A 144,179-nucleotide genomic window follows, 5' to 3' on the forward strand; every position below is an offset into this window, starting at 1 on the left:
CTTTCACACAAGTTAGAAGACCTTAACTTTACAGATGACATCAACTTGCTATACCCATAGAGATGTGCAAGCCAAAACACATGTTCTCCAAGCCTAGGCATAATTAGTAGGGTTGAAAATCAACACAGAGAAAACTAGAACCATGAGATTCATTGCACAAAGCCCTTTACTACCCAGTATTTTCTCCCGATGAAGGCACTTGTATAGTGCAATCCAATCACCTCTCAATCTTCTATTTGATAAATTGAACAGCTTGAGCTCTGTAAGTCTCTCTCTCTCTCTCTCTCTCTCTCTCTCTCTGAAAGGCCTATTCTCCGGACCTTGAATAATTTTGTGGCTCGTTTTTCACCCTCTCTAATTTTTCAACATCCTTTAAAAAATGTATGCAGTATTCATCTCACCAATGAGTGAGTCACTGTTCTCCAGGATGTCACTGTTTTTTCAGAGCCACTGTTCTCCAGGATGCAGTCCCCTAGTCTGTATTCCTGCATTCCTTCTTCCTAGTTGACTGTGTTCAAACACATATTGTTTGAATGGGCCTGTAATAGGGTGGCCTGCCCAGGGGAGCCTGCGGGGCTAAGCCAAGCTTGATTACAAGATGATTCACCACCTGAGAGGAATCAGGGATTCCAATAGAAAAGGCTGTTGGAAGTTTCAGGGAAGGGGGTTGTTGAGAGAGGAGCTGAGACTGCCAGAGGCAGGAAGCTGAGGAAGCTCAGTGGCAGAAGGAGTAGCTATGGGGATTAAGTTTGGCTCCTGCAGAGCCCTACCCAGATAAAGCCTGTGAGTTAAAGAAGTGAAGATAAAGTGAAAAACTCTGTTTGTTTTCGACTTTTGAGTTCTATTTTTGTGACAAACTGTTGCCAGCCTGAGGAAAACTGTTGGAATTAAAGGATTGATCTTAGAAGGAGCCTGAGAGTTGTTGAAGAGGCCCAGATGAAGGGGAGAAAGAGGCAGGATGGCCACATTGGAAATCTTAGTCATGAGGGGGCACGTAGGAGGCAGTAAATGGCCATCATGCTATAGGGCCCAACTTATCAAGCAATCCAGTTCACTCTGTATGACTGTCATGTCCTGCTCATTATTTACCACTCTGCCAATTTTTGTGATCCACAATTTTATTAGCAATGATTTTATATCTATTTCCAGATCACTAATTAAATTATTGAATAGTACTGGGCCTAGTACTGATCCCTGTGGAACCCCACTAGCAGTACCTTAATTTGATGATGATTCCCCATTGACAACTACTTCTTGAGATCTGTCAGTTAGCCAGTTCTTAATTCAACAACAGTAGATGTTACATGTATAGTGCTAATTTTTAATCAGAATGTTATGCTGTACTAAGTCAAATGCCTTACACACGTTGAAGTACATTACATCTACGCAGTTACTTTTATCAATCAAATTAGTAATCTCATCAAAGAATTAAATCGGGTTTGTTAGACAAGACCTATTTTCCATAAAACCCTATTGACTGGCATTAATTATATTTCTGTCCTTTAATTCTTTATCAATTGAATCCTAGATCAGCTTTACCAATATTTTGCAGGGAACTGATGTCAGGCTGACTTGACTCTAGTTACCTGCCTGCCCTTTTAGAACATTTGCACTCTTGCCGTCTTCTAGAATGTCCTCAGTATTCCAAGATTTATTGAAACTTAGCATCTTAAGAAAGATCAGGAATGGTGTGGGTCCGCCGCTCAACGGAGGTGAGCTGGTAACAGAAGATAATAGGAAGGCAGAGATGCTCAATGCCTACTTTGCTTCAGTCTTCACACAAAAAATAACATGACAGGACAACTAACGAAATTATCAGAGACAATAAAAGGGACAGATTAGGTTAAGTAAAGAACACAACTTCTGACTAATTTGAATGAATTTAAGTCAGTGTGGTCTGATGCCATTCATCCCAGAGTGCTTAAGAAATTAGTTGAAGAAATCTTAGAGCCACTGGCAATAATAATTGCAAACTCATGGATGACAGGAGAGGTCCCAGAAGACTAGAGAAGGGCTAACGTAGTGCCTGTCTTTAAAAAGGGGGTAAAGGAGGAGCCGGGAAACTTAGACCAGTCAGCCTGATCTCGATACTTGGGAAGCTACTAGAACTATGTATAAAACATTCAATTTGCAAATACCTGGAGGAGTGATCACTACCAAGCAGCATGGATTTACTAAGAACAAATCATGCCAAGCCAGCTTGATTTCCTTCTTTGTCAAGGTAATTGGTTTGGTGAATAGTGGGAATGCGGTGGACATAATATACCTGGACTTTAGCAAGGCTTTTGACATAGTCCCACATGACATTCTGATAAGTAAGCTGGAGAAATGTGGGCTTAGTGGAACTATCATTAAGTGAATACATAATTGGTTAAAGAACCACAAACAAAGAGTAACTATTAATGGAATGATATCAGATTGGAAGGAGGTCTTAAGTGGGGTTCCACACAGATCTGTTCAGGGTCCTGTGTTATTTAACATCTTTATTAATGACCTGGATATAGGACTAGAGAGCATATTGATCAAATTTGCAGATGACACAAAGCTGGGAATGGAGGATAGAGCTTAAATTCCAAGGGATCTTGATAAATTGGAGAACTGGGCTATAGACAACAAAATGAAATTCAACAAAGACAAATAAATGTGCCACATTTAGAGAAGAAAAGCCAAATGCACAAATACAGAATGGGGAATAGATAACTGGCTTGGCAGCAGCACTGCTGAGAAGGATCTTGGAGTTGTGCTGGGTCACAACCACAATATAAGTCAACAATGAGATGCTGTTGCAAATGCAATTTTGTGCTGCATTAACAAAGGCATAAAATGCACATCATGGGAAGTGATAGTACCACTCTATTTGGCACTGGTTAGGCCTCAGCTGGAGTACTGCGTCCAATTTTGGTCACCACTGTATAGAAAGGATGTAGAGAAACTGGGCAGGATTCAGAGGCAAGCGACAAAGATGATCAAAGGGGTGGAATGCAAGTCACACGAGCAAAGGCTAAAGGACCTGGGTATGTTTAGTTTGGAAAGGAGGAGATTAAGACCATGATAGTGGTCTTCAAATACTTGAAAGGCTACCATAAAAAAGTTGGAGAAAAATTGTTCTCTTTTGCCACACAGGCAGGACAAGAGGCAATGGGTTCAAACTACAGCATAGCAGATTTAGGGTATGTCTATACTTACCTCCGGGTCCAGCGGTAAGCAATCGATCTTCTGGGATCGATCCTGAAAGTGCTCGCCGTCAACGCTGGTACTCCTGCTCGGCGAGAGGAGTACACAGAGTCGACGGGGGAGCCTGCCTGCTGCGTGTGGACCCGCGGTAAGTTCGAACTAAGATAGTTCGACTTCAGCTATGTGAATAACGTAGCTGAAGTTGCGTATCTTAGTTGGAAGTGGGGGGTTAGTGTGGACCAGCTCTTAGATTAATCAAAGGAAAACTTCCTAACTGTGAGAACAGTAGGACAATGGAACAAACTTCTTAGGGAAGTCGTGAAGCTCCTTCACTGGGCATTTTGAAAAAGAGGCTGGATAGCCATCTGTCTTGGATGGTTTAGACACAACAAATCCTGCATCTTGACAGGGGGTTAGACTAGATGACCCTTGCTGTCCCTTCTAACCCTATGGGTCTATGATTCTATGATCAGTGAGACAGAGATCTCCTCAGTCAGCTCTTTTAGGACTCTTTGGTGCAAGAAATCTGGGTCTGCTGATTTTAAAATATTTATCCTAGTAGATGTTATTTAACAACCTCCTTGGTTATTAGAGGACTGGAAAGTACTTCATCATCTTCATATGCTATGAATACATCATCCTGCTTCCTTCCAAATAGGAACAGAAATATTTATTGAACACTTCTGCCTTTTCTGCATCAGTATTAACATTTTTACCATCTCCATCTACTAATGGGCCTATACCATTGCTAAGATTTCTTTGGTTCCTAATATACTTAAACTCCTCATTGTCCTTAGTCCTACCCGACATGGATTTTTCCCTGATGACTTTAGCTTCCATTATCAATCTTCTGTGCTGCAGAACTTACAATTTCTAAAGTAAGACATTTTCTTTGCTCCAAAGAATTTACACCATAAGAAGCACCAAGCCAGGACAGAACTTCAGGTGAGGGAGAGTATGTGGTCACTGGTGAGGAGAACAAGCTGGGAAAAATTTCTGCATGAAGTGTGAGGGAGGAATTTGAAAGACGATGATGCCAGAAGACTTGAAAGGGAGAGGATTTTTTATATGGCTTTAATCACATTTGTTTTCCTTTCATTGAATTGAAACTCAATATTTGCCTTAGGTAAGTGGCAGATCACAGTGGGCCACTTATTTTTCTTGTGTGTATAACTATTTATGGCCCAGATCCATGGGTACTCTACATGCCAACAAGAGGCCCAAATAGCTGTAAGTAGTTTGCAGTTGTGTATAGTATCAGCCGCAGAGATGTGGAGCTCTGTGCTGTGTGTGGAGGATTAGGGGTGATTTAAAGATGAGGAGAATGAATGTTTGCACTAGGTGAGTCCACTGTGGGTTGTTGTTGTTGTTGTTTTGACAAGCAGACTGGTGTCAAGGTAAAACCTTTATTATGAATAGGAAATATGTATAGAAATGAAGTAACAAAACTTTCTACTATTCTGTGTAGCTACACCCTCCCACTGCCCTGTCCTGGGCTTCTTTTTTTTCCTGCTTCAAGCAGGAAGTGTCACAGGAAACCAAAGAGTGCATAAAGAGTATACAGGAAATGTGGCATCTCTGTGCTTCCTGGAGGACTTATTCCATAGCATATCTTTCCTATTTAAGATCCCTTTACTGAATCAAAACTCTATTAAATTAAAATAACAGCAAACATTAACAAATAGAATAGAATAACTGAATTGCCGGTCCTCCAGGTTGCTTTAACACAACTTTAAATGTGTCTCCATCAGACTCTTAGGGCATTCCCAAACTGCTTTATTGCAAACCCCCATGAGACAAGTCCTTGTCTGTGACAAACTCTTCAGTCTCATGGTCAATGACAGGTTCAGTTTGTGAATTGTTTTTGCCTTGTAAGTCTGCTTTCATTTCACTTGTGTTGGCCAAGTTGTCAGGTATCTAGAGCAGATGCTTTTGATTTCTTTGTAAGATTTTTGCCTTTGTCTGTGATAACCTAGTATGAGCAAAGTGATTCTTCTTTGATCACTGTAGCTTTGATGGGCCAGTTCCCATCTTGACAAATTCTCAGTCTGCTTTTAAGTGCAAAAAAAGGTCTTGCTCCCTTCTTAAGATGTAAGCAGGGTCTGAATGAATTCTTCCCTGACAGCTAGCTGGGAGGTGGAGAGACTTTAGGTGTGTTCATGTAAATACAGTTTGCTCCTGCTCTGCTTAGAGTGGTGTTTTGCTCAAAGTATTCAACTTTGGCTGGTGTTGGGTTACAAATCATTTTAGTACTGAATGCAGGGGTAGTGAAATGCTGTTACCAATGTTGTAATTATTGTATGAATAAAGGGGAGCAGAACTGTGCTTAACCTGTCCCAAATGAGGAGGTCACCCTCAGCTGAAAGGACCTTGTTAAGTCAGGGGCTCGAATGCCAGAATCTCGTGAAAGTAAGAGGGGTGGGGACAAGTATTCTAGCCAGGAGAGTATGGACCCTTCCTGGACTGGTTTAACCGGTTCTTCCCCACTGTTCAAAGAAAGAGCTAAATAGGCTTTATTAGGAGCCTCTTTGTTATTTTAAATGCTCAATCAGAGCTGAAATCAGTTGTGGTGGGGTAGTGTTTCTGCCCTTCCTGCTAAAAGCTAAAAATCACTGAGCCCTGAAATCACTTGAGATGGGGACAGTGTTTCTGTCCAGTCTGCAAAGAGCTGAAAATTACTAAGTGTCTGATGTGCAGAGGTCGAGGCAGATGGCAGCAGAAGGTGACTGGCAGTCAGCTGGTGAATGAGTGGCTGGTGAGCAGAACGAGCTACTGGTGAGGCACAGAGGAACTGTGGCTGGCAGGACAGTCAGCGGAGAGGAGCAGTGGCTGGTGAGTGTTCAGATGCCGGAGCAAGCAAGGTGCCTTCTTCCCTGGGTGGGAGGTGAACTCACAGAGATGCGCCTCTGCACCCTTGGTCCTTTCTGACCAAGGATAACCACTGTGAGTGGGATATGGTGAGGGAGCAGAGAGGGGCACAGAAAAGGAACTTTTAGTTGTAGGACTCAAGAACATGAGGCGGAAGGTACTGCCCCATGCACTCTGGGGTGGGCATCCTGCTCACAGTTTTATGATTATGTATCCTGCTTGTGGCATTTTCCCTAATTAATGTCAGGTGATCTTCAAATCAGCCTCAAGTGTCCATTCCTCCCTCCACAAAGAAACCCCACTGAAATGGTTCAGATTGTTCCCACACCCCCAAATCCTTTTTCATCTCTTTAGTAACTTTTATAAAATGGTGAGGCCTAGATATTCCTGTGGTGGCCTCTGAAAGCCGGGTGCAAAATGCCCACCAAGGTGCCACCACCCGACAAGCAAAGTTAAGATGACCTATAATAGATTACAGCTCATTAAATGTAACTTTCTTGGCCTTTACACAGCCGCTAATCAAGCCCAGTAGCTCCCAAGGCTTATCCTGAGAGTTAAGATATACCCATTAGTGTGTCTAGCTGAATGCCCAGGTAGGTCACCTTACAGGAGGGCCCCTCTGTCTTTTCCCCTGCTAGAGGTACGCCCAATTTATCCAACAAAGACTGGAAGGAGTCCACCAGTCTCTCACGCTTGTCCGAATCCATCCTGCCTGTGAACAAAAAATCATCTAAGTAGTGCATTAGCTGCTGTAAACCAGATTCCCGAACCACTGCCCAGTGTAGAATTGAGCTGAATTTTTCAAGTGCTGAACAAGATATTGAACATCCCATGGGCTTATACTTATCACAATAATGCAGTCCTTAAAAAGAAACCCAAAAGGTTAAAGTCAGAAGGGTGCATCAGCAGCAATCAAAAAGCAGACTTGCTATCCCATTTCACCATCAGAGCCCCGGGCCACAAGATCAAACCATGTGGAATAGCAAAGGGAACACAATGATGGACTAGACCCAGCTTTAACTGAGCTGCCCCATAGTTAGTGCAGGTGGTACATCAAGCAATACTTGCCTGGGACTGCCTTAGGGCCCAAGCCTAGGGAAAAACCCCAAGTGCTTTATAGATACATGATTAGGACACCACCTATTTCACAGCTGTGAAAAACATGTCGCAGAATGTGAAATAAGTCCTTCCCCGTGAAATCTGATATCCCCAAAATCAGCCGGGTTGGGGAGGGACAGGACTTATTCTTCCCATGCATGCCTGTTATTGGAGGGAGATTAGATCCACACAGGCAGCGCAGAAGTGAGGGTGTACCACCTCACTTCTGCGCTGCAGCAGCCCCAGAGCTGGGGTCCAGGCTTCTGCCCACCACGGGTCTTTTCTGGGGCTCAGGGGGCCCAGGCTGGGGGCTGCCACCTCTCCCCTCCCCCAGCTCCTGCCAGTGCTTGGGGCGCCAGGCTCAGGGAACCTGGGCTAGGGGATGCTTCTACCGCCTGTAGCTCCTGCTGCAGCTTCGGGCTGCTGCTTGCCCTCCCTCTCCCCGTGACACCTGCCAGGGCTGGGGCACCCATTTTTTAAATTGTCCAGGGCCCCTGCGTTAATCCACCACTGGCCCTGACTAGCAGCTAGAAGCCACTGGTTGGAGCGCTCCCAGCAGCACTGCGGAGATCGGATCCACCTCCACCTCTGGGAGCCTCCTCCAGCTGCAGGAAACTCCTGGAGGCAGCACAGAAGTGAGTATGGCAATCCTGCAACCCCCTACAACGGCTTTGAGACACCCCCCCCGCACAATCCCCTTTTTAGATTAGAACCCTCACAGTTACAACACTGTGAAATTTCAGCTGTAAACATCTGAAATCGTGATATTGACCCATTTTAAGACCCTCTGGCTGTAAAATCGACCAAAGTGAACCGGGTGAATTTGGTAGGGCCCTATACATGACTGAATGGTTCTGATATTCTATAAGCCTTTCCCCTTCATTGTGTATTTTCACCCTGAACAGCTCTCATAAAAAAACATTTTTTCCCCTAGGGACGACACAGAGTTCCTCAAACTTTCATTATTTCTGCAAAACTTTCCTGTCTGTCCCCACCACCATCTGCACGGAATGCATTGTGTACATCGAGGGCTTTTGTGCCTGCCACTGTTAGGAGAAGAGCAATCTTTTACTCATCCCCCAATTGATTTGCCCCAGCGTTGGTCATATACAACTTTAATTGGAGAACTTACTCTACAGCACACACTGCAGCACAGTTACAGGAAGTTGGGGAAGCAGGGATCTGTGTCTGCTATTCCTCGCTAGCACTGGGTTAAAAGGCTGGTTACATAAACATTTGTCATGGTTGAGTCTGAAGATTTGGTGCTTCTGTCCCAAGAATTTGTATGGAGAAACGATTTTGGGCTATGTTCTTCCTCAGACAAACATGCATGGTCAAAAAGAAAGGCTAGCAGCAAATTACATTTTAAAACTCCATCTCTAACTTAAAAGTTTTTAAACAGAAAATTACCATATGCTATCCACTCCAAATAGCTACTGTATTTAGGATATCCCAGTAAATATCCTGGATGACTCTATCATAGAACACACAACCCATGTCATATACATGCATATAGCCACACAATCTCTTCTAGGTGCTAACTTCTCTTTGCAGTGTAGAAACTGCACAGATCTATGAACAGATGTAAAAGTGGGGACTGTGAAGAAGCTATTTTATGAAGGAGGTGGCACTGTTTGCTGCCTTTCTGGTTTGAAATATATGTGGAGATATAAATCTCCCGAGAGAGGGCTGCATTTTTAAAGTTTTAGTGATGCCTCAATGTGCAAATCCAGCTGACCACCAGAGTTTGTAATGCATGCTGGGAAATACTGCAGGTATGGAAGCAAGCCTGGCTGATTTCTATCCACTAGAGTAATCTTTATTTAATATGAATAGCCCATTAACTTTTAAAAACTTGTATTCAAGCCTTGAGTCTCTGAATTTAGATGATCCGTAAGCTTCATTCTATTAAAAAAGAAGCAATATCACCCAATGTTATTAATCACATGAGATCATCTGTCGAGTTGAATAAGTTCAGCATTCCTGATTCCATCTGGATAATCAGAGTCTGACTTTTATTTTTGAGCTCCGTGAGCACTTAAGAGAGATGGATAAATAAAATATGTGCAAGAAGCAAAATCAGCAGTCAGAGCAATTTCCTAGATGTGGTGAAGGTAGACAACATCTATAGCTGAGTGACACATATCCCCAGCCTGATATTAATGTATAATCACACAGTGATCCACTAGGCAAGGCAGTAATATTCTCTATGGGACATGCAGAGGAAGGAAAGGGCAGTAGCAGCCAGAGTGCTGCGAACAAGAGTAGAAGGCAGAATTTTCCTAAAGCCTGATACAAAAGAAGAGGAATAGAGGCTTTTAATGTGAGAAGGGTATTTTAATTATTATTCATTATTGGATAACAGTTTGCGCTGGTAGTTCAAGGAAAAATTGTTTTGTTTCAGTCTCCATACATTCCACAAGGGGACAAGTCATGGTAGGCGGCATGGTTATGCTACTGCATTGGATGTTCAGTCACACAATCCATTGGGTTAACTAAGCAGAGAAAGTAAATAAATGATCAACCTTGTATGTGCATCCCAAAGGCCAATAAAGTCATAAATATTTTTGTACACTATTAGCGGCACAAAGATTAAGTTAAACATATGCCCAAGATTTTAAAAAATGATTAGTGATTTGGGGTGCCCAATGTGAGACACCTGAAAGAAGCCTCATTTTCAGAAAGTGTTAAGCTTCCCAAAATCAGGAGTCTCAATTGGGCACCCAAAATCATTAGTCAAAATCACTACTCTTTTTTGAGAAGCATGGCCTGTGATTTTGTTAAAATAATACTGTACACTTATATGGTGCCTTTCATCCAAATATCTCAAAGCACGTATCAACAGTTGCTAAGTATTATCCTCATTTTACATATGGAGGAAACTGATAAATAGCGAAGTTAAATGACTTCCCCAAGGTCACCTGGCAGCACAGTGGAAGAATTAGGAATAGACCCCGTTTCCTAACTTCCAGGCTGTTGCTCTAACCACTAGAGAGTGCTGCTTCTAGCTTTGCTCCTTGCCTCGTTTAAAAAAAAACAAACCAGAACATACCAACTTAAAAAAAACCATCAGTCTTTTTGAAAAGTTAATTTATTATGCATCAGTATACATTTTTGTAATAAAAATCCTCCCAAGGCCTAAATATTACAAAATGAACAAGAAAATTCAACATCAGCCATCCCCAAGAGGTGCTAAATAAATTAGTATATAATACTATTGCCTATCCCGCAATATGTGTGGCAGCTAACTCTGCATATCGTGGGAAATATGCTGTAGCTTTAATGTCTGACATTTTATAATGAATTTGAAAACTGTTTCTGAACACAGTTATGGCAGGTTCAAGTTAACCACTCATTTTTTATGTGAAACCAAATACTGTCATGCAGTGAAAAGGCGGCAGATTGCACTATTTCCCTATAGTTTTTCTGGTTGTATCTTTACAGCAGTTCTATGTCAGGAGAGTTAGATTAAATAATTATCAAATATCTGAATGCATTTCCAAGTCCTGGATGAGCAGTCCCTCCAAAACCAAAACACAATTATAATTCAATGCTGTAGTCCTTCTACATGCATAATTTTGACTGATGTCAATGGGAATTTTGTGTGTGTGAAAGGATTACAGCATCAGACACTGATGTTAAAGATGTTCTGCATCAGTGCAATGCACTCCCTTGTTTGTATTAATCCCCTTAAAGATCCTAACCAAAATAATATTGCATTTTTTTCTTAATAATGAATACATACATAGAAATGTGTTCCAGGATACCAAGGTTACAGTACTTTTATATAAGAATAAAATAGTACACAAAAAGATATAACTCAATTGGGACCATTTCTTTGAGACATTAATAGCTCTCTGTGTGTACACACACACAGTAACAGACACAGTCAATTCTATATCAAACTAAATAGGTTAGTCAGACAAACCATAACTCTGCATGGCTTTACTAATTAATACACGGCTGAATACATCATAGTTTTTAATTTTCAAATTTAAACAATTGGCTGAATTGTACCCTAACTTGTGTAATCCCACTGAAATCAGTGGGCCTGATTCTCCACTCAGTCACATTTTGTGTCGATCTAATCTGATTCCACTGACTTGATTTGCACTGGTGAGAATGGAGAGAGCGTGTGGTCTACATTAGATCAGAATTTACCCCACATGTCATTAAGTAAACAGCCAGAGCCCCTAGGCTAGTGAGTGCTAACTAACCACCCATGTAATATGTAACTTCTCTTTGTTTTGCTCAACAGCCTAGAATGATAAACTTGCTCTTGAATTAATACCTTTTCCTTTGTATTGAATTATATAGCTTAATTGTATATGTTGACTTAATGCTAACGCATACATATGCAAGCTAAAATATATTAACAGTAGAAACTACCTAGTTTTGTAATCTAGGACAAAAATACAGAATTGTATAGCATATATAGACAATTCTTAGAAGAGGGGCCTGTATTCTTGCAATTTTTTTTATAAGATGATATTGTAGTAAACATCAGAGTGTCTTGTTACACAGGTAACAGCTTGGGCTTTCACGGGTATTTGTCAAGCACTGATACATAAAAATGAACTTTTTACAGACCCAACAACCCAATCTGTTTTCTTCAAAATAGTATAAAGTTTGTGGCTATAAAAACAAAGAACTACACATATAAAAAAATCAAAAATAATGTACCATACGTTAACATTCTGATAGATAGAGAAAAAGAATATATACATAAATATATATATAGTAAATCACAGTTTCCTGCACTGAACACATCAAATAAAAATGTATCAAACAATACTGGGTGGTGTGCTTTCACATGCCTTGTGGTCTCCTTAAATCTCTGAGTTATAATGGAAGACGAGTTTATAGACAGAATACAACTTGTTCAGTGACCTAAATTCACACCTGTTTACAAAAAAACCCAAACCCCACACCAGAACCACCTGCAGCTCCCAGCACAGATATATATAATAACAGAACAATAGCTATGTAGAAGTCTTATTTAAATACAGGCCCCAGCCCTGCAACAGAATCTATGCAGGTGGAACCCTGCCTCAGAGGGCAGTCACATCCGTGCAGGAGTCCGCTCACTCAGATCTGATTGTAGGACTGGGGCCCATGTTGGTATGTTTTCTTGCTTTATTTTGAATGAGGGTTTAACAGCTGTAACACACCTGATGACTGACAGTACAGGTAACAACAAATTTACATTCAGCTTTGTTGACTGGTTGGTCAAAGTTGTCATCTTCCTGACTTGAAAGATCAATGATACTTAGATTTCAGACCACTTAGGTAGTTCCGGCCCTTTCTCTTACATTCTGCCCTGCTTTTAAGCCATATCCATGTATTTCAGTTATAAAAAGGCACTAGCTGATTTTTTAGACACTGCTTTGTTTTCCAATACTCTAGGAACTGTAGTTATCAAAATAATGGGGGGAAAATTGATTTTTGAAGACTATATGCACGGTTACTCTTATTGTGCTTTTGGGAAAAAATTCACAACACGCATTTTATTATAACCTGGCTAGAAATGTTCAGCACAGGTTTTTAAAGTATAAATAACTATCCCTTGAAAGAAGGATGATTTAGTATTCCATAGGGTTCTAGTGGCATTACTAGTCACAGTCTTTGGAATCTTGCAATTATTAGCTAGGAATAACACTCCCATCTAGGTGTCAGGAGTCTTTTGGAGCATGGTATCCAAGCATTTCCTGTCTGAGACGTACTTTCACGGCTGCACAGGTTAGTGATGTTTGGAACTTGAAGAGTGGTAAATCCAGTCCAATGCAATTAGAATCATGCTTCCGAGCATAAAGATTATGCCAACTATGAGAAATATCAGAGCCTGCAATTGGGGAAAAAAACATATCAATATTGAAAATATGTTAAGTCACAGAATAATTCTACTGGAATCATATTCTATATCTGTCTCCTACTAGGGGCCTGAACCTATGAAGTTCTACTTGCATGAGCAATCTTTGATAGTCCCTCGGTGAACCTATCTGGGTGAAAGTTACTCCTGTGCAGAGGGCCAGCATGAAGTTAGTTCACAATTTAAGTGCCTCTGCACAGGGGTGAATGTCACCATACGTGAGCAAGCCTTTGCAGAATGGGCCCTAAACAACCACTTGCTAGTATTTACTTGCTTCATTAGTATGACCACTAATATGATTTATGTATCGTCTGGTTTTGTTTTACCTTTAAAAATGGCCACACATGGTCTGATAGCAAGAACAGCTTTTAGTATTAAGCCCTTATGCCTTGATTCAGGAAAGCACTTGTGAATGTGCTTCAGTCCATCCCTATTCAGGACAGCACTTACGTACGTGCTTAAATTTAATGATGTGGTTAAGTCCCAGTGACTTCAATGGGACTTACATTCTCAAATTCTGAATTGGGACCTTTAATGAGCATAATCTTAGGACATTCCAACTCCTGCCACAAAAATTAACATTGTATTCAATCTAAGTGCAGGATGATAAATTCTGAATGTTTCAGACACAAAGAGAAACACCAGTGAATAGACACAACTTCGCTCCAAAAATCTGCAAAAATATATCTTACGTAGTAATGTAGTTATTGAAATGTTTATTCTTTTTATCTATTTAATATGTATAAATGAAACTTTTTCCATGTTAAATATTTCAAATAATTATATTTATGTATATATTATCAAAATCTTTTCTGATTAATTTTCAATCTATACTTTCCCAAAAGATATTTGTTTAAAGAAATTATAGATGTTAGTGTTCAGGAAAAGAAGACATTGATATCACTGGCTAGAGCCTAGCATGATATGGATACCTGCTGTGGATATATAGGCCATGTCTCCTGTATGTTTACTAACCTACCTCAATCAGGATCTTAAATACCTCTATTAATCAGTGTTACAATACCCCTGTTAACTGGGACGTGTAATCTCCCTCCTAGTCCACTGCTGACTACTTCTGAGGGAGACTGTCACTTGTTCTAAAGTATGTGGCAGTTGTGTGTTATGTCTAGATGTTAACTAGGGACCGTTTGAAATGAGTAAATGCCTTTTACATGTGGTTTAAAACAAATGTTAATTCAGCCACACATTGCCATTTAGCCCATCACAAAATGATTGTCCATTTAATGTTTCTCAAACAGATGCCTGTACCAGTTTACAAAGGTAACTTCCACTATGCTATGAATAGACAGATGCAGTTTTAACACAAATAGAATTGGTACAGGATCCCAGGTACTGTCCTACCAGTCCTCCTTATGCCTACATTGATCATTTCTTCTAGCGTAAAAGGTCAGACAGACTCATGCATATACAGATTATAATCTAGTCAAGGTTTGCATGCTTCATTATTCGCCACTCTGGAGCAGATGCTGCAGTGATAAATCTTGTTCTGTTCTAATTTTATGATGCTCATCTAAAGCCAAACTAAAATAATTTCATTTATAATGGCTAGTTCTACCCCAGCCCAGCCAGGATTCCAGCAGCCAAAGGCTGCTTCTTCACTAACCATGTTGCAGATATTTGCATTGCAATGTGCGTAACATTGTGGGCTACACATTGCCTTCAGCCCATGCATTAGACTCTCAAAAATATGAATAGAAGCACTATGCCCAGATTGGGAGCAATACGTGAGCCCTCTATTTTTAAAATAATACAGGGTATGCAAACACTGCAAAAAAAAAAAAGTGTTCTTAACTCGGATTAAAATAGCAGTGATGACAAGACAACTTGGCTTTTAACTCGGATTCGCAACTCGAGGTAAAGCCAGTAGAGAAGCCTGGGGTTGCTAACCTGAGTTAAAAGTTGCTATGTCTTCACTGCCATTTTAACTCAAGTTAAGACTACATCTTTTCTTTTTCCTGCTGTGTAGGCATAACCTAAGGGTGAAATCTCAGCCCTATTGAAGTCAATGGGAATTTTGCCATTGACTTCGATAGGATTTCATCTTTTGATAATATATTTTGTACATTCTCCAGAGCTGTTTTCTCTTTATCCTGCACTGGTCAGCATCCCCAGTAGTGACTCCTCGTGGACATCTTCTTAGCAATCTCCACAAAAAGATCTCTATTCTGGTGGCTGTGGCTAGCCACAAGAGCTTTCTGCACTGACCAATGCTTCTCTCCAGATGGCAAACAGCTCAGCACAGCTCCAAGTGGCTGTTTGAGACATGTGGTAGGGCTTCTGAAGTAATATCGCAGCAATGCCGATGTACTACTATCCAGCATCAAATGGGCAAATTCTGACCCCCCAATCCAGTTTTTAAATGGGGGTGGGGGGGAGGACATCTAATTAACTTGACACCAGAGCAGGTGGGGGCACACAGGTAGACAGACAGCTCAGTAATAGTTGTCCACAAAGCAGTGTGAGATAGCAGCATTGCGTGCACATGAACAATGGACTGAACTAATCTGATTTGCATTGAACTCAGTTCACTTTGAAGGAGGACTCCACAGTTTGCAATAAATGCGGATTTAGTGTGTTATAATTAGGCGTGGCAGAAGTCAATTTTTTTTTATAGTTTTGATGGATTATATCAGTTTATTTTTAATCGTTATTTGATTTTTGTCCATTAAAATTTTCACAATTGTGGGAAATTATGGGGGAATCACACAATGGAAGGGTGTCAGACAATAGTTACGTAATGATGGTAGACGCTGAGATTCAAAAAGTTAAAGCTTTATAACCATTAAAACACAAATTGTCAAAATATACAGAGCAAATATGTTTAAATCAAATGCTAATAAGTTCTTAGGTGACATTTTTCTGACTTTACCTATCTGTAAATTTCAGTTATTATTGATGGAGATTTTTTGTATAGTGGTTTGTGTGTGTGGATGGTGAAATTGATGTTTACTGGCATTTACCAATTAAGAATCTAATCCAGGGGAGGCCAACCTGTGGCTCCGGAGCCACATGCAGAGGTTAATATGCAGCTCCTTGCATAGGTGCTGACTCCTAGGCTGGAGCTAAAGACACTAACTTTCCAATGTCCAGAGAGTGCTCACTGCTCAACCCTCTGCTCTGCCCCCATGCCACTCCTTCCCCCAAGGTCCCTACCCCTTCCCCTCAGCCTGCGCATGCGAAACAAATGACTGTGGAGGGTGGGAGGCATGGGGAGTGAGCGGGAGGTGTTGATTGGTGGGGCTGCTGGTGGGCGGGAGGCTCTGGTGGCTGGAGGGTGGGGATCTGATAGAGGGGCTGCTGATGTATTACTCTGGCTCTTTGGCAATGTACATTGGTAAATTCTGGCCCTTTCTCAGGCTCAGGTTGGCCACTCCTGATCTAATCCTTCCAAGCCTACCTACAATGCAGTGTGTCTTGTGTACACAAGCATTTTCAAACCGGATTAATTTTTCTTAATCTGGTTTAACCCCCCTGTGTAGACAAGCCTGGCATTTCTCAAGAGCACTAATATCCTGAATGCTAGTCAAGGACCGTAGGATTCCACTGCTCTTTTGAGGGACTTTAGAACCATCTACTGGTCAGCTCCGTCCCTTCTGTAAGAGCTAGTGTTGCAGCTCATAATATAGGGCAAAATCCCACAGATCTTGTACTGCTTATTAATTCTAATGAAGCCAATTTGGGCTCATAATTGCAACCATCAATGTGAAACAACAGCTAATTGTAACAAAATAAAACAAAAAAACCCTCCTCTTGTAATTCCCCCTACTTTTCTCACCCCAATCTTCTGGGGTGACCTCAAGGGTTCTTTCTTGACAAGCCGTAGATAGAAGGCAGCAGGAAGAATGAAAATCAACATTGTGGCAGCCGATGCACCTGGAACAGAAACCATAATTGAGTTCTGGTTAATATGTAAATATGTACAGCATTTTACAGAAAAGAAAGTATGCCTGGAGTGCTAGGTACAGGCTTAGCTATAGTTCAGGTGGTGCAAGGGTGTTCATTATAACACCATGTTTTCAGTTAGTCATAACTTTTTTACATGTTCACCCTTCAGACTGAAAAAAGTATCCCCTTTGGGAGCAAAGGAAAGGGTATAGCAGTGTTATTATTTCTTTGAGGGGCATCATCTGCTTTTTTCCTATAACTATCTGACTTCAAAAATGAGCTGCATATCAGAGAGAGGCCAGTCACTTTGGACTGTCACGTTTTCCTTATTTGTTTTTTAGAACAACTAAAAGACACTCTCTTTATCCTAATAAATTATCAACAATATAGCAGTTTTGTGGTATTTCCCTAAGTCTACATATTTCTGCCTTTGAAAATTACAAAAAGTCATACTCTTTTAAAAAGATTACAGTAAACTATGGGCTTGTGCTATGAATTCCATCTGATAGTTCCATTCAGATTATTTCAGTGAGTAACAGTTCCCAAACTCTGGACAGGAAAACTGTTCTTTTAATCATTGGCAAGGTTCTATCCACTGTGGTTTAACTTACTATACAATTATTCATATTTATTTTCATTGCATAGTAAGATTATTCAGAGCAGAAAGTTTTCTAACCAATAATATAATAAAAAAGAGACTATAAACTATATTGGCAATTCTGCTGAGTGACATAGACCTTCTTTACAGACCAGGAGTGGGTAAAAAGCAAAAAATGAAAAGGAGACCAGTACTATAAATGCAGGGGAAACTTCCTCCAGGAGTATTTGGAACTCCTGACTCCTCAACCAACACTTTCAAACTGACAGAAAACAAGTGTGTGTGTGTGTGTGTGTGTTGGGGGGTCAGGGCGAGAAATCTTTTTCCTAATTCTTTTTTTTAATCCAAATTTGGAAATTCAATACATCTTGACCAGTTCTATAGATGGTGGAGTTTTTTAACTCTCAAAATTTGAAATGAAACTTGTTGACATTTTTTGTTCTCTGTGACTTACACAGGCTGCCAACTAAAGTCTGGTACCATTTAGCTTGGATGAGTCATTTTCAGTCTCTTTTTTTTCTTTTAACCCTTCCAGTGCAAAATCAGGAATAAGTGCACTGAAGCTACTGCATTGTAAATGAGACAAAATTCACTTTCAATATATGAAAGTGAGGCATTTTGTTTTGATACAGATTAACATAATAAGCTGACAATATTCATGAAACTTACCAATGAATCCAAAGATGTCTTTAATAGCAGGCACAAAAATTACAAGTGTGTTAGTAAATGCAAGAATTACTGCTGCGATCAGGAAATGCCTTATCCAACTGAATGGCCTTTTGGGAAACAACAATGCGGTGACTGATGAGCGGATCTGTAACACGAAAAATAAAAGCAGAAGATAGTGGATTTTGCAACTCATTGCTCCTTTAAGATCTGTGCTAGTTTTCCAGTGAGGAATTTTAAACAAAGAAATATATTTTAATTCATTTTCTTCCCTTAATGCAATCTCTTTTACCACACAGATGTAGTTTGAGGCTTGGGTTCACAGTTTATTACAGAAGCTCAAATATTTACCGGGTAGAAGACAAGTAAATAGGGTGTAAAAATTAGGGAGAAAAAAAATCTCTTCCACTAAAAGGTGCTGGTATCAGGAAAATACAAAGAACCCCATAACAAATACTAACTAGCAGAGGAAAAATGTATGTATGTATGAAATATAATCAGATGAGTTATTTTAGACCTGAACCTGATTCCACTGAATTCTGTGGGAGCTTTACCACTTACTTCAGTGGTACCAAGATCAAGCTGTAATTTAGTTCCATTTTAAAATATATAACAAAATAAAAAATAAACAGCTATGAGGATTATAACATTCAAAACTGTATTTATAAGACATATAGAGAGCACATTCTCTTTGCTTATTGTGACTTCATCACAGATTTGAACATAGTTTCTATGCTTTTGTACAAGCAGAGATAAGTAGGTAAAAGGTCAACAGCAAATCCATTTGGCAACAGCAGATAGTGTTACACTGCAATATTGCAAAGCGGTGAAGAGATCCTCGGGGTGGAAGTAGAACAGTGTATGTTCATATACTTTTAAAAAACATATGCTCCAAATCATTCCCATCTTTTAAAATAATAGCTGATTCTGAACTAGTTGGGTAATTCAATAGGAGTATGATTTTCTGTCAGACTTGGAGTCTTTACATTTAAAAAAATATTGAGAGATCTGCATTTTAGAGTTTCAGGTCTAAGTGTTGTGAAGAGATAAGTGGGTTTAAAATAATAGATTTTGAATTTAATATTGAACAGCTTTAAAAATTCTAGGCCAGGCCCTCATGCTGATTTATACCAGCTAAAGCACTAGTTTCTTTCTCTCTACTTGTGACGTTTCCAGTATGTTGTATCTGGCATGTGGTTCCACTTGAAATTAAACCCGTATTTACGTTTCATTGATGATTAATGCCATACAAAGGTAAATTTAAAAACTCTGATATTTGAAGTATAATTTTTTGTAAAAGAATAAAAATGCCAAATACTTCAAATAATTAAAGTTACAAATATTGTTCTCGAAATTAAAAATGTAGAGAAAAACTAATTGTTGGTGTAAATTTCATGATTCATTCTACACTGCTCATCTGAAGTAATACTTCAATAATGCTGAGCTGGCTAGGCTGATGGGCCATATAGAATCATTCCGTACACTGGCTTTAGAATATCTGACACTGCTTCTTTGGAGTTACCTCAATAGAGCACTTTATGACCGCGGTATCTAATTGCTAAAACTTTATTTGATAAAAATCTGGCAGATGTGGATTTTTTTATGTGGTTATCAAAACGGTGTTGCCTTTTAGCCTATTTTCAACTGCAAAATGATCACCATGGTTAATAGTTTAACTGTGAAAACAAAAGTGATATTTACACCACAGCTTCAGGACTCAATCCAAGCTAGCTGAGCTGATCACTTTGTGTGTGTTTTATACTGGGGTTACGCCGTAACCTCTCAAAGATATTCCTAAGGGCATATATTATATTACTTGAGCAGTTATCATTGCTTTTAAATACACATCAGTATGTCTGTAAACAATACACATTCAGGACTTATGATTCAAAATGTAACCTTGCTGTAATGCAAAGGCCATCATGCAGCAGGACTCTGAGAAACCCAGAACTGCTGAGAGGATCAGTCAACTGCACAGGAGCGGCTAGAGCATGTGATGCAGATAGTCGGAGCTCGATCAAAAACAGTGTTGGATTTGGTTCTGTATGGCTGACTGCATTGACCTACCATAAGCTAGTACATCCACTACTTCAAATATGAGCATAAAAAGTAGGGCTGCCGATTAATCGCAGTTAACTCGAGCAATTAACTAAAAAAAATTTAATTGTGATTAATCACAGTTTTAATCGCACTGTTAAACAATAATAGAATACTAATTTAAGTTTATTATAAATATTTTTGGATTTTTTTCTACATTTTCAAATATCCTGATTTCAATTACAACACAGAATACAAAGTGTACAGTGCTCACTTTCTATTGTTATTTTTTATTATGAATGTTTGTCCCAAGAAGTTGCTCAGAATCACTAACACTCCAGCCTAATTTTGCTAATCTTGTTAAATACAGTACACAAGAGACTACAGATATACTTGGCAATAATCCTTTGGCTTTGATATGCTTCAGTTTTTAAATGTTCAGTACTCCGAGTTACCCAAAGTGCAGCTGTTTGTCTCAGGTGAAATATAAATGAGAAAACAGAAAATGTCATAAAATCCCAGGGCTTAGTTCTCTTAAATGTTAAAGTATGACAAAATGAATGTAAAATAGATAATTACAGTCCATGTGTATAGGCTGCCCAGATTTAATCTTCAGAAGCTGTATTTACTTACAGGAAAAAGGACTATGGGCACAGTCAAGGTGACCGCTACAAGCACTGCCAGGCGAACCAGCAGAAGAGGGGTGTCGAAGGTGTACACTTTGGTGTATGTATGAAGTAATTCATCTTCAACTTCTCCTACAAAAGAAAATGAAAACAGGCTAAGCTCATTCAGGCACAATCTATATTTTCAAAACTAAGATTTTATAACTTAGCAAGATGAAAGAGGACGTGTCCCTGCAGTTGTGGTCAGACACATGCTACTGATTAGACACAAAAAATGCAGTTTTGCTCAACATCAGTCCCTCTGTGGTAGAAATATTGGTAGTAATAACATTCAGCATTTATATAATGCATCTCATCCAAGGATTCATAGATTCTAGGACTGGAAGGGACCTTGAGAGGTCATCGAGTCCAGTCCCCTGCCCACATGGCAGGACCAAATTACTTTACAAAATGTGCTATATAAACCTCAGATGGGGAAACTGAGGCACAGAGAGGCAAACTGACTTCCCCAAAGTGTGTAGAACTCCTGGCTTTCAGTCTGGCACCCTAGCCACTGGACTAAACTGCTTCTCTAAAAGGAACAGTGGACACTTGTGTTTTGAAAATATTCCACATGCAGTAATTATGTACAGCACTAACTGTTCTGTGCCATATGCTTCCATGTCATAATGGAGGAACTAATAAAGTAAAAAGCAGTGCAAGTTCAAGCTGAGTGCAGCAGCAGCAGTAACATATAGTCGACTATGTCTACAGACTAAGTTATACTAGGTAGTCCCTCCCTATGGCCTTTTGTACACTAGCATGTATTGCACATGTTTTCAGGAAAGGTGAAGCTGCAACAGTGGTGTAGCAGTAGTGTAAGAGCTAGAGACAGAAGTGCTCCATTGTTTTGTGAAAACCTGCTGAGTATCGCCAGCTTGGCTTCCTTTGGCCATGTGGAAAGTGCAGGGCCGCCCGGGGGGCCGGGGGGGGGGGGGCAAGTGGGGCAATTTGCCCCAGGCCCCGGCCCCCACAGGGGCCTCCACGAGAATATAGTATTCTATAGTATTGCAACTTTTTTTTATGGAAGGGGCCCCCGAAATTGCTTTGCCCCAGGCCCCCTGAATCCTCTGGGTGGCCCTGGGAAAGTGTGACATCTACAGCATCTTGTTTACTGAATGCATGCAGTCATGACACACACAGCTGTTCATTCTCACCAGCAGGTACTGATAACCTCTAAAAGAAGAGAGAAACTTCTACAGAGAATATGGCTTTGACTCACTGACTCACCGTAGAAGGTAAGATAACCAAAGAGAGCAGCAAGCAGATACATGATCAGCATTCCAGCAATGGAGATGTTTGAAACATTCTGCATCCTCTTTCGTGACCGGCTGGGTAAGAAGGGAAGAATAACAATGTAAATAAAGTCTATATTGTATGTATCTTCTAGTGAACTAACAGTCCAAGCTGTATTCTGCTAACATTGTCACTAGTTAGTGAATTCAAAGCAACTAAACCTAAATCAATGTTATAACAAACTCAAGTGAGTTTCGAAACCCACTGTTTCAAACCCCAGTATCACACTGTACAGAACAGCTCAGAACGATTTGTATATATTAAGGTTTTATATTCAATTGCTAACTTGACAGTGTTAAAATTTAAATGTATTATAACTACATATTTATATAATATCAACTTCAGGCTGAGGTTTTTTAAGTAAAAATGTAGGTACTAAAATATAAAAGCATTGTTCCTAACTCTAGGCCCGAAGCCTACCATCAGATTTGCATGAACGCACACTTGTGTCAATGCAGATCTACACTGAGGATCAGGGACCGACAGAAGAATAGGCAAGGTCAATTCTTCTTTAAAATGCACATCAGTTAAATATTTTTACAAGAAAGTTCTGAATTAGGATTGGCCGGAAATGGGCATTAAGCATCCATAAGTTTAGTTCCTCAGAACTCAACATTGTTAAGATATGGAGTAATGTAAACTGGCTAGCATGGACGTGTGTGATAAATTACTGCATCTGATTGGCTGTAGCATAAATTTGGAAGAAATAATTACTGACTAATGAGAATTCAATCAGACCGCATGAGAAAAATCTTTGCTACATGATACAGTCCTTATTCCTGCAGCCAGATCCTGCAGGGCAGATCTTTGCACCCACCTAGAGTCAATGCGACTCCGGGAGATGTAAAAGTGAGCACTGACAGATACAGGTGCAGGACTGGAGCCTCACTCATGAAGATGTTTTTGGTGTTCTGCAACACTTGAATTCACTACCATAATAGAAATGTTTCCAAATATTTCTGGTGATTGATATTTCATAAAATTTCACTTCATTTCAAGGAATACCAAGATTTATGGTCTCTTAAGGTAAGTACTGACAAACGTAAACCTCAGGTCAGTAATCTTGATGTATGTTTTATCACCAATATCTGCTTTTTTATGATCTGATGATTGCTACTGGGTTAACTATGGCAGTGTGTGACAATTGTTTTTAAAAGTAAAGTTAAGAGCCTTACTCTTTAAGTTCACTGTATATTGGTAGCACCTCAGGGTGGCATACGAATGCAAATGCCAGGATGGGTATTGTATAGGCTGTCTGAAAAACAAAGGTGTTTAATATGAGTATTCACTACTGAATCATCTGAATTTATCGTGTTTGGCAGCAGTTTGGTTATGGAGTTAATGGCTATAGACAGATTCTATGGAATCTCCCTACCTGTGAGTTAAACACAAAATATTTGGGTTCGCACATGTCATCACTATTACTATGGGCTTCATATTCCACTCCACTTGTGTGTAGGGTGTCTTTTGCCTCCTCAAAACCCGTGGTGTGCCCAGGTGTATTGTCCATCATGAAATTCACTCTAGAATTAACAGACTCATTTGGTAACATCACTAAGTGCATCGGAACTGAGTTGTTGTTGTAGGTCCAGTTTCCAACATTATTTTCCAGGACAGGGAGAGGGCAAGGTATTTGGGATTTCTTGTAGATTACCTACAATAAGAATAGAAAATGTCAACACAAGTCTATAGCTTTGAAAAGGTGGCTTCTATTTACACCCTTGACTGAAAACATTAGTGGCTGAAAACTTAATGTTTGAAGGTGGCAAGTTGTGATTACTGCCCCTGCTTTGCTAGGAATTTAGCATATCCTATTAGTTTTGTTACTCTGCCTCCATCTTGCTTTTTGTCTCAGCTCCCTGTTATGTTTTGCTCTTTAGACTGTAAGCTCTTTGGGATAGAGACTGTCATATACAGTGCCTAGCACTATAGGGTTTTGACCAGGCTGGTCTCTAAACGCTAGTAATAATAAATAAGTACAGAGAAGACATCTAAAGTTTCTTAATTATTTACAGATTCTGTATTTCCTACTTTTGGTTATAGCTAGTGATATATTTCATATAGTCACATACCACAGTGAGAAAGAAAACCATGCAGGTAAGTGAAAATCCACTCGTATAACCAAGGTAACCTTCAAAGAAAGAATAAAAAAATAAACATGCAGTTAAACCACACATAAATTCAGATGACTAATCAAGATAAGAAACAAAATAATATATTTTAAGTAAGGAAATAGTTTTACCTAAATTTTTTAGAAGGGAAAGTGGAAGAATAATTCCAACTGACACAAATATAACGAGGTAGTTACCATTCAGGTACCATTCTCTAAAGAGGGAAAAAAACAAATCAAACCAATATTAATCATTTCTGCCAAGGTTAACTAGAATATTTTCGTTCAAGTCATAGGCCGTGCAAAATAAACATACCCAGAATTCTCTTCTAGATGCAGAAATGCTCGGATTACTTCAGGAAGTTCATATTTAATAATAAAGAGGTAGCTTGACATTGCTGAAAAAACAAACACATCAGCTAAGTAAAGTAGAATAATATAGTTCCAATGCAGGGTCATTACTATTAACATTCTTTAAAAAAATAAGAGAAACGACAAACTATATATTATTTTGAAAATGCAATATATACATTGATTTTAGTCAAACTTGCTTAACTATATGAACATGTAGATGCAATGAACTACAGAGTCCCGTTTTCAGAATTGGGTGTCTAAGTTATGGTACCTAGGCAGTTCTGTATTTTGGCACTCAAATCACCATTTATGTACCATAATTGGCAGTGCGAATAAACAGATGATAACTTGACAGTGCTCCCTATTAATAAGGTTAGAGCCATATTCTGAACTAAAAGTAGCTTTCAGCCTTAGAATATGATATACACCTCTACCCCGATATAACGTGACCCAATATAACACGAATTTGGATATAATGCGGTAAAGCAGCGCTCCAGGGAGGCAGGGCTGCGCGCTCCGGCAGATCAAAGCAAGTTCGATATAACGCGGTTTCACCTATAACGCGGTAGAATTTTTTGGCTCCCGAGGACAGTATTACATCAGGGTAGAGGTATAGTTATTATTGAATTAACAGTGCACTCGAGTTGCTGTTATGCTGAAATATACATTCTTACCCCATCTCTTTGTTTGTTATTGTAAATCCTGCTGCTCTGATGGCCTATTTTCCTCAGAACTCTCCATCCATTACTCATAATAAACTTGGCTGCCTCAACTTCTGACCCCCCTCTTCCCAAACTGTCAACCTACTTAACCTTTGTTTTCCCCGTGTTACATTCCTCTCTCATCAACTAAGGCTTGGTCTACACTAAACCCCCAAATCGAACTAAGGTACGCAACTTCAGCTACGTGAATAACGTAGCTGAAGTCGACGTACCTTAGTTCGAACTTACCGCGGTCCAGACCCGGCAGGCAGGCTCCCCCGTCGACTCCGCGTACTCCTCGCGGCGAGCAGGATTACCGGAGTCGACGGGGAGCACTTCTGAGTTCGATTTATCGCGTCCAGACAAGACGCGATAAATCGAACCCAGAAGTTCGATTGCCTGCCGCCGAACCAGCGCGGTAAGTATAGACAAGCCCTAAGTATAATTCCTTGTCTAGTTAAACTGTATTTGATATCTGGGCTTCACTAGGGAAGGACAGAAGCTGAGACACGGATGTTTGTTATGCACTTATAGATGGGATGTTTGTTATGCACTCATAGATGGGATGTTTGTTATGCACTCATAGATGCACTCTTTGAAGAGTCATAGTAGCCAATCAGAAGAGAAGGATTGATTGTGCAATTCTCTCTGTTGTGAATAGCTACTATTTTAGTACAATTATTATTAAATTGCTATATAATTAACAAGATTCTTTTGCTTTGGATGGCTGATTGTGATTGGCAGCCAGATTATAGAGGTTTCAAAACAGTACAAAGTTTTAAAACACTGAGACCATACACATTTCCATTTCATTTCCAGTGAGCAAAGGCCCAATCCTGCAACTTTTACTCACATGGGAAATAACTTGGGACTGTTATGCATGTAATGGGATGTCTCATGTGAGTAAAGTCTACTTGTGTGAATGATGGTTACAGGATCAAGCTCTTAGGGAGTGGGAGCTGAGGGTGCTCAACATCTCACAGATCAGGCCCAAAATAAAATGTGGCCTCAAGAGATAATTGAGCTGGAAAATCAATTGCTGAGCACCTTTCTCCTATTTTTTTCTGTTACTGTGAAAAGTAATGTGTCTGCCTTTTTTTGCTATGCAGATCACTGGGAAACATATACTCCACTGTGCTCAATCCATGATGGCATCCACATCAGCCTGAGGACATATGCTACCACGGGAGACCAGTGTTTATTTTCATTATGGAGAAAAATATTAAGCTTTAAAATATTTATTTATAAGAACATTTTGCCCTTACCACCAATATTCTGCATTATAATCGAAACAAAAGCACCATATTTTCCAGGCCATCCAAATGCCTTTTCACCTAGTTTTTCATATATTAGGGAGCCTAGATGCAAAAAGAAAACATGGTGGGCTGTAAAAATGCACATTGTTAAACACATTTAAAGGAGAAACATGTGCATGCAACATGAACATTCAGTTAACCAACAGTGTCCTCATACCTCCTTCTTTTGAGGTCTTCAGTAAAAGGTGAACTGAATAGAGTGATAATATTGCTATACTGAGCAGTAGGATTCTGTAAGGAATAACAGAAATTAGAATCTTGAAGCTGACAATAGAAATAATAAATTGACTTAACAGAACATATATTGAGTTGCTCTCCATCAGTTTAACATGTACATTGTCCCCAAACCAGTTTGAGTACTGGAGTCATTGGCCATAATAACAAGTTTCAGAGTAACAGCCGTGTTAGTCTGTATCCGCAAAAAGAAGAACAGGAGTACTTGTGGCACCTTAGAGACTAACAAATTTATTAGAGCATAAGCTTTCGTGGACTACAGCCGAAGAAGTGGGCTGTAGTCCACGAAAGCTTATGCTCTAATAAATTTGTTAGTCTCTAAGGTGCCACAAGTACTCCTGTTCTTCCTTTTGGCCATAATAAGGCAGAGGTAAGCTTAGGCTGTAATTTATTTATACATCCTCTGGCAACCTGAACATGCATGTTACACCATCTTAGCTTGCCTCTAGAGACTTACTTAGACTCACTGAGGCTCCAATTCTGCATTGTCCCCCAAAGGCAGATTCCTGCACCCACACAGAGCCCCAGTGAAGTTAACTGAACTCCACGTAATCGGACCTTCCAGAATCCAGGGCCTTAGACTCCCACCCATTTACCGACATGTAACTTAACCCTCTCTCCTTACCCAGCACCTCTGAACCATCTGAAAAACCATAACAACTTCAATGGGAGCTGTTGGCTACCCCCTATGTTTGAAAATCAGAGCTTTTGGCTGCCTAAGAACCATGGAGCCTGAGCTTAGGAGCTCATATTTGACACTATAGATATATAGAGAGATCTCATGTAATGATCAGGGATAGCAAAGACCACTGTATGACATTGGAAATCTTGCTTTCTGAAAGCATACAGCACTAGCTTCTAACCCTGGCTGGCAGACTGTGAGATACTGATTCTTGAATTTATATAATTCTGATTACCCACAAGCTTCCTCCACATACTATTTCAATTTTACATGATTTCAATGGCTGGTATTTTGAGAACTACTGATGCAAGAAACTAATGCTTTATGTAACTTTTTCAGGGCAAATATCTACCCAGCAAATATCTCCAACAGCTGGTGACAGGACACTAGATGGGGAGGGCTCTGAGTTACTACAGAGAATTCTTTCCCAGGTGTCGTTCTAGTGGGTCTTGCCCACATGGTCAGGGTCTAATCGATTGCCATATTTGGGGTCTGGAAGGAATTTCCCCCTGGGTCTGATTGGAAGAGATCCTGGCATTTTTCATCTTTTTCTGCAGCATGGTGCATGGGTCACTTGCAGGTTTAAACTAGTGTAAATGGTGGATTCTCATGAAAAGATCATTTGAGAACTTCAGTCACTCAGCCAAGATTATGGTTTTATTATAGAAGTAATAAAACCTCACCTATTACAGGTGAGGTTCTGTAGCCTGCAGTGTGCAGGAGGTCAGACTAGATGATCATGATGGTCCCTTCTGGCCTTAAAGTCTATGAGTCACTATATTCTGGGCAGCATACTGCTCACCACCTTGCCTTCAGCCTGTGAAAAGCTCCTATAAACACTGCATGACTGAGTTGTACATATTTTGGGGGAGATATTCTGGGGTACTCTATGTAGCTACTCTCCTATTAACCAGAAGATTTTGGTGAAAAATCCACACGGGAGTTAATGCTGATCATTGCAGCATTAAGGTACCAATCCATGGCCTTCTACCCATGCAGAAAGGTACGTAAGGAATTGAATGATAGCAAGGCTTCTGAATTAGCTATAGTACAAGAGGAAAGAGGGACTAGGGTCAGTGTAAAGGTGCTGGTCCACCATGCAGATCCTTAGGATCCGTGTGGCGTTGGGACCTGAGTTTCTTGTGGATTTTGTAGAGCTGTGGAATTTCCAGGCCACATCCCCTGTCCCCTCCATGCAGCTGCAAACCATCCCCCTATGTGGGGAGAATGCAGGGAGGGTGCTACAGGGTTAAACTTTCTGAACTTTAGGAACCCTTTCTCCTCTCCTGTGGAAAATCTCACTGAAAGGGAGAATTCGGGCCATCTCTGAACAATACATTAGTGACAGTAAATATAACCTGAATTAGGATTAGTATAGCAGTTTTCATTTGGCAAATGGAATTTTTCAATCCTTTCAATCTATAAGTACAGGATCATGTATAGCAAGTAGATGCCTGACACTGAAGTAAGGATATCCTCCACAAACGTGTCTGCTTTTAAATGAGACTCTCCCCCACAAGAAGGGGGAATGTTCTCATTCCCAAAGTATGAAACTATGATAGGACAGAAAGTGAGCTGCTGGGTGGAGAAAGGGGTTTATGTTTGTTTTTTATTATATGGCACTATTTAAACATTATCCCAGTCTAAGGGTGACAATTTTTATTTCTGCCAAAGCTAACATGACTGGCTCATGATAGTGTTTATGTTAAATTTAAGATTCATTAGCCATAGTTTTGAATGTGCGGAGCCCTAACAGTTAGGATTTAGAAGATGTAGTAGAATTTTTTTAGCCAGGGCTAATATACAAAGGAATAGAGATACTTCATAGCCAGGTTGGTTATTACTGAACACCCTAAGGAAGAAGAGTTTTTGAACTCTAAAGAGTTTTTTAAAAAGCCTTTCAAAGTTTCTTGGCTCTAGAGCACTCCCTTTTAAAACCAGTTTCCATTTCTGTGGGAGTAAATGCTCTCACTAAGACATTTAACTATCTGATTTGCAGGTGCTGTCAGGTAGTTAGCCGTCAAAGTGGTAGCATCTGCACTCATAATTAATTTCAGGCAAAAACTCTGCATCCAAAAATAGGAGATGCCATTCTCTCTTGGGACCTAAGTATACAGTTTCAGAGCCTGCTGCAGAGTTTTTGTTACACAACTTTCAAAAGTCAAGAGGAATCACACAGAGAAAACTCTGCAAGCTGATCTGAAGGTTTACTTTTTTCCAGTAATGTAAAGCAATCGCCCACACTGCATTCTAGGCTTTCTACTAAACAAAGGAGGATTAACATTAAGGCCCACATAAACAACCAGATTATAAAACTAAAGCCACTTACTAAAGTGGGACAACTTTTAAATGTTGTCTCTCAACCTGATAGGGGTAGCCGGGGATGTCTGTTGGTGTCTATCAAAGCATATGCTGTGTACATACCGTATGTCAGCGACATGCCATTTCTGTCTTCAGTGGTACAGACAGACTTTTAGAGAGAGTGGGTGACATTAAATATTGGTAAATCTATAGCCATATTTGCATTAAGCCCCCACTTTCTGTTTCAGGGCTAGAGTTATATGGGCACAAAGTATTCTTCCTCCGTCTCTACAAAGTTATAATTATAAACATATAAATAAATGTATACTTTACTGCTTGTGTGGAATTGCCTGTATTGAAATAGTGGGAATGCTGTTGTTATTTTAGGAGAAAGAAGTACACTGTCCTTCCAATTTGGTTTTTGACTGGACAGTATAAATTCCCAGCAATGAATCTAATACAAAACACAGCTGAAATTAGGGTGGTTTATCATCATTAGACAGATTCTTGCAATACTGTTAAACTGTTTTCATTACTGGAGACCTTAAAAATCTCTTTATCTATAAAATGTTGTTCTTCACTTAAGCATTTTTCTCTAATCACAGAAACACTGATGCTAGCTCGCTAATTATATTCTCTCCACTTTTTGAATACTTACACAAAAAGTATAATTCCTGTGTTGGCCATGGCATATGACAGCCCTAAGATGCCACTCCCCATGATGGCATTGCTCAGGTTAAATGCTGACATTCCAAAGGAAGTAGTTCCTGGATTCTATTGAAAACAGCAACAAACATGGTAGTTAAGTTGTGGCTTAATGAGTGAAGTGTAAAACTGCTTTTTCAAGTTGCTGGCTTTCCCTTCTTCTGCTCTGTTGAGTACTATGGATGTTGTCTTACTACACTGCCTGATCCTACCAACATTTTTTACTACAGAACTAGTACTTACCATTTATTACTTGTATTACCAGAGTGCCTAGGGTCCCTAGCTACCTCAGAGGGCTTACAAGAATAGTACTATTATGAGAACTCCCTTCACTTCAAGTACTGTCACGGTAGTATGTGTTTGCAGCATCAACACAATAGCTTTTTTTGGGGTGTAGAGTTATGTCCATACTAACAACCGATCAAAATAAAACTGCCATCAATGACTACAGTTACCCCGTGTCACTAAAAACCATAAATGTCATCTTTTTTGGTCATAACAGGCCTGAATAAAGAAAAACACCAATATATGAAAATGGAAAAAACTAGCTCTTTGAGCTGTATTCTCATTTACACCAGTGGAGTAACTTCACTGTGCAGTGAATGACTTGGAATTGGTATTAAATATTTATACTATAGTAGGGTTCAGGTTGTTTTATAGACCACAAACCCACATGAAGAAACCCACACGAAGAAACAATCCTGCCCCAAAAGTTTACAATATAAGGTCCTGACCCTGTAAAAACATGGGCCTAGATTCACAAAAGTATTTAGGTGGCTAAACCCCAGATTTAGGCACCTAAGTCTGAGTTTAGCCACCTAAAACCCAGTTTTAGGCTCCACTGTGATTCACAAAGCTCCCAATGAACTCCCTTGGCACCCATGTTGCTCCAGTAAAAGTTCCTGAGTCACCTGTCTTTCTGTCTTTGGGCATTTGCACTGCGGCCTCCCTCTAGCTGTCCAGTGCCTGTCTCCCAGAATGATTCACAAAGCAGGGAAAGATAAGTATTGCCTGGATAAGTCATGTTCAGGGATTGATCTGTGATCAGGCCCCTCAAGTGAGTTCACACAAACAGCTGGGACCTCCCTCTCTAGCTTTTAGACCAGTAATTAGGGTATTCACCTAGGACAGGGATCGGCAACCTTTGGCACGCGGCCCGTCAGGGAAAGCCCCTGGTGTGCCAGGCCGGTTTGTGATCTGGTGTAAATAAGATCACATCTGGCCCCACTGTTTTAAACTGATCACATTAAAGTCTGGCTGTAAACTGAAATGTGACTAAAACTACAACTGCTGGGTGCATGTTTATTTGTTTCGTTTACAGGTTACAAGATTTTTTTCTAACTACCTGAAAGCTTGAACATGGGATTTAAAATTCAAGCTTCTCTACCATTAGCAGTAATAGATATTCTGTGGGCCAAACATTACCCTCAGTAACACCTGTGTAAGTCAATGTAAAGCTAATAGGTGTAAGTGGAACAATGGGCTGGCACAGAGTTATTGAGGGCAGCATTTAATCAAAGGAACCTTTACTATTAGGGCTAGCAGGGAAGAAAGACCCCAGCTTAATTATCATACGCTAGAGTGAGTTTGCTGGTAGTTGGAAAGAAAATGCCTGTTTATATGTAAACAGAGCATATTTTATCTAGCAATCATTGAGACACAATCCATGTAGAACCTTGTGATGCCATGTTTCTAGTCAGAGTAGAGCCATGACGTCATACTTTAAATGATCGAAGCAGCCAAATTGTAACCACTCTACTAAGGCAGGAATAAACAGAATATGCTGGTAAGATTCTTTGGTGAGCTTTGCAGTAACATTGTTTACATTTGCAAAGAGACTCATGTAGATTGTCCCTACTTTCCAATATTCCTGTTTCTACTACGGTACTTAAAAACTAATAATAAACTTACATATTCCTCCTGATAGTCTGCCAATTTCTTTTTGCCCAGAAATCCATTTGGAAGGAACTTCTGATTTTCTGCATCATCGTTAGCAAATTGACTGAACACAAAGAAATAGCAAAATAAGAAAACAATAAATAAAGTTTACTACACACAAGAGACTAAGGGTCCAACTCAATGCTCACTGGAATCGATGGAAAGACTCCAACTGCATCAGTCAGGCCCTGTATTCAAAACTCCTTACTCAGTTTTATTCAGTGTTACCTCTAGCAAAACTCCCACAGATGTCAATGGGAGTTTTACTGAAGGAAGCACTGCGTTAAAACTGAATGAGACACTCAGGATTGGGCCTACGAACTTTGTTTAGTTTAAAAAAAGTCTAAACCATACATGGCAGATTCGTAGCTTTGAATACACCTCCCAAATTCTGTCAACAGTGTTGCCTTTCTTAGCAGCATTTTCCTTCCCAATATCACACATCCTGTTAATTTTATTTACATTCTTGCAGGCTATCCCTTACCCTTTACCTCAGAAGCCCTGTATACCAAGTATCCACCTCTCCATTTCTAATCCCTCCTCAAAACACATTTCTGTGAACCCTATCACTGTTAACTCCGCCATGGAAGAATTGCTATTATTTACTGATATAAAATAAAACCACTTCCCACCAACAAAAAGGCATACTACACCACAATGTGATAATTCTAACTACTGGTCATTCAGTGCTTTATGTACCATATCTGAACTCTTATATATTATTTGTCTTTAGACCTCGATCCTGTACTCAGATCTGCTAGCATGGAACCTCTAGAGCATTCTGGAGGTGCAGGGATCAACACTAGCAGATTTAATTGCAAGACCAGGGCCTTAAAATGGAAGATATTGATATGAACCTAAATGGAACTACAGGATCCAAACACATCTGGGGAATATTTGAGTTGACTTTCCAGGTAAACCTTATCTTTACAGAGGATCAATGTAAAATCCTAGATCTCCCCTATTTGCCCAAGTTTGGATCCAGACCTGAACTTTGGCTCGTGGCTGTGTTTAGGGGCAGTGAAGAAAGATCATATTATTTTAAGAATTAAATTGAATTCTGGAGCCATGTGTATCATCTAAGAGTAATGGCGGATTTTCAAATGTGGGTTCCCAAAGTTATGCTCCTAACTCCATATTTAGGTACTTCATGACGCGGCCTGATTTCAGTGTTGCTCAGAACCCTCCGGTTCCTATTGATTTTTACTGAAGTTTTGCCTCAGTAAAGCAGGACTTAAAATTGTGATGCTTCTTAACAGTCAATATTAACTTTAGCTCAGAGAATCATTGGATTTCTATTTGATTTCTTGGTCTTAACGGAGTCATTCTCCAGAAATTTTTCTATTAATGAGTAAAGTAAAAGAAGAAATAAACTGCTTCTCTGTATAAAACTTTCACATTGAAATTGCATGTTTAAAAGGCCATTGCTTTGTCTTGAAATTAGTTTGAAGACTACATATTTTAAAACTAAGAGACTTCTGATCATGTAAATTGCAAACAAACAATTCTGAGTGAAAACAATGTGCTAAAACTTAGTAATTACATGTATCTAGGTGTCAAAGAACCCTGCAATTGCCTTTATAAATATACAGGTATTATGAGAATTGAGTGTTTATGATATTGGACAGCTTGTGTTCAGAGTCATGAACTAGCGCGTCAGTGCTGGCAAATCTCAGCACAGATTTTACCAATGCATCTCACTATTGACCTGGAATATCTCAGCTATTCTACCCACGACGATAATCATGTCAAAGAGTGCAGTGATTTTGTGATTTGGGGAATAGCCACTAAACAATCAGACTAGTTTTAATTTGTGACCTAATCTGAATTTAATTTCAGGATGCCATAAGTGAAAGCCTGGTGTATCTGTTAGTCTTTGATTACCTCTTTTTAGTCTGAACATAAAGCCCTTTTTGTTTAAGTACATACCTGCTAATAGTAGCCTTTTCTGGATCTATTATATCAGTGTAGCTGTCTTCAATGCTTTCTCCGCTATTGCTCTCCTCATCAAGTTTGATGTTGACATTTTGCAGTTCCATGCGATCCATTTGAGTGGTCAGCGCTTTCTAGCTTCTACAATGCAAACAATACTGTACCTTCTGCTTACAGGTTCTCTCCACCATGTGTTAACTTTCAGAACACTCTGTTCTGCAAACAGATCACAAAATAACTCATTAGAATTTTCCTCAAATTAGATAAATGAGTGTGATTTACTCTGTTTCTGTTTGTTCTTTGTAATAACATTAAGAGAGGCAACTGCTGCAGATTGGGAAAATTCTGGATAAATACAAGCACAATACTCTTTTTTTTAATAAAGCATCTTTCCACTTGGTCTTTCTCAAAATGTAAGAAGACAGACCTACACAATTGATTTCCAACCTCTCTTAGAATAATAATAAAACAACAGGTGTATATATAGTCTATCTATAAATAACTATCACTGTAAACAGATTTAACGTAAAATCTGGCAACAATTTATTTGTTAAATTCTTTCTTTTTGACTGATACCCTGGATAATCATTAAGATGCACCCTTAACCTGAGATTAAATACATCAGGATTGGGTTGTTGATAAGGAAATGCTATATATAAACTTTACTGACCATTGTATGCAGATTATTTTTCTGAAGGAAACACTTGGCGTCTTGAAACATATATTGCTAGATAAGTATGGCTACATGTTAAAAATAATCAAGCTGCTGCTGGCTGCACTATGCACTTCACCCTATCATATCTCAGTTTAATACTTGTCCATCAAAACTTTTAGATAGTTTATATAATTTAAAACTATCTCTCAAAGAGAATTATTGCCTATTTACACAGTTTAATATGCCTTTACTCTCACAAGAGAGAGTCTGGATAAATAATAATAATCATCTGGATAAATAATCATCTTTTTATGTGGCCCAATATAAACCATATACTTTATAATATATATAGTATGATGATTTGTCTTTGGCATTAACATCAGTTTATCTTTACAATCTCAGTTTACAGATACACTTTTACATTTGTTTACTCATTCCCACATTTAATAATAAACCACTAATATTATGCAGTTGTACAGCATTTTTTTCTTCCGAAAGTACTATACCAAAATGACTTAATAATAGTACCCCCATTTCACAGATGGGGAAACAAAGGCATAGAGAGATGAAGTGACTTGCCGCAAGTCATCTAGCTGGTTACTGAACTATGGACCCAGGACTTTTTATCTTTGTGCCTCCCAGTATAACACATTAAAAGAATCCACCATATATTTCCTGAGTTGTGTACCAGAAAATAAAATACTGTATTCTTAATGCTATAAATGCCTAGAAACATTGCAGGATAAAAATTAGAATAAAAAAAACCAGGGCAAGCAAAATTCTATTTTTGCTTTACTCTAGCCCTAAACCTTCAATTACCTATTAAAAATTCTCCAGTTTTTGCATTCATGAATGCTTAGTTCCTCACTTAATTACCAAACCTTCACTAGTCTATATAGCCATTAATATGCCATTCCTAATATCTGCAGTCTCAAACTTATTTTTAGCAGTGCAACATTAAAGTGTGTGTGTAAAATGTAAATGTAAACTTTAAACACCAACACTGGAGGCTAAAACTGACCTTGTGTCAAAAACTACAATAAATTTCCTTACTCTAGTAACATTTATTTTTTATCTAATAATTGAAATGCAAAAGAATATCAAGGTGTTTTTGCCAATTTCCTACCAGAGATAGCTGCTCTGTTTATTCCTTTCTGCTGCCACTCCAGGATTTAGACTGAGACTGATTACTGAATCTGGCATTGGGTCAGAGATAGCTAGGCAGGCTTACATTCCAAGGGTCTGATTTTGCCCAATGAGGACATGAATAACTCCAGCTGAAGTAATGAAAAGAACTGGGTCCTTGCTGAGACAATGGTAAACTCATTCATAGCAGTATCTCTAAAACCAAACTTTTTTGCATTCCAAGAAGCAGATTCATATAGTATCCAAATGCTTATTTTAAATCTATATCTAAGAAAATCAGGCAAATAAATCAGGCAATCGAACACACAGCCCGCTAGTGATGAAGAAAATCTCTGTTGTGAACACTAACAAATGCTCGCTTTAGAAATATTCTTCCAATTGTATCAGCCCTGCTATATTGACATTTTTAGTGTTGAGAAACAAAGAGAACAGTGTAGCAGAAACATTACCATGGATTAATTTACACAGAGATTAGGGTAAGAGAAATTCTGTACTGCACAGTCTGTACTATATTTGGAAAGGAAAAAAGAATATGACAGAAAAATATGTATTAGGGTGTAGGTACTATTTTAAAGGCTGATCCTTCAAACACTTACTTAAGTGAGTCATTTTACTTCTTGTCTCAAAGGACTATACAATTATTCATGTGTGGAACTGTTTTCAGGATCAGGCGCTTGGTACTGAATCATCATTAATTTTAGGTCCCAATCCTGTAAACACTTACTAATGAATGTAGTGCTTATTACCACAAGTAGTTCCCTTGATCTTCATCAGTGTTTAGAGAATTGGGATCTTAATTTGTTGAAATCCTTCTCTCCAGGTCACCGGTCTTGCAAACCCTTGCACACACATGAGCAACATTGGTCATGTGAGCAGGGCCGTCCCTAGTTATTCTGGGGCCCTACGCAGCCCCCCCCGTGGAGGGTGTGCGTGGGGCCCAGGCCTCCATGGGGGGGGGCTGGCTTGGGGGGGCAGGGAGAACCACCACCCCAGCACTCACCAGTGGTGCGGCTGGGGCCGGATTGCTGCACTCCTGCCGCTGGTGAGTGCAGCACCCCGGCCCTGCTGCAGAGCTCAGGGGAGTGGGGGCAGGGCTGGGCAGGGGCTGGAGCAGCACACAGCTGTGCAGAGTACCAGGAAATGTGGTGCCCCAAATTTCCTGGTACCCTACGCAGCTGCGTACTTTGCGTATGGGTAAGGACAGCCCTGTATGTGGGTAGTTCCAGACTCCATGGGAATATGCACATGCCCAAAGCTACTCTCATGCTTAAGGGCTTGCAGGATCAGGGCATAGCTGAAGACTCGCACATTGCTGCACCTCAATTCCATGATGATTTATTTTGAAAAATTGTAATCGGTCAGTCTGTCAGGATAGTGTTCCTTACTCTGAACACTTCTCATACCTAATGAAATCTTAAATTGTAGTTTGCAGTACTGTTGTAGCTGTGTTGGTCCCAGGATAGGAGAGAGACAAGGGGGGTGAGGTAATATCTTTTATTGGAGCAGCTTCTGTTGATGGAAGAGACAAGATTTAGAGCTGTACAGAGCTGAAGAAGAGTTTTGGGTTGCTCAACAACTTGTCTCTTTCCCCAACAGAAGTTGGTCTAATAAAAGATATTACCTCACCCACCTTTCCTTTCTGAAATTGTATACATTTTTATTTAATAAAAAAGACTCCTAATTAATATGTATATATATTTTGTTTGGATTTTGCTATCATGTATTTTGCAGATTACAGACTTTTTACATCCAATCCTTAGGTCCCAGTCCTGCAAATATGCATATGTAACTTTACACATATGAGAAATGTTGTTGAAATCACTGGGACTACTCATGTAAGTAAACTTTGGTACTTGCATAAATATTTGCAGAATCAGGGTCTGTTATTTAGTCACATAATTGGAAGCTCAATTTTTTTCAGAAATTTATAAATATTTCCCAGGCATGTTTTATGCAAGGCAGTGAATGCACTGAAATGTTAGTTAATCTTACCCAAATCTTTGTGGAATCAGTTATTTATTGTGCAAACTTCTGAAATATGATCACCGCAGACAAGTAACTACAGGCAAACCTATTTTTAACTTGTATCTAGGGTGAAAAAAAATCCTGCATGTTCAAAATCTCCGATGTACTTCACCTTCAAAAGAATCTATTCACATAAAATACACTGTTCACATAAAATTCCAATCTTCCAATAGCTGGCCTATATATCAAAGATGTAATACAGATTTCACATGCTCAGCCACCAGCCAGCACTGGGTATTGCTATTGCTACCCTAATTAGTACAAGCTACAATGTTTGGAAACAATGTCTTTTCCCCACAAAGCACTTCTAAAGGCCCAAACATAAAAGAAGGGAAGTACTGCGAATGCTATGCTAAACGGCAATATTATACACCAGCTCCTTTTTCTATTTTAGACCACTACTATTTTTTCCCTTAGGTATACATGTCAGAAAAGTCTACTAGCTTAACTATGTTCCTTAAATTCAGCTATAACATGCCTAGGCTTTTGCTGCTTCTTGTGGAACAAGAAGGCAGACAGAAACAAAAGGATGATTTTTTCTTTTAAGATATTACATTAAAATGAAAATATTGGATGCAAAAAGTATTATCCCTCTAAAGCAATATTTCTCTCAAAACCTAGGGTTATGTTCATCTGCTAGAATAGAACATAATTTTGTAAAAGGTACTCAGAAAATGTGTTCAAATAACTGCTTTTTAATATGTAATGAAACAATTAAGAAAAACATAAACTTGTTTTTCCATTTTATTTCATAGCAATTTTGATTTACTTTCTGCGCCGCATCTAGGATTCTGAATAAGTGGAGGTTTATCAATTAGGTTTATCTGTGACCTTGCCTTATCTGCCTAACAGTTGCATTTTCAAGCATTTTGCAATGGCTGGTATTTTTATGTCCTATCACTGTATATGAATCAGTAGATTTTCCTGACTCTTAGTCTCAATGGCAAGGCTTTTAAAGAATTAATGTTGTTTCTAAAGCAATTTGAAGACTAAAAGTACCATAATTGCTACCTTAAAGTAAACACACAATTAAAATGAACAATTTATTTTCATATTCATTTACTTACTTGGATGTTAGCTAGGTAAACCAAGAGTCTTGATAAAAATTCTCAGTAGTTAACCAGAGGCCCTAAAAGAACACAAGCATATCATTCCTAATTATCTGGTCAACTTTAGAAACCTCCTGCTATTTCATTTCTTTCTTAGATTTTGATTTTCTGTCCAAAAAAAGGGGACTGAATTTCATGCCTGATGTAAAAACAAATACACCTGCTAATGCCAATTACAACTACAGTATAGCAAATCTTAACTGCCAGTTCTTCACACTTCATTTAAATTTACAAATGAATTACATTTGCACAAAGTTATTTCTCAAATTCTTCAGTTTAAAATGTGTTAAGTGGAAGAAGTATAAAATAAAATGAATAGACATTGTAAAGTTACATTTTTAGGTTTACCTCCAAATCAAACACGTAATCTTGCTTGCTTGCTTGCTTGCTTTCTAAGCAAGTAATATCTTAACTTGCACCTGTAATAGAAAGTTGGCTCATATGAGACCTTGTGCAGCTGGACAATCATTTAAAGACAAATGGGAGTGTATCAGATGAACCAATCAGCAACAACGATACCCCAACACCTCCCTTTGTCAAACTTGCGTCAGCTCTTTAAAAAAAAAAAGGTAAATCAATTTACTGGTGCAAACAACGGTCATCAGAGGTATTTGCTCTTTGAGCTTGGCGTTCTAACAAAATGCATATCTACAGAAAGTTTTACCTAGACTTATGTCATAGTCAGGATGATGTAGATTAGTTGCTATCTTAGTTTGCTAATCTCGATGTTCAGGGAAGAGATACAATATTTGTAAGCTAATTTTTCATCAGCATCAAAGTTACAGTAACACAATTTAGTTATGAAAGTGAGTGACAGTATGGTTTACCTGTCGCCAGGGCTTCTGTGTTCTCATTCCCAGTCTACCACTGAATTAGGTCCAGATCCTTAATTGAGTTCTACCTAGGCAGGATTGGGGCCATGGGGTGTGGTCTTTGACATATTGTTTGGCCTGTGTTTGTGGTAGTTTCCCCATCTGGAAAATGGTGACTATTTACTGTAATTATTTACCTCATGGGGCTGTTGCAAGGATTCATTCTAATACATGTAGTGCACTATATATGGGAAGTGTTAAATATTATTTATTTGAAACACGTACTTGGGGAGAAGCTACTTTTCAATATATCAATTACATAGTTTAGGAAATAATAATAATAATTATTATTATTATAATAATAATTCTTAATAAACTATATGGGCATAGTATCAGAGGGTAGCCGTGTTAGTCTGCATCTGTAAAAAGCAACAGAGAGTCCTGTGGCACCTTTAAGACTAACAGATATATTGGAGCATAAGCTTTCGTGGGTGAATGCCCACTTCTTCACCCACGAAAGCTTATGCTCCAATTCATCTGTTAGTCTTAAAGGTGCCACAAGACTCTCTGATGCTATATGGGCATAGTGATTAAAACACTAATTACATATTAGAGAAGATGCAACTTAGGATGTTTTTTTGTTATTTTAATTTTATGCAAAGGATTACACTCAATTAAAATTGGCTTTGTAAATACACATACACTCACTCACACAATTAGTCATTTTTTAATGGGGGAGAGCTAATTCATACAAATAAAAAACATTATTGAAAACCTGTCCAAAAGAGCTTGTGTCATTAAAAAATTTAAATAGGCCACAGTCAACTTAAAAATCACAATTCTACCCCAAAATGTTGTAACTACTATTGTTATAAGTAAACCTTAATATTACTGTAACTGAAAGAGATTAGAGGAAAAAAGTATTTATTTTCAGTTTGTTTACTTTGTAAACTGGATGTAGTCAGTTTCACCATTTCCCCCTATTGTTTGTATGGTGTTTTGTGCAGCAACAGGGGAGAGAAAAACATTTCTTTAAACAAATGAAAATGTGATCACAAACCACAAAAATCTGCAGGGGAATTCAGCGATAAATGTAGTATCAACTCAGGCGCAGCTGTAAAAATTACTTTTAATTATTTTTTGACCTAACTGAAAAAATACATATATCAAGATTAGCTTTCATTTATTTTTTAAATACCAAGAACATGAGTTCTACCATTTAGTAATCTGCCATGACCTTCTATTTACAGCCAAGTTAGGAGGACTCAAAAGAGTGACTTTCTTTTCTTTCTCCCACAATCATAGTGATGCTAGCCTGCCTTTATTAATGGGTGCATTGCCATTGGATGGAGCCCCTAGGACAGCATCTGGTCACTTAACTCCAGGACCAACTCCCGGACCTACTCCTGAAAAGATGAGACAAGGTGGGTGAGGTAATACCCTTTATTGGACCAACTTCTGTTGGTAGGAGAGACAAGCTTTTGAGCTTACACTGAGCTCTTCTTCAGGTTTGTCTCTCTAATATCCTGGAACAAACACAGCTACAACAACATTGCATACAACCCTGATGTCCTGGACCACAGAATTGGGCCACCGCTTTCTAACAATTGTCACCACACAAATGACCAAAATAAAACTTTAAAGAAAAAGCAAATTTTAATTTTGTATAATAATTGGCCCTGTTCATTAGTGCACTATAAGCCTGTCTGAATATTAGTACAGATGTAATAAAAGGATCTCTCTCTCTCACACACCCCAATCCACATTTAAAAAGGATTAGAATACATTCTCTCTAGAGATTGTTTCAGTCCTAGATAAATCCCATTCTATACTTTATGTCAAAAAATATACAAAGAAAGGGCCAAATCCTGTATTCCTTATTGAGGAATTCAATAGTCCATTGATTTCAGTGGGAGTTTTGCCTGAGAAAGAATCACAGGACACAACAGGTCTTCTGATCTTGGTCTATATAGTTATATACATAACGACCCACACAGTGAGAGGGAAATATACTTTTTTAAATGAATCCGTTAATATTTACAATTTTGCTGAACAAAGTCAAGAATACTTGACAAGGTTCACTAGCTTTTCTGTAGCAGAATGACCTCCAAATATTCTGAGGGAAGCAGCAACATTGCATTTCTCACATCGAAAAAGTGAGAGACTTTGGTGGAACTCAGAGTCTACTGTAGAATATTAGTCTTTTCATCTCCACATTTACACCAGTCCCTTTATAACAGGTCTCACAAAACAAATGTTGAAAGAAGAAATATCCAGGAATATTCCAAAGTTCATTGAGGAATGTCTACAACAGATAATATAAAACTTGGGTGATTCACCTTTACTTAAGAAAGCTGGTTCCTCATATTCAGTACTAATTTCTGAATTGTGCTATTATAGTTATATTTCATATATATTAATGTGTTTACCAATAGACCTTTGGCAGTTAGCTTTCCATTTTAAGTGGAGATATAGATGGCCTACAATATTTGTTTATGACATTACAGTATCTCTGCATTGTAATGAGCCATGATGTCACCAATTATGATTATTGTTGCTAGATTGTTCAAGCAGAAGTTAAAAGCAGATAGTGGGGACATACATTAATAAATGCAAAATATTTAAAAGAATATTCAGAAAATAAATTGTGACTGAATGCAAAACACGTTCTTGTTTGAATGCTTCCAGTAACGGACATAAATGTACTCTCTAAGCTTTCACCCCAGGGCTTCTTGTTGTTCCACTACTTCAGTGAAGCCAATTTTTCAGATAACTTGTTACAAAAATATATTCTTTTCCCAACACACTCAAGAACATCCTACATTGTTAGGATGATTATTATTGGCCCTGATCCAGCACTGAGAACTGCACAGATGCAGGGGGTCCACCCAGGGGATTCTCATTGCAAGCTTCTGGCTATTATTTGTATTCTATAAGTGCCCATGATGTGTTAGATGCTTTAAAAAAAAAAAAAGAAAGAAAGAAAGCCGTGCCTGTTCTACAAAAAATACCTTACATAGCTGTAAGGTATGGGAACAATCAACAAGTAGCGTAGCTGGGTAGTAATTGGTCGTAGCCCAGTATTTCTGTAATTATTTTATTTACAAAGGTATGTAAATAAAATAATTACAGAAATACTGGGATATGATGTGTAGGGAACCCCAAATTACCCTATAGCCATGACATGATAGTTACTTGCAGATATTACAGGCCTTTTACATCTGTCTACTTTGAACTGGTGCTCTTGCTCCCCATTCACCAAATCACTTCACACTACATCATGTATTTGTTCCAGAGAGCTCCCTTTTGTTATAACAAGAGAACAAACACCTAATTTTCCCCCTTAACCTCTTTCCCAAACTCATGCAATAGTTATGGCTGAAAGCTAACTTGAAGTAATGATTTCAGCAGCTGAAGGGAAAGGACTATTAGATAAATGAATTTTTTTGTAATGACATTTTGGGCTAAATGGTGGCTTTTAATCAGTGTCCTTGGTAGTGAGTGGTGTACAGGCCCAGTAACTCTGCAGGAGCATTTTGGGGCATTGTGTCTCATTCAAGTGTAACGCTGACGGAGCCTGGTCGTCAGTGGGTGGGATGGAACCTGGGACCTCTGGAGCTTCATGTATGAGCCTCTACCAATGAGCTAAAAGTCAATTTGCTGTTAGCTAAGGCTGTAGAGCAGACTCATTAATTGCTTTCTCTCTCTCTAAATCAGGGGTGGGCAAACTATGGCCTACGGTCCACATCCAGCCCTTCAGATGTTTTAATCCGGCCCTTGAGCTGCCGCCGGGGAGTGGGGTCCAGCGCTTACCCTGCTCTGTGCATACTGAGGCTCTGTGCAGCTCCTGGAAACAGCGGCATGTCCCCGCTCCGGCTCCTACGTGTAGGGGCAGCTAGGGGGCTCTGCACGCTGCCCCCGCCCCAAGCACCACCCCCATAGCTCCCATTGGCCAGGAACCTCATTTCTGGCCCCAACCCAGAGCCCGCACCGCCGCCCACACCCTAACCCCCAATTTTGTGAGCATTAATGGCCTGACATACAATTTCCATATCCAGATGTGGCCCTCAGGCCAAAAAGTTTGCCCACCCCTGCTCTAAATGGTCTCGGTGCCACTAGAGGGGACAGAACACCACACCCAGGAGGTGTGTGGGTTATACAAGCCCAGTGTCTTTGGGAGCAGAAGGGAAATTGCTGCTATGCCTTTCGAAAGGGTGCAGCTTGCATTCCTATCCAGGTGGGGCAAAGTCTGCTGGCTGGTAGAGAAGTGACAAAATCATAGCTGAATATTTTCTCTTCCGTCATAGACTCACCAGACTTTAATGTCATAAGGGACCATCATAATCATCTAGTCTGACCTCCTGCACATTGCAGGCCACAGAACCTCACCCACCCAATTTATAAGGGCTAATTTTGCGGCAGACTATTACACTGAGCAGTGCTTGTGCCTCTCTGAATGCAAGGACTGCAGTTATGCCTGCATGTCATCCTCTATCCCATGTATGTTCAGGCTATCCACAAACTGGCCTTTTCTGTTTGTTTTTTTAATCCTACTGTGAATCAGATAATTTTTTGCAATTTACTAAAACAGATAACTATTAGTCTGACCATTCTTGAAGACACTGATCTACTTTTTCTATTTAGGAGAATAATGACACTTTCAAATAAATCAGATAAGATGAGATGAGATCTAAATCAATCAATGATAAGAATGGTCATGCTGGGGAACACCAGTGGTCCATCTAACCCAGTATCTTGTCTTCCGACAGCAGCCAATGCCGGTTGCTTCAAAGGGAATGAACAGAACAGGGTGATTATTGAGTGATCCATCCCCCTGTCTTCTAGTCCCAGCATCTGGCAGTCAGAGGCTTAGGGACACCCAGAGTATGGGATTGCATCCCTGACCATCTTGGCCAATCGCCATTGATGGACCTATCCTCCATGAACTTATCTAATTCTTTCTTGAACCCAATTATAATGTTGGTCTTCACAGCATCCTCTGGCAACCAGTTCCATAGGCTGACTGTGCCTTGCATGAAGAAGTACTTTCTTTTGTTTTAAACCTGCTGACTATTAATTTTGAGTGCCCCCTATTTCTTGTGTTATATGAATGGGTAAATAATGCTTCCTTATTTGCTTTCTCCACACCATTCATGAATTTATAGACCTCTACCATATCCCCCTCTCCTCCCTCTGTTGTCTCGTTTCTAAACTGAATGGCTCCAGGCTTTTTAATCTCTCCTCATATGGAAGCTGTTTCATACCCCTAATTATTTTCGTTGCCCTTCTCTGTGCCTTTTCCAATTTTAATATATCTTTTTTGAGCCAGGATGACCAGAACTTCAGGCAGCATTCAAGGTGTTGGCGTATCATGGTGTTATATAGTGGCATTATGATATTTACTGTCTTATTATCTATCCCTTTTCTAATGATTCCTAACGTTTTGTTAATTCTTTTTATTACTGCTGCACAGTGAGTGGATGTTTTCAGAGAACTATAAACTAGGCAACAGCTAATGTAGACCCATTCATTTTGTATATATAGTTGGGATCATGTCTTCCAATGTGCATTACTTTGCATTTATCAACATTGAATTTTATCTGCCATTTTGTTGCCCAGTCACCCAGTTTTGTGAGATCCCTTTGTAACTCTTTGCAGTCTGCTTTGGACTTACTATCTTGAGCAATTTTGTATCTCTGCAAATTTTGCCACCTCACTGTTTACCCCTTTTTTCAGATCATTTATGAATAAATTGAACAGAACTGGTTCCAGTACAGACCCTTGGGGGAGACCACTATTTACCTCTCCATTCTGAAAACTGACCATTTATTCCCACCCTTCGTCTCCCGCCATCTTTTAACTAGTTACTGATCCATGAGAGGATCTTATCCCATGAGAGGATCTTATCCCTTACTTTGCTCAAGAGGTGAGGGACCTTGTCAAAGGCTTTCTGAAAGTCCAAGTACACTGTATCTACTGGATCACCCTTGTCCACGTTTGTTGAACCCTTCAAAAAATTAAATAGATTTGTGAGTCATGATTTCCCTTTACAAAAGCTGTTGTCTCTTCCCCAACAAATCATATTCATCTGGGTATCTGATAATTCTGTTATTTACTATAGTTTCAATCAATTTGCCTGGTACTGAAGTTAGGCTTACTGGCCTGTAATTGCCAGGATCACCTTTGGAGCCTTTTTTAAAAATTGGAGTTACATTACCAGATGACTGGAGAATAGCTACAGAGGCTGATTTAAGTGATAGGTTACATACCACAGTCAGTAGTTCAGCAATTTCTTATCTCAGTTCCTTCAGAACTCTTGGATGAATTCAATCTGGTCTTGGTGACATATTACTGTTTAATTTATCAATTTGTTCCAAAACCTCCTCTATCAACAACTTATTGTAGGACAGTTCCTCAGATTTGTCACCTAAAAAGAATGGCTCAGTTGTGGGAATCTCCTCTGAAGTGAAGACGGATGCAAAGAATTCATTAGCTTCTCTGCAACAGTCTTGTCTTCCCTGAGTTCTCTTTTAGTACCTCAATCATCCAGTGGCCTCACTGACGGTTTCCTTTCTCTAATGTACTTAGATCTTTTTTTTTTTTGCTGTTAGTTTTTGTGTCTTTTCCTAGTTACTCTTCAAATTCTTTTTTGGCCTGCCTAATTATACTTTTACACTTGATTTGCCAGTTTGTTCCTTTCTATTTTCCTCAGTAGAATTTGACTTCCAATTTTTAAAGGATGCCTTTTTGCCTCTAACCACCTCTTTTTATAGTAGCATTTTTTTGGGTTCTCTTACTATTTTTTTTAATTTGGGGGTATATGTTTAATTTGAGCCTCCATTATGGTTTTAAAAAAAGTTTCCATGAGGCTTGCAGGCATTTCATTCTCGTGACTGTCCCTTTTAATTTCCATTTAACTAGCTTCTTCATTTTCGTCTAGTTCCCCTTTTTGAAGTTAAATGCTACAGTGGAGGGCTTCTCCCCCCCAGAAGGATGATATATTTAATGACATATGGTCACTACTACTAAGCGATTCAGCTATATTCACTTCTTGGACCAGAGCCTGTGCTCCACTTAGGACTTAACTAGGAATTGCCTCTCCCCTTGTGAGTTCCAGGAGTAGCTGCTTCAGGATGCAATCATTAATGGTGTCTAGAAATTTTATCTCTGCATCGTGTCCTGAGATGACATGTACCCAGTCAATATAGGGATAGCAGACTGGGTACATAGACAATGATAGTGCTTCAGCTCTGTATCAGAAGGACTTAGAAGCTTACAATCTAAAATAAAGACAAGGGGAAAAAAAGAATGGCCTGGGAGACTTATGGATTGTGGCAATTTACAAGGTTTCCTTGTTTACTTAAATTAATAATTAGAGAGATGAAAGTGAAAGTGGGGCTTGATTCTCATTTACAGTACAACTCCTTTCACTGTTTTGGCAGTTCAGAGGGGCCTTAGTGCAAGAGATTCAGGCTCTTCATCTTTATACTCTGGGAAGGATAATCCAGTGGTTAGGGCACTAACAAAGGATTTGGGAGATCTAGGTTCAATTCCCTGCTTATCTACAGACTTCCAGTGTGATCTTGGACAAGTCACTTAGCCTCTCTGTGCTTCAGTTCCCCATCTGTAAAATGGGGATAATCCTTCCTCACAGGGATGTTGTGAGGATAAATACATTAAAAATTGTGAGGTGCTCAGGTACTATGGTGATGGGGGCCATATAAATACTGAAGATAGATTGGTTATTAATTAACAGAATTAATGATAAAATTTAAAGTCTTGTAAAAATACAGTGGGGAAAAAAACTACCCCATAAAATGTAGTCTAATATGAAAATATTCTATTATGCTTTTTGTTTAAACTTTTAAAATTTCAGCTCTGGAAAGAGTATTTTTTCCTGTTAGTTCCATGTATTTGTATTATCCAACATCCCTTAACCCCCATGGTTAGTTGATTTATGTAATGCTTCATCAGCTTTTACAGCAATAACAGAGAACCATATGGCTTATAACAAAATATTATTCATATTATTGTAATTGCTCATTATTATTATTGTCATAGGAGACTATGCCTGGATGTGCATTTTTTTCCCTTTAAAAAGAGTATTCTGGCTCAGCTCTTTAGATTCTAAATCATATTTAGTATACTAACGTGTTTTTTAGATTCCTTTTCTTAACCTGTGAAAACATGTTTTTGCTCTGATCAAACTGAACGTACTGTGAGGTTTGCCATTCCTGATCAAACTATTGATCCACCAACTTCAGTCACCTACCTCGACATTGGCCATTGTCTGATGTTTTAGAAGAAAGCAATCTTGCTCTTAAGATCTAGGAGTTCCCCTAATTCTGGGAGGCTCGACATGGGGGCAAGTTCCTTCCTGACTCCTAGACCTAAAACATCAAATTTTATTCTACTGTGTTTCTCCGTTCCTTCTATACTATAGGGCCTTAAAACTCTTTGAGGCAGGGACTCTCATGTTCTGTATGTTTGTACAGTAACTATCACAATGGTGCCCCAGCCAGGTTGTCCTGTAGGAGATACTGCAATATAAATATTAAATAAATAAATAACAACAATAATAAAAATCCTATTTTAATACATTACAAATACACTGCAGTTACCCAGAACCTTTGATCAAAAGGTCTCAAAACACTTCATTAAACCTGTACTTTATTTCTGTTTCCCACTAAACCAGTGGTTCTCAACCTATTTACCATTGTGGCCCACAATGTGTTTATGTGGGCCGCATCCAATACTATCTCTAGCGCCCTGAGGATGTCACATGGGCTGCAGCTCTGTGCTGATTGAGCCGCAAGCGCTAAACCAACAACCTGAATGTAGAACTTCTGCTGTTTTTTCTTAACGCAAGAAATTTCATAGAAATAAGCACACTGTGGAAACTCAGTCTCAAATGATCAGTTCTTAAAACCGTTGCATCCCATTTTATCTCAAAGAACTTTAGTAAAAGGATGCTAAACCATCTATAAAATTATGCAGTATTTGGTAAAGGATAGGATTTTACTATATGCATGCCCACAGATTACTCTGCTACAAAATGACTACAAAAAGTTTGTCTGGCTTTGTAGTAAAATGATTAACTATTGACGTTGTCACAGACACAAAAGGTTTCCTAGATCATAGATTCCAAGGCCAGGAGGGACCATTGTGAGTCCGACCTCCTGTACAACACAGGCCATAGAACTTCCCCAAAATAATCCCTAGAGAATATATTTTAGAAAAAACATCTAATCTTGATTTAAAAATTGACAGTGATAGAGAATCGACCTTCTAAATTGTTGTAGTGGTTAATTACTCTCAATTTATGCCTTATTTCCAGCCCAAATTTGTCTAGCTTCAACTTCAACTTGCAGAAGTGACTTATTGCACATGTGATTAATATACTAAGTCAAATGGTTTAAATTTTTAAAACTTTACTATATTTGCATTGTATATTGGATTCTCTGCCCCATCTGAGCTCTGCTTGGATACAGTGGAGTGTCAGCCAGAAGCAGCTCTAGTTTACACCACTTACATAAATTTCTCTCAATGACCTTACCCCAGGAGGATAGAAGTATCCAGCACAGCAGCTGGCTCTACTATCTTCTCCCGCTTTGCACTAGTGGGGAACTTCCCAGCACTGGGGGAATTCTCTGCTGACTATTTATGACCAGTTTGAGTCCACTTTCCACCAGCTGAGCACTACAGCATAACATGGATTTAGTGACTGGAGGATCTAGCTCATTACATCTGGATTAGATAAATAGATCAAACCAATTTTCAAATCCCTTTGTGTCTGAGCTAGAGAAAATGCGAATGTAAGTGTTTAAACTGATCTATGTATTGCTAAAGTGCACTTAATTCATAACGTATTTTATCTTATACATGATTATATTCAAAATTATGTAGCAGTAATTCCTAATGAAACATGATCCAGCCAAACTGTTCTCTTTAATCAAAGTTGTCTCAACCTGTTTTAACGTTAAAATCACTTGTCTCATAAAAGTTTTAAAGTTTCAGGAAATTATATTAAGAATAATTATCAGTATAACAGCATTATATAAAACAATGACATCAATTCACTCAATAAAATTTTTCAACTTAACTGCAATATTTTGGCACAGTGACTGAGATGATTGCTTTTCTAATTAATTAAAGACAGGTTCATTTAAGCAATTACATTCTTTGTCCACAACAAGCAAATTTTTAATTAGAGAGCCCCTACTGCTATCAAAAGGCCTTCATTATTTGTTTTTCATTCTCTCGCTAATCCTAAAACAACAAAGTCCCTGCTCACCAGAACTCTTGAGAGAGAGTTGATTTTGGAATTTTGTTAATGCTGTGACTTCCTGGAGATGTGCAAATCTTTTCTTATCCAAAAAGTAACATCATTAGCCATTAGGGAATAATCTTAACTAGACCTGTAATGTTTTAGCTTTTCCATCTATATTATTTTTCTCTTCAATGGCCTCTCTAGTCTCTTGCAATCTAGGAATAACTTTGGTAGTGCACACGGACTGGTGGGCCTTTTAAAAAATGTAACAAGCTGTCATAGGCAGTGATGAGGGAGCACATATTTATTCTGATGTTGGGGCTATCACCTTGAAAGATATTTTCTTTTGCTTTATCAAATGTTCCTGTTCAGTTCTTGTTCTTTGTCATAGTTTTAAAAATTACAGTTTTATTTGCATGTCAAGCCATAGTTCTTTTAGTAACAAAATCCAGGGGTGGTTATTATAATAATAATAATAATAATGGAGATATCCCATCTCTTGCCACTGACACTTGTGACAGTGTCTTTAGCTGGTGGCTTTCATCCACTGGGTGTTGGGAAGGCAATTTACATGGGGATTTTGGTGCGGCATGGATGCTCAGTCTAGAAAGTGGAATTTCCAGTCAGACCACATATTTTCTCTTCCATTGATCCCACTAACAATGCTAAAGGCAAGGCAAGGCAAAGTGATCCTTTATCGCAAAATGCTCCAGAGGAGCCTAAAGAATTTAGGATTGCTCATCTATCAGGCTTTTTTCAAGGTGAGAGATGTTGTCAGTCAAGGTCTAATCATACCTCACAATTTGACTGCCAGATGCTGGGACTGGACAACTTGATAATTTCCGTTCTGTTCATTCCCTTTGAAGCATCTGGCATTGGCCTCTCTTGAAAGATAGGATATTGGGATAGATGGACCATTGGTCTGACCCATTATGGCTGTTCTTATGTTCCTATGTTCTTAACATAGACCGGCCACTTAAAAACTAGGACAAATAAAGACACAGTTCACTGAGATGTGGCGCACTCTACTGCAAATCACGAAGTGTACTGTATGCTAATGATGTTTCAGTCTGAAAGGCCTTTCTGGACAAAAAGGTTAGAAAAATATTCACAAACACAGAAAAGAAATACAGAACCTAATGGTCTGAATTTTTAATCTGTCTGAAATTGATTATTAAAAAAAAATACATTTCATACTGGTAGAAACAGCACCTACTGAGAAAACCTGTTAGTATCTTTTTGTCAGTATTAATAAAATACAAGTTCATGACTTTTAATATGCAGTTAGTGTATATTTTTATCAAATCCCATTAGTAATCATAGTTCCTGAGTCAACTGGCTATGTCGACATTCTAGAGAACACTGCAAGTATATCATACCAAACATTAGGGCCTCAATCCTGCAAACACTCTTGCATCTGAGTGACTTCACACAGGCAAGTAGTAGTTCTACTGAGTGCTTAACTGTATACCTCAGTATTTTTGTTTAATAACTGTCATTTCATCTGACTGTGCAAAATGTCCTCATTAATTTAAAATGCCTATTTTCTTACTGCCAGCTCTAATTTATTCAATATAATAAAAATGTTATTACTTCTTCAATTTGACTGTATTAAAATACAGTTTAAATGTAAAATAGGAATCAACAATTTCAGCAGTAAATGAACTCTCACTTTTTTGCACCACATGCTTTTACGTTATGTTTTCATTATAATATTGTGTAATTTTGTAAAAATGTTGATTAGCAATTTCGCAAATCTGAAAAACACAATTCACAGGTTACGACCATGACCCTTGAAAAAATGTGAGAGAACAACCTCATTACGAGAGATACCCTGCAATAGATATTTGTTTAACTTGAACTCTGCAAGTGCAGTTGCCCAGTGCAACTGTACATATTTGCTCCTGAATCCTTTCTGAAAGGCACTATTTAAACATGTTGATGCACTGCATTGAGATTTTTTTTGTATCCATTCCAGCAGGATTGAGAAAACAAGAAGACTCAGAAGATAAATCTGTTTTTTATATCAAGAAGCACTACATGGTAAGTGAACTACCTTTTACATTATATGTTCCCATTTAAATAAAACATGGCAGGCATGCAAGCTCTTGTGGAGGTGCATGGTATGGTTGTATTGCTCAGTCAGATTTCTATTTTCAATTGTATTAATGTATTTGGACTCTAGTTGTCAATCTTTGGTTTAATGGCAATGAGTTTGTTACTGTAGATTCATTGATGTGTTAGGAGGGAGAAATTGGTGTGTAAGGAGAATTTTGTGGTCCTCTCAATCCAACCCATGCCCAGAACCCAGGATGTAGTTCTTGTGTCTGATCCCCTGTGGCTTGGGTTTAGGTGAGACTGCAAACAGGTGTCTACAATGACATGGAATTTTATGATGTAGGCACTTGGACTAGCCATCAAATCATTTCACTTAAGCTACTGAACAGCCACCAGGTGGTAATAGTGACTTTCAGTCATTACTGTTCTGGGCTAGGTTCAATGCAGTGACCTAGAGGTGAAAGTTTCTGTCTCCTGAACCAGTCACACTTTACATGTCCCTTCTCAGCTCTGTTTTAGCCATTCTCCAGCCAATGTCAGCCAATTAGCTGGAGAAGTTAATCCTAAGCAACCTAAAGCACTCCTCATCTCTTTAGGATAAATTTATGCCTTCTGCAGCAATTCCAGCTCTGAAAGCCGGAAACAATGAAAGTCAATGTTAATGCTAATAGAACATAGCACCCATGATGTGCTTTCACAGGAGCTGTAGCATTAGTCTTCCTTTTCTTAATTCTCTTTGTTTGCTAGATAAAGACCTAACTACAAGCTAATATCCAGATCCTACAAGCCCTTAGTCATGCAAGTAGCATTTATGCATATGAGTAGCTCCACTGACTTCAGTGAGGCTGCATAAGGAAAGAGGGCGTGGCTCTAGTTCAATGCAACTAAATGCATCAACAAAAACCACTCTGCACACCTGAAATGGTGTTTTCAAATATAAACTAAAAACAGAAAATGATCCAGCACTAGAGAGAAAAGGCATTTCTGTGTCACTCTACTGAAAACCATTATCTTCTTTGCTTTGTATCTTGGTGCCTGCATCAATGTACTTAGGCAGTAAACTGCAAAGTAAAACCATGAGCCCAATCCTGAATTTCTTATTCAGGCTACACTGCTATTTTGATTGAAGATCACCTGATTGGGCCCTAATATTTACTCTTTCTCTCTTAAATCACAAGAAATTTATGGTCCTGCAGTGGGTAGCAGTTTTGCTCCTTGCTATTGTTACATTAGTCAGATCATCACACATGAATTTGTTTTAAAAGCGGTATGAAATATTACCTTAGACTAGGGAAGCTATATAGTGGGCTTGTGAAATAAAGGTTTCAGAGTAGCAGCCGTGTTAGTCTGTATCCGCAAAAAGAACAGGAGTACTTGTGGCACCTTAGAGACTAACAAATTTATTAGAGCATAAGCTTTCGTGGGCTACATTCATTTCCTGACTGTGAAAAATCACAATGTAGACATTCAGGGTTGGACTGGAGCCTGAGCTCTGGGACCCGGCAAGGGTGGAGGTCCCAGAGCTCGGGCTAGAGCCTAAATGTCTACGCAGCGACTTTTAGTCCCATGAGCTAGAGTCACCTGACCTGGGCCAGTTCTGGCTGTGCTGTGGGTCTTTTATCCCTGTATAGATATACCCTTACTTTCAGTGGAATTTTCTATCTCTTGTTAGCTTATCACATGACTCCTCTCCTTCTCTGCAATTCACTTTACATTCATTTCTGAAATATGCAACTTTTCTTTTTGTCCTTTAAAAAATTATAAGAAGAAAAAGCAGAAAGCATGTACCTCTGTAAGACTGAACATGTTCTGTAACTTAGCACCAGTTCAAGGTTCAGGACTTGCTATTTATTACCGCTGGTAGAAAAAAAATTCTTTCCTTTTTTCCCCATCAATATTTTGAAAACCTTGGATCATCTCTACTGTTTGTTACAAGAGTAACGAGAAACAAAACTATTAGTGATAGTTTTAAGAAAGAGCATCATCGTAGGAACCATCAAGACTAAAAGGAAATTTTGGACACTACTGATTACAAAGCTTTTCAATGGAATATGAAATATACCTTTCCAATCCTTATATATAAAATATGTATAACGATACTTACTTCCTATTTTACAGGGGGGTTGTGAGTATTAGCTAATGCCTGTACAGGATTTTGATAATGAAAAGTGCTATATAAGAGCTTTCGTTATCATTAGACAATTTATTTTAAAATATCCATGCCGATTACTCTCTTGCTTTCCAAACTTCACCCCCTTTCTCTCTGACGTGATTTTAGCATCTGATACCTCATAAGCAGCTAAAGTTAGAGTCTAATGTTTTACTCTACTTGAAAGCTGGTCTTCCAGACATTAAGGATCAAATGATGCCCCTTCCACACTGAACAGTAACTTACTCAAGGGGTTAGCCATTCAATAGCAAATTTACTCCAAGTGATTCCATTGGTTTCAATATGAGTAGGGTTATTATAAGTTGGTCCTAAAAGAATAAATCACTGGTTTCTGGATATAGTTGTTCTCAATAGTAACTAAAATCATGTCAAAACTAAGGTGGAAAAAAATCCAAAATAATAAATAGAATGATATAATTTTTAATGTTTGATATCTCACAACCTGTCAGGGTAAAAACACTTTCATAAACAAATGCTCCTAGGAATGATACATTTTCCCAAGAATTGGAGCACAGATCAGAAAGAAAAATATTTGATTCCATAGAGAAAGGTATAGTTCCATAAGGCATGGAAGTTGCTTGTGTAACCAGAAAAATGGAGTAAATGCTACAGGCTATAGCCTTATGTCTTGAACATCTGCACATGGAACACAAACCAGTCAGCAAATCATTGTGGCCCAGCAAGATTGAAAGAGAATCTTCTTCTTCCAGCTAATGGAAGGTAGCAGGTGTGGCTGTGGAATGGCTTTCAAGATCTACAGTCTACAGCTCTATTGATGTAATAGAGGAGCAGGTATTTCTAGAACCAATTTATGAAGTATCTATAAAAAAATAGAGAAAAGTAACTGCAACTCTTCCAAAGTAACAACTATATTTATGAAATGCCAAGTCTTTCACAAAATGAAGAGCAAGTAAATTTGTAGTTAAGACACAGTCTTAAACTCAGTCCATTGTTCCTCAAAAATGTAATATATGCCCATGACATCAGACATTGCAAAACACAGGTACTGATAGGCAAATTATGGGTTGACTTTCAGCTATAAAGATGACCTGCAATGCATATTTTTAAAAAGTAGTTAACTGTAAAGCTACATGTGCTGAACGCTCCAAATAACAAAGATCGGTGAGATAAGTGAATTTAAAATTACAATTTTTTATGTTTTAGGTGCCATGAAGTTTGGCTGACACATGGAATTAGCCTAGAGAGGATCAGGTAAATGGTTACTTTTCCCAGTATACAGCATCACTTTGCAAAGTTTGATTATTTTAATTGGTGCATAGAAACATATATTCTTTAAAATTGCAAAATCACCCCATCAGCTAAAAAGAACAGTACTTACTTCACTTCCCTCCCTGCCCATGTATAGGTGAGCTCTTTGATCCGGTAATTGGGGGTCAGTGGCATGGGGGTTTGGATGTGGGGGCTTAGGATGGTGCAGGGGGTGGGGCTTATCAGAGTGGGGGTTTGAGTGCAGAGAGCTCAGTGAGGGGTGCTCTGGGTGCAGGAGTGGGGGTCCGGAGGCCTGAGTGCAGGGGGCTCCAGATGCAGGGATTCAGGTTCAATAGGGTGGGGTTTGGGTATGGAAGGCTAGGGGGATTCTGGGTGTATGGGGTGAGGCTTGGCGGGGGTGTCTGGATATGGGAGATCCAGATGTACGGGGGTTGGGCAGATGGGGGAGCAGCTCCCCGTACAATGACCCCTCCCTCTGCAGCTGAGGAGCAATGGGGGCAGGAAGCAGGGGAGGATGCTGAGCTTCCTGCAACTGGGGGAGGTTTCGGGGGTGGGTCTGACACAGCCCCAGACAATCCTTGCAGGGGAAGAGGAAGTCCTGTCCTCTCCTGCCTTCAGCCCAGCCGGGACTAGCAGCTGATCCTGGCTCAGGGTAGGAGCCACTGGCTGGAGTGTCTCCAGCCCTGCATTGATTTACCTCTCCGTTGGCTGCTCCAGGTGCCTGAAATGATGTACCTGTGCAGCTAGGGAGTGGTGTGTGACTGCTCTTGCAGCTTCCCTTTGCTTCCCTATCAAAAAGTCATTTTTCTGCAGGGAAGCAAAGAAATCTGCGGGGAACACAAATTCTGTGCACGCGCGGTGGGCGCACAATTCTCCCAGGAGTAACATTTTATTTAATACAGTGTTCTCTCTGTCATCTTTCTGCAGCCCAATAATATTTAACCTTGTAGCATGGGACATCCATTACATCAAATGGCGTTCCAGAGACTGATCAAATAATGGAGGAGTGATGTCCTGATATTATAACATCTTAAAACAAACCTTGCAATGCCAGGATATCAAAACAATTTTTCTGGAGGTTCCCAACAATTCTATTTTTCACAACAGGCCTTGATTTATACCTTAAGCAAACCTAACTTCTATATGTGGCATATGGCATAAGACAGGGCCGAATCTGACGCCTTATTTCCTCTCTCTTTCTGGCTGTGGCACTGAATAGACAGAAAAATAGCTTTTACCCCTTCCTTTGCCAGTTGATGATGTGCAGACAGGTTGGAGGTTTTCATTTATATCTCCCTCCCCTTTTCTCCTAGCTGCTAGGAAGGATGTGTTTGCTCAACCTCACGTGTTCAGGCAGGAGAAACACTCTGGTCCTGAGAACTCCATTTACTCTAACTGATTGATTGGAACTATTCCTGCTCCTAACTTATGGACTCCACAAGTGCCACACATTAGCTCATATGCAAGTCCCAATATTACACATACAAGAATAAGGTGTAATTAGGTCTTACAAAAAGAGCTGGTGGAAAATAGCAGGTGAGAGGTTTTCCATGTAAAATGTTGATTTTTAATCAAAAAAACCCCAAACGTGAAAGATGAAGATTTTAAGTTGAAAATCAATTGTTGGGGCTTTTAAGTGGGTTTGTTGTTGTTGTTGTTGCAGTTTCTGGCTCAAAATTTCTGATTGTCCAGTGGGGAATTTTTTTTGAGGAAAAGACATTTCCCGCAATAATTTTCAGTTAGTTGAAAACCTGATTTTCTGTCAAAAACAAAAACAAAAAGTTGATGGAAAAATTTCAATCAGCTCTACTTACAAACTAATGTGTGAACACTGATAGAGACATACCAAACACAATGTGAGATCTCACCAAGTGCAAAGGATAGGCCCTCTCAGAAAGTTATTTAACTTTTTCCAGAGCTAAAGATTAGAAAAATAAATAGATTTATAAAAGATTTACTTATCAATGCCCTGCTGTATTATATGTTATCCTGGAATACAGATCAAATAATTGTTCTAAAACAATGGACTGTCATGTCTGTAAGTTAAATTCTGGTGCCATTTAGTTAACGGAGTCATTATGTAGTTAAAGGCCTGATTCTCATTTACACAAATGTCCCTTTAGCGTCTCTGGCAGTACAAAGAGGCTGTAAATTGAGTACAATGTAATTTACACAGATTTGAGGGGCTTCTTATGCTGTGTAAAGGGGCCTTAGTGTAAATGAAAACTGAGCCTCAAATAATAAAAGTTTTCCTAAATACAAAACATTATAATCAACATCTTGTGTTAATAGCCTACACATTTCAATAAAGTAAACAACAACCCAAAAAGCCGTTTTGGAGTGAGAGGATTTAAAAAGTAGGATTGGCACAATAAACTTTGAATCTTTTTTAACAAACAAAATATCTCTCACTAATATTTCTTCACTTTATGTGTACACATACATCCATATTATACATATAAAACACATGCATTCAAAAAAAGTAAGGAAGCTGTTGGTTTGGTTTTGAAAAGCCTTCTTTTTTCTCCTTTAGGTTAGACCTTTTAGGCCAAGTTTCATCATGAAAACAAGTATTTATGAGAAAAATGCTGACATTGCCTTACTAATAGCAGCACTAACAGAGATTGTTACAATGTCTATTTACTCTGGTACAGTATTAAATAAGATATGTGAACTCACCATAGCAACCCCTGCATCACATAGCAGATATGCTGCTTCTAAGATACAGTGGAACCTTTCTGAAGAAATACATTCAGACAAACATCTATCAATTTCAAATTGTGTTTTTAAAATATATTGTTAACAGTACAACACAACACAACTTGTTGCTATTTAATTTATCTGTTTATTCTTGCACCTTTGCCTTTGATTGACGGTGCTTCAGCTTTATTGTCAGGAAAAAAGTAAATTTGGATATCTACCCAATATCCTCTGAGGTAAAAACTGCTGCAAATAAATTATTTAGCATCTCAGAAATGTCATATCCTTAAGGGCTCCCTTTGCTCCCTGACAGTCCAGAAGACCCACTATTTTACTTGCAATCTTCCGCCTTCTCGATACCCCGAGATTCTGCGAAGACGTATATCTGTGAGAAGTCCCATTGACTTCCATGAGGGAAAATGACTTCAGTGGAATTACACTTAGGAGTAAAGTTAAGCACATGTTATGTTTTTACAGAACTGGGGTTATGAGAATGTATGGTTTACTTTTAAGTCTTTGACTATGTCTATACTACAGACCTTAGAGTGGCATAGCTGTATTGCTACAGCTGTGCCGCTGTAAGGTCTCCCATGTAGTCACTCTTTGCTGGTAGGAGAGAACTCTCCTGCCAGCATAATTAAACCGCCCCCACAAGCAGCGTTAGCTGTATCGGCAGGAGAGCCTCTCCTGCTGACATAGTACTGTCCACACCAGCACTTTTGTCGGTGAAATTTACGTCAATCAGGGTTGTGTTTTTTCACACCCCTGACCAACAAAAGTTTTGCCAACAAAAGTACCAGTGCAGACAAAGCCTTTGACTACTTGCTGTTCATTTTCCCTACTAATTTTCATCATGCATTTTACCTGCCATACTGTATGCTCCTTTTAATTGTCTTGATTGGGCTGGCTTTCCATTTCTGCATAAATGAAAAATCTCTTGTACCTTGTTGCCCTTTAACCAGGCAGTTGTTTTCTTTCTTTTTGTTTAGGAGTATGCATACTTTCTCTCAATCTGCTAGGCTTAAGTAGCTTCCCAGGTGAATCTAATTTCCTCACTTTCATCTATGAGGTCCAAACCTTATCGTACCAGAGGCATAATCTTGTATCTCAAAAAATCCCAAATCCTTGGAATAGACATGAAATCATTCATGCTGCTGCTTTCCAGTTATGCCTAATGATTATTCTTGATCATGTTCCTGGTTTGGCAAAACTGATACCCAAGCCTCATCCAACCAAACTACATCCTTGCTGCCAAGCCATCAATATACCTTCAGCCCAAATAGCTCCACGGAGGAATTTTCTGTAGGACTGAGAAGGAAGCCCTCAGTTTGTTTTGGTCCAACCATGGCGGTGGGGTCCAAACATGACAGTCCAATCATAGTCTGATCTTTCCTGGTAAATGGGTAGCCCTACATGCTCTCATTTTGCTAGATAAGGCTGCCAAAGGAAATGCTGACGCTGCATATTGGTACATACCTTCCACTTTGAACCTTCCTGCACTGATTACCTGAGCAATTATTTGAATTGCTATTGGCAACTGCATTTTTTTAATCTCTGCTGTATTTAAAGAAGGGTGAAAGATTATACTGGTCAGTCTTCTTCAAAATACTAGTTCTACCTTTAGCTGTGTACAGGATATGTTGCTCATTGGGGTTCACTGGAGCAGGGCTGCCAGTTTACTTTCTATAGAGATATAGAGCAATAAGGGTGATGTCGTGGTGGGCATCTGCTATAGATCACCAGACCAGGATGATGAGGTAGACAAGGCTTTCTTTGGACAACTAACAGAAGTTTCCAGATCACAGGCCCTGGTTCTCATGGGGGACTTCAATCACTCTGACATCTGCTGGGAGAGCAATACAGAGGTGTACAGACAATCCATGAAGTTTTTGGAGAGTGTTGGGGACAACTTCCTGGAGCAAGTGCTGGAGGAACCGACTAGGGGCCATGCTCCTCTTGACCTGCTGCTCACAAACAGAAAAGAATTGGCAGGGGAAGCAGAAGTGGGTGGGAACCTGGGGAGCAGAGACCATGAGATGGTCGAGTTCAGGATCCTGACAAAATGAAGAAAGGAGAGCAGCAGAATACGGACCCTGGACTTCAGAAAAGCAGACTTTGACTCCCTCAAGAAACTGATGGGCAGGATCCCCTGGAAGGCTAATATGAGCGGGAAAGGAGTCCAGAAGAGCTGGCTGTATTTTAAAGAAGCCTTATTGAGGGTGCAACTAGCAAGGGATGTGAAGGGTAACAAGGGCTTCTACAGGTATGTTAGCAACAAGAAGAAAGTCAGGGAAAGTCTGGGACCCTTACTGAATGGGGGAGGCAACCTAGTTACAGATGATGTGGAAAAAGCTGAAGTACTCAATGCTTTTTTTATGTTGGTCTTCACAGACAAGGTCAGCTCCCAGACTGCTGCACGGAACAGCACAGTATGGGGAGGAGGTCAGCAGCCCTCAGCGGTGAAAGAACATGTTAAGGACTATTTAGAAAAGCTGGACATGCACAATTCCATGGGTCTGGATCTAATGCACCCGAGGGTGCTGAGGGAGTTGGCTGATGTGATTGCAGGGTCATTGGCCATTATCTTTGAAAACTCATGGTGACTGGGGGAGGTCCCAAATGATTGGAAAAAGGCAAATATAGTGCCCATCTTTCAAAAAGGGAAGAAGGAGAATCCAGGAAACTACTGACCGGTCAGCCTCACCTCAGTCCCTGGAAAAATCATAGAGCATGTCCCCAGCAATCAATTTTGAAGCACTTGGAGGACAGGAAGGTGATCAGGAATAGTCAACATGGATTCACCAAGAGCAAGTCATGCTTTACCAATCTGATTGCCTTCTATGATGAGATAACTGGCTCTGTGGATATGGGGAAAGTGGTGGATGTGATATATCTTGACTTTAGTAAAGCTTTTCATACGGTCTTCCACTGTATTCTTGCCAGCAAGTTAAAAAAGTATTGGATGAATTGGATTGGATGAATAGACTATAAGGTGGATAGAAAGCTGGCTAGATCGTTGGGCTCAACGGGTAGTGATCAATGGCTCGATGTCTCGTTGGCAGCCGGTATCAAGTGGAGTGCCCCAGGGATCGGTCCTGGGGCCGGTTTTGTTCAACATCTTCATTAATGATCTGGATGATAGGATGGATTGCACCCTCAGCAAGTTTACAGATGACACTAAGCTGGGGGAAGAGGTAGATACGCTGGAGGGTAGAGATAGGATCCAGAGAGACCTAGACAAATTGGAGGATTGGGCCAAAAGAAATCTGATGAGGTTCAATAATGACAAGTGCAGAGTCCTGCACTTAGGATGGAAGAATCCCATGCACTGCTACAGGCTGGGGACCAACTGGCTAAGCGGCAGTTCTGCAGAAAAGGACCTGGGGATTACAGTGGACGAGAAACTGGAACTGAGTCAACAGTGTGCCCTTGTTGCCAAGAAGGCTAACGGCATATTGGGCTGCATTAGTAGGAGCATTGCCAGCAGAACGAGTGATTATTCCCTTCTGTTCGGCAATGGTGCGGCCACATCTGGAATATTGGGTCCTGTTTTGGGCCCCCACTACAGAAAGGATGTGGACAAATTGGAGAGAGTCCAGCAAAGGGCAACGAAAATTATTAGGCGCCTGTGGGACATGACTTACGAGGAGAGGCTGAGAGAACTGGGCTTATTTAGTCTGCTGAAGAGAAGAGTGACGTGGGATTTGATAGCAGCCTTCAACTACCTGAACGCGGGTTTCAAAGAGGATGGAGCTAGGCTGTTCTTAGTGGTGGCAGATGACAGAACAAGGAACAATGGTCTGATGTTGCAGTGGGGGAGGTCTAGGTTGGATATTAGGAAAAACTATTTCACTAGGAAGGTGGTGAAGCACTGGAATGGGTTACCTGGGGAGGTGGTGGAATCTCCATCCTTAGAGGTTTTTATGGCCGGGCTTGACATAGTCCTGGCTGGGATGATTTAGTTGGGGTTGGTCCTGCTTTGAGCAGGGGGTTGGACTAGTTGAACTCCTGAGGTCTCTTCCAATCCCAATATTCTATGTTTTCTAAATATGAACAAATATCCTTTGCAGAATTACCACAAACCAACCAAATCTTAGTATCCCCATTACGTGTCAGCCACAGAATCACATCCCTGCTAGAGCTCTAAAATATCATCTAGCAAAATCATCACTATTAATTATTAGTTAAGCTCCGGCAGTAAGTGCAGTGGTCCACTTGGAACATCAGTGATAATACTTGATAATAGTTTTGCACTTCAGTAGTACCTTTCATGCAAGACTCTTACAATGCTTTTACAGACATGAATTAATTAAGCCGCTCAATATAGCTACCATGGGAAGCTGGTAGTTTTATATGTTATTTTACAGATGGGTATGCTAAATGCTCCTCAAGGACACTGAGGAGTTAGGTGAACTGGCCATGGTCAAAGACAGAGACAGTGATGGAGACCAATGAAATAGATCCTCTACCCTCAAGAGTAAAATAAACCCTGACATCTAATTTAAGGAGGAGATGTGATGACTACAACAAAGGTGGTACCTCTGCCCATTCAGTTACCAATAGCAGACCAATAACGAGATCCACCTATATAACTAGAGTAACACATCCCCTGCAATAAGCCAGTGGTGTGAGATGGTAGCCATTAAATCTTGAGCCAGCCCAGAAGAGCTATTGTACACAAAAATGTTAAAGTAATCTAGAACAATAAGCATGGGCAACCCCAGTGTCATGGGTGGATGGGAATTCTGATGAAGTAGAGTTTACACTGTAAGTATTCTCATCTTAAACCTATCCCCAAATTCCCCAAACAGGATAGAATATGTTACATGAAGAATGTAAACCCCTAAAATTTAGAAACAAAATAAAGATAAAAATAGATACTTAATGGAGTGAACTAATGATACGTTCTTCAGTACAACAAGTACAGAAACAAAAAGTTTCACCTAGTAAAAAATATTCAGGCATCTTCAATATTTGAAATTTCACTTAAATGTTTGTTTCTAGCAAATATCCAACAGATTTACATCGCTGAAGTGTTTCAGGTTGACCCACTTAATTTTAATATTCCAAATGATGTGCTATAATTACTACATAAAATAAATATCTTTCTCATGCATGAATAGAGAAAAATCCTGTGATATATTACAAAAACAGAACATCAGCAAAAATATAAATTTAAAATTATGGGCATATTTCTGTTCTCTCCTGAGAAGAAACACAAAAATCAGGCAACTTTGCATCAAAGCTACAGAAATGCCTGGAAACACCATAAAACTGCATACAAATAAATAAATAAATATGACAAACCGTATGCTTGCAGGTAAAACAAGTGTTCAGAGAGCTGTGTAATAACAATAATCATAATAATTAACAAACTGATCCCTATTAACCTGCAATTTCTGGTATTCCTCAAAGGCTGTGAATATACAGTACTTAGATGAAACAGGATCTTCCTCATTAGGCTTGATAGGTAGACTTGTTTGAAATAGACTCAGTCAAAATACATTACTGCTTAGGAACGCTGCCTTTGTCAGTGCTGAGGGAAGTAAAATAACAGTCACAATAATAAAAAATGTTCTCAGTTGCCTCTATCCTTAGAAAATGTATTATTATTGAGATATACATGTTAACTGAGACTGTTTAAGCTCACAATGACACTGCTGTCAAATGGCTGAAATATTCGTTTGTACGCAGGTCTTTGTACCTACATCTTGTCTTTCATTGTCACAGAAAGGAGATGGAGTTTCTCCTCCAGTGCACAAAGCCAAATTCTGCTTGTCTCCATATAAATTAATAAACAGTTAAATCTTATTTTCATCTTATTGATGTTGTCATTTGTCCTTTGATAAATATTTGTTACTGACTCTACAATTATCATGAATTTTTTAACATGCAAGGACAAAGTGAAATTCTAGCTAAGGAAATATCTTTTTTCTTTTTAAAGAAATGCTTCTTTTTCAAGTTTGCTCCAGTGCAAGAGTTCTTCTTTAACACCAAATTCAATGCTAATAGTTTCTGACCAAGGCTTCGATCCTGCAAAGACTTGTGCACATGTGAATAGTCCCACTGACCTCAGTGTAATTAATTAAATGAACTCTATAGGACTCTTGCATAAGTCTTTACAGGAGTGAAGATAAACTATGTCCAAGAGGAACTTGAACAATGCTAGTATCTTTCCCAAAAGCATAATCAAATTGCCTTATGCTGAGTCACTTAGCCCAATTCTGCCACCCTTCAATATTCTCATAGACTTGAAACCTATTCAGTACATAACTACCTTAAATCATTTAATAATGGGTTTTCATCTAATTGGTTTTAAAATAGGTTTAGCTGAACCGATTTTAAAACCAATGTATACAAGCCATAAGAGCTTGTCGAAACTACAAAAGGATATCATGTCCAAACATGATCATGGAAAGTTGAGTAAGATAACATGATGTTGACCAGTAAAGACCAGTCAATCAGGCCAGGGCAACTCATATTCAGCATTCGGTCAGCTAGTCAGGATTAAACTCCAGTACCAATACGTTCCCTATGCCAGCATTTTGGGGCAAGGATCACCTATGTCTTAACTGATTATTCAGCACAATAGGCCTAATCTAGATTGGTGCCTCTGTAGTACAAATAACAATGCTAATGATCTAACTAGTAGTAAAAAAAAAAAAAATACAGTGTATGTACACTGTGGATGAATTAATGTTATATGGAAACATTAACTTTTCATGCTCTTAACTTTTCAATTGTACCCTCCTCCTCAATAGTGAATGAACAATTTTTTCTTACTTTTCTAAGTGACTACAGTCACACAATTCACAGGTTTGTGGTATTCCACTTATTTTTAAATCAATACCAGTTAATGGTCACGTGCATTTGGCAGTACACCTTACTCCCAATTTTCTGAAACCCTATTATCCAAACCTCTATGTTATCCAAATCCTTTTCTTGTCCCCCAGCATGGATTCATATAATGTAGAGGTTCGGATAATAGAGCAGAGTCTCCCAGCCAAGGGGGAGGCCACCCTGCTGCTGAATGGCTCCTGCAGCAAAGCAGAGTCCTGGCTCCCTAAGCTAGTGCAGGGAAGGCTGAGACCCTGGTGGAGTAGAGAGCAAAGTCCTGCTGAGGGTCTCTGCTCTGCCTTGCCAGGACTGCTGCCTCCCCCTGCACTTACAATAATCAAGAGGGCAGGAGCGCTTTGAAGGAGGTCTCTGCAGCCTGGCTGTCAGAGGAGTGAGTGAGTGGGGCCATGACAGCAGAGCTGCCATGCGTGTCCCTGAGCTGCCACTCCTGCCTTCTTAATTATCTGAACTCCTGAAGAGCTGAATAAAACCCATGTCCCCCCATGCTATTTGGATAGTTGGGAGTATACTGTATATGATATCACCCTATAATGCCCTGTCACTTCTCATGAGGACTTTTATAATTCCTGAATCACAGGGTCCAGGGAGCGCTTATCAATCAATACACTACAGTGTTGTCAGAATGTTCAGCAAAGTAAGCTGAGTTTTGGTGACTGAGGCACAGATTCAATATCCTAGCAATTTTAACAGCGAAAGAAAAGGATTGACCTTCATTCTCTCCTTTATCATCAGATGACACCTTTCTTCCCCAAAGAATTTTACAAACTATACAGAGAAATCACTTGATTAAGAAGCATGGTCTAGCTAGTACATGCATCTCAATTGTTTCAGTTCCACTATCTTCCTTCCTACAAATTTGGTGTTTTCTCACTTTTCTTGTTGAACATTATTTACTTTTGAAATAATGAATCATGACAGTGAAGCCAGACTAAAGGAAGGAATCCTACAGCATTTTAAGTTTCTTGCACAAATAATTCTTTTATGTCCCTCACTTTGGGCCTTTGTCACAAGTTGCCTCCCACATTTTGTCCCAAGTCATAACATGGGCTGAGCATGAACTATACTTGCATTATAATCCCAATTTGCTGTTCAACCTTAGCTAAATCAGTTAAACTCCCGTGTCTCGACTGCTTCAGGTGTAAAATGGAGATTAAAACCCCTCCTCACAGCACTGAGGAATAGTTAATTAGTTTGGATGCTGCTTTGGAGACATAAGGTGCCAAATATTTTATTATATGCAGTGTAGTTGTAGCCGTGTTGGTCCCAGGATATTAGAGAGACTTTAGAGATTAGGATGAGGTAATATCTTTGATTGGACCAACTTCTGTTGGTGAGAGAGAGACGCTTTCAAACTTACACAGAGTTCTTTAGGTCTGGGAAAGATACTCAGAACGCCAGAGCTAAATCCAAAGTGGAACAGATAGTTTAGCATAAATAGTTTGCACAATTGTAAGGCAGGGATTCTCAACCTTTTCCTTTGCCCCCTTCCCCCTCCGCTATAAAAATTCCATGGCCCACCTGTGCCACAAGAACTGTTTTTCAGGAAATTAAAAGCCAGGACTGGCATTAGGACATATCAAGCAGAGCAATTGCCCAGAGACCCACACCACAGGGGCCCCCAGGAAGCTAAATTGCTCCGGCTTCAGTTTCAGCTCCGGGCAGGGGGGCTTGGGATTCGGCTTTCTGTCCTGGGCCCCAGTGAGTCTTAACACTGGCCCTACTCTCTGGTTTATTTTGGTGGACTCTTGAAACCTGCCTCCACGCCCCCGCAAAGGGCCTTGAACCCCTGGTTGAGAACCGCTGTTGTAAGGGACCATTCAAGGTAGAGTGGCCCATTAACACCCCTGCAAGTCATAAGCCAAAAAAGGAGGCTAGTGGGTTACAGTGTTGTATTAAGCCATAAATCCAGTATCTCAAGTATTTTATTGGCAGGGTGAAACACACTAGTACAGGGATGGGGCTGAAGGTCTCTTTGCCACTGGAACCTGCAAGGGCACCAGACTGTGTAGTACAATTACTCAGCCTGAGACGTGGGCAGAGCACCAGATCGACCCCCCTTCTCTGGATGAAACGCCAGGGACTGTGTAAGGGCCACAAGTGCTTAGAGCCGCAAAGGCCCCTCTCCTCATGGTGTGGCCCGGAGCATCCCTTCAACACCGACCCCCCTGCAGGGGCTGTGCCTGGCGCTCCAAAGCGGCTCGCTCCCCCTCACAGCTGGTTTGGCCAACAGCGGCTCTCGCCTCCCCCGGCCCCCGCTTGTCTCCGCCTAGCTCCCCGCAGCCCCCCAGTCGCACCGCCCCGGCAGGCTGCGCCCAGAGCAGACAATGGAAAGCTCCCCAGCCGCTCCCCTCCCCGCCGGGCCAGCGGAGCTTCCGCCCCGCCCATCCCCTCCCTCTAGAGCTGCTGCAGAGGGGGGCGGCGCGGCGCGCAGGCGCGGCGAGCCCCGGCGCTGGCCCCGGGAAGCAGGGTGGGTGCCCCGGCTCCCGTTACCGCCCCTGCCCAGCTGCCGCGAGCCCCCGCTGGGCCGGTGACAGGTGGCGCGGGCTGCCAGTGAGGCCAGCGCCCGAAACAGCCCAGCAGCCAGGAGACCCGGCGGCGGCTGGGGCAGTAGGGCACAGAGACCACCAGGGAACAGCCGCCCCCATCTACAGACAGTAACTCCCCCCCCCCCGCATCCATTGCCCCCCGGCACGGCTGCGCCGCTCGCTGTACTGCGTTTGCGGCGGCGAGGGGAGCGCGGCGCCTCCAGGGCACACGCCACGGGACTAGCGAGGCGGCTAGTGCCACGCGCCAGCAAAGCAGGGCCAGGATCCTGCGAGGCCAGATCCCGTGCCCCTGGCTTCAGCCGGGGAGCTGCTCAGCGTGAACACACCTGGTCACAAGCGTCACCAAGAGCTGGGACAGGCGGGGTCCCTCCCTCCCAGGCACTGGCACAGCAGCTGCTCTGGCGGTAGGGGGACGTGTCTGTTTTCAACGCTGAACGTGGCAGGGGTTTTCTCTTCTATTCCAAGCTGCATACACATGAAAACTTCTACATCCCTTCCTTCCTATCTAGCAACTCGTATTCCCCGCCGCCCGCAGCACAGTCTCCTTCCTCCCCTGCTCCCCCTCTCACGGGCACTCTGAATTACTGCCCCTCCCTAAGTTCACTAACCCCTTGTAACACACATCTAGCACAGTCCCGGCACAGGGCCATTCCCCCCCACCCCCCGCCGCAATCCGATCCTGTGCAGTCCTCTCCCAGTGGAAGCCTGCCACCCTTTTTGGGGGGTGCAACCCGCATCCTATTCCCGTAATGCACTGTGCACCCCCCCAGTCTCCCCATGGCACTTTGCAAACTGCACACTTAATACATTCTGCCACCCTTCCTATCAAACGCTCTCCGCCAGCCCCCAGCAGCTGCACGACGCCCTCCATGCACTCTGCAGCCCTTCCCCACAGACCCCTGTATAACTTCCCTCCCACACTAGTAGAGTGCTTTCGATATGCACACAACAACAAAGAACACAATGAAACCACGAGCAAAACACAACTCGCTCGGTTTCGTTTGCAATTCCAAGAACCGGGCTCACTAGTCCAATGCAAACTCCCACACATACAATAAAAGCCGTCCCCAGTCATCCTCGGTGGTTTGTGCCGTGCTGCATGCCCACAGTTAATACGGTCATTACACTTCAATCCACTCAAAGCGGGCTCATTTGAAATGGTGAAAGCCAACATGTTAAAAACAGCCGCTCTGCCAAGCATAAACGTAGGCTGTACTCACACAAGGATGTGAGGGTGTGTTACACCCTGTAGTAAGAGATACCTGTAGATCCATATGTATAAATAACTACATTCGTATTTAACAAGCTTTCTCGGTCTTCAGAAATCGCGTAGAATTGTATTCAAAGAGCTAGAATTACCCACCTTGCTTTTGGCAAATTCTTTTAGGATGAAGCACATGTGAAAATGGCACGACCTTACGAGGAGTGTTAGAAAGTGTGGATTGAGACCCTCTCTTTTCTTTTCTTTTCTTTCCTGCTTTCTAAAGAGTGGAAATTTCCATCATGTGATAGGGGGCAGCATCCCCAGCCTCTCATTTCATCCGGACCCCTCCCTTTCAGAAAAAAACCACCAATAGTATAGTAGTGAGCTAGCAACCTGAGATGTAAACAAAAAGCATCCTCCCAGGTGGATGTGTTCAGCTGTTCTGTGTGTGAAAGAGGGAGCATGGCTATGAAGAAAAGTAGCACAATTACTTTCTAAACAACATAGAATTGACTCTATTCCAAGTGATTTTATTCTGTTATAATTTAATATACAGTTTTTTGGGAGTTGTGTTTTAATGTAAAAAGCAACAGAGGGTCCTGTGGCACCTTTGAGACTAACAGAAGTACTGGGAGCATAAGCTTTCGTGGGTCAGAACCTCACTTCTTCAGATGTTTTAATGTATTTTTTTTGCATAATGTACTGTGATTGTCTGTACATATTCAGTGCTTACAAAAGAAAGCACCTACTGATGTTGAGTAGGGCATATTTAATCTCATTTTCAATACTTCATCATAATTGTTTGTCCAGTAAAAGTGGGAACAGAAATGTATAAGATGCAAAGCCTGAGTTGCAATCTCTATATATCCAGTGGCTATATTATTTATCATTATAGACATTTAAAAGAATCCTTTAAAACTGATCCCATGTACACATTTTTGACCATCCCTCTGTTGAGTCATAATGCCATTAAACTTACCTGTTTTTTAAGGAAAACTACTAGTTGCCAAATAACCCAGTGTGTCTGCTTGAATTTGGTCTCCTTTGTTTTTTTGATATTCCTGTGACAGCATAGTTGGCATATTTTAGCTATGGGCAGAGTAACAAATTGTTTAATATAGGACCACAACTCACTGATCTACATATTCTCCCTTGGAGTGTGGTGATCTTATTAATAAGAAGTATATTAAGTATTTACATATTATTAATATAACATAACTACCATTTTCCTATTTCAGATGAGCTTACCAGGCCCTTAGACAGTTTGCCACCACCATTCTTTGAGCCAGTGCCTCTGTTTTTATTTCCCCCTGCATGCTAGTTGGACTGTGTAAATTAAATAGGTTGATACAGCGCTCAGCCCCAATATGAGGACATCAGGGCCTTACCCGCTCTTGAAGACAATGTTTTGCTAGGAAGGGCCCCCTGAGATTATTGAAACTGAAATAATTTTTATAAATCTAACCGACTTTTCAAGGTTTATATTGTTATGTTATGTTAAACTTTTCATTCTGTTTAAACAATGGAACTGATTAGTCAGTTTCACATTTGTTTCTAGTAAGTTTCATCAGGACCCGCCCTAAACCAAATGGTGCCCCAGGTGAGGAGCTTCTTCAGCGCCTGCCCCCCTCCAGCACTTTCCTTACATGTCCATTCCTTATCTTCAGGAAAATCTGCTTCAGGGCATCTTTTATTTTCTATGGGAGGAGAGGGGGACAGGCAGTACGAGGGAGAGCAAAAGTCTATGTTCTGCAGTCTTAGAAAGTCATCAAACACTATGTGTTAAGCATGGTGAAAGAAGTAACAGTATTTTTTTATATTGTTGCGTAGATAGGGGTTACATAGATATCTCTGGCATCTCATTAAATATGTCCTTTATTAGTCTTAAAACACAAGTATACTTTCACAATTACATAATAAAACAATAGAACAAGGTTCACAATATCACAGCTGAGCTCTCACTTCGTTCTTATATCTCACTGACTGGTGATGCCCCGTCCCTTATATATCCACAAGGACATGGTTGACAACATTCTAGGAGGGTCAAGGAAAGTCTGGAAGGTTCCACGAGATTCTACAAAGGTCCAGAACATTCTAGGAGATTAGTGATAAATAAATCCACATATGGAATACTGAAACATTTTACTTCAAACATTCTATTTTCCCTTTTGTGGCTGACAACAAAAACAGCACCCTAGCCCTGGCGCCCTTCAAGCCCCGCACCCCAGGCTGTCGCTTGGGTCACCTGCCCCTAAATCCGGCCCTGAGTTTCACTTTGGTTGTTATACATGAACAGCAGAGCCGGCTCTTGTGATTGAATTCGGACAACACAGGGGGATAGTTAAATCCAATCTCCATGGCATAGCTTGCCCTTTTTTTGCTATAAACTCAACTAAGTATTTCTTTCAACACTAAGTGTTTTTTAAAGTAGCCCCCCCCATCCTACCTCAAAAAATTAAATCTAAATAACAAGCCATTAAGATCCATTATGACAACTGAGTATGTATTGTTGTAGATATTAATTGAATAGTTCCAGTCCTTGAAAAGTCACATCCCTTTGCCTTAATATCCTCTCTCCTCACAACAATATATTTCCTCTCTGCTTTTCCTCCACCTGCATTAGCCCGATGGAAACAATCTATTCCACAGATCATTTGATCTAACACCATGTTATTCTTTTATAGTTTTATGCATTTTTTTTTTCAAAAATTCAATTCCAATTTACCTTCTGAAAAAGAATTCACCACCTTAGGATTCAACTTTTTCAAGGGAAATTCTTCAGGTAACTATAATATGTTATCTGAATACTTTGTAATGGTATACCTGTAGATAGGTTAAAATTAAATTTCAGACACTATGTAGTTCAAAGCAGTATCAACCCTTTCACCATTACTATGATAGCTACCAGCCATTTTAGATTTTTGGTATACATGACAGATTTTTTTTTATTTTAATTCATACACTCACAAAAGTAATCATTGTTACTGTATTTTTTATATTTCTTTTGATTGCAAAATATTAAGAAAGTGAGCTCTCTTTCCTAAAGTAGGTATTTCTAAGATTCCTAAGCACGGATGATGCATATATTATATGAGCCTCAAAGTGAGGTATATTATTTTTATTATTCATGTTGAGGTAGCTAATGGCCAACCAGATTGGGACCACCATGATGCTAGGTGTTGCCCAAACACAGAAAATGGTAGTCCCTGCACCAACCAGCTATTTGAGATAGCCAGTCAGTTTCCAAAAGGTAATCCAATGTAAAGTTAGTTAATTAAAATTTGGTTACTTCAGGTACTGGAAGCATTTTAAGTAATTTGTTTTCATTTATTCTTACCATTTTCCTCACCACTAAATTAACCTTTATATATATATATCATCAGTACAATAATTACAATGTATTTTTAAATAAAGTAATAACATCACACAGTTCAGTTACATCCATAACCCTTATTGAAATGAAATGTTTTCTTGGCTGAACCAAACAATAAAACTTTTATAACTCAAAATAAATTACATAAAACATTGCTTCGCATCCAGAAAGTGACTATAAAATGGCATTGCAGGGTTCCATAGTTATTTTCTTTCAGTGACTTACTTACAAACCTTTTCTCAGTTTACAAATAAAAACACAGTTTTCTTGACTGCTAGCCCTGAAAACTCACCCTGGGATCTGAAAGTCAAGCTGTTTTCTTTGTGGCTCATGCCAAAACAGACTCCAGCTGACTGAGTTGTTCTGCAGTACTGACAAGAATGAAAAGCAATAACACATATTTTTGTCAGTAAAAAAAATGAATACATGTAACACTGAATACACAAAATGAACAAATTCTCTGCGAATAGTAGGATAAGAAGTTTATAGTCAATTTGTAGAGAAGAGCTGTGCTTTAAAGCAAGTTCTCATGCTGTTATGTTACAGGGGAGGTTCTTAAATCAAGACACTCAGACTCATAAGTGAGGTACATAACTATGCACTTTACTGACCCTTTTTGCATTGTATGAGTATTGACATAGCTCTAACTAAACTCACATCCTTCTGTCCCAGCATGCTATGAGTTTAGTGTAAAACCTGACATGGATCCCTTGGAAGGCAGTCTCTCCACTGTTTTTTCCAAAGTCCTGGTCAGGAATATGAAGATCTGTCATAAGAACAGCCATACTGGGTCGGACCAATGGTCCATCTAGCCCAGTATCCTGTTCTGACAGTGGCCAATGCGAAGTTCTTCAGAGAGAATGAACAGAACCATCATCCCCTGTTTTTCATCCCTGCTCATCCTGGCTAATAGACTTGGTGGACCAATCCTCCATGAACTTATCTAGCTCTTTTTTGAACCCTGTTATAGTCTTGGTCTTCACAACATTCTCTGGTAGAGTTCCACAGGTTGACTACGTGTCGTGTAAAGAAGTACTTCTTCTTGTTTGTTTTAAACATGCTGCCTATTAATTTCATTTGGTGATCCCTAGTTCCTGTGTTATGAGAAGGAGTAAATAACAGTTCCTTATTTACCTTCTCCACCAGTCATGATTTTATAGACCTCTATCATATCCTCCCTTAGTTGTCTCTTTTCCAAGCTGAAAAGTCCCAGTCTTATTAATCTCTCCTCATATGGGAGCTGTTCCATACCACTAATCATTTTTATTGCCTTTTTCTGTACCTTTTCCAATTCCAATATATCTTTTTTGAGATGGGGTGACCACATCTCCACACAGTAGTCAAGTTGTGGGTATACCATGGATTTATATAGAGGCAATATGCTATTTTCCACCTTATTATCTATCCTTTTCCTAATGATTCCCAACATTCTGTTAGTTTTTTTGACTGCCGCTGCACATTGAGTGGATGTTTTCAGAGAACTATCCACACTAACTCCAAGATCTTTCTTGAGTGGTAACAGCTGATTTAGACCCCATCATTTTATATGTATAATAGGGATTATGTTGTCCAATGTGCATTACTTTACATTTATCAACACTGAATTTCATCTGCCATTTTGTTGTCCGGTCACCCAGTTTTGTGATATCCCTTTGTAATTCTTCGCAGTCTGCTCTGGACTTAACTAGCTTGAACAATTTTGTATAATCAGCAAATTTTGCCACCTCACTGTTTACCCCTTTTTCCAGATCATTTAGAAATATATTGAACAGTACTAGTCCCAGTACAGACCCTTGGGGGAGCAGGGCTGGCTCCCGGCACCAACTAAGGAAGCAGGTGCTTGGGGTGGCCAATACAAAGGGGTGGCACTCCGCCCGCTATTGGGGTGGCACGTCTGGGTCTTCTGCGGGAATTCGGCAGCGGGTCCCTCAGTCCCTCTCTTCCTCTTTGAGCTGCTGCTGAAGTGCCGCCGAAGAGGAAGGGAGGGAATGAAGGACCCACCGCCGAAGTGCCGCTGAAGAGTGGAGCAGCGCGATTGAGCTGCCGCCGAAGTGCCGCCGATGGTTTTTTTGGTTTGTTTGTTTTATTATTTCCCCCCCCCCCCACTGCTTGGGGTGGCAGAAAACCCGGAGCCGGCTCTGTGGGGGAGAGCACTATTTACCTCTACATTCTGAAAACTGACCATTTATTACTACCCTTTGTTTCCTATCTTTTAACCAGTTACTGATCCCCGAGAGGACCTTCCCTCTTATCCCAGGACAGATTACTTTGCTTAAGAGTCTTTGGCAAGGGACCTTGTCAAAGGCTTTCTGAAAATCGGAGTACACTATGTCCACTCTTGTCCTCATGCTCTTTGACTCCCTCAAAGAATTCTAGTGAATTGGCGAGGCATGATTTCCCTTTACAAAAACCATGCCCAGTACTTTATGCATAATATTTAGAATTGTATATTCCCTCCCATACTTTCCCCCTTCTAATTACACTTGTCTGTTCCAATCGCCATGAGTTTTCAAAGATAATGGCCCATGGCTCAGCAATCACATCCGCCAACTCCTTTAGCACCCTCGGATGCAGCGCATCCGGCCCCATGGACTTGTGCTCGTCCAGCTTTTCTAAAAAGTCCCGAACCTTTTCTTTCTCCACAGAGGGCTGGTCACCTCCTCCCCATGCTGTGCTGTGCAGTGCAGTAGTCTGGGAGCTGACCTTGTTTGTGAAGACAGAGGTAAAAAAAGCATTGAGTACATTAGCTTTTTCCACATCATCTGTCACTAGGTTGCCTTCCTCATTCAGTAAGGAGCCCAAACTTTCCTTGATCTTCTTCTTGTTGCTAACATCCCTGAAGAAGCCCTTCTTGTTACTCTTAACATCTCTTGCTAGCTGCAACTCCAAGTGTGATTTGGCCTTCCTGATTTCACTCCTGCATGCCTGGTCATTTGTCCAATCTTCCACTTCCTGTAAGCTTCTTTTTAGCATTTAAGCTCACTGAAGATTTCTCTGTTGAGCCAAGCTGGTCGCCTGCCATATTTGCTATTCTTTCTGCACATCGGGATGGTTTGCTCCTGCACCCTCAATAAAGCTTCTTTAAAATACAGCCAGCTCTTCTGGACTCCTTTCCCTCTCATATTAGCCTCCCAGGGGATCCTGCCCATCAGTTCCCTGAGGGAGTCAAAGTCTGCTTTTCTGAAGTCAAGGGTTCGTATTCTGCAGCTCTTCTTTCTTTCTTGTGTCAGGATCCTGAACTCAACCATGTCATGGTCACTGCCTCCCAGGTTCCCATCCACTTTTGCTTCCCCTACTAATTCTTCCCTGTTTGTGAGCAGCAGGTCAAGAAGAGCTCTGCCCCTAGTTGGTTCCTCCAGCACTTGCACCATGAAATTCTCCTCTACACTTTCCAAAAACTTCCTGGATTGTCTGTGCACCGCTGTATTGCTCTCCCAGCAAATGTCAGGATGATTGAAGTCTCCCATGAGAACAATGCAGCAAATGAAAATAATGTGTTATGGTAATTTTTAGCATTTTTGGTTTCTCCAACTGCCAGCCAGGAATGGTGGTTCACGTGAATGTGCTTAAGAGCAGCACTCACAGGACAGTGAGAGCAGGTGCAGATGAGGGCTGGCCACTGACAGATACAGCCTCCCTGCGTTTTGCGGGTAGGGAGAAATGAAATTGACCCTCCCTTCCTAAACAGTTACATATGAGGGGAGGCCCAAATCGAGCCTGCCCACCCTCACTCAGCAGTGATGGCTCCTTCCTCAGGAGTGGGCCCAGCTCCCACTCTGAGCATTGTGACCTGACATGGAGGGTCACTGTGCCATTCAGATTTGGCTCCATGGCCCCTCAGTGAGACAGAATATCTTCAATATCTTGCAACTTTGTTATTTGAGGAATGGTGAATAATTTTCTTCCATGTGGTATATCTACCCATAAAGAAAATAACTAAATCCTGGGATTTTTTACGTTTCCTAATATTATGCACTCCATTCATTGTAAGGGAGAGAGAGATTGAATCAAGGACTGGGTTCCCTGCCATTTACAATTCCCTGTTGCCACCTCTCCTGTCTGTAATTTGATACCATTACAGTGACCACTCCAGGAAAGGCAGTGTTAACAATCCTGTTCAGTATTGTCAACCTCTTTGATTGTGATGTTGCTGCTGGAAGTAAGCAGAGAGACAAGTCAATGTGATTCCGGTGGAATAGTATCAAAATACTAGCTGACAAGTGGAAATGCTTGTACTCCCCTGAGAGGATCTTTAGACTGTATGCACCAAGGTGCTTTTGTGTTGGACACCATATAGTGGCAGTGTTTGTTATGGAGGGTTGAGGTACTAATCCGGAGTTTCTAATAGCATCCCTACAGGGGTAGACTTAAGCTTGGTTTAAGTTAAAGTAGACATACACCTTTTTCTGTCTCCTCCACATGTGGGTTACATTCGCTTAGATTCCATTAGGCACTGGTGGAGTAAGTTTAAAGACATTTAAGTAAATATAATGGAGTTTAAGTTAACATTTTGGGGCCTGACTTACCATCTTGCACATCACTCTGAATTTGGCCCAAATGTGTGCATATATTATATACTTTGACCTAAACATACATACTTTGTAAAGACAAGTAAGATAATTAAAAATAAATAAATATTAAAATAAGCTCTGAGTGAACCAGCAGGATTTATGCACAATGTATTTTAAAGGGAAAAAGTTACTCTTATTTTAAGATATTTTAGCGTTGAATGGTGTTGTGGGGCCCTTTAGTGGCATCTAATTTTTCTTTTTCTTAAAGTATTTTCACTGAATAATTATTTCTTAAAAACTGAAGTTGAGACTTCATTTTAATAATCACAGCAATGTGAATTTACACTTGCCTTTGCCTAGGGGGTAAACAGATTCACTTAGATAACGTCTACACACTGGAAAATGTATCCATGGCATAGTAATACTCTCTAGTGCAAAAAACAACCATCCAAAACCAAAATTAATTTATTATCAGTGGCTGAAACTAAATGCACAAAAGTGAAGAAATTCAGAGTTAAGGCATCAGCTTTTTTTCTGTAACTCAACATGCTCTGTTTATGTATTGCAGCATCTGCTGTCGGTTATGTAAGATCTGTTGCAAGAACTTGTGGTATGTGGTGAGTAAAGGACAGAGTTCATGTTTAACTCTGAATTTTCTGGGTTTTAAGGATTCAAATTTAGACATTTCATACCTCTACTCATTGTAATATAATTTAATTTGATTTTTATTATTATTAATTATTATTATTATCATCATCAGTGGCAGTAATAATACTGAAGTAGTGCCTACAGATTCCAGTCCCTTTGTACAAACATAAGTAAAAGATGTTCCCTGTACAAAAGAGTCTACCATTTAAGTAGGGTTAAAAAGAAACCTATAGATAGGTTAGCAATCAATGGACTTAATCCTGTTCACCATATTCAGACGAGTAGTCAACTGAACTACTCAGAAGAGTAAAGTGAGCATGGTTTTGTCCAATATTACTTATTAGTAGCTTATTTAGTAGTAAATAACAAGTTAAACCATTATGTGATGAATTCCTCCTTTAACAACGATAGCAAGAAGAGAACACAGGAACTCAGTATCTACCTATGAGCCAGAATTTGTTTAACCTGAAGCAACTTGCAGAAGGTTAACACAGAATTTTTTTTATCAGTAATATCTGGCAGCATTTAGTATCAGAGAACAGACAGACTAACACTGCTGAATTACCGTAATTGATTAGGTCAACATTTTTAAAGTCTGTACTGACAAGTTGTACTTACAAAAACACTGAATTCTGCACTTGAGTCAAGTGTTTTGTGAACAACCTGTACATTCACCCTTTGAACTATGTAGGCATTTTGCTGAGGAAAATCTAATATATGATCATTTCATTAAAGAAGGTATCCAAATGCATACATAAAGGGGAAGACTTACGGGTGTATGAGCAGCCTTAATTCTAGCATTTTCTAACTTTTCAGTATTTGACTTTGCTATCTTAACATTTTATAAAATACCACCACACTTTACACACAAACTATAATATCTAAGCATTGTGGCAGGGTGGATAGTATACTCTCCATTGTTCCTTACTGTTTTATGTACATATTTAGGGTTGGTAGAATTCAAATTTTATTTTTTATAATGTTGACATGTAATGGTAGAAAAAGTATGCTAATATCTTCTAATGCTTTAGAAGTAGTATATGTTCACATAAGTAAAGGCTATCTTAATACATATGAACAAGGGATCAGAGCAAAGGTTACGCACACAACATTAACTTTGACATTTCCTCGCTTCTGACTTTTTATTTGTTTTTGCAGCTATAATACACCCTTAACTTACTGCATGGAATTTCCTATGTTTTGTTTTAAAAATATTTGGGGAAAATCAATAGAAGAATCTTGAGACTTTAGGAACTTGCCGCTGTACTAATTTTCAGGAATAATGGATTGGTTCCACTCTCTTCATGCTAAAAACAGCCAAATTGTTTTTGCTTAAACTTTGCACAGTATTTCACCTTCAGTCAAAGCATGGAAATTTTCAGCCTGAATGAGGAAAATTTCATAACGTTACCAGCTGTGAGGTAATATACCAATATGAATGTTGAAACAATAGGTCTTTTACATATTAGGTTCCTGTTGTTCCATGATTTATGATCCATCATTGTTGTATGTGCAAATCAAAAACTTCTTATATTTTTTTCCCTGAGAGTCTATGAGCCTCATTTCCTCCCTTCTCTCTCTCTCTCGTTCTCTCCCCTTCCTTTGATTCCCTCTGTTTCTCTTTAAGACAATGATATGGAATGAATGAGAAAGACGAGTGAGTCAAGGGAGAGGGAATGAATGAATAAAGAAGTAGATTAAATGAAGGAGGGTACAGAATGAAAAAGGAATAGCCTGAATGTGGGAGAGACTGAACTTACAGGTTTTAAACTTGACCTCAGGCAGACATTCATTCTGCACATAGGACAGATACAGAGGGAACATTTATTATATGCATGTTTATTAGCTATAAAATATAGATATATGATGACTATTAAAGTATAAACCAGGATAAAATCTATCATATAATTTATATTAACTAATATTTATAGTCTGATTAATTTAAATTCTTATGTCAGTGTTACTTAAATACTAAGAGTAGAATAATGAGTCTTTAATGGTGGGTGAGTAATTCTGTGTCAGAATAATTCAAGGCTTAGACACAGTGGTTCTGTTTATCAAACAATGAAGTTGATTTTGGCATCCATTCAGCTTTTTTAACACAAAGTTCTAATGCAAAGCATTTGAAGCACACCATTGTTATTAAAGATGTTAAAAACAACCAGTATATGATGGGGACATTCCCCCCTCAAAATGGCCAGAATTTATTTTTATAGTCAGAGTTCACTTTTGGTCTGTGAACTAAAAGAACCAAATGATGAGCCAAACAAAACCAATAGACATGCAACAACCCTAATAGTCTTCTGAGAATGAAAGGGTGAGACACTGAGTGACTCTTTCTTCGGGAATGTTTTCTTAATATTCAGAAATGCCATTTCTGAAAGGAATATACAGTTTATAACATCACAGGAAATTGAATCATTGTTCTATTTTAAATGCAGGAGTCCCGGAGTGTAGAATGAAGTAGAAAATGTATGTTTATTCATTAATTTATTTCAGTTTCAGTATATAAAACATAAAAGATTGCCTATCTCAGATCTAGGCAATCTGGGAAGTAATTAAAAATGTATTTCAAAGACACATATATAGTAGTAGAAAAACAACAACTTTCTCTGCACAAAAGAAGTCAGACCACAAAACTGGAAATCTCCCATCTCAGCTCCTACAAAACTCCAATTCCCTCCCCCTCAAATAGAATCATAGAAATGTAGGGCTGAAAGGAACCTCAACAGGTCATCTAGTCCAGCCCCTGCACTGAGGCAGGACCAAGTATTCCTAGGCCATCTCTAGTAGGTTTTTGTGTAAACTGTTCTTAAAACCTTCCAGTGATTCCACAACCTCCCTAGGTAACCTGTTCCAGTGCTTAACTATAGTTAGAAAGTTTTTCCTAATCTCTAACCTAATTCTCCCTTGCTGAAGATTAAGTCAATTATTTACTTCTTGTCCTTCCCTTAATGGACATGGTGAACAATTGTTCACCATCCTTTTCATAACAGCCCTTAACATATTTGAAGGTTCCCCCCTCACTTCTTTTCTCAAGACTAAACATGCCCAGTTTTTTTAACCTTCTCTCAAAGGTCATGTTTCCTAAATCTTTTATCCTTTTTATTGTTTTGGACTCTAATTTGTCCACATCTTTCTTAAAGAGCGATGCCCAGTACATACTTCAACTGAGGTCTCACCAGTGCCAAGTACAGCAGAACAATTACTTCCTGTTTCTTACATATTACTATTAATATATCTCAGAATTATATTAAGCTTTTTTGCAATGCATCACATTGTTGATTCATATTCAGTTTGTGATTCACTGAAATGTCCGTGTCTGCAGTACTACTGCCTAGCCAGTTATTTTCCATTTTGTATTTGTGCACTTGATTTTTGACTTCCTAAGTGTAGTACTTTGCACTTATCTTTATTGAATTTCATCTCACTGAGTCAAGACCAATTCTCCAATTTATCAAGGTAATTTGGAATTCTAACCCTATCCTCTGAAGTGCTTAAAAACCCTCCCTGCTTGATGTCATCTTCAAATTTTATAAGCATATTCTCCACTTCATTATCCAAGTCATTATTGAAAATATCGAAAAGTACGAGGCCCAGGACAGAGCTTGCAGTACCCGATTAGATATGTTCTCCCAGTTTGATAATAAATTATTGATAACTACTCTTTGAGTATGTTTTTTCAACCAGTTGGGTACCCACCCTGATTGACTAGAAGACCTGTCATAGCTTGAGGTTGTCATTAACACATAATGGTTGACAATAAGAATTTTGCTACTGTTAATGACTGGAGCTGGCTTTTAAAACTGAAAGGGGTGTCTATAAAATTAATCAGCAACACATAGCATGTCTCTGGTCACTTGGGTTATGTTTTGTCATGTAATATTAGGTGATCTGCAGATTGTTACTTGTCAACTTTAAAGGAATGGTACTTAAAGTGAAAAGAGAGTGGACTATGCAAATCAGATGGGTAGTGATTTGAAATAGAGCTACTCCTTGTTATGGTCTAATGTAGGGTGACCATATTTTCCTATGCTGAATATGGGACACCTAGAAAAATTACTCCCATTCAAGCAAGTTCAACAGCAATCAATCAGAACTATGCAGTACAAACGTTCAAATTACCATCAAGTTGACTGAGCCTCTGTTAAAAAGAACAGGAGTACTTGTGGCACCTTAGAGACTAACAAATTTATGCTCTAATAAATTTGTTAGTCTCTAAGGCCTGGTCTACACTAGGCGTTTATGTCGAAGTTAGCGCCGTTAAATCGAATTAACCCTGCACCCGTCCACACTGCGATGCTATTTAGTTCGACATAGAGGTCTCTTTAATTCGACTTCTGTACTCCTCCCCGACGAGGGGAGTAGCGCTAAATTCGACATGGCCATGTCGAATTAGGCTAGGTGTGGATGGAAATCGACGCTAATAGCTCCGGGAGCTATCCCACAGTGCACCACTCTGTTGACGCTCTGGACAGCAGTGCGAGCTCGGATGCTCTGACCAGCCACACAGGAAAAGCCCCGGGAAAATTTGAATTTGAATTCCTTTTCCTGTCTGGCCAGTTTGAATCTCATTTCCTGTCTGGACATCGTGGCGAGCACAGCAGCACTGGCAACGATGCAGAGCTCTCCAGCAGTGATGGCCATGCAGTCTGTGAATAGAAAGAGAGCCCCAGCATGGACTGATCGTGAAGTCTTGGATTTCATCGCTGTGTGGGGCGATGAGTCCGTGCTTTCCGAGCTGCGATCCAAAAGAAGGAATGCAAAGATCTACGAGAAGATCTCTAAAGACATGGCAGAGAGAGGATACAGCCGGGATGCAACGCAGTGCCGCGTGAAAATCAAGGAGCTGAGACAAGGCTACCAGAAGACCAAAGAGGCAAACGGACGCTCCGGATCCCATCCCCAGACATCCCGTTTCTACGAGGCACTGCATTCCATCCTCGGTGCTGCCGCCACCACTACCCCACCAGTGACCGTGGACTCTGAGGATGGGATACTGTCCACGGCCGGTTCCTCAGACATGTTAGGGGACGGGGAAGATGAGGAAGGAGATGAGGAGGGCGAGGCAGTTGGCAGCTCTCACAACGCTGATTTCCCCGACAGCCAGGATCTCTTCATCACCCTTACAGAGATCCCCTACGAAGCGTCCCCAGCCATTACCCCGGACACAGAATCTGGTGAAGGATCAGCCAGTAAGTGTTGTAAACATCTAAACATTTATTTTTAACAAAACAGGAATATTAACAATTAAAAGAATGGGTTGTTCATGATTAGTGTGCCCTAGGCGCTTAACGGTTTAGTAAGGGGCAGTGCAAGTTTTGAAAAGAAATCTAGCAATGTCCGGTTTTCAGTGATTGTCCTGCACAAGCCGCTCTACTGTGTATTCCCTGCTACTGCAGCTACAGTAAAATGCGGTCTATATGTGCGGGGATAGAGCAGTAATCCTCCTGGGACATCTCGATGAAGCTCTCCTGGAGGTAACTTGAAAGCCGTTGCATGAGGTTCTTGGGGAGAGCGGCCTTATTGGGTCCTCCGAAGTACGACACGTTGCCGCGCCACGAGATTATCAGGTACTCGGGGATCATTGCTCTGCACAGCAGGGCGGCATACGGCCCTGGTCTTTGGAGGCTTTCCCGGAGCATTCTCTCTTTGTCGCTCTCGGAGATCCTCATCAGGGTGATGTCGGCCATGGTGACCTGCTTTTAATTAGGTAGGGGAATGTTAGTGTTGGGACTGCTTTCCCGTTCCTTTACAGAACTGTCACCGCTGGTTTGCAGCCACGCGGTGGAGGCGGGAGAGGGGCAGCCGAAAGGGATCGTTCCCGGGGACAGCCGTGAGGGGGTGGGACAGGGGCAGAGTTCCCGCTTGCCGGATTGCTGGCAGCAGGGACTGACATTGATTTAAATGTGAAATGAGGCCAGTGGTAATATAAAAGTTTTAAACTGCCACAAGTGTACGGCTTACCATGTCTGCCTGCAACAGAAATTCCGTTGTGCTGCCTCGCTTCTCAAATGTGCTGTTCAAGACCCCAGGCACAGAATGCGAAGGCCGAGAATTCGACCTTGTGCTGAGTGCGCATGTGAAAGGTGCTGTGCATGGTCTTGTTCACAGAGAAAGACTATGTTCTTTGTTCACAACTACATTTATCTTTCAGAGGAATTCACTCCCTTTTTCCCATTTCCACAGCCCCGTCTGCGACTGTCTCACAACCTAGCCTGGAATCACACTCCCAGAGGCTAGCGCGGATTAGGCGTAGGAAGAAGAGGACACGGGAGGACATGTTCTCTGAGCTTATGGCCTCTTCCCAAGCCCAGGCAGCACAGCAGACCCAGTGGCGGGAGAACTTGACCCGAATGCACCAAGCCAACATGGATCGGGAGGAGAGGTGGCGGCAGGAAGACCAGCAGGCGACTCTAACGCTGCTTGGACTACTGAGGGAGCAAACGGACACACTCCGGCGCCTTGTGGATGTTCTGCAGGAACGGAGGCAGGAGGACAGAGCCCCGCTGCAGTCCATCTCTAACCGCCCTCCCCCGCCACCAAGTCCCATACCCACCTCACCCAAAGTGCAAAGAAGGAGAGGCGGCAGAGTCCCTGCTAACTCTCACTCCACCCCTGCAGAGAGCTCTAGTAGCAGAAGGCTCTCATTTCCCAAAATTTGAAAAGTTCTTTCCTTCCCGCCTGACACAAGCCCACGTCCAAGTTTCACCTCCCAATGCCATGTGTAGTTGATAATAAAAAATTCGTTTCTGTTAACTACTGTTTCAATCATGTTCTTTTGGAGGAGGAGGGGAAAGGGGGTTGGAAATTGGACAGGACAGTCTCCTTTGGCAGGGTACATAGTCGGGGGCAGGCACAGCAGCAGGGCACATACACAGTGCAGTGATGCAGTGACTAGTTGCCCCGGTTAGTCTGGGAGGTTGTTTTGATGTAATGTTGGGGGGGGTGGGTTGCTCTGTGACTTTGTGGCGGGGGAGGGCAGTTACAGATCTTAAGCGCCGGTCCTTAGACAGGATCACAGAGCCACACAGCATGGGATCTGTAACCGTCCTCCCCCTGCCACAAAGTCAAATAGACCTCCCATACACACAGTCCCGATCAGGAGGGGTGACAGGCTCCGTTGAAACAAGCATCCCACCGCAGCGGAGCCTGTCAATCCTTGAGTTTAGAAGCTGCATTCGCATCACAACACTAGACCCGCCCCGCACCACAGTCTGCGTCCCAGTTTTAAAAAATTCCCGCTAAAACAGTATTAAAGAAAACGGTGTGCTTTAACAAAGTAGAACTATTTTTATTTCGACACGTGTGTTGGAGGGGGGGTGAAGGGGGTATGTAACTGGATAGGATAGTCAACATTACCTGGGTAAAGAAACGGGGGCAGGTTTAGCTTCTCAGTACACAAACTATAAAATCACAGGTTACCCTGCTCACTCAGGAACTTTGCTTTCAAAGCCTCCCGGATGCACAGCGCTTCCCGCTGGTCTCTTCTAATCGCCCGGCTGTCTGGCTGTGAGTAATCACCAGCCAGGCTATTTTCCTCAACCTCCCACCCCGCCATAAAGGTCTCCCCCTTGCTCTCACAGAGATTGTGGAGCACACAGCAAGCTGCTATAACAATGGGGATATTGGTTTCGCTGAGATCACAGCGAGTCAGTAAGCTTCTCCATCTCCCCTTGAGACGGCCAAAAGCACACTCCACCACCATTCTGCACTTGCTCAGCCGGTAGTTGAAGAGTTCTTTTTCAGTGTCCAGGGCGCCAGTATAGGGCTTCATGAGCCAGGGCATTAGCGGGTAGGCTGGGTCCCCGAGGATGACTATAGGCATCTCCACATCCCCAACAGTTATTTTGTGGTCCGGGAAGTAAATACCTTGTTGCAGCCGTCTAAACAGACCAGAGTTCCTGAAAACACGAGCGTCATGAACCTTGCCCGGCCATCCCACGTAGATGTTGGTAAAACGTCCCCTGTGGTCCACCAGTGCTTGCAGCACCATGGAAAAGTATCCCTTTCGGTTAATGTACTGGGTGGCCTGGGGTGGTCCGGTGCCAGGATAGGGATGTGAGTTCCATCTATGGCCCCACCGCAGTTTGGGAATCCCATCGCTGCGAAGCCATCTATGATCGCCTCCACGTTTCCCAGGGTCACTACCTTTGGCAGCAGTACATCAACGATTGCCTTCGCTACTTGCATCACAACAACCCCCACGGTAGATTTGCCCACCCCAAACTGGTTCGCGACTGACCGGTAGCTGTCTGGCGTTGCAAGCTTCCAGAGGGCTATGGCCACTCGCTTCTGTACACTCAGTGCAGCTCGCAACCGGGTGTCACTGCGCTTCAGGGCAGGGGACAGCAACTCACAAAGTTCCAGGAAAGTTCCCTTCCGCATGCGAAAGTTTCGCAGCCACTGGGATTCATCCCAGACCTGCAGTACTATGCGGTCCCACCACTCAGTGCTTGTTTCCCGTGCCCAGAATCGCCGTTCCACGGCATCAACATGACCCATTGCCACTGTGATGTCCTCGGCGCTGGGTCGCCTGCTTTCTGACAGGTCTGTGCTACTCTCAGACTTCAGGACATCACCGCGGTGCCGTAGCCTCCTTGCCTGACTTTTCTGCATCTGCCTCAGGGAAACCTTTATGATAAGCTGCGAGACGTTGAGAGCGGCCACAACTGCAGCGATGGTCGCAGCGGGCTCCATGCTCGGAGTACAGTGGCGTCCGCGCTGTCAATGACTGGAAAAGCGCGCGAACTGTTTTCCCGCCGGCGCTTTCAGGGAGGGAGGGCGGGAGTGATGGACGGATGACGACAGTTTCCCAAAAGCACCCTCGACTCATTTTGTTACCCAGAAGGCATTGCCGGCTACACCCAGAATTCCAATGGGCAGAGGGGACTGCGGGAACTGTGGGATAGCTGACCACAGTGCACCGCTTCGAATGTCGACGCTATCACCGTTAGTGTGGACGCACAAAGTCGAATTACTGTCCTTAGTGTGGACACACACGTTCGACTTTGCAATATCGATTACAAAAATTCGATGCAAGTAAAATCGAACTACTCTCGTAGTGTAGACAAGGCCTAAGGTGCCACAAGTACTCCTGTTCTTTTTGCGGATACAGACTAACACGGCTGCTACTCTGAAATCTGTTAAAAAGAAATACTGCATAGTTGGATTCTTTTTATTTACCTTATCTTTAAGTCTTTAGGGTTCACATGGGGAGGGGTGACATACACACCCTCACGGGGAGAGGTAACACACCCACATTCCCGTACACCTCTCGTCCACAGGGGGTGGGGGTGACCAACCAACCCAACCTTCCCTGCCCGGCGCTCTCTGCCCTCCATGCCTGGCTGGGCCCCCAGGACGGACCCATCTCTCCTGGTACCTGGCACCGCGTGTTCCTGGGGGAATGCAGGGTCACATGTCCCCCCCCCCTTCATATTTCTGCCAGGGCTCAGACCAGAATGTGGCCAGCAGCAGCCTTTTGGCATTGTTCAGGAGTTGCTTCCAGCCACAGTGAAGCGGGGGAGGGATGAGCTGGCCCATGTCTTTGCAGAGCACATCTCTTCCCCTCTAGCCCCTGCTCTCCTGTGGCGGGAAGCAGCTCGTCCCTTCCTGCCCACACAGTGTTGAAAGGCAATTAACACCTCCAGGCTGCTGCTGGCCACCGACATAACCCAGCCGCCTTCTGTCCCCCGGCTACAGCACAGGCAGGAAGGGGTTAAGTCCTAAGGCTGCATTGTGCACCAGGGCCCAGGGAACGTGACTGCAGGGGCTTTAGCAAACCGGGCCAGATGTAGCAGCCCCGCACTCCTGGAAGGTAGGACCCAGGGTGGGGGAAAGAGGGTGCTAAGCCCCTACCCGGGACCCTGCTGCGGAGCCTGCAGGGTCGGGGCATGAACAGCCTGGAAATCGCTTTCCTCCTGCCACTCCAGAGCATAGCTGAGGGGTGGAGAGGCTTCCCCGTGCCAGCACTATACGGGGCTCGGGCACAAACAGGGCTCGGCTCCTCCTTCAGGGCCGGAGGGTCTTGGGCTTTCCTGGGGTACCAGCAAAGCCAGAGACTGTGCTGGGAAGGAAGGAGCCTGCCAGGGGCTGGTTCTCTGCACAGCGTGGGGAGCGAGACATGCCCCACCAGGTGGGATATAGAGGAGCAGTGCAGCTGGGGGAAGGCGAAGGGCAAAGCAAAGAGAGGACAGTGAGAGGGGGAGCATGTAAAGGGCTGATTGGTGGGCAGCAGAGGTGACATGTAACCGGCCGTCGCCTAGCGTCTACCTGCACTCACCAGCCACCAGCGCTCGCAGCCAGTGCCAGCTGGAAACAGGATGGAGGATGGGGCCCTGCTGGCCAAGAGCCGGCACGCAGCAGGGGCTGTGCTGATGGACCAGCAGGGGGAGCAGCCAGCCGCGGGCACTGCTTTTTTGCTCCACCACCAGCCTTGCACACCTATCTCCATCAGCCACTGGACTCCCCCACCCCCGACACACACACTCACTGCTGGTGGGCGGGCGGCTGGCAAGCAGGGATCCGGCCAGCAGCAGGACCCACCAGTACTGATGGTGGGGAGACAGAAAATATGGGACAATTTGCCCATTTTTAAGAAAAAGCCGGGACACCTGCAGGAGGGCTTAAGTATGGGACTGTCCCTTTAAAAACAGGACATCTGGTCACCTTAGTCTAATGGAACCTTCAGTATTTTAGATGGGAAAAATCCATTGCAGCATAGAGTCCGAGGGGAAAAATCAACTACATGATTTATATGAACAGATCAGAGCCTAGGCCCTAATTCAAGAAAGCAACCCTATTTTGGAAAACATGTGCTTAAATACTTCCCCGAAGAGGCCTGGATTTAAGCATGTGTTTTATTGCTTTCCTGAATCAGGGTCCTGTGCTGTATAAATCCCAAATCAAAAAATGCATTACAAATATATCATATGTTTAGACCTGCAAAGAAATTCCAAGCTGATGCTCCATTAAAGGTGTTGGAAGGAAATTCCATGCTGACATTGTATCAGGATGTTGTATGAGAAAAAAGTTACTTAAAATGCAATTTTCAGAGTATCAGCCGTGTTAGTCTGTATCCGCAAAAAGAACAGGAGTACTTGTGGCACCTTAGAGACTAACAAATTTATTAGAGCATAAGCTTTCGTGGACTACAGCCCACTTAAAATGCAATCTAACTAATACATATTTATTCAAGACAGGCTTATTTATTGCTAGAGCTAGTAGAGGTCTGTTGTAAACAATATATTTGGCAAATTGAAGTCTTTTTTTGGTTTATTAATTCTCTGCAAATTATTCAATATTTTTACAGATTTATTTGTTTAGGAATTGTCTATTAGTTTTTATGAACATATTTGACCAATGAATGTTTGCAAATTCTTTGTAATGAGTACAGCTGGTTGAAAAGTTTTGAAATATTTCATTGAAATTTAAAATTTCATAATGCAAGGACAAAATCTGTGTGAAAATGTTCACAAAAATTATGTCTTGTATTTCAATCAGTTTTGTTAGCTGGTATTCAGTTCATTATTTGATAATTAGAAATCTGCTATGCATTACTGATCATCTAATTCATGTTATTTTTTCTGTTTCCCAATTAGATGACCTAATGTTTATAAACTTCTATCCAGAATTATTTTTTCATTATAAATCTGATTTTATTTCTTGATATTGGTTATGGATCCAAAATTTGTTGCTTGTGAACATTTTTATAAACAAAATTTTAGTCATAATTTTTTGCAAACAGGAAACAAAGCTAAGCTAAATGGATTATTACTACTACAAATATTAGTCCAGTATAAATCCAGTTGCTAGTTCACTGAACTTTTCAGATACACATTTGTATACTATTCCATTAGCCTTCTTTGTTGTACTTTCCCTAGGATGACATGAAACATTATACTAGAGCAGCATGATGAAGCTACAATGTGTTGGTTTCTAGTATTGTGAAATGGAGGGAGTACATTTCTAGATATTCATGGATAATTTTAAGCTCACAGTGACTGTTACTTCATTCCTTAGTTGAGGGATGTGGGAGGTTTGTCCCTGTCACAGGCTGGCTGCTGACATTTTAAAGCAAGCTAGGCTCAGCTTTAAGAACATAAGAATGACCATACTATGTCAGATCAAAGGTCTATCTAGCCCAGTATCCTGTCTTCCAACAGTGGCCAATGCCAGGTGCCCCAGGGGGAATGAACAGAACAGGTCATCATTAAGTGATCCATTCCCTGTCACTCGTTTTCCTCACTAGGATTTAACTTCCACTTTTTAAGGATGCCTTGTTGCCTCTCACTGCTTCTTTTACTTTGTTTAGCATGGGTGGCACTTAACTGTGACCTGACAGCTATCCCCCAGCTGACTATGGTGGAGACTTTCTTATAATGACTGACCCAGCTGCTGGGAAACTGAGAGATGTCTATTTACTCATATTAGGGAGGAGACCCTGGAAAGAAGAATAAGGGGAGCTTCCTCTCTAGGAAGGGCCTGGGGAAGTCAGGCTTGAAGGCCCACAGGGAGCAGGGTAGGTGTAGAGATAGTGTCTGCAAAGAGCAAGGAAATCCTGTAGGGAAGCTGCCAGAATCCTGGGGGGAGGGGAGGGGAGCCAGTGGGGGGAAGCCTGCTGGGAGGAAGCCACATGAGAAAAGCTCTACGGGAAGCAGTGAACTTCAGGCCCTGAGGGGGCAGAAGAATGGTTAGTTGGGGTATTTGTTTGGGTTTATAGTGGGACTTTTAGTTACCCTGGAAAGGGGCTGTAATTAAGAGGTGAGCTGGCCAGAGGGTCAGGCCATAGGAGACCCAGAGGCCAAAATGTGGGGCTAAGGCAGTGGTCAAAAGAGAGTGCAAGGAAAAAACTGCCTGTAATGCTGTGACAAAGCAGGGACTTTGGTGGTAAGAGAAACTGATAAATCCTACACAGCAGACCCGTAAAGCTATGTCTCCCAGAGGATCTATTAGAGGTAGGAGTAGCATTCACACTACCAAGGGGTCCACAGTGCAAAGAATGAACCTGATCAATCTGCATAAATTAGGCCTTTCTCCTGCAAGTGCTGAGCACTCTAGCCCAGTTCAGCAAACCATTTAATCATGTGCGTAACTTCAATAGGATTACTGAATTATTTACTCACTTACTTTGCTTTAAGCATATGCTGAAATATTTTACTAGACTGGGCTTGAGCACTCAAAGCTTTGCAGGTTTGAGCCTTCCCCTCAGTGTGGATTCAGTCCATAGTAGCTTATGCTTTGCCTGGTAGATTTGGAGGGGAGAGGAACATGGTGAAGAATATCCTTGCTGTGGGTGTCTCTATTATGAAGCATGCATTGCTTGAAAGGAGACTGTTCTCCTGTCTCTGCTTACACTGCTGTCATGGCTTTTAAAATCTGTGGTATATGGAAGAGTAGCCTGATCCTCTATCACAATGTTTACAAATTATAGGCCATATCCGCAACTGGTGTAAATTGGGGTAGCTCCATTGACGTCAGTGGTGCTGTGCTGATTTATACCAGTGGGGATCTGGCCCATACTGGGTATAATCCCACAGAAGTCATATAAAACATGCAGCAGTGGTACATGTTTTATATGTCTACAACATTAAAGTTGCACTTTCCCATAAGTGACTAATTTATGTGCAAGTGACAATTTAGCACATCCTTTACAATACTGACAGTCTGGGCCCAAATCTTATGATCTATTCTTTATAACAAGCACAAAACCTAGTATTAAATGTTTGCAAGAAAGGGCTCTAAAAACAAAAGAACACACAATAGCAGTAATTGTTTGAAGTATCTCATGTCTTAGTCCAGTAGATTAGCTGTGATTACATTTTGAACCAAGAGAAATTTAATTATTGAGATACAGGATTGGGGGTGCAGGAAACAAATGGGGAGTAGTAAATGTCAATGCCCTTGGTTACACAAAGGGTTGTGGCATTTAGTCAGATTTTAGACACTTACGCCTTGGCTACACTGGCGCTGTACAGCGCTGCAACTTGCTGCGCGCAGGGGTGTGAAAACGTCCCCTCCCCGAGCGCAGCGCTGTAAAGCGCCAGTGTGATCAGAACCTGCAGCGCTGCACGCTCACTCGCAGTGCTGCAAGCTATTCCCCTCGGAGAGGTGGAGTACATACAGCTCTCGCAGCGCTGGTGGCGCGACTACACTCGCGCTTCACAGCGCTGCCGCGGCAGCGCTGTGAATTCCCGAGTGCAGCCAAGGCCTAAGAGAGCCATTTAAATCTTACTTGGATCGTGATATGTAACCAAATGAGCTGTTAAATGCTAAATATAATCTTAGTAATCAAATTGTGTTAAATTTGCGGTCTCTATACCTATTTAACTAAATGTTAATCAGGAATTTTCTTAAATGGGTCAAGAAACAAAATAGGGTTAAGCCCAAGCTCTGAAACTAGTAGTCTTCAAGAGTACAGCTGGTTGGTAAACTAGGAAAGAAAATGCAAACATTTTTGTGTTTGTTTGAAACTTCACTTCCATCAAAATTTTCTGGCCAGCTCTATCCAAATGACATATAGATGTTCAGTTACTCATCTGTCTCCTTCAGGTAGCATCTACTCATTCCTACTTTCTAACTACACATAGTCATGATCTAAACAGAAAAACATTTAAAACATCCTTTTTCTGTCTTAAAATTACTTTTGCTCTCTTAAAGACTCTTTTTTTATATTTTTCTGAAAGAAACTTGCTCTCTAGGTGAAGCTATCTTTGACTATGCTTTATGCGTGCCTCATTTCTTTAGCTAGTAATGCCTTACAATACAATACAAATACAAAAGTACCTTTTGCAGTCTGAATAAATTTAAACTTTCATAACATTTATTGGATCTATTTTTAGAACATCTATATATGTTTGACAGAGAGCCCAGCTATTCACTGAGCATATGCAGCCCTCTGGCGTGGGGAGTTTACAGAGCTTTCTTTGTTTATTTCAAGGATAATTTTTTTCAGATTTTGTACACCATAAGTCATGTAGAGAATGACTTCCTCTCACACAGTGCAACTGTCAAAAGTTAATATTAGTCTACTCTTTTGTGCTTGTAATTTAAAGTGAGCACAGGTACAGTAGAGCATTTCCACATACACTCAGTCTCAAAGTATTGTGGTTGATAAACTGCTATGGTAACAAATCCAATTCTCCTAAAATGGATTATCTTTTTATAGGTATATATAAAAGGATGCTACCACATTGAAGCTTTCTCAGAAATTGTGAGAATAGTTGCTGTTATTTTTGGAAGGTCTGAGATGCCAGTAACTTGGTTCTCCTCTTGCAAGACAAAGGGAGAAAGCATGTAAAATCCATGACAAAGAACAATATTGGTTTAACAATAGCTAGATATACCTATCTAGGTATGCAACAAATCATCTTACACACACTGCAGTACCTTCTGACTAGCTTTTCATCACAGAATCTGTTTCAGCACTTTGACTGAACACTGTAAAAGAGCAAATCAAACAGGCTTATAATTAAGATGTAAAATAAAACAATGTACATAAATTGATTAAAAATAGAAAGTTAAACTGGGAAGAAAGATAAACTAAATTTACAGGACTGACTTGTTTTGTAAATAAAATTTTTCCTTTTTCATTGAGTCTCTCTTCCCGCTTCCCTACTTTCCCTCAGTAACCGCAGTCATGCTCTACTGACACTGCTCATGTTTTCAGTCTCATTTAGGTCCCAATCTTACACTTTTTCAGACAAGCAAGTGCAACATTTGGTGCACAGAGAATATAGGATCAATTTTTATCAGAATGTAAAGTTCTTTGGGCAGGGTCTTCGAATGAGATTTTCCAAGCATCCAATTCCCAGTGAGATTTGCATCTAACTCCTTTAGATACAACTCCCAATAATAAACTTAATATATTGGTAGGTGTCAATACAAATACATGTTATATGCTTTTCCATGGCAGATTCATCTCAACTGAGCTGAAAATTCAGAAAAAAACTTAGCCTCTTAATAATTATAGGTAATTCCTGCAAATGTATATGTATATATATTAGGGCTGTCAAGGGATTAAAAAAATTAATCATGATTAATCATGTGATTAGTTGCACTGTTAAACAATAATAGAATACCATTTACTTAAATATTTGTGGATGTTTTCTACATTTTCAAATATATTTATTTCAATTACAGAGTACAAAGTGTACAGTACTCACTTTATATTTTTGATTACAAGTATTTGCACTGTAAAAAACAAAAGAAATAGTATTTTTCAATTAACCTAATACAAGTACTGTGGTGCAATCTCTTTATCATGAACATTGAACTTACAAACGTAGAATTATGTTGGAACTCCCAGTCACACAGACCTGTCTCTTCCTGGTGTTCTCTCTCACAGCCCTGTACATCATCCTCATTTTTCTTTGGGCTCTGGTCCCTGATTATCTCCATCATCTCTTCCTCACTTCTGCCAGGACTGCATCCCTTCTTTTATTTGCTGCCATCCCATCTTTTGCCTGTTTCTCTTCAAACTGTTAATCAACTCATCTTCACTGCCACTTGCTCCTCTTTTCCAGGGCTTTGTCCTCGTGGTCATGTTCTTCCATGGATCTCTCTCCGCTTCTGGCTGTCCACCCTGCAGGTCCTTTTGTTCAGCAGGTGTCTGCAAATCTTGAGTTGTCTGTACCACCTCTTCTGTCCTCACCTGCATTACTTTCATATATCCATCTCAATTCCTATAGCTGCATGTCTAATTCTTGGATGTTCTCTGCCATGACCTCTCTCACGTGAAATTTTATACCCATTCAAGGATGATGCACATTCTGCACCTTCTGCATCTGACCACCTTCTCCCACCAAACTCCCACTGAAACTCTGCTGTTAGCTGCTACCTGTTCACTAAGTTTCCAAACAAACATTCCCTTTTTATGGCACAGACATTCAAATGTTATCAGGATTAATATGTGGCCTTTGTGAAAAAGTTATGTGCATGCCATGCAAAGGAACCAATGCTGCCTGACTAAACTAATTTGGCATAGACAAGTGTGATTTGGCAAAGAAGACAGACGTTCTTCACTAATGAATGAGTGAGCAATGCAGTGTGGGTAGAAGCAAACTGCCAAGCAGCAGGATCACTCCCAAGAATACATCAAAGCTGTTTCCTATTACATGGCTTGACTCAGTTCTTTCTAAGTATTGGTGGGTCAATCTTCTCACTTTTCACTGTTTTTTAAATGTATACAAACAAAAATTATATGGCATTAGAAGTCAGTATGTTAAACTCATTAGCCATGCAAAACAGGACTCAAAATATTCTTTAGCTTTTGCTTAGACCCTAGCCACATGTATCTTACCATTATTTCTGGGACACCAGATATGCCAAGTATCCTGTCTTTATCTGTCTGTGCTAGTATTACATGAGTCTCATTTCTTTTTAGGCTGACTTTCCTCCAAAAATCACTAGAGCAATTTATAAATTACAGGCCATAGTACATTATTGGAGAATAAGGCTCAGTGTAGCTAATGTGAAGTATCTATATGCCAGTGGAATCAGAGGGTCTTCCAAGTCTTCCAAGGATGTGACAGAATTACATAGGTGGGGAGGGAAGGAGAGAGATTTGTTGCAAAGGTGCAAGCAAGCAACTTTTTCATAACTAAAGTGAGGGTGAGGAGGGCATGCTCCACATGATCACACATTGCACAATTCAGCAACAGGATGTGACAGTTATAGGTTGAGCCGTATTCTGCCCATGTGAGTAAATGAATAACCACTGTCAGCCTGTCTTATTCAGTGGCTTAATACAGCTGTTAGTATCTCAAAAATCAATTCTCTTTTACAAATATGGTAAAATACTCTCCTACCTGTTTTTGTCTCTCACGTTTAATGTCACTCCGATCAAAATAATGTTTCCCAATGCTTAAAATTGAGAGCCCAGGTCAAGGTAAAACACTCAGTTACAATGCACTTAACTATCAAGACCCAATATGGTATATTTATTGATAGAATATCATACATCAGGTATTTTGTTAAATATTGAGGAATGGAACAGCAAACAAAAAATGGAGATAGTTAAGCAGTGCACACATCATGGACTAGTTTATTGAATTTAAAAATAGCTTTGATAATCATCTGTTGAAAATAAGTGTAATAATTGGGTATAATTATATATTCAAAGCTAAAGTTCCCAAGTGGTGGATAGGGGAAAGAGAGCCCAGATACTGTGGTGTTGGGCTAGATTTTTAAAGGCGTTTAGGCCTGACATCAGTGGAAGTTAGGCTTCTAGGTACTTTTGAAAATTCCACTAAGTGCTTATCTGCCTTTCTGGGTGCCTAGATACCTTTACCAATATATAACTAAAGACATAGAGCTGGCAAACTGAAAATTTTAGAAAAGAGGCTTCATTTTAATTTTAATACTTCATGTCCAATGCGTTTTAGTTTTTTGTTAAAATGTGATGTGTATGACAGTGCTCCAACTGGGGGTTATAAGTGGGAATGCTACAGCCACATTCCTCACTGCTGCCATTTAGGAAAAAAAGGTGATGAGCCCGGGGGGGGGGGGGGACCATGCCTTTCCCCCTCTATTACAAGCACTGATGAATGCCATGTTTTAGGAATCAGTGAGATGCTGAAGTATTTTTAATGGCCTCTGAGATCAGTTGTCAACGTACCATCAGTGGCTTGAAATTACACTTCTTGGAGGATATGGTATTGTGTATGTTTCCTAGCATTAAAGCAGCCATTTTTTTTCCTGGGCAAAGAGTAGGTTGGTCAGAATCCTGGTTTGCAAGGTTTGTTCTGGTCTAGAGGAATAGTCCTGGTACTCCAACTGGTTTTACTTAAATCAGCCTCAGTAAATCTGAGGATCGCCCACCTGTTTTCTGCATTAGCTTTGCTGTGTGTGCCCTCCTTCACCTGCCTCCTCGGTTTCTCCCCATTCCGTTGCTGGCTAATCAGCTGGTGAGCAGAAGCCACTTGCTTCCAGTGACAGCAGAGTGGCACAAAGACAGCATCTAAATTTACAGGACTGACTTGTTTTGTAAATAAAAATTTTCCTTTTTCATTGAGTCTCTCTTCCCGCTTCCCTACTTTCCCTCAGTAACCGCAGTCATGCTCTACTGACACTGCTCATGTTTTCAGTCTCATTTAGGTCCCAATCTTACACTTTTCCTGACAAGCAAGTGCAACCTTTGGTGCACAGAGAATATAGGATCAATTTTTATCAGAATGTAAAGTTCTTTGGGCAGGGACTTTGAATGAGATTTTCCAAGCACCCAATTCCCAGTGAGATTTGCATCTAACTCCTTTAGATACAACTCCCAATAATAAACTTAATATATTGGTAGGTGTCAATACAAATACATGTTATATGCTTTTCCATGGCAGATTATTTACAAGACAATCTTAGTTCATAAGATTCATCTCAACTGAGCTGAAAATTCAGAAAAAAACTTAGCCTCTTAATAATTATAGGTAATTCCTGCAAATGTATATGTATATATATTAGGGCTGTCAAGGGATTAAAAAAATTAATCATGATTAATCATGTGATTAGTTGCACTGTTAAACAATAATAGAATACCATTTACTTAAATATTTGTGGATGTTTTCTACATTTTCAAATATATTTATTTCAATTACAGAGTACAAAGTGTACAGTACTCACTTTATATTTTTGATTACAAGTATTTGCACTGTAAAAAACAAAAGAAATAGTATTTTTCAATTCACCTAATACAAGTACTGTAGTGCAATCTCTTTATCATGAACATTGAACTTACAAACGTAGACTTATGTAAAAAAAAAAACTGCATTCAAGCCTGCAAGTCCACTTAGTCCTACTTCGTGTTCAGCCAATTGCTCAGACAAACAAGTTTCTTCACATTTGCAGGAGATAATGCTGCCTGCTTCTTGTTAACAATATTACCTGAAAGTGAGAACAGGCATTCTCATGGCACTGTTGTAGCCGGCGTCGCAAAATATTTATTCAGGTGCGCTAAAGATTCATATATCCCTTCATGCTTCAACCACCATTCCAGAGGACATGCGTCCATGCTGATGACTGGTTATGCTTGATAACAATCCAAAGCAGTGTGGACGGACGCATGTTCATTTTCATTATCTAAGTCAGATGCCACCAGCAGAAGGTTGTTTTTCTTTTTTGGTGGTTCGGGTTCTGTAGTTTCTGCATCGGAGTGTTGCTCTTTTAAGACTTTTGAAAGCATGCTCCACACTTCATCCCTCTCAGATTTTGGAAGGAACTTCAGATTCTTAAACTTTGGGGTGAGTACTGTAGCTATCTTTAGAAATCTCACATTGATACCTTCTTTGCGTTTTGTCAAATCTGCAGTGACAGTGTTCTTAAAACGAACATGTGTTGGGCCATCATCCAAGACTGCTATAACATGAAATATATGGCAGAATGTGGGTAAAACAGAATAGGGGACATACAATTCTCTCCCAAGAAGTTCAGTCACATATTTAATTAATGCATTATTTTTTAACAAGTAAAGTCATTCTTGATCCATTCCAGTGGGAATCTAGCAGTGTTATTTGTCCCAACATACAGCACAATAAGTAGATTTTCCCCTCTCCCATCAGGATCCTTTTCAGCCTCTTGTTCACATCTCATATCCTTGCTCCTGGCAGAGAGCACACTCTTCTGTTCTCTGGATCTCAGTTCTCTGTATCTGGTCTGGTGACAGGCCTGTTGATTCTTCTGAGTTTGGAACTCCCAGTCACACAGACCTGTCTCTTCCTGGTGTTCTCTCTCACAGCTCCTGTACATCATCCTCATTTTTCTTTGGGCTCTGATCCCTGATTACCTCCATCATCTCTTCCTCACTTCTGCCAGGACTGCATCCCTTCTTTTATTTGCTGCCATCCCATCTTTTGCCTGTTTCTCTTCATCGTGCCCAGTGTAGCAAACTGTTAATCAACTCATCTTCACTGCCACTTGCTCCTCTTTTCCGGGGCTTTGTCCTCGTGGTCATGTTCTTCCATGGATCACTCTCCGCTTCTGGCTGTCCACCCTGCAGGTCCTTTTGTTCAGCAGGTGTCTGCAAATCTTGAGTTGTCTGTACCACCTCTTCTGTCCTCACCTGCATTACTTTCATATATCCATCTCAATTCCTATAGCTGCATGTCTAATTCTTGGATGTTCTCTGCCATGACCTCTCTCACGTGAAATTTTATACCCATTCAAGGATGATGTACATTCTGCACCTTCTGCATCTGACCACCTTCTCCCACCAAACTCCCACTGAAACTCTGCTGTTAGCTGCTACCTGTTCACTAAGTTTCCAAACAAAAATTCCCTATTTATGGCACAGACATTCAAATGTTATCAGGATTAATATGTGGCCTTTGTGAAAAAGTTATGTGCATGCCATGCAAAGGAACCAATGCTGCCTGACTAAACTAATTTGGCATAGACAAGTGTGATTTGGCAAAGAAGACAGACGTTCTTCACTAATGAATGAGTGAGCAATGCAGTGTGGGTAGAAGCAAACTGCCAAGCAGCATGATCACTCCCAAGAATACATCAAAGCTGTTCCTATTACATGGCTTGACTCAGTTCTTTCTAAGTATTGGTGGGTCAATCTTCTCACTTTTCACTGTTTTTTAAACGTATACAAACAAAAATTATATGGCATTAGAAGTCAGTATGTTAAACTCATTAGCCATGCAAAACAGGACTCAAAATATTCTTTAGCTTTTGCTTAGACCCTAGCCACATGTATCTTACCATTATTTCTGGGACACCAGATATGCCAAGTATCCTGTCTTTATCTGTCTGTGCTAGTATTACATAAGTCTCATTTCTTTTTTAGGCTGACTTTCCTCCAAAAATCACTAGAGCAATTTATAAATTACAGGCCATAGTACATTATTGGAGAATAAGGCTCAGTGTAGCTAATGTGAAGTATCTATATGCCAGTGGAATCAGAGGGTCTTCCAAGTCTTCCAAGGATGTGACAGAATTACATAGGTGGGGAGGGGAGGAGAGAGATTTGTTGCAAAGGTGCAAGCAAGCAACTTTTTCATAACTAAAGTGAGGGTGAGGAGGGCATGCTCCACATGATCACACATTGCACAATTCAGCAACAGGATGTGACAGTTATAGGTTGAGCCGTATTCTGCCCATGCGAGTAAATGAATAACCACTGTCAGCCTGTCTTATTCAGTGGCTTAATACAGCTGTTAGTATCTCAAAAATCAATTCTCTTTTACAAATATGGTAAAATACTCTCCTACCTGTTTTTGGCTCTCACGTTTAATGTCACTCCGATCAAAATAATGTTTCCCAATGTTTAAAATTGAGAGCCCAGGTCAAGGTAAAACAGTCAGTTACAATGCACTTAACTATCAAGACCCAATATGGTGTATTTATTGATAGAATATCATACATCAGGTATTTTGTTAAATATTGAGGAATGGAACAGCAAACAAAAAATGGAGATAGTTAAGCAGTGCACACATCATGGACTAGTTTATTGAATTTAAAAATAGCTTTGATAATCATCTGTTGAAAATAAGTGTAATAATTGGGTATAATTATATATTCAAAGCTAAAGTTCCCAAGTGGTGGATAGGGGAAAGAGAGCCCAGATACTGTGGTGTTGGGCTAGATTTTTAAAGGCGTTTAGGCCTGACATCAGTGGAAGTTAGGCTTCTAGGTACTTTTGAAAATTCCACTAAGTGCTTATCTGCCTTTCTGGGTGCCTAGATACCTTTACCAATATATAACTAAAGACATAGAGCTGGCAAACTGAAAATTTTAGAAAAGAGGCTTCATTTTAATACTTTATGTCCAATGCGTTTCAGTTTTTTGTTAAAATGTGATGTGTATGACAGTGCTCCAACTGGGGGTTATAAGTGGGAATGCTACAGCCACATTCCTCACTGCTGCCATTTAGGAAAAAAAGGTGATGAGCCGGGGGAGGGGGGAACCATCCCTTTCCCCCTCTATTACAAGCACTGATGAATGCCATGTTTTAGGAATCAGTGAGATTCTGAAGTATTTTTAATGGCCTCTGAGATCAGTCGTCAACGTACCATCAGTGGCTTGAAATTACACTTCTTGGAGGATATGGTATTGTGTATGTTTCTTAGCATTAAAGCAGCCATTTTTTTTCCTGGGCAAAGAGTAGGTTGGTCAGAATCCTGGTTTGCAAGGTTTGTTCTGGTCTAGAGGAATAGTCCTGGTACTCCAACTGGTTTTACTTAAATCAGCCTCAGTAAATATGAGGACTGCCCACCTGTTTTCTCCATTAGCTTTGCTGTGTGTGCCTCCTTCAGCTGCCTCCTCGGTTTCTCCCCATTCCTTTGCTGGCTAATCAGCTGGTGAGCAGAAGCCACTTCTGCTTCCAGTGACAGCAGAGTGGCACAAAGACAGCATCTGCTGAAGGAATGCAATGCAACAGCAGAGGGCAGCTCCTGACCCACTGGGAGAAAGATCTTTAGACCTGTGTGTTGGCTTTGGCAGGGAGAGAGGAGACATGGAGAGTGTGTCCAGTAGCCATGGAGTGGGCTAAGAGGAAACAGGAAATATGGAGGTGGGGAGACTGAGAGGAAGAGGGTTCCTGCAGGGATGCTGGGAAGTGAAGAAGGTGAGAGACCTTGAGGTGAGGATTAGATCTGGTCAAAGAAAAGAGCAAATAATTGAAAATGCAGAAGTGGGACAGAGGATACAACTAGCAGGATCAGAGCAAGAAATATGTATAAAGTTGACTATGCATCCTTTATTCATCTCCCTTGTGCATATGCATTATGATAGTCTTTACATGATCGCATACTATTTTTCCAGAGGTCCCCTGCCTCATTCAGTGTGGATGAATCAGATACAGTGGAAGAGGCTGTCAATCTGTAGGACCTTTGCCTCAATTTTTGCAGAAGTTGGGAGGTGTTAAGAACAAGGCAGGGGATTGCAGGAAGAGGCAGGATGGTCTCATGGTTAAGGCAGTTGAATGCTGTCTTTGAGAATTCGATTCTATCCCTGTCTCTACCCACACAGTTCCTGTTTGATGCTGGGCCAATCACTTAAACTAGACATTTCACAGGTGGTCACTAATTGTGTGTGCCTAATTTTTCTGAGTGCTTGAGACCCTGAGGTCTGATTTGCAGAAGTGCTGAGCACTCAGTTGCAGTCAATGGGAGCTGTGCTTTGAATATATTACATGCTGTATAATGCTAAGAACTCTGAGAAATCAGACCGTAGACATCTCAGATTGGACACCCCAGATCTGTTGATTCTTTTGATCTTACTCTCTCTAGGCCTCCATTCCCCATCTGTAAAATGGAGATAATAGCCCCCTGAACCTTACAGGGGTGTTATGAAAAGTTCATTGATGGTTGTGAACAGCTCAGATACTCTAGTGATGGGTGCTGTAGGAAAGCCCAGGAGGAAATAATTCAGTCTTCAGAGTAGGGTTTGAATAGTGTGCAGTAAATAAGGCCTGGGACCACACATTGAACAATTGGAAGAAAATAACATGTTTAATCTCATTCCTGCATGGCAATGTGTTGGGATTAAAAAAAAAAATAGAATCCAGAGTTGTGCAGGCCCAGTGGACAGTAATTTGTCAAAGGTCTTCACTGGACAGGAAACAGTGTTCTAGCTGCCATATAAGACACCCATCTCTGATAGGACATGACTGACCAAATTCTGTTCCCTGAATATGGTAGTGTAGGTGTAACACAGCAGAACTTGTCCCGCTGTATGGTATTTCAAGACAGAAAAATGTTAGTAGAACCAATAAACTCACCCAAAGTCTTCTTTGTCCATTCCTGGAGGATCTAAGCTGTAATAATCATGTCAGATACTCTTCTGCTAAACCATTTATGTAAAGCGACAGTCAAGAACTATAGTATATGATGCAAAGTGGATGGATGTCACACCCACTTCAGAATTTCACGATGTCATGTCTTTGTAGAGTGAGAGTGAAAAGGCAATTTTATTGTCCTGAAGCATGCTCAGTGATGTAGTGTTGTGTGTGTATATATTGGATTCATGGATATTTTATCTGCTTTAAGATGAGGATGCCTATTGAGAGTTAGGTATGTATTAGCCAAGGATGCAGAGGGTATCCTGTGACACCTGGAATCAATCATAAAAATATGAAGTACAAAGGATTTAATGAATTTTCCAACATCTCATTTGACACATATTTAATAAAATGTCAGTAGCAGAGCTGAGAGAACCATCCCACTTCTGGTTTAAACAGCACCTCATTAACTTTTGGGTCTTGTTTGTAGAGCTGGTTGAAAAATTTCAACCAGGACCACTCATTTGCACACAAATGGCAAGCCGTGCATTCACAAACAACATATTTTTTGAAGGTTCCCTTTAGTTAGTCTTATATAGCATATCTTCTTATATAGATGTTATGCAGGGACATAGATTTACGGTAGTTCTAATAAAACAGCAAACTGCAATCTAAAGAAAGATTGCATTTAGGAAATGAACGGGTTTCTTTTGTTCTGTTCACCCAGAATCTCAAAACCCTGCAACTAATGATATGTTTGCAAATGGTGAATGACTTTTGTGAAGTTACTAACCTTTACTTAGACAGAAACACATCTTTTTAAATAGAAATTTTTGATTAAAATGTGACAGATACATGTAAAGGAAATAGTTCCTTACTTCCTTTGTGACTGCAAATTTAATGTCCCTTGATTTTGATAAGCTGGCTGGTTATTTCCAAATCTCAAACGTTCACTTTTTAAGTAGGGGTATTGACAAGGTTGTGCTGACACATTAGCTTTGCCATATGTCAAGGATTCATAGATTCATAGATTCTAGGACTGGAAGGGACCTTGAGAGGTCATCGAGTCCAGTCCCCTGCCCACATGGCAGGACCAAATTACTTTACAAAATGTGCTATATAAACCTCAGATGGGGAAACTGAGGCACAGAGAGGCAAACTGACTTCCCCAAAGTGTGTAGAACTCCTGGCTTTCAGTCTGGCACCCTAGCCACTGGACTAAACTGCTTCTCTAAAAGGAACAGTGGACACTTGTGTTTTGAAAATATTCCACATGCAGTAATTATGTACAGCACTAACTGTTCTGTGCCATATGCTTCCATGTCACAATGGAGGAACTAATAAAGTAAAAAGCAGTGCAAGTTCAAGCTGAGTGCAGCAGCAGCAGTAACATAGTCTACTATGTCTACAGACTAAGTTATACTAGGTAGTCCCTCCCTATGGCCTTTTGTACACTAGCATGTATTGCACATGTTTTCAGGAAAGGTGAAGCTGCAACAGTGGTGTAGCAGTAGTGTAAGAGCTAGAGACAGAAGTGCTCCATTGTTTTGTGAAAACCTGCTGAGTATCGCCAGCTTGGCTTCCTTTGGCCATGTGGAAAGTGCAGGGCCGCCTGGGGGGGGGGGCAAGTGGGGCAATTTGCCCCAGGCCCCGGCCCCCACAGGGGCCTCCACGAGAATATAGTATTCTATAGTATTGCAACTTTTTTTTATGGAAGGGGCCCCCGAAATTGCTTTGCCCCAGGCCCCCTGAATCCTCTGGGTGGCCCTGGGAAAGTGTGACATCTACAGCATCTTGTTTACTGAATGCATGCAGTCATGACACACACAGCTGTTCATTCTCACCAGCAGGTACTGATAACCTCTAAAAGAAGAGAGAAACTTCTACAAACCCTAAGATTTTCCTGTTCTTTATCAACCTGGCTTTGAGCCTAGGTATGGCATGGGGCTGGAGCTAGTCTTCTTTGATGATGTCCCTCCAGGAATAGACAGAAGTAAAGTGTTCATGTTGGTTCTCTTAGATCTACTGGGGAATGTTTGATAATCTTTGATTATCAGGTTTTTGTTAACTCTCCTGTAGACCATGGAAGGGGTAGGCAGCATTGCATAAGAGGCTTTGCTCTTCCTTCTGAGAGAAATCCTGAGGGAAGGTCTGAGTGGACAAATCTCTTTTTGTGGAGTTCCACGGGGTTCTAGTCTTTGTCTTCCATTCAAAAAGAATTTGAGACCACTGGAGGAGATGGAATGATTTAGGCTGCAATGATATCAGCATGCAAATGACAAACAGAAAAGCTCTGTCTCCTTTTCTGTTAAACTCAGTTGGTTCTTTTGCTTTCCAGTGTCTGGTTAAGACAAGATCTTGCCTGAGAATGAGTGAGCAGAAGTCCAGTCCACACAAGAGAAAGAGGAAGCATATAGAGGATACTTGATAGAAGATATGGTAAGGATAGTATCTTCTAAGTGGTTTCCATCTGCTTTGTCATCCTCAATTGCTTCTAGATTCCTGCATATCGTTAGTGTCTCAAACTTATTTTTTCATTTGTTAATGGTTTGCAGCAATTTCTCTCTGGTGCAGACCTCACCATGGTTCTGCATACCTTGGTAAACTCTGGACAACTGTTCTATGTTCTATATGTTGCTACTCCTGAAATCACTTGGGAAAAAAACATTGCTGGAGAATATGGCTTCCCTCTGAATTGGCATTATTAGCCAAAGGGAGCATAATACACCAACTGTTCAAAGACTATATTAGCTCACTCTGGATTTCTGAGGGCAATGCAATGTGTTGACACTGATTATAGAGTCTAAATTGCTTGAGTCCTGCTCTCACCCTACATGTAATTGCCAACACGGCAGTAGAGGACAGCTGAGCTGCTTTGGCTCTCAGTTTCTAGATCTGAAGTCTGGAGGCAGGATATTTGTAATGGAGGGCTCTTGTCTATAAAATCTGATTTCCCCTCTGATCTACCAGAGCTTGCTGATCTTCAAAACATAGTGTTAAGGCCCATTGCATCTCTCAGGCTTTGGCCTGAGTGTGGTTGAGTTTTGGAAAGTATGTGTTGCAATCGGTGGAGAAATAAGTTTTTGGTGTTTATACTTGAAAGAGAGCAAGCCACCACTTAGGATGAGAGAGAACCCAAGTGGAGACCTAGTCATATGTTAATACAGAAGGGTGTCCTAATTTAAAAATCGTTCACTGGAATATTATATGAAATAAAGAGGGAGAAGTTAACCACAGGTGTACAGCGTGTGGAACTGTTTTCCTCCTGACCTTTATATTACAAGAAGTAAAGATCTGGGCATTCTTAATTCAGAGGAGTATTTTTAAGACTGTTCTGAGTTACCTCTGGATCCAGGAGAAGCTAGCAATACTTGATGGGGAACACCATTTTCAATCCAATGAATGGACTTTGGAGTCAACCCCTCCCCCCTCCTTCCTGTTTCCTGTCCTTTCAGACTCCCAACAGCCAGTGCTCCCAGTTCTAATAATCAAAGCGGCATCTAAACACCACAGAATGCTTCTGGTTTGTAGCCTCACACAGCATCACCTGGTAGCAAGACTAAAGCTTCCTATTTTTTTGGTTGGTTTGTTCTAAATCTTGTTTGACATCTTCGTTTTGTCACAGGTGGCTGGCGTTGGTAGGCTGTTCCATTCTCCTGGCCAGAGAAACTTAAGGTGGTGACTTTTTTTTCCTAGTTAAAAAATAAAACAACCCAAATCCTGTCCCTCTCCCCAAAAAAGCACATACAGAAAGGAGTGTGGTTTGGGTAGCAGGGACAGTGAAATATTGGTGGAAAATAGCTTGCGGAGGTGGAGTGGGATTGATTGGCTGGAACCAAAAGGAGTCTGAGACAAAGCCCTAAACAGCTGCTCACAGGGCTAAGCAAGTTCCTTCAGGTTACGGCATAGTTCTCAGTTCAGGATGGAGCTGTCTAACTCTGCTATGTCTATGAAAGGGGTAATAAACAACTCTGAATGGATGTTACACTGACTTTTGTAATCAGAACTAGTCAACCTTTTACAAGGTTTAAAAAACAGCCAACCAGATACTTTTGGTACATATTAGACCATTGCTATATTTCTGTCTTTCCTCCCATCACCGGTTATTAGAGTGTGTGGTGACTCATAATTCCCAAGTAGCAGCTGTAGTAAGACAATGCCATTCAATAGGTTGTTGTTTTTACATTTTGTGCAGCTCTCAGACTTTGGTGGGTGCTTTAATAAACCGAAAAACAAATAAATGAGGAAAGATAGAGCAGCTGTCCTTTAGGCATGGTGCCTCAATACCACTTAGCTGTTTAATATGACAAATAGTGTTATCAAAAAAGAATCTCCTCTCAGTTGCTCCACTCCGGAGCAGTCCTTGCAGGGATAATTTGCTGAAGACATGAGCTGTGGCATGATTCAAAGAATCTTGCCAGTCACCACAGAGAGCAACTTTGGGTGCACATGTGTATCATGTTCATGGGGTATGCGTGTTTCCTGTTTCTGTAAGTAGCCTTAACTATGCTGGAAATCCTGAGGGATACTGGTCTCATCCACTATGCACAGCACTGATGGATAATATGCTTTCCCACAGAATGGTAGATAATTTATTAGTTGCTTGTTTCTGACCACCTCCCCGTGATACTGATGAAGTCCTCCAGGCTTGGGAGGCAGCAGGTTGGCTTATGCCAGAAATAGTTTCCTGAGAAGACCCTTTGCTTAGAGCAGTGATGACCCTGACTGGGACTGAGAGTGTTGCCATCTCCAGATCCCCACTCAGCTCATCACATAGGTGTGTGATGGCTTCTGGGTTACTGCTCGATTACCTATGCCTCTTTTCAAGGCAGGTCTTTCTTGGCTCCTAGATCCTGGTTGGAGGGTGTGGATGCCACCTCTGTCTCTGAGCCAAAATCAACCTTGTTTTTCTTCTCCTTTCCTTCACTTGCCACATCATACCCCTCTCCTAATGTGGCAGAGTGTTGTGCTGCAGCCAGTGGCTGGTGAATCCCATAGTCTACATGTGCCATCCCTCAGAACCTCCAGATTCTGACCCTCTTCATCTTGGCCCCCTGCACTTCCCCTGCTGCTCTCTGGCTCTGCCCCATCTCTCAAGCCCCTTATGTACTGGCTGCTCACTATGGCTCTCATCAGCAGTTTGATTGCCTGTTTCAGACCATTAATTCTCATCCAAGTCCCAGTTTTTTAAATATGTTTCCATTTTGGGAAAGCATAGGGAGTTTGATTTTTAGTGAAAAGAAACAAGAAAAAGGTTCCTCAAGTTGCACAGACCCCACAGAGATGGCTATGGTATAAGAATCTCGATAGGTAAGACTACTAAAATGGGAGTAGCATTTAAAAGCTGTGCTGAATAGTGTTTTTAATTCAGTCTAGAAGTGTTCACTCAAAACGGATACTCTTAATCATAGTTTAAATGTATATGGTTTAGAAATATTGAAATGTGTCATTAAACTTCTTGTGAACCTTTCAAGTTCTGGGTTAGTGCTGACATCTGCTGTTTACTATTGCTACATACATCAGACAATGCAGGGAATAGCTGCTTCTTGCTTTGCTTTCACTCAGTGGTGTTTCCTGCCTATGAAAATAGCATAATTTAGTGTCCTACAAGGCAAAATTAGTTGAGAAATATCTTTCACTAGATAAAGTAGGTCTTAAGATGGTCAATAAAGATGTCCAAGAAACACTACTCCTTTTGCCCATCAAACATTAAGACACTAAATGAAAAGAAGAAAGGAATCTCAGGAAATTTAGCAAAAACAGATATTTACATTTAAAAAAAGTAATTTAAAAACATTAAAACAAACTAATTCTAGTGCTTGCGAAAGGGGCAACGTAGCGAGGGGGGCGTTGTCTCCTGCCCTGATGGACATAGAGAGCCACGACCGCCCCCTGGTGGGCGGAACCAGGATACCCGCAGCTACCCCGCCAGTAGCAGAGGGGCGGGACAGGAACTGGAACTATAAAAGGCCGGCCCTCTAGCTCAGTTGGGGCAGAGCAGCTAGAGGAGCAGGATGTCTCTCCCCCACTGCTGGAGCCAGGACTTGATGGAGGCTGCTCCCGTGCCAGAGACCTGGAAGGACTGCTGGAGCTGCCAGACACCAGGGACACCGAGGAGCTGCTGCTTACCATTTACCCGAGTCAGACCAACAACAACCCCGAACCCAGGTACCCCTGGACTGCGAGTGTAGGAAGGAGCCCAGGAAAACTGAATAGGGTTTGGCTGTGTGACTGATTGCAAGCTGGCCAGTGTGTTGCGGTCGGATTTCCCCACTGACCCAGTGGTGGACCACTCCGCCACTGTTAGGCCCCTGGGCTGGGACGCAGTAGAACGGGAGGGCCTGCGTCCCCCTACCCCTGCCACCCAACCATCGGGGTGGCAGCCTCACCACTTTGTGGTCAGGAGGCCTGCATTGGTCTGGCCCCCTCTGAACTACGGCGCCAGATGGTTTGCTGACTCTCTCACCAGAGAGCTGATCTCCCCTAGACTGCACTGTTGCTCTGCCTGACAGCAGGGAAGAGCCCCATACTGGAACTGATTGCTGCTCCACCCTGATTGAGGGCCCAGGCGAATAGACTCTCTACTGCTCTACCTAACTGACTGTAGGTCAGAGCCTCTACTGGATTACAGCCCCATCCTGATTGCCCCTGAAGCACTGAAGCACTGAAGCACTCCGGAAGTGTCGTAGTGAGGGGGCATGGGCTCCCGCCCTGACAGACAGGGAGAGAGCTGCAACCGCCTTACAGGCAACAATGACAGGCCTAGAAAATGGAGGTATCTGTGTACAGAGCACATCTTTTTGCAACAGAGACCAACGTTTTGTTCTGTGTTTGTACAGCACCTAGCACAATAGGGTCTTGGTCCTTGACTGGGGGCTCCTAGGTGCTATCGCGATACAAATAAATAATAATTAATATCTTATGAGCAGCAGATGCCCACGCTTCCTTACACACATTATTTATATGAATGTGGTACCAAGGAACCCCAGTCAGGGACTAGGAACCCATTATACTATGGTCTATATACACATGCAACAAAGATGGCCCCAGCCCCAAGGCGCTTATAAATTAAGTACAGGGAAACCCTGCTATAACGCGATGACTGGGGTCCAAATAATTCGATCGCGATAAAGTCGCGGTATAGCGGGGTTACGAAAATTTTACCATTTCAAGCCGGTCAGTTTCAAGCCAGTCAATTTCTCTTGGGCAGAGAGCAGGGGAGACGTGCAAGGGGCAGAGGAGGAGCGAGGAGCAGCTGGGGAGGAGACTGGCTCTTCCTGCCAAAAGGAGAAGCGGCGGTAGTGGGGTAGAGGTAGTGGGGAAGGCACGTTCCTTTTTTTGTTTTTCTTCAGCGGTGCTCCGGCCGCCTTTTTTCTTTTTGCGCTTGGGGCGCATTATCGCGGGGCGCGTTATAGTGGGGTTTCCCTGTATAAGACAAGAGACCACAGATAGATAGAGACAGGCAAGGGAGTATATGGAAACAGTGAGACAATGTTAGCCAGCATGATAGGCAGTGGTCTCTGCACACTAGCTCCAATGTGCCTCAACTCTGTCCTCAGAGGCACCACCTAGAGTTGATGGGATAATTCAGTCTTCAAGGCCATTCAGCTCTTGGCCTCTGCTGAGACTACAAGGAAGAGTTTCAGTCAGTGACAAATGCGGTGCTGGCTGTGGGTTTTTTTGGTGTAGACACTGCCCACTAGGAAGTGGACTGAGATCATTACCTTATTTCACATAGGTTACTCAACTGTCATGTGGTAATAATGCCTGGTCATGTGGCCTGGACTCATACTAGCAATCGAGAGGTGAAAGGCTGTTTGTCACTTTGGCAGTGCATTGAATCTTCCAGTTCTTGCCTGCCTCTACTCTAACCTCACCCCCAACGTTTGTTTAGAACAATATTTTGGCTGATATATGCAAAAAAATTTCTTGGAAGGATTTAGCTATAATTAGAGGAGTCATTAAACTGTGGAGCAGGAGAGGTGTAGAGGAATTCCCAGCATTTTTCTGTTGGGATGGAAGCTGGCATCACTTTACGTTTCCAGTCCCAAAGCCAAATGAAAATAATTCTTCACGTAAACTTAATGGCTAGGTTTATTGGTGAAATTGTGATGTACCATGTGCTTACAGGGCCTGAGCATTAATCAGATAGAGCTTCTCACTTTTGCATTCTGCTGAGACCTGCTGCCAGTATTACCAAATGCAAGTATTCAAAATTGCTTTTGTGAACACAACACCTCATGAATCAGGCCACAAAAAATCATGATGTCTTTAAAATCTTGTGGTTTTTTTAAAAAATAACTTTTGGATTCCTTTTAGTTGCTTTCCGGTGTTGTAGTCCTGAGTTCCCATTTTCAAGCTTATCTCCATAGCCATGAGGGCTAAAAATTTACTTTTATTTAGATGAAAGCTGATATTCACATCTAACCACGACGTCAGGAGCCAAGGCTTTAAGAAAAGCACCAAATACCATGAGACTCTCAATTAAATCTTGAGAGTTGGCAACAGAGTCTCCTGTTCCCATGGAAGTCAATGGTAAAATTTCAGCATGGGGATCTGTACTGGCAGATCTGATTGCAGGAGCAGGGCATATCATTATAGCAAGGTTTAAATCACCGATGCAGGGGAAGAAATTACTAATCTTAGAAAAAGCTGATTTTTTAAAAATACTTTACATTACAATAGTGGCATTTGCATTGCAATTCTGAATACAGTGTGAACGTTAATGATAATATGAAACAAAGCCAATAATTAGTATAATGCTTAGTATATTTAACTCTTTACCATTTTAATTACTTTCACAAATGCAGTCAATATCCACCCCCAAACAACTTTCCTATTCTCTTGTTATTCAATTATTAATAGTGCATTATATGAAGACTTTAAAGCTCACTACAGATGACTGATATTGGAAAGTAGAAATATGCAAATAAATTAGCAAAGCCTAACAGTATTTTGTTTTCGAGAATAACAAGGCAGGAGCTTGGAATTATGGCTTCAGTGTATTACTAATCTATATTCAGTGATAGAGCTATGAACTGCCCCCATGAGTGAGCATGAATAGTCATTGGCCCAGAGAAAGAATTAAAATGTCTTTATGGTTAGGTCTCACCTAGAATATGGGAGACCCAAGTTCAAATCCTTGCTCCAACGTTTATTTAATTATACAAAGAAGAACAGCTTCAGCAGGAGAGACTGTGAGTGACTTGTATCAGAATATCCCAAATCTCTGTGGTTAGAGCACTCTCCTGCAATGTGGATGACCCAAGTTCAAATCCCTTTTCCACATCCCAGGGTTGGGGAGTGAATCTTGGTTTTCCACATTCTAGGTGAGTACCCCTAGCCACTGGGTTAAAAGTTACAAGGAGGCTGCCATCACCTGCTGCTCTTGTTTTGTGAATGTAGCCCATTCCAAATGCTCAAAAACATGTTTTGGATCAAACATGTTTTATGTGACCTGAAATAGATATTTTAGATTTGCTGCAACTTTTTGCAGTTTTTGCATTTGGAACTATATGAATGGGACAAGCACTTTCCTGAGTCAGATCCATAATGCTTTTTAATGTCATCTTTTCCTGTTCCATACTGCTTTGTGTGTGTACCACTGCATGAGCAGAGATAGTTTGGGGATTTGCCAATGTACACTCTACTGATCTAGCCAGGATTCTTGAATCCTTAGCTTGTGCGTATGTATGTGTGCACACATACGTGAGAACATGATACAAAATAGGCATGTAGTCCTGGAGTGAAAATCAGGACTTGAATTTTGGGATTGTGCCATCCCAGCAGTCTTGGTTTGTTCTGCTCTTGTGAGAAGACAGGTTCCAGAATAATGTGAATGTTGAACCTGAGAAGGCCCTGCAAAATCTTCATTAAAAGATAGTTACTGCTGGGAGGGTCTTGAAATTTACTTCAGCTAATACCCAGTCAAATATTTTTAAATCTATGTATCCTACACTAGTTAAAATAAAAAGATCCGGCACACCCATATTAGAAATGAAACTGAAGTTTTCCCATACTGAGGAAATATCACACAGAAGAGGTGGCATGATAAGACGTAAAGGTGCTCCAGCATGTGAAAGGCAAGAACCCAGTAACTCGTCACATTACTGATCTGGGTGGGGCTAGCTGGGGAAGCCAGTGCAGAAGGTGGCTTGGCTCTCCTAGGTGAATGATATATCTGTATCATCTGGCTGCAGTTGGAAAGGTAGTTTGAGTTGATTTCTTCTGAGTTTGAGTTTGTACTTTTAGAACTAAAGTCAGCCCTGAAGAATGGGACGTGAAGAGACCTGTAGTTGACTGTTTTGCCTCCTGTGGGTAGGGAACCTGCATATTGGCTTCCACGTGGTCTCTCGAGTAGAAAGGTCCTGGGTCAGTTAAGGCTTTCAGAGTCAGAATCAATGCCTTAGTGCCTGCAGACCAAAAAGCAGCTAAGGCAGATCCTGGAGCACTTTTAATCACTTCCATGCTTCTTAATGAGCGGTAGGATTCTTTGGTTTCTTAACTGTAACATTCATGGATAAAGCCCGTAGTGTTACTATCCATCTTGACCATGTAGGATGGGATCTCCCAGGAGCCACCCAGAGAACAAACTGGGAATTGGTCACAGTTCTTCTCTTCTCCCTATGCTCTGAGCAAGGAGTGAATTACTTCACTCCTTTTCAGGGAGCAGCTTATTTCCTGGTGTGCACTGAGCCACCCTAGCTGGCGAAGAGGGGGAGGCAGAAGTAAGGTTCATCCCATTCTCTGCCCACTTCAGACCCACTTGCTTGTAGAGGAGAGTGTGACAGTGTACCCCATAAGGCTTTATGGGGGAGGGTGCTTATAAATGTATATATGATATAACTGGAATAGGGTTTTGCTACATATGCCATGTAACATATCTATGTAAAGGTTATGATCTACTTGTTATGTTCATCCTAGTTGTATGCAGGCACCATTTGTGTGTTCAAAGTTATGTATACGTGCTTGATTTCCAAGTAAGCTTTGTGAGGCATTTGGTCAGCTTCTTTAGGAAGGAATTCACAAGATTAAGTACCTGATCAGGAAGCATTTGGAGAACAATGCATCCTGGAATGCTCCAATCCACATAAGAAGTCTTCCTGGAGACATACAAGATACCATGTGGACAATGGCTTCTTCCTGTAAAGACTGAGTCATGCATGGACATGTGACTTGCCCAGGTGACTCCAGAACTCCATCTTGGAGCTGGACTTTGGATAGGAGTGAGGAGGGGGGTCTCCACCCACAAGAGAGAGTCTATTTAAACCCGCGGGAGACCCCTCCATTTTGTCTTCAGCTGGCTAAAGAAGGAGCCTCTCCAAATTCCCCCCCCCCCCCAGGATACTTGAAGGAAACTGGAACAAAGGACAGTAACTGCAGGGGGTGTGAGTGATTGCTGGACCCAGGCTAAAAGGAGATTAGCCTGTAAAAGGGAGCATTCTGGACCTGGTGAGGATCTTATCTGTATTTAGTTTGATTAGACATAGATTTGCGCATTTTATTTTAATTTGTTTGGTGACTTACTTTGTTCTGTCTGTTATTACTTGGAACCACTTAAATCCTACTTTCTGTATTTAATAAAATCACGTTTTACTTATTAATTAACTCAGAGTATGTATTAATACCTGGGGGAGCAAACAACTGCACATATCTCTCTATCAGTGTTTTAGAGGGTAAACTATTTATGAGTTTACCCTATATAACCTTTATGCAGGGTAAAACGGATTTATTTGGGTTTAGACCACATTGGGAGTTGGGCATCTGAGTCTAAAGACAAGCACACTTCTGGGAGCTGTTTTCAAGTAAACCTGCAGCTTTGGGGCAGGTAATTCAGACCCTGGGTCTGTGTTGGAGCAGATGGGAGTGTCTGGCTCAGCAAGACAGGGTGCTGGAGTCCTGAGCTGGCAGGGAAAACAGGAGCAGAGGTAGTCCTGGTACATTAGGTGGCAGCTCCCAAGGCGGTTTCTGTGATCCAACCCGTCACAGAGAGCATTGGGTGAGCAGTCCCTGCTCTTCTCACACACTGCTAGAGTCCCAGTCTGAGCAGGCCTCTCACTCTCTGAGCCATTGAGTAAGGGCTCTGACCATCAGGATGTTGGTTTTTCTCTTATTTTACCAATTTTAACATCAAGTTAACAAAGATTTGTGTCTGAGAATTATAATAGCTCTACATTTACCCATCTGCCTTCCCTGCAAAGGTAGGGGAAGAGATTCACATCCTGTTATGCTTTCCACTTAAATAATAAAGGTTCTAGAGGCAGCTCCCCCATGCCCAAGCAGAGGTGGAATACATCCCTTGCTAGCAATGGCTGAATAGAGAGTGTATCTTAGTGATAGAGCACTGGACTAGGACTCAGGAGATTAGGGAACTAATCCAGGCTCTACCATTGACCTGCTCTGTGATCTTGGTCAAGTCACTTTGCCTCTGTTTCTCTTCTACTTTTGGTCTTTTTTCTATTTGGATTGTAAGATCTTTAGGCCAAGACTGTCTCTTGCTGTGTGTTTGCACCCTGCTTAACACAATGTGTTCCAGACCTCATTTGGTGCTATTGTAACAAATGATGGTAGAAGAGAACTTCCATAGAAATGTTATATGGGTGTTATCTCCAGTGATGCTGTGGAATCAGGGATGCAGGAATGGGTTTTCATTCTATTCCAGTGTAATAAGACACCTGAGACCATGAATTGCAGGTCACTTTCTGTTTCATGTTTGCTCTGCTTTAGTGCTTGGTAGTGGCTTTTAGAACCTATTCTGAATAAATCAAACAAAAGGCACAGGACCTGAGAGCTACATACAGTGTTTTCTACCTTTGAGATAGCTCAGTGGTTTGAGCATTGGCCTGCTATAAACCCAGGGTTATGAGTTCAATCCTTGAGGGGGCCATTTAAGGAGCAGGGGCAAAAATCTGTCTGGGGATTGGTCCTGCTTTGAGCAGGGGGTTGGACTAGATGACCTCCTCAGGTCTCTTCCAGCCCTGGTATTCTATGAACTGCATACAGTAGATAATGATTTACAGACATGCAATATACAGAAAACCTATTATGCAAGTTGCCTAGAGTCATGGCATTTTAAAAAGGGACTCTAAGAATATTGTATCAATATAAGAGACAGAATATGCTTAAGATGGTACTGTGGTTTGGTAGTAATCATTTGGCGATAGTTTGTATTGGACATAATATTAATGATGGCTGTTCTGTACTTTCATGCTATGCTACATTTATGGAATTTTCCATTGTGCTTTAACTATGCAAGTCACATATACAGTTAGATTTCCAGCAGTGGTAGTACAGGTAAAAACACTGCAAATGTGTGCCATAATTGTGCTCTATTTAAAGAGAGCAGCAACTCATGCATTTTCACAGCAGTCATCTCAGATGTGTTATACATTCTGTTTTATACATGCCAATCCATTAGCACAAATAAAACATAGTGGGTTGTTTTTCAAAATTAAATGTTGCTATGAGGAATAAACATAGTGATATACCTTGTTTTAATTACAAGAAAAAAGTTGACTAGGTAATGCACTCCCTTCTTTTAATCTAAGATAAAGAACCTGTGGAAGATCAATGCTCATTTCAAAGAGGTCTGAAGCACCAGCAATTGGAGCTATCCATAAAAAGTTGTAAAAACATATAATGGATTGCTAAACACTGTAAGAATTTAAAAATTTCACCAGATACACTATTTCTACTATAGATGTTATCATAGATGGGAACCTATTTCAAGCCCAGGATGGTTTACAAAATATTATTAGTAATGCTGATCTATTAACATTTTAAAAAGACAATTCCAAATCAAAGGGAATAAGAAAATACTAAGTTTATTTTAAAACTCCTTAAAGTAAAAGGTATATTAAAGTATCCCATTAAATAATTAAGCCATTAAGTCTTTAAGCAAAAAATGTATGTTAAGATCACAACTAGCACCTGTATAAATTCAGACAAAAGCTGGAAAATATTTTAGTTTAGCTTATTATAAAGAGTGAGCAAGAAGAAATGTTCATCTATGGTATTAGAAATTTTGAGACATACAAATTAAACTGTATGGGATCAGGTACTCATGAAAAGTAGGTCAGTACAATCAATCATATTGAGTTACCAAACTTGTGACACTTTAATAACATTTTGTATATTTACCTACTTACAAACAAGCTCTGTCTTGCACAGCAGATATACTAATTGCTATTAAGATTTATTATTATAATTGCAAAATCTGTCAAACAAAAGGTTAGTAATCAATCTGCTCACTAAGGTGCCCAATTTGTGAGGGGAAAAATGTATTAAATTCAGATTTCAAATTTAGGGGACAGATGGTAAAAATACAATGGCCTTGCTCCTTCCCTGTGCTATTGGCACAAAGCAGCCAGAAAGCTATCTTAATTTCTCCTCTCAAGATTCCCATTGTATATGATTAATTTTTGAACAGTGTTACAACTGAATTCCATCCCACTTGAAAAATGCCCCTCCTGGGCCCCTTGGAGTGGGTGTAGCCTGGAAACAAGGCCATAAGTGGAACATATCCACAATCTCTAGTTGCTGGATCAGCTTCTCGGAGCCCTGGAAATCCAAATGTAACTTAGGGCAGCCTCAGTGCTTCTTTCAGTAGTGCCAGAGCACTGGCCCAGAATGTGAACAGGCCGGGATAGGGATTTTTGCAAAGGTGCTATAGATACTTCTCTGAGCCTTTGCGAGGAAGGAGAAGGCTGTTGCTTGGGCTCATTTTGCCACTTTGGCACATACGCCCAATGAAGCCTGTATTTACATGGGATTCTTTCCCTCCACACATGTATTTGTTTGTTATGACTTAGCCCAGAGAAAGCATGCCAGAAAATGATATATATCAGAGTGGACATAGATTTCTTATTAGAAAATATCCCAGGAGACTGGTGGGCTGTGTGTATTTCTGTTTTTGACATCCACGCCATTGAAGTAACAGGAGGATTAGGAGGAGATATTTCTGTTGTGGGATATGTACTTAAGGCATTATTTTAATTTAAAGAAAAGGAGAGGCCAGCGAAACTGCACAGTAAAGGGGTTAGTGCATTTAATGCCCTGGCTTGAAGATAACAAGATCCATAAGGCAAGTATAGCAACTTACTCTGATCTCAGGACAAAGAACTGATAGTAAGAGACAGAGGAAAACTACAAAAATGCATTTTAATATAACCAATTATTATGTCTGGATCTGAGTAACAAACTTTGAAAAACAGAGGTGAGCCATTACCAGGATATCTTTGTGGTTAAAGTTGTTTGGTAACCTGCCCAACTTCTGAAGGGAAACAATTTTTGAGGTGGGGGTGGGAGACTGCTGCACAGGACATGAAGCTTTCACACAGACACACCCAGGTTATGATGCACAATACCCTCCAGATATCTCCAAGAAGCCTACAAAGCAAATATCACCTTTTATACCCATTTAATTGACCCAAGTTGTCAGAAGAACAATTACAGGAAATTAACATCAGTCAAAAAAGACATATTAGAGGGTGTCCATACAATAAAAGCATTCCCCAGGCCCAGATGGCTCTCCCGCAGAGTTCTTTACAAAGCCCTTGGCTCAAAGAGCCATATTTATATCTGAGTTAAGACTACTGAAATCAATGGATGAATATGGGCTATAAAATTGCTGCTTTTTCATGCATGTTTATTGCATCTTTAAAAAAATTCTATTTAAAACTCACAGGTATAGAAAAATACATAAATGTTATAAAGATAAGATCATTTAACATAAGCAAGGCACTGTTACAATTAAAAACTTCAATAAATAATACCAATGTGGCTCTATCATTTAAAGGAAGGCAGGTCTCTGGATTACTGCTCCAGTTACATTATATCATTTTGCAACACTGACAGGAGTGGGACAGAGGGAGAAATGCAGAAAAATTCTGTTTCTGGACAAAATTGCAAAGATATATAAATTCATCAAGACCAGGATTGGTTTATGAATGATAGGTATACAGCAGGCAATGTTTGAAAAATCCTTCAACCTGACCATTCACTAAAATGCATAACATTAGGATGAGAAGGCAGTTGATTGAATCACGCAAAACTTTTAAAGATCTTTCCAATATGGTCATGGAGTGGGAATTTCTGTTTAATTCAGGGCACCAGTGCAGCTCTTAGAACCTCTCTCATAGCTGACAGAGGCAAAACCAGCCGTTTCAAGGGAGGCCTGGGGAATAGAAAGGGCATCTCCATCTGGCCTTTTGCCATGTTACCCTTGGCACAAATCATTAAGATCAGCCCTAAAATAAAAGGAATTAAAGTTGATCCATCTAAATATTCTGTGTGTGTGTAAGCCACCTGATTAGTCATCTGACAGACCCTGAAATAGCCTATTCTGAAGTAATAAACTTTGGAACTGCATGGCTCAATTTTAGACTTCAAAGTAAATCAGTACTCTCTCCCTCAACCCCTCATCCAAAATCTTGATCTCCAAAGAAACTAGATTAAAGGATATCACGTTTCAAAATTACACAGATACTGGCTTCAGATGCCTAGGAATCCAACTTACTTTACAAATTTGACCAACTTTATGAATTAACTTTCATAGTCTTACTAAAACAAATCTCACTGGATTGGAAAGATTAGTCTAATCGTATTATCAACTGGTTTAGCAGAATTAATGTTATAAAAATGGTAACTCTGCCAAGATTTTTACCTTAACTTTATTTACTGCCAATGTTCTGTACTTCTTTACAAAACGTATCCAGATAGTTAATGAATTAATTTAGTGAAGCAAAAGACCAATGATTTTTCCGCTTCTGACCTGGGTATTTCCAAGATGCAGTTCCCTGCCTTACGCCCAACACAGACAGGCTGCCCAATCACACCTGCTTACTTTCTCTTAAGAGACGGTTAACATAGTGACTGCCCATGGTTATAGATACCACACAGATCTTTTTATGCCACCCTTTATTATTCTTAAGGCACGTCCACCTCTAAGCTCTACCACTAAGCACTTCTATAACTGTTTATAGCCATGTCTTGAACTAGGGGTTGAAGCTCTGTAGCAATATCTGTTTCTAAACTGATCTAGTATGAAAACTGATCAGTCCTGAGGAGACCTTGGTTTTAATCCTGATTCAGCCACAGTCTTCCTGTGTGAGCTGGGACAAATCACTAAATCTATTCTGTGGGCAGGTCTACACTACAAATTTACAACGGTGCAGCTGCACCGATGCATCTGCACCTCTGTAGCACTTCTGGTGAAGATGCTCTAAGTCAAAGGGAGAGAGCTCTCCTGTTGGCTTAATAACTCCACCTCCACGAGAGGTGGTAGCTATGTCGGTGGTAGCTCTCCCACCAACATAGCACTGTCTATGCTGGCACTTAGGTCAGTATAATTATGTTGCTCAGGGGTGTGGATTATTCACACCCCTGAGCAACGTAAATTATAGTGAAGTAATTTTATAGTATAGATCAGGGCTCAGCCTCAGTTCCCCATTTGTCAAATGAGTATAATATCTCCCTACCTCACAGATATGTTGTGAAGATAATCCATTAATGACTGTGAGGCGCTCAGATGCTATGGTGATAAGGGCCTCATAAATACCTAGATTAATATGTTTCAGAATCATGGGGTGCGTTTTAGGTCCATCTAAAAAAAATCATTTTGTTTTACAGAGTTAATGGTTGAGATCACATCCTGGTAACAGATTGCTAAACTGGTATTTCAATTATTTTCTTTGCCATGGGGTGTTTACAAAGAGAGTACTCTAGACTTTAGTAATAACATAAAACCAATAGCTGTTACATTACATGACCTGTCTTTAGAAACTCTCCTTTCATTCTACTTAATGCATTGAAGTAGCACTTTTTTTTATGGGCATTTAGTGTTTGTGCTTTACTTTTCCTATAAAATATGTTCATTTTTGCCATTAACTTTTTTCTTTCCTGTTAATCACACAAATTGTTTTTCATTCTTGATTAGAATTTTAGATGGTTCAAAGACTGTAACACTCCATGTAAGCTTTGGGAAGGAAATTATAGCCCAAATGGTCTCAATATTTAATCCAAATACTTGAAATTATAATAAAAAACAATGGTTGCAAAAATAGAATATAGCAGGGCTGAACAAACTGGAAGTTCTGCCTCCTGTCTGAATTATCACTAAAACTGGGAAACTTCTATAGATTTTACTTGCATCTGTGTTGATGCTAAAAATTGACTATTCTCTTCCAGCAGATCTTGTAGGTCCCTTGATATGGATGCAGTGGTGGTGTAGCCGTGTCGGTCCCAGAATATTAGGCTTTGTCTACACTCCCCCACCCCACCCCGAAAGACAAAAGTTTTGCTGTGGCAAGTGGTAGTGTGAACGCAGCTTTGTCAGTAGGAGTGCTCTCCTGCCGACAAACTGAATGCCGCTCGCGGGAGTGGAAGTATATTGTTGGCAAAAGTGCCGATAAAGAGCATTTACAAATGCCGACTTTTAATGTCGACACAGCCCTGTAACTAAAAGCTGCATGGTGTAGAGAAGCCCTTAGAGAGACAATATGGGTGAGGTAATATCTTTTATTGGACCAACTTCGTTGGAGAGAGAAACAAGCTTTCAAGCCACACAGAGAGCTCTTCTTCAGGTCTGGGAAAGGTATTAAGAGTACCACAGCTAAATACAAGATCTAACAGAAAGTTTAGCATAAGTAATTAACACGTACTCTAAGGGACCATTGAAGGTGAAGTGGCCCATTAGCACCCCTGTAAGTCATAGGAAAAGATGAAGGTTAGTGGGTTACACAGGTTGTTGTAATAAATCATAAATCTAGGGTATGTCTACACTACAGCTTATGTCGGCATAACATATGTTGCTCAGAAGTGTGACTAAACCACCCCCCTGAGCAACATATAATACACCAACATAAGTGCTGGTGTGGACAGCATATGTTGGTGGGAGAGCTTCTCCCACTGACACAGCTACCACCTCTTGTGGTATCTCCCACTGACACAGCTCTCTCCCATCGGCATAGACCATCTTCACCAGATGTTCTGAAGTGGAGCAGCTGCACTGATGCAGCTGTGCCATTGCAGCACTGTATGTGTAGACAAGCCCCTAGTGTTTTTATTAAGACCATGATTTTTAGTGTCTAGCAAAGTTATGAATTTAAGCTCCTAGGCTTGTCTTTTGAAAGTGTTGTGTAGGCTTCCTTTTGAGGATGAGGAATGAGAGGTCAGATATAGAGTGATGGCTTTGTGAAAAGAGTTCACCCACAGGTGATATGTTGTTCTTGTCTTTTATCATTTTCCTGTGTGAGTTCATTCAAGAGTGTCGTGATTGTCTGGTTTCACCCACATAGTTGTTATTGGGGCATTTAGTGCACTTGGTATGGAGCTATTCTGCTTGAGGTCTTTAGAATCAGTCCAAATAGATACAGTATCACTGAATGGGAAATCGTTAACAAATACAACCTTGAAATGTGCTAAACACAGCAATTTCTAATGCACGAGCACAAAAATTGCCAATTATAGCCATTTGTAATCTTAATACACCTCTACCCTGATATAATGCAACCCGATATAACACAAATTTGGATATAACGCGGTAAAGCAGCGCTCCGGGGGGGGGGGGGGAGGGCGGGGCTGCGCACTCCTGCAGATCAAAGCAAGTTTGATATAATGCGGTTTCACCTATAACGCGGTAAGATTTTTTTGGCTCCCGAGGACAGTGTTATATTGGGCTAGAGGTGTACTTCTGATTCCCTTTTCTTCAAACCTGACTAGGTACTTTAAGTCTGAGGTGTACAAAAGCCAAAAGCTTGCTTCTGGTCCTATTGGAATCAATGGGAGCATGACCAAAACTCAAGTTTCTGTTTCAGGCCTTGTCAAGTTATCTTAGCACAATTATTCTAATTGGAAAATAAGCACTGTGTGTGTACATTCTACATATAATCAAGAATAACTCAACTGATTTTGTTTCTAAAAATATAAAATCATCTTTAGGCTGAACCAAGCAAGAAAGATTTAAACCCCAAATAATTTTTTAGAAGATTATGATTATTTATTCCAATCCTCCTGGAAAAGGGATTGGAATAAAAGTTGGAATTCAACTTTAACGATAGCTACTGGCACCCCTCGTAAGTTGAATTCCAACTTTCATTCCAATCCCTTTTTCAGGGGGATTGGAATAAATAATCATAATCTTCCAAAAAATTATTTGGGGTTGAAATCTAACAGAAAATAGAGAAATATAACTAAAATTAAGGCAATGTAAAGTTGCTAGTTTATTCTAAGGAGAAGCTTAGCTTTTATTTTACAGTGAAAAATGAAGTCCTGTACTACCAATATTGCAAGTCACTGCTTCTAATGGAAAGCCTTAACCTCACACCATAAACTTTCCATTTTCAAATAGAGATCTGGTCAGCATATCATGTGGGTTATGCTTGTTAACACAGTGAAATACATACTTCTAGCTATTGTAAATGTGGAATTTGCTGTAATGACCTTCAGCTGCATGACTTTCAAAGTGATTTTAGAAGGATGTCTGTATGGGACAAAGGGTGTTAGTATCACAGACAAATTTTGTTCATTGTTGCAGATTTTATCTTTTCTTCTTTCTACTGCCTAAGTCTATGAAAGGGATTTAAGTGGTATTACTCAAGATCACTGCCTATGAGAAAATTACATTTGGGACCTTACTGTACACTACAAAAAACTTAGTCATTTAGCTTTAAAAATTTTTGCTTGGATTCTTGGAAATTCTGCAGGGTTTAGTAGAAAAGAGCATGTATTGTATTTTGATTTCTCTAAGGCTGTAGTAAACTCTTACATGGAAAATATGATTGCTTTGAAGAAGTCTTAGTGGTGTCTCTTTGCTACAAGCTTCTGAAGCAGGCTTTGGGGGTCTGCAGCCAACTATTTCACCAACACGTTAATAAGATTTGAGAAAGGCCAAGGTGGCACTTACACTTTGATTTTAAATATGCTCCCTTAAAGAAATAGAAGAATCCCTTTCCCCGTTGACTTTTGTGAAAAAATAGTGGATACTAAGAGAGAAGCTATTCAATGGTTGAATATCTACAAAGAAAACAGATTTTTATTAATGCTAGATTTATAATGAACTTTAAATTGCTTCATCAGGGTTATATTGCTGCTTAAATTATATAATATGAAAAAATCTAACTTGTATAGTATACATATTACCAGACTGAAAGTTTGGCTAACTTCGTTGTCTGGCATTGTCATCAGAGAGCAACAATGAACATCACAGCTAATTGTTTTAACTCGGGAGCTAAAACATTTGTGCCCATAGCACTGCTGTTAGCCAAATGTAGAATAGCTCTCCAAAGTCACTGATTGAATCCATGATCCTCAGTGAGATGAAGGCAGCAGCAAGAGAGGAAATTATGTATCAAATGGAGAAAAACATCAGCTATATAAGATGGGAATTCAATTGACTGAATAGATAATGTCAGTCAAAACACCCACCTTGTTGCATGTTGATATGTATCCACTGCTAGTCAGTGTGGTCATTATACTAAACTATATATTACAACAAAAACACTGGTTTTAATCATAGGATACCATATAGACTGCTTAGCTACATTTAAATGAGTCTCTATTCTGAAAAGTGACTATAAATTTAGCATTGTGCACTTGCATAGTTATTGACTCTCAATGAATCCTGAATCTAATGTGCTCAGTTTATTTGGTTTTCACAACCACCAACCCTGTAAACTTATCCAAGGCTCTCAGAATCAAGCGGGGTTCATTCCATCTCATGCATCATCCTTATTGATGCTTCACTGATTGGAACTGAGGGCAACATTGTCAGCCTTGGTGCCCAAAATCTATATTTAGGTATCTAAATAAAAGGGACCTGGTTTTTGAGAGGTACTGAACACCTGACGTTATTTAAAAAAAAAATTATGACAACAAAACAAAATATCATTCCACTCTGAAAAACTACTGTACAATGTCACGTTCATACTCACTTTCAGTATTATTGGAGCTGTGTTGGTCCCAGAATCTGAGAGAGACAAGGTACGTGAAGGAATATCTTTTACTGGACCAACTTCTGTTGATCGAAGGTACAAGCTACACAGAGCTCTTCTTAAACTCTGGGGAAGGAAGCAGAGTGTCTGAATTAAATACAAATTATGACTGAGCAGAAGGGGTAATATGATGGAGGTGGTCACTCAACAGATCTGCTCCTTGGGGTTCAGAGTTTCATCTGTTTATTTAGGGACAAAAATAAGTTTTTAGTCTTAGTCCTGAACAGTCAACAAAGTGAAGGGTGTTGGAGTTTATTTGATCTCATGTATCATCAGCTGATATTTTTATTAAGGCCAAAATGTTCAAAGTTGGGTACCTAAAGTTAGGTACCTAAATCCACCTCTCTGAGTAAGAAAGTGACATTTTTACATAGTAATTTTCCATATTTGTTTTGTTGTGAATCATTATGGATCTGATCCAAATCTCAGTGATGTCAATGGGCTTTGGATCAGGCCCATTTCATTTGCTTTTTTCCTACAATTTACTTCTGTGTATACAAATGTATGTATCTTTGTATAACATGCAAGGCATGTCTGATGGGTTGGACCCCTTGGGAAGTCACCTGATGTGCTGAGATACCACTGAGTCTACCTGTTCTGCCAGCCTGGGCCCCCTTTAACCTGTCTTGCTGAGCCAGGCTCTTAAAACCTCCTCTAACACACATACAGGCAAGGCCACACCCAGTTGCAGATCATCTTTGGGAAGACTTAGCTTAAGGGACTTGCTCCAGCACTGAGATGTCCACCTCCCTTGGAATACAGACCCAAAGAGATATTCTATTTGCCTCTTCCCTCAGTGTGGAAGAGGGTATGCACAATTTCTTGTGCCCCCAGTTAGAAATCACCTAAATTGGGTTGTATTATAAACCAGAAATAAATTTATTAACTATAACAGGTGTATTTTATGTAGTTAAGGAGGTAGCAGACAGAACAAAACAGATTACTAAGAAAACAAAACAGAGCACGCAAACTAAGCTTAATACACTAAAGAAACTAGTTATATGCAAGTTCTCACCCTAAATGTGGTTCTAATAACCTTCTTCACAGGCCAGATGCTCTTCCAGCCTGGGTTCAGTTCTTTCCCCCAGTTCAGTATTAGTTGTTTCCAGCAGTCATCTTGGGTGAGGTAGCAGGGGAGAACTGACGACCAGGATTACCTCACTCCCCACCCTTAAATAGGATTTGCATAAGGCAGGAGTCTTTTGTTTCCTAGTTTGACCCTCCTTCCCTTACAGTGGAAAGTTACAAGAAGTCCCAGGTAATGTTTTAGTATCAGGTGACAAGACCACCTGACTCTGTGGGGCCCCTGTAGCCATTCTTCTCAGGCTGACCCACACGTTCACAGGAAGACTAAGCTCTTTTACAGTCCATTGTCTCTTGCTGATGTGCCATCAGCACTGTCTGGCTTTTCCATTGTAGTCCCTGAAGTGTCAGCAGTGGGAGTGACCCAAAGCAGCAAATATGAAATACAGATACACAAGTCAATATTCCTAACGTCAGATACAAAAATGATAATTCATACAAATAGGATAATCGCATTCAGTAAATCAAACCTTTCCAATGATATCTCACATGAGCCATCTTGCATAAAGTATACCTGTTATAAGAAGAACAGGAGTACTTGTGGCACCTTAGAGACTGTTATGTCATTCATATCATAAGCATATTTTCATAAAGAATATGGAATGACAATTCACAGCATGCATTTGTGTTTATCTTTGTAATTTACCTCTGTATTAATGGCTATGTAGTTATCATTGCACTGTAACCAATTAATGTCATTTGTTACTAAAAAGTCAGTAAATACAATATACAAATAGAGATTTGGGAAAGTGATCATAAATAATGTTTTCCCTAAATGCCTCCATTCTTTCAGAGTTTACATGAAATGAACAAAAACTATCCTTTAAAACAGTAGCTCTTCAAAGAGCTCTTCAGCTATCCCTCGATGTGAGGATGTCTGCCAAGGAGGTTCATTGGTGAGTTTTAAGTGGCTGAGTGCCCTGCAGATTTTCCCACAGAAGTGACAGGTGTAATCATGGAGGAGACATAGTTGTTGGCTGGACTGTTGTGCCCTTTCTTTCCTCCTTTGTCGCTTCTGTCTCATGAGCACATCTGTTCTCCTCAAAGTGAGCTGTGCCTTGGTTTATGGTGTGGCACCACTGTGTTCTGTTCCACGCCAAATCCTCCCAGTTTGTTGGGTTGTTGCCTCCCTTTTTAAGATGTACTTTCAGTACGTCTTTGAAACACTTCCACTGCTCTCCACGAGCCCTTCTTCCTTGACTTAACTGAGAGAAGAGTACTTGCTTCGGGAGGCGAGTGTCAGGCATAATTGTACAAGCTCACATTTTGCAGAGATCTCTATCCAAAATGCCTGTGTCCTTCCCATTATGATTTTACAAAAGTTTCAGATATCATCCTAAAATGTGATATGACTTCTAGCAAAAAACATATGTGCTTAAAAACAAACTTTTCTGGCATTAATTGGGGTTTCTAATAATGTTTAGGTTGTGTAAGGCATATAGTTTTTTTTTTTTTGTCTCATGTAACTGCCTGCTACAGCATGTTTAGTACTTTCTTCTTAAAAGCCTCCTAAATACATGTGGGCCTGGGACCCTGCAGTGCAGTGGGTAAGAAGCAGACTTTGCTTATCTTTTAATTTCCTTTGGAGAGGCTGTCACTCCCCTGGCAGTCTGCTTTTGAAGCCCTCAGGTCCCTGAGCAAACCTGAGCAGTGAGATAAAGAGAGAATGACTCTGCTACCAGCTTCACACAGTGAGATTTTATTGGTTTACCCAGTGGGAGGTTTCTCTTTGCCTCCCTTTGTAACATATTGGCCTGAAGACCATGTTGAAGAGTCTTAGTTCGAGTGACAGCTGTGGTGCATTGTGGGACACACATGCAGCAAGATGGGATCTGCTAATTTCTTTACTCCACTCTAGCGTGTGGCCACCAGTGGACAGGCACAGCATGGGCTATTTATGTTCAGTAGGTTGACAGATGATCAATTTTATATCCGATCGATAATGAGTTTTGAAGACCATAAAAACTCCACTCTGGGCAGGAAAAAAAAGTTTGTTTAACAAACTGCTTTTCTGAAGCAACATAATCTCCCCTTGAGCGACCTTGGTTTCAAAGGGAGCTGCCAATTGCCAGCATGACAGCTACTCTGATCTAAACTGAAAACTCCTGATGGTGTTAGGCACATTTGGGTCCTAAACTCATCTATGTTTCACTCTCATTTAAAATACTTTACAAAAAAAAATATATATATATAGAGCTTGAAAGATCTTTGTTCCTATGGACCCATGCCCACCCACCCACCCATGATTGGGTTCTGGCACTCCAATATGAATTGTGTTACGTGGCTGAAGAAAAGGTAGGGCAGAAGACAAGTTTTGCTGCCAGTTATGCATTCACAAATCTTATTGACTTAAATGGGAGATGCACTCATGTAACTGAGGGCTAATTTGATTCTAAAGTTTTAAAAATAGTACAATAAATTTGTGCTTTTCTTCATTTAAAAAACAACTTACTATTAAAAACATTGTCAAATTTCTTTATTTACTGAGGCCCCAGGGTTGCTCTAGTTTATATTGGTTGCTTATGACCCAAAGGGGCCAGTCCGGCAGTTGGGGATTAGCAGGAGGTGTGGATGCCCTGGCCACCCTATCCTTTCTTTTTCGCCATACCCTGTGCACAAGTAACTGCCACTGCGGGTGGCAAAAGAGTCACCATGGAAGCTTTACACTTCCAAGGATTCCCCACTATGCAGGATGAATCCTTAAATGGTTAGTTCAACTGGTTTTAGAGCTTCTTTGCTTTGCACTACCAGAATGTGTACTCTGTTTTGGATCTGATGATGGAGACTATCTCATGAGAAAGGCTCATCTCATAATATTTACTTCATTTGAGGCAAAAATCTCAAGAGAATAGTTTGTGAGTATTTGGCACCATCAAATTCAAACCCGGACGTTGTCTCTCTAAATGACTGTTTAAAATCCATTATTCTAGCAATGATTTTTTTTAAAAATGCACCAATATGATGTAGGACCTCCACCTTATAAAAACAAACACAAATGTCCTGGCTGGGAATCGCATGATGTGGGGAACTTTGTTGGCCTTTGGAATCCACACAAAGTGCTGCCTTTTTAAGGGCTCAGGCCTGGGAGGAAGGCATTCAGCACTTCACAGGATCAGGCCCTAAATTAAATAATGGAAGAACCAGTTTAAAAAAACACTAAGGTGGGATAATGAATGTATTTCAGACCATTAATGAACAACTCTGGATGTAAGTTAATGTGGAGCCTTAAATAGCCTGACAGTACTTGTGTACAGGCACTCAGGCCCAGAGCCTCAAAGATATTTAGGAGCCTAACTCCCACTGCTTTCAATGGCAACTAAATCCATATGAAGATCTGTGCCTCAGATACGGTGGTAATATTGCTCTGCTACAATGCCAGCAGCAATGCACACTAGTTATATTGTCATGATGCATTTTTAGACATATTTTTGTAAATGACTGAATGACTGTATAATCAGCTAATGCTGCTGCATAATTTAGTGCCGCTCTGGCACCTGTCTTAGCCACAAAATTTAAATCTAAAGTGCCTCATAGTACAAGCAGCCTTGAGCGAATCGTGAGATGATACAATCAGTATTTTTTTTACTCCCGAATGGATAAATATTTATGGAATAATAATGTCACAAAATATGTCTACTGAAAATTAGGGACTGACCAGAGAGATCCCATTCTATAATGGCTCTCTTCCAATATTTGGTGCTTGCAGTGCAGGACGATAAAAGAATATGGAATCCTTTATTTTTCAATCTGTTGGTTCTGAAAAGTACTACTGGGATTCTTGTCAATCCTACCAGGGACTGGTAGAAGAGAGCAGATATTGCATGTCAATTTTTTTAAAGCCTACAGTAAACTCTTCCACATGACAGAGCTTAGAAAATGTGAACGCTAGGAGGAAGCCCTGGGGAGCTCACTTCTCTAGTTTGAGATAACAGGCCAAGTTTATTTTATTGAATCAGCAACTGACTGTTTCACTGGGGGGAAAGCAACAATACAATTGTTCAGACCGGTAGCACATCAGTCAAATTAATAAATACAGTCCCTGATAATACTGCAGCTCTCCAAAGGTCACTGAAAACATAATGAAGTTACCATTTAGGGAAAAAAATTCACTAACCTATAGCGCACACGCTGATGTCCACCAACTCAGAGGAATTTATAATTAGTCAAGTAATTTGCTCTAGGAATATTAAGGGACAACATTTAAACAATATTTTTAAATTAATTTAAGCCTATGCCTGACTCGTATTGTGTCACATTCCATTCCTCCATTTTATATTTGTATAACTATTGATCATGACGCAATAGTAATTTCTGTCCCATCATATATGACATGCTAGAACTCAGCAGGCCTGTAGAGACTGTCTCTGGGCTGGCAGGCAAATGGTTAACCATTTTTCTGTGGGAAGGGCCACAGCTGTGCACCTTAGCTGCACAAACCCTCAGGAAGGGGCAGATAGAGCTGTGGAAAAGGGCAGACCCTTCTTCTGTTCTTATAAGAGCGTGGATGCTGAAAGATGGAGTTAGATTCATGGATTCAGGGAAGTCTAAAGCCAGCCTTGAGTCTTTTGTTTAATTTCTTTTGATAACTGGTCTGAAAGAGCCCTCTGAATCCCCCTGACCACCAGGGACTGAAACTGGGAAGTAGGCTGGAGGTCCTGACTTGTTTGTTTTAATCTTGGGCTCAGGTAAGCCATGCTCTGCTGGTCTCTTAAAGGGGTAAAACTCTTTTTAGGACACATCTTTTGGTTTTATTGTCAGTTAATCACCAATCTTTTTGTCCTTTGGGTCTCTGACCCATTGTCTACTCCTCCCATACAGGTCCCATGTATCAATACCAAATTCACACCTGGTGTAATTATCATCTGGAATTATACCAGGGCCCAGTATGCAGTATTCAAGGTATCGTATAAATTGATATAACAGCAACTGCAATTAATGTTTCCTTTTAATCTGTTTTCACACACTAACCATCATCACCTTGAGAGAAATGGGCATGTAGGTAGTTCTAGTGCTCATGAAAGTGAAAAAATGAATCTACTATCTGACTGAAGCCACACAAGTGATAAGCTCTGTGCAAATTGTCCCCCTTATGCTCAAGTTACTCTTCTCAATCCTAGCTTGAGTGAAAATGGTCACACTGCAAAATAACAGTTGAGATGCTGTGTTCACATGGGCACTGAACTAATTTGTGTGTGGTGCTAAGACTTCTGGGGACACATCTCATAGTTCTTTGGAAAGTAGTAAGCTGAGCCACTCTAAGGATTCTTTCCCAGTAATTGTGAGAGAACTTGTCTGTCCTTTCTGGGCAAACAATGGAAGTTGTGGTAAGGCATTGGAGAACTAGTGGCACTCAAGTGCCACTAGGCTCCAGCCATACTATGGGATAGGTGTATTAGCAGTTGATGAGCTCAATTCACTTGAATGTTAGGCTGTACTGCCTCTCAGGCTCGCCAATTCAAGTTTAAAGCACCGAATGCATTTGAGTTGAGGGTTTTTGTTTGTGGATAGGGCACAAGATAGGGGTAGCACTTGAATTATAGCTTAAGTAAACTTTGAGAGTCAGAGAGAAGGTGTCCTGCATAAATTAAGCAGAGATTGGAGTGTCAAAGAGTGATGATTAAAAGATCAAAGTTAACTGCGGAGTAAGGTTTATTTAAAAAAAAAAAATTTGTGAGGGGAAATGAGAAAACGTAAGAAAAGGTCATAATGATAAAGGGAAACTAGATATGGCATCATTAACAGCTCTCTTGTGCTGTTTTTGTTTAATATTGGTGTTTTATATATCATTTCACAGGACTGACCAGCTCTTTTACTTAAAGACATACAAACTGTGCTACTGGAATAGACACATTAGTCCTGTGTCTTTTCTCACAGAGTGGCTGAAATAAAGTAGGATGTTTCAGAGAAAAGGTAAAATCTTAATTCCACCTAACAATGCAACTAATTCTACCTAAAAACTACGGCTTTCCTAGCACAGCTAAGTCTGTGATTAGAAATCACCGTTCCTTGCACTGTCAAAGGCACAGACATAAAAGTTATTGAACTAAAACAAAAGTTAGTAGAAAAGCTTTGACTCTCTCTCTTTTTTATCATACTGTGTCAAACAGCGATACCCTGAGAGCCTGACTCTGCTTTATGGCTGCAATTCACCCACTGTGTGCAGGGTGAGCAGAATGTGGCAATAGTATCAGATATGCATCCCGCCCCCCCCCCCAAAAAGTGTAAATGAGCAGATCTGAGCAGATATGCAGAAAAATCCTTGGGCAGAAATCTTCCCTTCAGGCACCTGGACATACCATATGTGAACCCTACATAAGAGCATTGTATCCTTGGCTCACTGACTGCAAGCAAGATCAACCTGCAGTCGAGCAGCTTTAAAAACTGCTCAGCAGCTGCAGCCAATTGGGAGCTTGTGGAGACAGCCATGCTGCAAAGGAAGCAAACCCAGACTGTGTGACCGCCTCCTCCTGATATTTAAAATCAGTGTGGATGGGAGATACAGTGATGACACAAGGTGCCCTATGCAGGCCACACATCCGCCACTGCAGGGATGCTATGCCAGATCCAAAGCTGAACAGAAAAGTGAGGTTGATTACACAGATTGAAGTAGAACAGGGGTCGGCAACGTTCAGCACGCGGCTCGCCAGGGTAAGCACCCTGGCGGGCCGGGCCAGTTTTATTTACCTGCTGACGCGGCAGGTTCAGCCGATCATGGCCCCCACTGGCCGCGGTTCGCCATCCCGGGCCAATGGGGGCGGCGAGAAGCTGCGGCCAGCACATTGCTCGCCCGCTTCTTGCCGCCCCCATTGGCCCGGGACGGCGAACCGCGGCCAGTGGGGGCCGCGATCGGCCGAACCTGCGGCGTCAGCAGGTAAATAAAACTGGCCCGGCCTGCCAGGGTGCTTACCCTGGCGAGCCGCGTGCCGAACGTTGCCGACCCCTGAAGTAGAACCTGGCAGCAGGGCCATTAGGGTTCAGTTTAAACAGATGCAGTTGGTCAAGTTTGTCAGTCTTGACTTGTCTAAAAATAACCAGCTGGTAAGGACTGTTTCCACAGGAACGGACCATCCTCCTCCCTCCAACCCAACCTGGCCTAGCTCTACTAGCTGGCAGGCTGTGAGGGACAGAGCCATGGCTCTACCTACTCTCCATTCCTCCCCTGCTTGCTTTCCACTAAGTTGCATCTACCTGGGTATCAGGCTCTGCACTCACCTCAAGGGCTGAAATTCTGGGCAGCCTCACAATGGTAGGAAGGCTCCTTTCTTCCTCATTATTCCTCCCTTCACACTCTTGGCACACAAACACTTATAAAATGCAGCCAGATAGAGGCTATCCCCAGTATAAAGCTTGCTGTGGCTCTCAGCTGTATATTTTATTTGGCCCATCTTAGCTTTCTGTTTTAAAGGTTGTCTGCACTGCAATAAAAAACCCACATCACTGAGTCTCAGAGTCCAGGTCAATTGACTTGCGGGCTTGGGCTGTGGGGCTTAAAATTCAGTGCAGATGTTTGGGCTTGAGCTGGAGTCTGGGCTTTGAGACCCCACCCCATTGCAGGGTCTCAGAGCTCGGCAGCCCAAGCCTGAATGACTACATTGCAGTTTTTAGCCTGGCAGCCTGAGCCCTACAAGCCTGAGTCAGCTGATTTGGGCCAGCGGCAGCTGTGCCATGAGTCTTTTGTTGTAGTGGAGATGTGCCCTAACTGACATGTGACTCCTCTTTGTCTTTGCAATAATTTCCTAGCGCCAAAGGCCACAAAAGCACAGTACACTTTCATATCATCATCTTTAATCATTAACTGTTATCTCCTAAACTAATACTTCTGACATTTGTCAGTCTATTTATATAGCAGACTGTCCCTGAATTTTTAAGAGTCATTTAAATCAAACAATTTGGGAAGGGTTGCAAAAGACATCCAAAACTGCCTTGTTCTTAAATAAAGTAAAAAAAGTGCTGGCACAATACTGTTTTATTTAGCAAGATTTAAAAAATAATAATAATATGTTAACAGGCAATGACAGCTATTTAAAATATAGAACTTCAAGTGCAAACAGAAACTTGTATTCAAATCTTATTCCTTAATTGTATGATTAACTAGATGCATTCAAGTGATGAGTGCTCCATCTGAAAGCAGTTAAATGATCAACTGATACTTTATTCTAATATAACACAATTTAAGCTATCAGAATGGCAAAAGACTGGATGAAGGATTATCTATGTCTGTAACTCTTACTAAATGCATTGTTGTGCCTTTTTAAATTTTTATTTGTATGTTAGATCTGATAATCCCAGTGCAGTTCTTGTCGAGATGATTACTATACTACTCCCACGTTTAAAAGCTACTACTTCTCCTTCAGCCTCAGGCCATGTACACCAATATAACTAAGGTCTGATCATTTCTTGATCAGCAGTTCTTGAACTGTGGAATGTGAGTTGGTTTAAAAGTACAGCACTAGAATGAGAATGCATAACTACCCTCATCCAAATTACAAAAGGTGGGTGTGACAGGATCCCTAGGGTACAACTTGGAACTGTGTGCCCCCTTAATTCTCCAGCCTGGGCTGTCTCACACAATGCTATGCTAGTGACAAGCAGAAAACCCCCTCCAGATGCTGTGATCTCTCAGCCATCAGCATGTGGAGCCCCACACCCAGCTAAATTGCATGAATGCTCCCTGAGCCACTCAATCTTACAGAGAGAGTAGGGTTACTATATTTTAATTTTTAAAAAGGAGGACACTCCATGGGGCCCTGGCCCCGCCCCAACTCTGCCCCCTCCCCTGAACGCTCTGCCCCCTGCTCCTCCCCTTCCCCTGCTTCCCGCGAATCAAATGTTCGCGGGAAGCCTGAAACAGGGAGGCAGCAGGTAAGCTGGGGCTGGGGCTGGGTGCGGTGTGCCGCGGCCCAGTCCCGCCCCCCTGGCCGAGTGGCTCCCGTTGGCGGCCGGCCGGCCCAGGCCAAGAGGCTCTGGCCCCGGCGTCTCCCACCCGGCTTGGCTCGGGCCCTGGGGCGCCGGCCCCCGGCCAAGTGCCCGCACCCCCGGCCCCGGCCGAGCACCGCGGCCCGGGCCCAGCACCGCACCCCTGGCCAAGTGCCCGTGCCCCCGGCCCCAGCTCCGGCCGAGCACCGCGCCAGCCCCTGGCCCGGCCCCCGGCCGAGCACCGCGCCGGCTCCCGGCTCCAGCCCCTGCTGCGCACCGCGGGCTCTGCACCACCGCCCCATCCCCAGCGGCCCCGGCCGAGCACCGCCGCGCCCTCCCTCCCTATTTTCCCAGACATGTCCGGCTTTTTGGGATTTCCCCCCGGACGGGGATTTGAGGCCCCAAAAGCCGGACATGTCTGGGAAAATCCGGACATATGGTAACCCTAAGAGAGAGGCACCAGCCAATCACACCAGCCCCCAGTCTTGCACCCCAGAAATATACTGTCTTACACTACTCAAAACTTCCTTGGACAGTGCAAGCTCATTAATTAGTTTGCAACTCCAACAAAAGGCAGTGGATGTGCAACGGCCCTTGTTTACCTGAGTTGAGATTCCCCAAACATTTCAACCAAAACCATAGTGTTTTAGGTAAAATATAAAACAGATTTATTAACTACAGAAAGATAGATTTTAAGTGATTATAACTAGTAGGCGTAGAGATCAAAGTTGGTTACATAAGTAATAAGAATAAATACACAGTTTAAATTTTACAGACTAAGCAAGATTAGAATCAAGCAGTCTCTCACCCTAATAGATGTTACAAGCAGCTCACAGTTCTCAATACTTAGGCTGGATCCTAAGTCCTGGGACCAATCTCTCCAGTTCAAAGTCTTTGTCTTCCAGATGATTTTCCAGGTGTTGAGATGGGAGAGGAGAGAGAGGCACATGATGATGTCACTGTCCTTCTTTTATACTTTCTTCCAGCTGCTAGAAAGATTCTTGCTGTGATGTGGAGGTCAGGCAGTCCTGTTGCATATGTGCCCTCTCTAAAAAGCCTCTGGGAGAGTGGATTCTTCTTGATAGGCCTGTCTGGCCAGTAATGGTTGCTCCTTTGTCCCTACTGAAAGGCCAGCTGTGGGTGTCTCCCAACCTCACAATATATTTCAGTAACACATACAGCAATACTTCATAACTTCACATACAGTGATAGTACACACAATCCAACAGGATATTAATGTTCAATAGATGAAGACTTTTAAAATGATACCTCACAGAACATGCATTGTACAAAACATATCATAATCCTATCACAGTGGTGAATAAGGGGGGTCCAGCGTGTCACAGTGGGGCTCCAAGCACCTTTGAGTTTTAGATATGGAACACTAAATCTTAGCAGCCAGGATCACAGTTCTGGAGCAAGGTAAAATTCCCATAATAAAAAGGGATTTCCCTCTCCTCCCTCCCTGCCCTCCAATGAAATTTCCACCTACCAAATTGCAGCATTTTGGGTAAAAGTTCAAGTAAAATTTTGTGGGGAGTCTGAGAAGATGAAGTTGCTTTGTGGGTGGGACTGAAGTGGACATAGGGCAGGGTTTACTTGGTGTTTGGGCCAGTGTTAGCAACCCTGCTCCATGTGCATCACTTCGGGTTTGAGGCCACGAACCCGGAAAAGATGGACGTGTTGTTCAGCATCTCATATAACGCCACTGCATCCTCCCACTCCCTATTACAAGCAGTTTGTGTGGCATTCTGCCTTGTTCTAGGTTCTCCCTAAAGCAGCCCCAGGTGGGCTTCCACATATAGTGCTAACCGTCTGATCACTGGTCCACAGATCTGCAGTGTTGTTTCTGTAAAACGCCTCCCCGTGTCAACAATTGAGTGACAAGAAATAGAGCGCCTGTGTTTCTTTAAGCAAGAGGGCCATAGGGTGCCTAACCATCTGGAGTAGGTAAATATTATCCCTATTTTACAGATGGGCGGTTGAGGTCACTGTGCAATAGGAGGTAATGAATGCTGCAGTGTGCAAGTATGTGTAAATATATCCTACCATTTGAACATCCCCAGTGCTAGATTAGACCCTACAAATGGAGTGGAGTAGTTTTTAATTATTATTTTGCTTTATGCCTGTATTACAGGAACACTTAGCCTAAGCTTTCGGTACCTTTAACGTAGCTTTATAGCCGCATGAACACCTACAGAAAATAACAAACCAACACCTTATCCTTACTACAGATATTACAAAACAATGGCTTTCAGTGTTTACGTACTAGACAGCCTCCTGAGCAATAATGTTAGTTTAAACGGTACTTTTAATCTGCAAAGTGTCTGGCAGCATTAAGCCTCACAGCCCCCCTTGTGAAAAAAGGAATTTAGCTTTCTCTTGCAAATTCGGGAAATGAAAAAGGGAGTTAAGTGATTTGTCCAAGGCCATGGAGAGAATCCGCGTCAGTCAGAATTAGAATACAAGGGTTCCTTGCTTCTAGTCCTGAGCTGAGAGCACTCTTCCGTTCTTCTGTCTAGGTATAGACAAGCATAAAAGTACTGATTGCTTGAGATGGTAGAGAAGGGAATAAACAAACATGTTCAGCAGTGGAGTCCTAGCTGCATGTGATTTATTTTTATTAGTATTATTTGTATTATGTTAGTACCTAGAGGTCTCAACCATGACTGGGGCCCATTGTGAGAAGCAATGTACAATTGCATAGTGTGACACTGCCTGCCTCAAAGAATTTATAATTTAAAGGGAAATATGAATGGTACAAAGAGGGGATAGGCACCTATCTCCCCCTACAATATCCCTCCAAACGGGCTGCACAAAGAATGGGAGAAAGGAAATGTCATTATTTTCAGGAGACTGAGGTCCAGAGAAATTTAGGGTATGTTCACACTGCAATCGGAGGTGGGATTGCAAGGCAACTCATGTAGCGATACCTGCACTTGCTTTAATCTACCCAGCACAACTAAAAATAGCAGTAAAGCCACAGTGTATAAGCCCACCCAGAATCCTTGGTACATACTCACACTGTTAGCCCAGACCGTCCTGCCATGCCTTCACTGCTATTTTTAAACATGATTGATTAAAGCTAGCATGGGTATGCCAACCTGAGCTGTAATACACCTCCATTTGCAGAGTGGACATACCCTCAGTGGCTTGTCCAAGGTTGCCCACCGAGCTTGTGGCACAGTCCCATCAGTTATGATACTATTACAGGACTGGGCAACGGGCAGATGCCATGCTTGCCAAGCATGTGTTAGATGCACCTTGCATTTTTCCATCTGTACAATAACTATTAATTTCACACATATACTATCATCCTGTTCCCTTGCCTCACTTTCTGTGTAGTGACAACTAGTGTGCAGATGTATTGCTACTGCTTTGCCAGTGTACTTGTCTGTGGGACACTGGTTGTATTAGTGCATGTATAATCCCCTTTTCTTTTTTTTTGTATTTTCTGGCGTTTAGCCAAAAACCTTTATTGCTGTAATTACAGCTGCTGTTTCTACTTGCTCTGAGTTGATATGGAAGGTGGTAGTATAGAGGCTTGGTGGCAATGTAGAGCAGTAGTGGGCAACCTGCGGCCCATCAGGGTAAGGTGATTGTCGGCTGCGAGACATTTTGCGGATGTTGACTGTCCGCAGGCATGGCCCCCCGCAGCTCCCAGTGGAATGGGAGCTGTGGGAAGTGGAAGCCAGCATGCCCCTGCAGGCTCTGGGGTGGGGCCAAGATGAAGGGTTTGGAGTGCAGGAGGGGGCTCTGGGCTGGAGGCAAAGGGTTTGGAGTGTGGGAGGGGGCTCCAGGCAGGGTCAGAGGGCTGGGGTTCGAGCAGGGGTGAGGCTCCAGCTGGGGGTGCGGGCTATGGGGTGGGGCCAGGAATGAGGGATTTGGGGTGCAGGAGGGGGCTTCAGGCTGGAGCTGAGGGGTTTGGGGTGCAGGAGGGAGCTCAGGGCTGGGGCAGGGGGTTGGGTGCGGGAGGGGATGAGGAGTGCAGGCTCCAGGTGGCGCCTACCTCAGGCGGCTCCCAGGAAGTGGCTATCATGTCCCTCTTGCTCCTAGGTGGAGGTTCAGCCACGGGGGCTCCCCAATCACTGCCCCCTTCCCGAGCACTGCCACCACAGCTCCCATTGGCCTCGGCTCCTGGCCATTGGGAGTGGCGGAGCCAGTGCTTGGGATAGGGGCAGCACGCAGAATCCCCATGGCTGCCCCTACGCCTAGGAGCTGGAGGGACAGCAGCTGCCGGCTGCTTCCTGGGAGCTGCACAGAGCCGGGTAAGGAGCCTGCCAACCCCGCTGTGGCCAACCAGACTTTTAACGGCCAGGTCAGCAGTGCTGACTGGAGCCACCAGGATCCCTTTTCGGCTGGGTGTCTGGTCAAAAACCAGATACTGGGTAACCCTACATGGCTTCATTGTTATTGTTTTTCAAGCTAGTTAGATCAAAGCTAGTTCAGGCACGTCTCCATGTGCTGCAATCATACCTCTGCATGCAGTGTAGGCAGCCAGTTGAGAATTCCTCCAGCAGAGGGGAATCCTCAGATGGCTTAAAAAAAAATTAAGCAACAAAGATTCTGTTTTTGTACAAAGGTCATTAATTTTAATAAACAAACAGAGAGGTGGGGGAAAGTAGTAGGAGGAATGTTTCAGACACAGACAAATGCATACCACAGTCTGCCAAAATGGAATGTTTCCAAGTTTTCCATGAGGTGCCAGGAAGTGTTAAATGTTTCCAAAATCTTCCTTTTAAAGGATAACTTATTTTCTGGAATTGAAAAATGTAGAGGGTGATTTGAGGACTCTTATAAAATAAAGAATCAGTATATGGCAAAAGGTAAAAGGCCTTGAAGAGTTACGCCAGACACTAGCGTTGTCACAGCGTGCTTATTTAATGACAAAATACTTGACAGAGTAAAGCAAAAAAGATGGAGAGATAAGGTACATCTGCTGTAATAGAGAAAAGAGATAAAGGCTACTAAAGACAGAAGACTATGTACTTTAAACATTTTGTTGGAGGTTTCTGGAAGCCAGAAAACTCTGAAGGCCTACACAAACTAAATGATCTCTTCTACAAATATATGTATCTAGTGCCAGTGTTTACTCACAGTTAATCCTCACTCAGGTACCAAATTTATGTCTTGTTTAGATTCTCATTAACTCAGGATTTTTTCTAGGTTCCAGTGGAGCTAATTGCTTCAATAATGAAGGGATTTTGAACATGAACAATTAGATATGTTCACAGACACTGTACCTAATTCTCTGCTGGTGTAAATGGCATTAGAATAAATTGGACTTTCCAAGACTCCTAAACTGAAAAAAGCAGCTGTTCAGGTTCCATTTATCCAAGCCACCCGCAGTCAGTACGTTCCTAGAACAGAATAGTAGCTAATTATTTCTCCCAAAGCAAAGCTTCATGGCCAAATACAGAGAATAAAACACCACATACATATTGCCCTTCATAAGAAATATTTCTCAGTGTTTTATGACACGTAGAGTACGTAAATCAACAGAAGGAGATCGAGCAAATACAAACCAAAAGCAGCATGTTAATCTATTTTAAAAACATTAGTGTGAGCCAGTTTTTGTTGACAATAGTCAGTAAATTTCACAAGTGATCAGTATCTTGAGAAAATGTCTGGCCCCTGGGGACTAAACATAAGATAAATAGATTTTAAGGCCAGAAGGGACCATTATGATGATCTAATCTGAACTTCTGCATAACACAGGCCATGGAATGGAGAAGTTAGTGTAACTGCTTCTCTTCCAAAGCTCATGAGGGACATGGAGGAGAAGATAGAGTTAAACAAACCAGAAAGGTCAGAAGAATTGCCCAATCCTTGGAGTGTTTCAGGAGCATAATCTTCATTACTATACTGCTATCTCCAGTGGCAGGGCTGTGTGTGGAAGATTTCACAGTGCCTACCTACAGAAATTTAGGGTGAGATTTTTCAAAAGTTCCGAAGGGATTTAGGAGCTCCTAAAACCCTTAGGCATTTTTGAAAATCTCCCCCCTAGAAAATAAATTACTTCTGACTTTTCTGTGGGTTTTTTTTTCTGGAAGAAATATGTTGGAAATTAATTTTATATATTAAGACAAACTCGCTTTTAAATTTGTCTCATTTTTAAAAATTAGCCTGTAAATAACATGAAAGGCTAAGTGTTAAATGTCTCTTACGTGTCCAGGTCCAAGCTTTATGATTAATGAACATCATTAAGGTTGATTGTCATGGGGGACATGGATTCTGTGACTTCCTGTGTCTTTCTTCTATTGCCCTTTTGTAGCAGTTGAACAGAGAGGTGAAAAGTGTGTGGAAGTCCTGCTACACAAGACAGCTCAGAAATTTTGGAAGGAAAAAAATCAGTCAGGTCACAAATCCATGTCTTTTTCCAAATTTGACACAACAAGCCTGTGATGTTCCACAGTGTTTTCCATGACATAGCAACAGTCCTAGTCATGGCTTTCTCAGTATTTATTTTATATGCTGCCCTAAAATGGGGACAAAACCAGTAGATTAGTTTACATGTACCTCCTCATAGTGGTTTTGTTTTTTTCCCTGTCTCAGGGATCTATGAACTTGACAGTTTAAAGAGTGCCACCTATTGAATTGCCAGCATAACTCCCTGCAGTGCCTGCATTGTCCTTTGTATTGACATATGAACCAAACGAGCCTCACTGCTTTCTCTGTGAGATCTGATGACATTCGAGCAGCGGTTTTCAACCTGTGGCCCACAGACCCCTGGGGATCCGCAGACTATGTTTAAGATGTTTAAGATTTCCAAAGGGGTCCGCACTTCTATTTGAAATGAAAAAAGGTTGAAAACCACTGCATTAGAGCCTGAGATGACATATCTACAGTACAATTAGTTCATTCCTGGGAAGATCATCATCAACCCTTGTTCACATTGGTGAGAAGTTACTCAGACAAGAAGTCCCACTGATTTTATACTCCTAAAAAACAGTGTGAGTAAGGGGTTGATAATCTGGCCCTCTGGAAGGATAAATTCAGGATTTCTGTCTGTATCTCAGAATGTCTTTGCTTCAGTTTTGCCCTCACTGTTATTTTAACATAAAGTTTGGTGCTTCATTGTAAGTGTGTATGGGTGAATCTCTTGAAGTCTGAGGGTTTGTGGATATTGTGAACTATTGTTGGTGTTTGAAAAACCAGTCTGAATTTCTAATTTTTTTCTGTATAATTTAAACTATGTGCTTTTTCCACTCATGTTTCAATTCAATTCTATTGGATAGTTCAAAAATCTATAGAAAGGTTTTCTATTAAACCCTCTAGGACTTTAAAGTGTCTCTTAAGTATAGTGCAAATGTTTGAATCTGAGTGAGTTTCAATCCCACAATATTCAAATGAGTTCAAAATTAGGAAAAACTAGTTAGCTCATTCTTAATTATGGCCTCAATCCTGCAGTTTGATTTGCATGGAGTGACACGTGCTCAGTTGCAGGATTGGAGCATTAATTATCAGAATTGCTGGCTTCAACTGGAAATTCTGTGATAGTTTCTAGACAAGAAGCATTCATAAATTATTTGTCTATATCGGTGTCATCTTTAAAATGAAACTGTCCCATGTGGTTAACTATTAGAAATGGGAGGTCTCCGTCAGGTTCTGGTTCAAATTTAAGTTTTGCTGTCTGACAAACTTCTTGAAAAACCATATTGTGAACAAAAATATATATAAATAAAAGTGCAAGAAGTAGTAAAACTATTTTTAAAAATTATAGTAATTGGAGAGAAGTAGAAAGACTGCAGTAGAATATAAAATAGTGCCCAATAATTTGATCATATGTAAGATGACTGAATCAATAATAATTACTTTTAAAAGGCATATAAATAAAGATTGAATATAGAAAATACTGCCATGCTGACAACATGCAACAGTTCAGAGCTGCAGCCACACACTGCCAACAACAGGATATTTCCACAGGTTTTTTAAGGCAAGGTCTGTGATTTCTCTATTTGTTTTTTTATGTTGACTCCATATTTTTCAGGGTCTGCAGGGAGGGTGTGGCATGTCTCTGCAGCTCTGATCAGACGTAGCAAGATATGAGGATCCCTTTCCTGTTGGAATTGTCACAGCCCAGTTTATATTAATAGAATATTTGAAATATTTTCAGGTATTTTTTAAAAAGCCTCATGTTTTCCTTGTTTAACTTCTGATTACATTATTTATTTTTCTATCGTAATCAAAGGCAATAGTAAAAATAGCTAGTTTTCCTTTAACTTTTTAGGGGAAAATGTTTTTGGCAAGCTGGTGAAAGTGGTTATTGCATTGTGTCTGGTCAGTTTGCCGTTTTCTTTGGCCCTATGTTCCCATGGGTAGCCTTAAGGATTTACAAATAAAATCCCTTACACAATAGGTATTTTTGGAGTCATGTTTGTTGTCCATGTTTGTTCTGTACTCATGTTGCCAAGCCTGCTTTGGAAAGTATTTTTTTTCTCTTGTATGACGTCTTGTCCCAAGCATTCTGCAAAACATTTATTTGCTGTGCTCTAGTCACCAAATAAGACTTTTATTTGATTAACTGGGAGGGCCTTTTTAATACCAGGGTTTCCACAAATGCTCACCGCTATCCAGTCCTTGTCATTCATGAGCAAGACGGGTACTACAATGACTTATTGCTCAGCTCTTCTACTCAGGGTTGTCACATATTTACTACACTTAAGGTATTTTATGTAACAAGATGAACCCACAAACCTCTCTTGACCCCAGTAAACCTAGGGTCTTGTCTACACTAAAGAAACTTATTGAATACTGTCATTAGCAGATGTAAAATGGTAGGTAGAGCTCATGAGAAGATGGAACTGTCTCCCTCGCTTCACTTAGCTTCGCCTTCACTGCAGTTTCCCTTTCCCCACTCACTCAACACCCCTGCCTCCACCATTCATTTCTCACCCCTCTCTGCACCTCCACAACACAAGCAGCAGATTCCCAAGGCCATTCCCAGCACTCCTGCTTTGGTTTTCCCGTAATTCCCAAATCTGCACATCTCCCTTTGTGCCTTATTACTGTATGGGCAAAGGAGGGACGGGGGCGGGAAGGGGTAAGGTTAAACAATTCCAAGGTTAGGTCAGTCATTGCTGTTAAAAGTCCAGCTGATACCATTCATTTGGATACACAAGAATTGCCCTTTGGCTTTGTATTATGTAACAGAGAATTCACAGAAATGAGTAATGCATGCTGTAGGATTCTAAAGCAACGCCTCTATCTTCCAAATTTTCAGGAAGTCGTACAATTGTTATTACCACAGTCAATAACTGGTTATGTCCATATATTCTATTCCAGAATGTATTCCTGAAATATCATCATCAAGTTATGTATTACTACCATTCGGCTAGTACCCACAATGGGCTAGATGTTGTTCAAACTTATATAAAGTTACAGTCCCTGTTCCAAAGAGCTTACAACCTAATTAGGGGTTTACCATAATCAGCCTGCTAGGAATGCACAAACAAAGACATTTTCTATCTTTAAACATTCCAAGGGCTATTTTTTTCTTTAATGGAAAATGCCAGCATTGTATATGCTCAGATTTCTGCATCTGAAACTGCTAATTTATGTCTCTGTACACACTTCATGCTTTAGTGTACTGTGCATGCATTGTTACAAATTCTATGCTTTTTAAACAAATCTTTTGCTTTCTTAAGCATCCATTTTGACAGTAAATGCAGCTAAGATGAAGATCTCTGTCGATAGCTGAGAACTTTACTT

The 144,179-nt window shown here is 41.0% G+C and overlaps 3 protein-coding genes across 10 annotated transcripts; 2 read left to right on the forward strand and 1 right to left on the reverse strand.

The window, feature by feature from the left end:
* Positions 1-10,215: 10,215 nt before the first annotated feature.
* On the reverse strand, positions 10,216-69,544 carry SLC38A4 (solute carrier family 38 member 4). Of its 7 annotated transcripts, XM_008162487.4 has the most exons (18): positions 69,393-69,516; positions 39,734-39,804; positions 39,344-39,405; positions 34,448-34,666; positions 32,492-32,582; positions 30,534-30,649; positions 26,816-26,889; positions 26,608-26,700; positions 24,604-24,685; positions 24,420-24,502; positions 24,250-24,308; positions 23,553-23,831; positions 23,353-23,432; positions 22,112-22,212; positions 20,850-20,974; positions 18,183-18,327; positions 16,806-16,903; positions 10,216-12,982 (listed from the first exon to the last, which is right to left on the reverse strand). In XM_008162487.4, exons 4-18 carry the CDS (start codon positions 34,564-34,566, stop codon positions 12,881-12,883), a joined length of 1,647 nt encoding a protein of 548 aa, XP_008160709.1. In that variant the 5' UTR covers positions 34,567-34,666; positions 39,344-39,405; positions 39,734-39,804; positions 69,393-69,516; the 3' UTR covers positions 10,216-12,880. The 7 variants fall into 7 exon arrangements, with proteins under 7 accessions (XP_008160709.1, XP_042712564.1, XP_042712503.1 ...); XM_042856630.2 differs by lacking the exon at positions 39,344-39,405; XM_042856569.2 differs by lacking the exon at positions 39,734-39,804 and having other exon boundaries at positions 69,393-69,507.
* LOC101936461 (uncharacterized) lies at positions 40,678-65,782 on the forward strand. Of its 2 annotated transcripts, none has more exons than XM_065557842.1 (4): positions 40,678-41,621; positions 52,446-52,510; positions 55,860-55,907; positions 57,239-65,782. In XM_065557842.1, exon 4 carries the CDS (start codon positions 61,673-61,675, stop codon positions 62,585-62,587), a length of 915 nt encoding a protein of 304 aa, XP_065413914.1. In that variant the 5' UTR covers positions 40,678-41,621; positions 52,446-52,510; positions 55,860-55,907; positions 57,239-61,672; the 3' UTR covers positions 62,588-65,782. The 2 variants fall into 2 exon arrangements, with proteins under 2 accessions (XP_065413914.1, XP_065413911.1); XM_065557839.1 differs by having other exon boundaries at positions 52,449-52,510.
* A 9,657-nt stretch (positions 69,545-79,201) lies between the features above and the next one.
* LOC135973645 (uncharacterized) lies at positions 79,202-84,524 on the forward strand. The gene is made up of 2 exons (XM_065557832.1): positions 79,202-82,960; positions 83,955-84,524. The coding sequence occupies exons 1-2, from the start codon at positions 82,384-82,386 to the stop codon at positions 84,428-84,430; spliced, it is 1,053 nt and encodes a 350-aa protein (XP_065413904.1). The 5' UTR covers positions 79,202-82,383; the 3' UTR covers positions 84,431-84,524.
* The last annotated feature ends 59,655 nt before the right edge of the window (positions 84,525-144,179 follow it).

The sequence above is a fragment of the Chrysemys picta genome, chromosome 1 (genome assembly GCF_011386835.1).
Source record: "Chrysemys picta bellii isolate R12L10 chromosome 1, ASM1138683v2, whole genome shotgun sequence".
NCBI lineage: Eukaryota > Metazoa > Chordata > Testudines > Emydidae > Chrysemys > Chrysemys picta.

Bases quoted from the DNA above. Each gene is read 5' to 3' on its own strand.
- SLC38A4 (XM_024100579.3), bottom strand. From the start codon at position 34,566: ATGGATCGCATGGAACTGCAAAATGTCAACATCAAACTTGATGAGGAG. The intron at 30,650-32,491 runs GTAAGTTTATTA...TGTTTTCAATAG, and splicing joins CAGACTATCAGGAGGAATAT to AATCCAGGAACTACTTCCTT. The intron at 22,213-23,352 runs GTAAGGCTCTTA...CTTCTTACCCAG, and splicing joins ATATACAGTGAACTTAAAGA to CCGGTCACGAAAGAGGATGC.
- LOC101936461 (XM_065557842.1), top strand. From the start codon at position 61,673: ATGTCTCGTTGGCAGCCGGTATCAAGTGGAGTGCCCCAGGGATCGGTC.
- LOC135973645 (XM_065557832.1), top strand. From the start codon at position 82,384: ATGCAGAGCTCTCCAGCAGTGATGGCCATGCAGTCTGTGAATAGAAAG. The intron at 82,961-83,954 runs GTAAGTGTTGTA...CCATTTCCACAG, and splicing joins ATCTGGTGAAGGATCAGCCA to CCCCGTCTGCGACTGTCTCA.